At 42.9% G+C, this 104,290-nt stretch overlaps 2 protein-coding genes across 10 annotated transcripts in view; one reads left to right on the forward strand and one right to left on the reverse strand.

The window, feature by feature from the left end:
• LOC306746880 (methylated-DNA--protein-cysteine methyltransferase-like) overlaps nucleotides 1-18,119 on the forward strand; it is a gene marked incomplete at its 5' end in the record, with an annotated part of 19,134 nt that extends 1,015 nt beyond the window's left edge. Inside the window, 4 exons of the mRNA XM_079229862.1 lie at nucleotides 646-788; nucleotides 9,574-9,734; nucleotides 14,282-14,421; nucleotides 17,351-18,119. Coding sequence (XP_079085988.1) covers nucleotides 646-788; nucleotides 9,574-9,734; nucleotides 14,282-14,421; nucleotides 17,351-17,479 — 573 coding nt within the window. The 3' untranslated portion in view covers nucleotides 17,480-18,119. The remainder of the gene's footprint in view (nucleotides 1-645; nucleotides 789-9,573; nucleotides 9,735-14,281; nucleotides 14,422-17,350) is intronic.
• A 9,694-nt stretch (nucleotides 18,120-27,813) lies between these two features.
• LOC306746644 (transcription factor COE3) lies at nucleotides 27,814-93,410 on the reverse strand (the record flags this gene model as incomplete). Of its 9 annotated transcripts, none has more annotated exons than XM_079229588.1 (16): nucleotides 92,597-93,410; nucleotides 92,132-92,288; nucleotides 91,767-91,830; nucleotides 91,438-91,493; nucleotides 89,513-89,586; nucleotides 87,704-87,772; nucleotides 53,741-53,822; nucleotides 51,551-51,668; nucleotides 46,766-46,896; nucleotides 46,479-46,605; nucleotides 35,746-35,834; nucleotides 30,701-30,766; nucleotides 30,312-30,483; nucleotides 29,716-29,901; nucleotides 29,196-29,285; nucleotides 27,814-27,845 (listed from the first exon to the last, which is right to left on the reverse strand). In XM_079229588.1, exons 1-16 carry the CDS (start codon nucleotides 92,722-92,724, stop codon nucleotides 27,814-27,816), a joined length of 1,641 nt encoding a protein of 546 aa, XP_079085714.1. In that variant the 5' UTR covers nucleotides 92,725-93,410. The 9 variants fall into 9 exon arrangements, with proteins under 9 accessions (XP_079085714.1, XP_079085713.1, XP_079085711.1 ...); XM_079229587.1 differs by having other exon boundaries at nucleotides 46,766-46,899; XM_079229585.1 differs by having other exon boundaries at nucleotides 29,118-29,285; nucleotides 46,766-46,899.
• Between the last annotated feature and the right edge of the window lie 10,880 nt (nucleotides 93,411-104,290).

Here is a 104,290-nt window from a genome sequence, read left to right on the forward strand (position 1 = left end):
AAGGAAAGGTTTCCTTGGTTGAAACTCTTACAATCAATGTGACCTTTATTTATTATAACCCCCATCTCTCAAAAACGCACATATAACATAGTCAATCATCTCTCCTTCCCTCAAAGTAAAAATAAAAAAGGAACTGCTGTCTGGTTATTGCCAGTATCCATCTCAGTCGTCAGAAAAGCTGCACGTTTTTGCTGTTGTTAAGGGCTGGAAACCAGAATCCCATCGGAGTTGCACCCTGAGGAACAAATTTAATGCTAGAAAAACATCCCGACCATCAACCAAAAATGACGGATTGAAAATAATGTCGAGCTATCTTGGGAATCCCCCACCAGACAAGGGAACAGACTGCATTGTTTTTCTCATTTATGTGATATATAGAACCGAAAGAGGGGAAAAAATGGGCGATTTATTGGTTAGATAGGCGTATTCTTTTCCATGCACAAAAGAAATATTGGATAGTAATGTTGGGATCAAGTCACATCATGACATTGTTTGGAGGCTAGGTGTTCAAATATGTAAGTCATCATCCGTTGGTGGCCTGCTAGGTTTTCAATAGATCATTCAATGCAAATATGTGTGGGAAATTGTGAAAGTTGCCACATGAATATGTCAATGAACGGAGTGTAATTTGTGCTTCCTTAGCAGGGCAGCGAGATGAAGCAGAGGGAGAGCCAGTGCACTCAGAAGACCATCTCATTGCTGAGCCCCCTGGGGACGATCCAAGTCAGTGGATGTGAGAATGGTGTGCACACCATCCAGATCCTAATGGATGTCGCACCTGCTGAAAGGTACTGTACAACAGCCGGGCTGGTGACGTGATAAACAAAGGTGTGAAATTTACAGGCGGACAGAATCCACTCCTGTGATGGAGTGCCACCATTCCTCATTGGAAGCAGGGCATTTTTGTAGATCCCACAAGAAATATCCTGGAGAAAGTTGGGCAAATATGAGCAGGCACTAGAAATATGAGGGGCACTAGAATACAGTTGGGCTTGAAATTAGATTTCTGATGGCATGTGGTTGTGATTCTTCCTGCAGTATATTTGAAATTTCAGAAAAATAACTTCTTTATTACCCACAAGGGAGTTGATTATAGCTGATGTCTGTAGGGTCAGCAAAGGCCATTGGGAGCATGGACTGTTGGCTCCTGTTTATTTATGTTCCCTCCAAGTTGTATGCAGTAGTTCTGAGTGTCAACCGGCACTCAGAAATGTAATATGTGATTGCATTTCATGCCCTGCCCATCCCTCAAAATTGTTCGAATGTTGCCAGTCTTACTGGAGCGATTGAAACTGATTAAACTCAGCGTTAATAAGTACTTATTCCTGAATGTTACAGGTCCACATCCTACATCTCAGATTAGTTTTGATTAGATTGAAATTAAATATCCATGTATCGCAGATTCGCATTTGATAAACTTGAATGGTTTGGGAAATTAAACCATTTTCAAATGCACCCAGATAGGAAGTTAGGAAGAAAATGTATGTTCAAATTCTAATTTATGGAAACCCATTAATGACCTTGTATATTATACCTCAACATGTGTTTCCTTCCTGACTGTCTGCTATTTCCTAAAATTCATCAAGCAGTAAAAACATTCCACTTGTTGTTAATGAGTTGAAGTGAGAAAATTAATAATATGGAATTTTGATTATGGAAGATGTCCTGTAACCATGCGCAAGCACCTTTCTCCGTCTCCTTGTGAACAGGGTTTAATTTGTGTGTTCAGGTTCAGTAGGAATATGCAAATGAATTTAATGATTCGCATCACTAGATCATTTCTCAGTTTAATATCATTTGCTATGTCGGTCATAAGTGATGCTTCGATCACATCGCTGTCTGTACGTTCTCAAAGGTGTAAGCGAGAAATCATTAAACTAAATGTTTAGATTTTATCTCGACCAGTTGAATACGATTCTTTTGTCATAAGACAGGGGAACTAGAGCCACCTCAGATATATGGTGTAACACAATGTAAACAGGCATTAAGGGAGGCAAGATAAAGTGACAAAATATAGGCTTATCTTTGCAACCGGCTTTACATGTAGATCTCACAAAAGCCTGCCTGTAGCAGTAATAGTTCAAATCAGCCATTTCCATTGATTTATTTATGACATACTAAACAAGGCTCTCTCCAGCTTTGGATGTGGTGTGGTACAGGCTTAGGAAGTCAGTGTGATAAATGATCTCTAAGAGCATATTTTGGATAAGGGAAATAGATAACATCTATGCATAACATAAAGTAAAACCTACAGAAGTATATTTGTGAGCGAGTCACAGCTTTGCCGGCTTATGCAACTCTGTTTGCTTTCTATGTTTGTTTTTTTGTAGAATTCACCATATTGGTTGGCGTTGAACAGCCGGTGCAGCAACAAAAGCATATGTGGCATTGATAGATAGTTATTGATAAATGCCATTATAGCTACATAAACGCCCTTGAAGTATTGCTTACGCACCATGACCGTCAGCTCTTTCTAATAGAAACGTCTCAAGCCCCTTTTGCTTCCTAACTGATCTTAGGAACATTTCCTAAAATCAACCTCCTCTGCCAGTCTAACGACAGCCCTGAAGGCACCATCAGATGAACAAATTCATTACATCTCAACAACCCCTGTTGGGGCCCTACGCACAAGCCTCCCTGTTAACCAGCTTTCCCCCCTTTTTTAGTTTTTAGCATGGCCTCAGCGTTCACAGAAAAATGATACGCATTTTGTTTACAGGAGATTACTATTATCTGAAATATGATGCTTCTTGCCTCTTTCACACAGAGCACAGACACATAATACAGAGGAAATCATAGAGTACTTTTTTATTAGGGTGAAAAATGAAAAAAGGGCTGGACTCCTGCCCCGAGACATTTTGTGAGCATATTATTTTACAATGCTTTGATCAATTTGTCTGTCAAGCTGGCTGAGATGTGGGGGAGCGGGGAAAAAGCAATTTAGCTTGTGAGGTCCTCAATAGAAATGTACTACAGGAGCCTGTGTATGACATGTTGCATTAGAACCTGAGTAGCCTTTATTGCCTGATAATGTCGCGAGGCAATGCTGATATCAATCACACTTTAACAGCCAGTATGATGTGTTTTATGAAAAGAAGAAAAAAAAAATAATGCATGAAGCATTTCTTGGAAAATAATTGATTTAATTCTGAGCGGAGGGAGTTCTACTTTTAACAACATAAAAAAAAAATACAGGCACAAAATGTGCTAGAAGCTAAAAATTGTTAAGAACAAGCTCTTTGCATATGCTCCTATAGAAAATTGTAATTAATTTTACACGGATAAACATTCTCATTCTCAGTCTCATTTGCATATAGATATAAACAATATATTTGTGCATCTGAATTCCCAGCACACATGAGTCACGTGGTCTGCCTAAGATCCTAAGTGGCTAAAACCAAAAATTATCATTATACTTCCCAGACCATAAATCCCCCTTTTTTTCTCTGACACAAAGCCTTATACATCTGTGTCTGATTTTTTACATTGCACATTGTTTTTAGTTAATGATTTTCATCTGTTTGTTGTTGCTGTGATAGTGGGGAAATGCACCATATGCTCCGGCAAAAGACAAATGATTAGCAAATGAAATTCTGGACAGCTGTCTGACTGAAAGCGTTTGGTTGATAGCATTCTGCTACCATAATTAGCTTAAGCTTTGGGTTAATTAACTTTCTACCTGGATATGCATAATAATAGCATTCTGGAGAAAGCCAAGCAGCTTCCAGTATATCAGCAGCAAAGGCAGGCGTTTTATTTTGTATTTCGGCTGCATATTTCAATTTCAAGAGGCGATTTAGCTTGGGAGCATCGTCAAATATTGTAGATTTTACTCCCCAAGCCAGATAATTCTGAAACAATAGAAGTGTATTATGTGGCAGAAATGCCATTTCTGAATGTAATTAAAGCGGATGAAAGCAATCACCAATTTTTAAACGCTTTTGTCTAGCACGAGGCCTACTTGTAAAAAAATACCCATCAAGAGGAGAAAAGAGGCACGAGAACCCCCAAGTCCTTATATAAGAGGCCTTTGAGACTGAAGTGAAGTACAACAGTAATTAGTCTTTTGTATGAATTTTGCCGGCCATGCTCATGATTAGTTAAGCATATGAGAGGACTGCAGGACTGCATTGGTCTTAAGGAGGAGGGTGTTAAAGTCTATTTATCACCAGTTATCCTCACAGCTTTCCATTATCACTGACAACACTGGATGGGGCCTGAGAACAGCCTAATTGTTCTGAGGTGGAGTGTTTTTGTGTCAAACCCGTCACCTCAGTCACATTGGCATTCATAAGCAGCCAGACATTTTCCATCTATCTAGCCCTAATACCCAAGCTGTCACAACAGCTTTTACACACTACCAACGCTAGTGTGAAATATCTGAGGTGATGCATTTATCGTTTTTCTCACACTCATGTAGTGTTGTGAATCAATGTCCTGGTTCACACTGAATAGCTTTATGGTAAATGTGTTCCCTGTTTGGGGCCTGTTTACATGATGTGCTCACACACCGGGAACCGTATCAACAACTTATTATTTTTTTCCTCTATAATTTCTTTCCCCTCCTCTCCGGCTCTCTTTTTCTCTCTCTCGTATTTAGTCTGACACATGATTTTAATTAATTTAAATGATAATTTTGCTACACATATAGACGAGGCTGTGTGCTAAATAAACTGCTTGCATTTGTAACTAAAATGCGTTGTCATACAAACAGTGATCTGCTGCGATATTGAATGAAATCATCAATAAAGCAAGAGGGAGACTTTTTGACGTAGTCTCTTTAGAAATGGTATGAATAATTTATTGCGTAATGATATTCAGATCATTTCTGTTCTATTTTTTTTTTACTGCGGCCTTAGAATATTGTTTTGCATGTTGTGAAGTGTAGTACTCAGCTGCGTATTCATTAAGGTGCTGCTCCCACTGGCCCTTGGACCCATCTGTGCTCTACGTTTATGCCTCGATCTCTTGGGACCGTCCCAATCAGGCTGCATGTGCCATTTCCTGTGTAAACCAACACCTGTGTAACACACTACCTGTAAACCGCCGCACGTAGACGAGGCACTGACATTCACTCAGATGAAAATCTGCAAATGTTGTGGTTTCTAAAGCAGATCCTCCAGGGTGAGGACGGGAGCCGAGCGAGAGTTACCCTTCACTGTAGAGAAGCAGCTAAAAGCAGCGCCTGCTGTTTTTTTATTTTTTTCCCTGCTGTCGACCGGGAAGTTTTTCCCGGCACGAGGGTTGCGCTGGTTTGTTTTAGAACTTGATTGGATTCTATATCTGCAACATGCAGAAGTGTACAGTCTGTGACATACTGAGGCAATATGCAGAGAGATGATTCCGCTCTGACATCTTGGAGAGGAGTACGAGTCAATTATGCCCAAGTGTTGTTCTTGCTTATCTTCCTGCGGCACCAAACAAGGATTTAGTCAAGGATTTAGGGGTGAGGGGGCGGTGGTGGGGATCATGGTAAGCGGTTCACAACAAAACACTCAAAACTCCTGGGAGCGGGCACTGATTTAAAAATAAATTACAGAAGACGAAGCGCTAACACTCAAGGGCCCTCAGCAGTGCTGGCGTACACAGGTGAAGATTAGCCTCCTCGCTAATCAGAGGAACAAGGCAGTAATTTGCTCTGAACACAGACAGTAATTAGGACTTGGTGACACTGGATTCCCATAATGCCTTTGTGCTTGACGTGGTCAAATTTTGACAGAGGCTATCCATGCAGGGTCACTGTCCCTCCAGTCTCTCGGCCCTCTTCAGTTGAGGCTCTAAAAGGTCCCTGCAGTTACAGGGGATCCCTAATGTACTTTATGCCTCCCTCACTGGCTCCTTACCATTCGGGTAATTGGAATCTCTTACTATGGCACTTGAGAATAGAGGCTAAAAACACTATTTGAAACTGCTCAGTAGTCTGTTGTAGATAAACATTGCTGCGTCGGGGTGTGTGGATACACTACATAATGGAGTAAGAGTTAAGGCTCTGGTAATACATGCCTTCACTGACTCCTGTGGCTAGCCAGTTGGGAGAATACCTAATTGTTGTGTGCTTTGTTGCCTACTCTGCAGTATTTTACCACCACCTTTATGTATTGGATTGAGTGTTGCGGCCTCTTCGGTGGACATTCGCTAATAAGAGTGGTTGGATATCTAGAGAGCAGTTTATCCGGCCGAGTTGTTTTTATTTTGAAACGGCAGAGCACAAACCGTGCGCCCCCACAGTAGAATAGGAAGCATTCCTTACAGCTTACCACTCCAAAAGCTCTCCACTTTAGTGCTGCAGTAGTCAGATAGGCATCTGAATGATCTTCAAATGGTTGAACGAGCCGCATTGAGCAAGTGGCTTACAATTGTATCACAGCCTTTGGCTCAGAGACCATCAGGATCTTGACATTCATAGAGACATGCTGTATTTTTTTCCCTTTTTAGACAGTCATTTTAGGCTTTTTTCATGCTCTCTTGAGTCTTTGACGTCTCTGAGTTAAGTATCTGCAGCTATAAGGCCGAGGAAAATATTGGACTGCTCTTGGCCTTTTCTATTTCATCCTCTGACCCGCCATGTTACCCATGATCGGTGAAGGAGAACTCTGGCAGGCTGTGTCAAAAGTGACAGCCGATCGAGTCAGGATGAGCGCCATCACGCTTCACAGGATGGAGGCATGAGTTCTGAGTTTTTCCCCTTTTTGTGCAATATACCATTACACCCTTCGCCAGATTCCTTTCAATTAGATCCTGTGGTTAACCTGTTTCATTCTTACGTCTGCAGCTGATAGAAAAAGTCTTAGTGAAGTCTTGTGCAACTACAGATACAGAATATGCCAAAGGAAATTGACAAATTTAATATCAGCTCTTCTTTTTTTTTGGATTCCTTTGTCTCCTTTGATTGTTTCCTCTAGGATGAATGAAATAACCTCCAACATTATATAAATGCTCAATTCATTCTTTATATTAGAGTTGGAAAATAGGTAGAACTCCAAATGACTCCCACTTTACGCAGCAATGATTTATGGTAATTGGAAATTGATTGTGACAGGAGCACAATATTAGACGTTTTCTCAAATCACAATCTTCTATCAAGGGAAATATTCTTTTTAGTGGAGCCGATCCTGGCTAGTTTGGAATTAGTTTCTTATTTCCTTACCTGTTATGAAATAGTAAACGCCTGAAGGACATTGAAAAAAAATATGATTTGTACTAGTCAAAAGATAATAAATAACAATTTAGCTTTAACCAAATTTGAACTGTTATTTACAGTTAATGAATACTGTTTATGATCACCACTAATTATGATTGTTTTTTTTAGACAGAATGGCAAGTACTTTAAAACAATACAACCATTGCTTTGCTTTTTGAGAGTTTCTTTGTAATAAACCCAACATTTATCACACATCTCTAATCTCTCATTTGAGGGGCCGAGTTTCTAATGTGCCAGTCCGGACACTATAAAGATCATATGATGCTGCTTGATTTGTAATTCAGTGAAGCGACTGGAAATGTTGCCAGCGCAGGAGCTACATCTCCACTGCCCACATGCTCTTTAAAAACAATCCCCCACTGCACCTAGAGGTGACAGACTTCAGCTCGACTGATGTTGTTCCACTTTTATTTATTTATTTTGGTGTTGTTTACCGGCCATAACATGTACTGCATTGCATTAACTTTTACTACTGTCAATGTTGTATCACTCAAAACACCTTTTGAAGCCGGCACATCCATAACGGAGGGCTGAGGGGAGAAGAAAATTAGCCACGGTGACAAGTCTGAAGTGTGAGCTGGAGGTCAAAGGTGCCAAGCCTTAAGCAAAGGTGCTCTAGCCTTTGTCCGGTAGATTGTAAGGGCCTGCGGGTCCAACAGGAACATTTCCACACACAATATCCCCGAGCTGTCAGTGTGCAGCGGCTGGAACATCCTCTCAGAGAGAAAGAAGGGCTGTGGTGGGGTAGAGGAGGAAGTGGTGGTGGTGGGAGGAAGAAGAGGAGGAGGAGGAGGAGGTGCACTGGTGGTGGAAGAAGAGAGGGGGGGGGGGGGGGGGGGGATAGAGAGGGAACAGTGGCCTGAAGAACCTTGCAGAGAGAAAGAGAGGTGGGGGGATGGTGGGTGTGTTTGGGGGTGTAGGTGGTGGGGAGCCAAAAGAGCTGGAGTGGGAGGATAGAGAAATAGAGAGGGGGAAATGAGGAGGGAGAGCATGGGGGGAGGGAGGAGAGGGATAGAAAGGAGAGACAATGACAAGTAGGGGCTGGCTGGGCACTCACCCATGCCGACAGAGATTGCCATGAGCCATGGCCATTGTTTGAGCGGGTCTCAGCACAGGAACCGCTGGTGGGTTTGCAAGTTTTCACCACTCAACTATAAACTGCTGTGTGGTTTATTTAGAAATGAGAGTATTTACACCTTTCACTGTATTTACACCCACTGTTAAACGGCACCCAGGAGATTTTCATCACACAGCCACAAACTAGCAGGCAGAGCGGTTCCCTTAAAACTGACCTGCTCACTCATAACACTCCAGTAAACCTCAGTTTCACATGTCCAATATAAAACGTTGCTCAAACTGTGACCTGCAGAAGTGTAAAAACACTTTAGGGCCGTGTTGTTACGGCGGGCAGGAGAGAGACGGTCTGTGTGTTTAACAAAGTAAATGTCTATTATTAATACCATACAGGATAAGCCAATTTTGAAATGAGGGGCACTTAAATGGTGATATTATTTATTTATAAGTCCTGTACACCAGTTAATGGAATTGGCGGCCTGCTTTAGATCCACAACACAGCTTGAGGTCCACTTTGCAGTAATGCACATGCTAAGAGAGGACCTTCCCAGTAGGGTCTTTAAGTGTCAAATATGGGTCAGTCTGCTTGCATTGACCTGGGGGGTGGTCAGCAGCGGAGAGAAATTCAGCTGTTAAGTGATGCCAACTCAACCATCGGCAAATTCCTCCAAGCATCTACTCATGCTAAGATGCACGTCCAAGTGTAGTGCTTTGCTGGCCAGCACCGCTCTGGCCAGAAAAAATCCATTTATTCTTGTCATGAACTATAAACTAGACCCAAGCAGAGATGAAACTGTTGTTAAAGCTGTGTTCTTAACTTCTTTCCATAAAAGCTGCAAGACTTTTGGAAACTTTTTTTCTTTTTGAATTCAGAAAGTGGTTCTGCTTCCTTAAAGTTGTTTGAAATAAACTGTTAGCGCCGTTCCTTATGACCCGACAACGCTTCCTTTCATACTCTATCATTCTGCACTTCATATAAATATATATCTACCGTACCAAATGCCTGGATTACTGTCTTTTTATATTTTCTGGAGTTTTCTGTCTTTCACAGGTCTGATATTTGTCACAGCCCGCTGACAGGAGCAACGCCGAAATGTGGAACTTTAGATTTTAAACACGTCTTCATTACCGAAATTTAGTTTCACTCTGCAAATTATGCCATCTTGCATCTGTGTCACCCCTGGCATGTTATTACACTCTTGCGACATATTTTATCACTATTCAACCAAGAACTGGGTATTATGATTGCTCCTCTGATCCCTACCTCAACTCCCCATCCTGCTTCATATCCCTCGCAGGAGCAGTGAGGCCCCCCTGAGCTGTGTGGTCAACGATAGCCTGGCAGAAATGAGCCCCGAGTTGCAGCGCTGCGTTGAATGGCTCCAGGCGTACTTCAGTGAGCCGCAGACCACTGGGAGTCTCCCGCTCCCTGCCTTTCACCACCCCGCCCTGCAAGGAGGTCTGTCATGGATAAATATTTGCAGAGCCATGACTGGGATCAGGCTTTCACTCTTAATTGTCAGTTACATCACTTACACTCACTGGCTCACTGTGTTATAATGAAGTATTTTATGGCTGAGAGAGGGAGAGAGAGAGAGCGGAGGAAAAGCGAGCGAGTGGGTGAGCGAGAGGAGAGAGAACAGAACACAGAGCTGTAACTTGGTTCAGTAATCTGTGGCAGCTCTTACCACGCGTGTTAGTCTTGGCAAGCTTTTCTATGATTCTTGGCACATTCTTTGAAACTGATCGAATTCCACTCTTGACATTTTTAGACAGGAAGCTTTTTTTTTTTTTTTTTTTTTTCAATGACAACATGTGAATGGTAGTAAAGTTTGAATGAGCTTATTGTTGGCTTGACCAGTCACCTAGGACGAGTAAAATGGAAGCACCCCGAAAAATTGACAATTAGTGTCCTTGCAACTGGTAGTTGTGACTGCAGAGTGAATGATTGAGGGCGCCGAAGAAAAAAATGCGCTTTTGTTTTCGAGGAAACAAACAATTCTCGCAGCCTGACAACTCACTTTTGAAATCGCAAACTTATCGCACTCGTGCCGTTTTTTTGGAAACAATTACTGGCTATTTCTTTGTCACCCTTTAAACGCTCATTGCATTTTAACCTAAAGATTTTTCAGAAGTGCTCATTTAGACCCAGAAGCACACCTACACAGGAGAGAAAAAATAGCTCTAATATATGCATTTACCAATTGTGCCTCTCTTCCCTTGCAATCAGGCCTTAGTTGCTCTCTAATTTCATGCAGATCTGCAGTGCTTGAGTGATGGCATTTTCAATGAGCAGGTACTCCATCGAGACCCTGTATACAGCTATGAGTCCCACGCTCCCGCAAAGGCAATGCAGAAATACATCAGGACCAATTACGATATCAACTTTCAGTGTGATTCCCTTCGCCACCAAGTGCTTGTGTACCAGCCCCAGGCTCTTTCAAATCGCATCTCATCTGAAGTCTTTGGGGTTTTAATTAAATTTCAGGATAGATGGAATTCTTCATTAGTACCTGATCTGAATAGGTGATTGTGCTGTGTTCCACCTCGCTCCCTCGCCTGTTGTTTTGGGGCTCAGTAAATACAGGGTTTAGGCTTGGATTGCTCTCAGTAGTCGGAACCATAGGCCACGGCAGTATAAAAATGTTAAATGTGAGCATCAAGAGTATTCGTCTTTGGAGGGAGGAAAATAGAAGGTTTCTTTTTTTCCTTTTTTTTTTTTTCCCCCTGCTTGTTAATTCACAAATATTAAGGATTCGTTTTGGCCTTTCTGCTGTACAAATTCCTACTCGATTTCATCATGCAGCCGCTGCCTGCCTGCCTGCCTGCCTGCCTGCCTGGGAAAAAAATACAAGTTTAATCAGGTCATTACAATCTGTGACAACCAACTTTTGTTTGCTCAGTTATCTTGTGGGAGAACCTGAACGCGACAGAGCTCTCACAGCACTTGTCATGTAATATTGAGTTGTGACCTTCACTTGAAGTGTTGCCATGTTTATTTACACATTTCTGACAAAACAAGCCACTTTTCATATTTGCTGTCACGATATACCTGAGCAGCAGAGGTGACTTGAAAGGAGATGCAAGGTGCAGTTTTCTATACTGTGTGACTGATTGTCATGTGCAACATCACACGTAAGTTGGGGTTGTTAGAGGTATAGAGGAATGGTGTGGGTGCGTGCGTGTGTGTGCGTGCGTGTGTGTGCGTGCGTGTGTGTGTGTGCGTGCGTGTGTGTGTGTGTGTGTGTGTGTGTGTGTGTTTGTGTGTGTGTTTGTGTGTGTGTGCGTGCGTGTGTGTGTGTGTGTGTGTGTGTGTGTGTGTTTGTGTGTGTGTTTGTGCGTGCGTGCACTCGCATTTGCCCCCTCCGAAAATTGCAGACACCATCATGGGTTCTCAAAACGATGCATATTCTTATCTCATTAATTATACATCCATATGTAACAGACGAGAGGATCTTAGTCTCGGTAAGCGGCACAGGGAATATGCAGGGAGGGGGCCAGGAAAAAGGGGGGGAAGGGCGCTCTTCAAAGCCCAAATGACTGTGTTCCTGCAGGAGGCTGAACCTCCCCCTGTGCACAGCACAGGGCGAGATGAGACACTCACCAGGACTCGCCCCTGTGATGTGGAGAGGAATTAGGGAAATGAACGTTTTCAGAATATCGAATAATCAGAGAATCATCAGCACCCCGTCAGCCTTCAAAAGTATGGATCCCTCAAGACTCAAGAGACACTTTGACTGGGAGTCAAAGTCTTTCCTCCCATTAGACACAAAGGATAATGAGGGAGCTGCATTTCCACTATTGTCTTCTTATTGTCACAATCGTGTAAGAGGTGGCTGTCAGCTGAAAGTCATCTCCCCCAAATCTATCATTAGCCGGGCTGATGGAATTCACTTCATTTTCATTGTTTATTTCTTCTTTCAAATTGCTCTCATATACAAAATGATGAGGAAATCAATCATATATGCCAATACGTTCATAATCACTAGATATGTTCGATTTTTACCGCGGGTCAGTCTGCCTCTGCCTCTGCAGTGGCCCTATCACCTGGCCTCATGGTATGTAATGACCTGTGACATAATTATGGGATGTCTGTAAACATGTAAGTGCTACCTCTCAACTTTTATTTAAACAATTGACATCACTGCACCCCGATCTAAAGCGGGTCCTGACCCCAGACACACCGTATTAGGCTCTTTATGAAGTATGGGGCTCGGGGACTGCTCTCCTATCAGTGCTGGTCACCTCGAATGACCCGCATGAAGTCTCTGTCACTAACACTGATGAGGGCAAAGTTCTTTAACCTCTGTGGCGGCAGATAAAAGCGCAGACACTCCAGAACTGTTGGAGATGTGAAACCTTCCAGGAAAAAAAAAGAGGCTGCTCTGGATTTATAGAAGTATAAACGGCCCCGTTGCTTGTTGCTCGGAGGCAAAAGTGCTCCGCAGTGTCTGCTGGCTTGACACTGACTTTAGTTGTTTGTCAATAACGTTTGCATCAACGGGGATTTGTCATAGCACATAGTCTGGGCAAGTTGACATCTACCCACCGGTGACAGAGTGATATCAATATGTACCACGCACATCATGTGGCCAAATCTGAGCTTTATGAGGGAGAATAATGCATAAAAGAAATTTCAGGGGTGTATCTTATCCCCTCATAACATTAAGTCTGTCTGCGTAAGAGCCCGTCATCTCGTTGACAGCGTGATTATTACCTGAAAAATTATTAAACAGTACCTACGGGCCTTGTTCAAGACAAAGAACTCACAAGGGTGCGCATCAATCAAAAATATCCCCTTTAGGTTTTACACTTATTCCCCCCAGTTTAGGCAAATTGCCTTGTTCGCGTGGCTTTGTGTAGCGGAGAGTGACTATAAGGTAGCGAGGGAGCCTGGGGAGCAAAGGATGTTCACTCTGTAGAAGAGAGACAGGGGTGTGACATGTTTTCACACAATGCCAATTTAGAGGGATTTCTCATAGATCACTTGTCATGTGCTCTCTTAGACCATATAAATGAGAGAGAATGGGAGATCACTAATTGAATTTTCATGACTGAGTACATGTATGTACTTGAAGAATTTCACCCCCACTTGATAACGAGACCATTGTTCCCCATCTTGTTCTGTGCAAAAAAAAAAAGTGTTGTTCACTTGCGACAGAAGCTCACTGCATCAATGTCTGAAGGTTCCAAGATGCTTCAAATACATTTCCCCTTTTCTTTTCTTTTTTTTCCAGCAATCAAAACTTGACAAACATGCCTCTCAGTCACTGACTGGTAATCCAGAAAAAAAAAGATAATGCTACTGCTAAAGTGCTAATGAAATCAAAGCCGTTAATGTGGTCGGTTAAGCTGCGGATGATTTGAAGAATTCTGCCATTTAAGTGAAGATGATATAATGAATCTACTCTGAATAGAAAGCAATTAAAAGGACAAATTGGTCTGATTAACCTCAAAGTCATCCCACTGCCACAAATGGTGTGCAACATTCAAATTATTATTATTAAAAATCTGGAGCAGATTTGCAGTCTTTTTGGCCTCTCTTAATCCTTTTAAATGAAGGAGCGAACTTTTTTAATTTTAGCTGTGACCTTTCAATGCATAACCTAGATTTTTCTGCCATAGAAATAATTTTCTCACATCGGCTTCTGTAGCATGTTAATACTAGTTCTAAGGTCAAATTGAGGGACTTCTATGTATTTAGTTGTTAATGAGTATTGTAAAGTCCTACAGAGCTCCTTGGAGGAAGACTTGGCCCTCAAACCTGCAGTTTGACATGAGCAAAAACCATTCAGTGGATCAAAAATGTAGTGATGTCACAACGTTTTGATTTAAATTCAAAACACCAGTTTATTTCAAAGGCGTAAATTCAGCGTTGTACTAAAGTGTTGTCTTGTTGTTGTCAGCCTCTTAGGCAGCTGTCTGATTAAATGAGGGACTCCCTCTTCCTCTGTTCTCTCCTTCTGTCTCTCGCTCCTCCTCCCTGTCCTCTGCTTTGTGGCGGAGATGCCTTCACCAGCCACGTGTTGCAGGTACTTCTGAAGGATGTGAAGTTTGGAGAGACGGTCTCGTACAAGCGCCTCGCTGAGATGGCGGGAAACCCCAGAGCGGTGCGGGCAGTGGGCGGGGCCATGAGGAGGAACCCGGTGAGTGCGGCTGGCATTGATTGACAGGCTTCTCTCTGACTTATTTAATCAGATAGGGAAACTCATCATTTCTATTAGATTCTTTTTTTTTTTTTAATGACTTTAGTGAACCTGCATTTTGCAAGCTGCCTATAGTCAAAGGTTAATTAGTCATTTTACACGGGTAGTAAATAAGCAATTTGACAAGTATCACTGGAGACACCATGACATCACTTCCAGTATGAAATATAAAGCTGCAACGATTAGACGATTAGATTTGCAACTACCGGTATTTTTTATAATAGTTGCTGTTGAGTCACTTTTCAAAAATGACTCCACTTTTTGGTAAATTAAAGCAAAATTGTGCTTTTCTCTGTTTAAGGTAATTGTAAAATTGTCACCTTGGAAACTGTTATGGATATTTGTCATCGTTTTCTGATTCTTTTTTTATCGACGTAATGATTAATCTAGAAAATAGGCGGCGGATGAAGCGATAATGAAACTAATCATCAGTTGCGGCTCCAATTAAATATGATTTGGATTATGTGTAACAACAACACATGATTTGCAATATATTTTAACGTTTTACATCAATATGTTATGTTGTTATAATGATGTATACAAATAGAGAAACAAATGAATACAAATATATATATATATACATACAATCGGTACATTTGATATGCTAAAATATTGAGAAATATATATATGAAGTGATGACACAGATCTGTCCGTTTTTTCAATTTATTGATGATCGCTGCCTACAACAAAGTACTTTTGTACTCCACTTGAGTTTTCAAAAATAATAAGTTTAAAAAAAATAATCTTTGTGACACAGGATATGTAATCTAAACTGTAGGCGTGTTCGAATATGAGCAACAGCGGAATAAACGCCTCCTTCTGAGACCGCCGGAGACGTACAAGTCTACCTACAGCACATTTTAAGCCCACACCTTTTGTTCCTGTTCTCTCAAATCTTTACTGTAGATGTTCGCTACAAATCTCCGATTCTTGCAGGAAACCTGGCCCCGCATCATTTTGCCCATGAATCCACTGTGTACAAAATGGAGGGCTAGAGGGCAAGTGGTGTGTCTTCTTTTGATCAAACCCTTTGATCAAAGCCCGTTTAGCTCTGCCCATGTAGTGCTGTGGGCACCACCGGTGTGCTCTGTGAGGCAGAGAACACTTCTTGTACAGAAATGCAGCCGGCGAGATGCTCTCCCTCACATGTGCAGTGGAATAGCTCGTGAACATCCTCATCTTAGTGCCGTGCGTTTCCTCTGACACCGTTTTTGTTATTAAAGTAGGAAGAAAAGTAATTTATGATCATTAAAATTGATTTGAAACACAGAATAAAAGCAACTAAACCACAAAAAAAAAATGCATTTGTGTGTTTTTAATATATGCACTAGTTTGTTTGCATTAATAGGCTTTTTATATTACATTAGCCAGTGGCGTTGTTTTTGGATGGCTGTACAAAACCTCTCAGTCTCGTGTTTTACAGACGTTTCCGTCCTTTTGTCAGGGAGCCTGGGAGCCTGAGCCCTCAGCTCCTGATACAGATCCAGAGTCAGATTGTCAGTGTCAATTACTTGTCAGTAGCGCTGCTCCACTCAGGCTTCAACTGTGAAAAGCTCAGTGTGCTCAATCGATCCTCGCCTCTCTGTGGCACTTCTTCTTCACCAGGATTTGAGTATTGATAAGCCTGGCGTAGTGCTCTTTTCCCCCCAAGTGAAGAGGCAGATCCGCAGGCCTTGAGGGTACCCTGCTCTCCCTCCAAACCCGGGGAACAGTATTGATCCAAATACTCGAGCAGTATTTCTCTGTCTGCAAGGTTAATCTGGGGCTCGGAAAGTTTTATTGCTGTTGATATGGGAGCGGGTTTAATGATGGATCTGAACTGATACACACTGCATGTCCAACTTTTATATAAAAGACTGGAGGTGCAGCCACCGCGTCATGATAACTTGGTTCAACTGGAGAAAGATAGTCGCAAAGCAGTAGTAGCTGGGATGTTTTTGTATTTTGGTGTAACGAGAAGACAATGAGGGCAACATGAAGAATATTTAATAGGAATAGTTGCGTTGACTCATTCCAACCATTGCCACTCTTCTTGTTCTGAATTCACAATGATCGAAGTGTTTTAGGTTTGCTTGTTTAATCTTTCTCCAGCCATTTAGTTTACAAAGAACTCGGGACCCCCCTGGCAGTCTTCTGCAACAAGAGTAAACGCTCCACCGACTTCCTCTTTTTAATGATCACAGGGTTATCAGATCTTAATGTTGACACCCTCTCGATTGAATGTTCATCCTGCTGGTGTTTTTGCCCATTAATTTTTGATTGCTTCTTTGCTTTACACTATTAAAGAGTAAAAAACATTTATACGCAAAGACTGAGCCATCACCCTGAATGTGGGTTTGTGCAGGATCAAACCAGACACTTTTGGTGTGACACTTTGTTTTCATGCAATGCATGAACATAAAAAGCAAAAAAGAAAAGTGCAGATTCATATTTTCTGCACGTTGGTTACTTTTAAGTCGCACCGTTTATGTGGTAAATCAGATATTCTTTCATACATAATACATATCTACTATCAACATCTCCAACTCTTGTGTTGCTGCGGCAATAAATGTCAACCCGAGAATAAGAAAGCAGCAAAACCCTAATCTGTCTTTCTTTTTTTTCTTCTCAAACATTAGTTTTTTAGGAACTCTTTTATGGTAACACTACTGATCCTTCATGGAATTTAAAGTTACAAATATTTCTCTCAACCTTCTTTCTGAATTTATAAATTAGGAAAAAAAACTTTCTTTTATTTTAAAGAAAAAGTAGAAGCAAACATTTTAAAAGTGTCCCTGTTTGCATGTAACATTTTTTGTGTGTAATATTTGCAGAACTTCAACATGTTTATTTCCTCCGAGTTGAATTTTCCTCTGTCTGTCTGGGCCAGGTTCCTCTCCTCATCCCCTGCCACCGGGTCATTTCTAGCAGTGGACAGAGTGGGCCGTACATGAGCGGCAAGGGCAACCATCTCAAACAATGGCTGCTCACCCATGAGAGGCAGAGAGGCGAAGGCTAAAGCATGACAGAGGCCAACTGTCCTTCATTCAGTACACACACACACACACACACACACACACACACACACACGGGGCCATGTTTTTTTATTTTTAAGAACGCAAAACAGGGCCATAAAGTTTAGCGCGCTTGGCACTTGGTGGAACAACTGGAGCTTCTTGTAGATATTCAGTTTATTCTTCTTTTTTTACATCTAAGAATAGAGATGCTGCATAGTTAATGTGATACAGAGTTGTTGCAGAATTAGAATGTACAAAAATAACTTAAACAGAGAACAGTAGGAATTACAAACATATGCTCCCGTGGGTCTCCGTTGCGTTTGCCAGATAGTGCTGGAATGGTTTTTCTAAAGAATTATTATTCCCTTAAAAATATGTCTCTTGCATTGTTGTTGTTGTTGTTTTTTTTCCGAAGCAGAATTAGTCTTTGTACCTCTCGTTGGTTTTTTAATTTCCTGCCAAGTGAATGCTTTGTTCAACATCCAGTGATAAAGGCTCTGAATTTTACCGCTACAAAGCTTTGTAGTGAAGCATTTGTTTTGTCTTCATTTAGATCTCATTGTTTGCTCTCGCCTTACAATCCACCTAGAGTGGAGATGTCTTATGCATTATATACTGTACTTTTATGAGATATGCTTAAATAAATACATCTCAAAATGACAAATCGTGGCTTTTCATCATTTTAATTGCATTTAATTTAAAAATTGATTTCATGTAGCGTTCACTCAGTTCAGCTCATAATTAATTATGCTGTATGTCTTCTCCTCACTGCAGCTTTGGATGTCAGAGCTCCTTTTTTATTTCTGAGTAGTGTTTTCCATTAGAGGGCAGTACAGAACGGGAAACAGAAATCAACATTTCAACCTTGAATTCATCCTGCACATTTAATCTGTAACTTAAATGTTTAAGTTATTTTATTTTCATCACAACCCAGTTTAATCCCTTTGGGATAAATTATTTTCTCTTGAAACGGCCATATGGAGAGGGCAGCAGCAGCAGCGGGTGTGTGTGTGTGTGTGTGTGTGTGTGTGTGTGTGTTTAGAAATAGAAGCGTCTTTTTAATTGAATATGTCCTTTACTTTCATTTTCTACATTTTCTCACGATGATCTGTTGTAACATTGACAGTTTAGTATTTTTACCTAAATTCTTGAACAGTCGAGTGCAGCCCCAGAGTGACCCTTCCTTGCCCATAGTTATTCCTTTCCTGTTCAGCCCAGGTAGCCTAATAATCCACTCTTCAAAATAACCTCGACTCTAACCTTTGCTGAACCAATTCAAGTGGCCCGCTCGCTGAATACATTTGAACTTTGCTGCATTTTTGAATTTCTTATCCGATCGGGCTCCTTGTGGTCGTCTTGCCGTGCTGCTGCTGGACTCACTTACTCTGCCGGTGGAGCACCATCGCAGCGTAGATGTTGAGGCAGCAGACAGGCAGATGAAGAATGAGACTCAGTCTGTGGTTTCACAGAGGGCTAATGATGCCTGTGGTGACTACAGGCTACAGTCAGCCCCCTAACGAAGGGAGCTGTGACACAGCCACAAGGGGTCCCATTTAAGCCAGGCGCACTCTGAAGTGCACTGTAAGCACCCTCCTTTTTTTTTTTCTTCTCGTGGATAAGTAAATTCTATGGAATGCTGTGAATTTCGCAGCCGGAGAAACTGATGTCTGTAGAGGTCTGAGGCTGATGTTAAAAAACAAGTCCAGCATCAGAGCTTCAACCATGCTGCCAGTAATTGGCCTTGTAATTGCTTAGCTACCCAAGGAATCTCTTTAAGATAATTCAAACCTTTTTTATTTTCTCAATTTTTACATTTCCATGGCAATTCAATATTTATCAGCATTAGTAGCAGTGTTATTATTATTATTATTATTATTATTATTATTATGTCTGTATTTTGTGGGAGTATTTTCAGCATGTCTACCACTTCCGTCTCATGCTGGCTCGGAGATAAAAAGGAATTAGATTAAAAGAGGTCGAGACGATCTCATCATCCGCACTGTTAATCTCTGTGAAACCTTTAATTTTGGCCTAATATCTGCCTCCATTTCAGAGAGAGCGAGACTATACCAGTGCATGTGCTCGTACGCGCGTGTGTGTGTTTGAGCATGTGGCCATGCGTGTTGGTGTGTGTGCGCACATGTGTATGTCCATATGTGTGTGGGTGAAGTGGATGATATTGAGTCTGACTTCATAAATCACCCAGACACTGATAAACTCCCCATGCACCCACACACCGCTAATGGGCAACCCTTAAGGAGTGTGAGTGTCTCGTGCGGCGTTTGATTCAACATTTATTAACCCCCTCACACACACACACACACACACGCACACACACACACACACACTCCCTCACATACAACACACACTCATTTGAGCCCCAGAAAGAGCGAGGATATGGTCGGTGGCATCCGTAGCGTTAGTGCGGGGTTTTGACCTGGCCGGGCTGTATTAATCATGGCCGATAGAAACAAGATACATTTTAGCTTATACAGTCGCAACAACAACAACCCCTGCATTTCCTAACATTAGTTTCCTTCTCATAACTTATATCCTGTCTCCAACTCCCCACTTCCCAGCTCGTATCCCGGCATCCCTCCTCATTATAGAGCAATTTTCTGCCCCCACATCAAATACAAACACTCTGCGCTTCCCGTCTCTTGCTCCTCATACATGTCGGCTCATAATTCTAATGTTATCACAACCTGCACCCCTTGGTACGCGTCGCAAGCTTAGTGGGGACCCTGCAGAAGTGAATCCCGCAGCTACATCAGTGATTCATAAATAGCTGCTTTTTTTTTCTTCCCTGAGAAGTTTGTAGGCATAAAAAAAAAGATAACTTTTTGGAACGTATTAACTCAGCTGCAAGCGGTGCACTGCTGCTGTGGAGCCAGAGGGGTGTCCGGCATGCAGATAGGCAGTGTCCAACAGTCAGTCAGACAGATAGACACAGGAATAGATAGCTGGATAGGCAGACATTAGACTGGGGCTTGGCTGCACTATCAGGTTTCCTCCCCCTCTGTCTGTCTACCGGGACAGCCCGGCCTCAGAGGCCCTGACACTGAGGCACCACGCAGCCAGCCACGACAGCTGCCACAGCAGCATCTAATACCAACACACTCCACGCTACGCCACAACTACAAAGAGAAATATCATTTCAAACATGGCATACTTTGATGCTCTTGTAATGATCTTTGTGTTTTGAGAGAAAGCGGGAGGATGGAGGGGATTCGTATGGTGTCTTTTTTTCTTCTTGTTTTGTTTCTTTAGAACAAAGAGACCCCCCTCCACATGAGCAAGTTTAGGACAGTGGTGATGAGACAGCGCAGGATTAAATGAGAAAGTAGAAGAAACCCTGAGAGGTATCAGCATGCGAGTGTGTGTTTGTAACCTTGCATCAGTGTGTCGGTGTAACCTTGTGAACTCAACTGTTGGTCTGGGGGTCTCTAATTAGGAACGGCTGATGAACGACCATACATTACGTGAGAGCGGGTGCCTGTGAGTGCGTATCGCTGCATGTATCAATCTGTGACTATGCAGCGTGGTTGTCAGTGTGGTAAGGAGAGTGTCTCAGCCTGGAGAAAGTGCAGGTCTAGCCTTGGTCATGTTGACGGAGGGGCGGCACTTCAGAGGCTCCAGGACCCCATGGCACCAGTCTCCCCAGTCCCCCAGACAGACTGGGAGCATCTGGGCTCTGTCAGCGCCTCTGGCCCCCGCAGATCCGATCTATATGACGGGAGAGAGGAGTGGATTGGATCAGGGAGAGGGAAAATATGAGCCAGATTCCTCAGCCTTGTGCGAAATGCATGCGTTTGCCAGTTTGCATGTTATGTGAGTGTATGGCTGTATTAAGGCCTGATAACAGGTCAGAGTGATTAATTTTGTATGATGTGAGATAGGGGTTATTGATTAGTGGAAAAGTTCTCTCTATAAATCGTCCAATTAAGCATTAATTAAAAGTGTGCAGCTAAAAATATGCAAAGCTCGTTCTGAGCAAAAACATCAAGATTAGACTGACAGATATCATTCCAGAGTTTCCTTATGAAAGCGAGCAGTGATTTGATGAAGTGGATATAGCTCCTAAGCTCCGCCACATGGAAACTGATACACACACACACACACACACACACACACACACACACACACAAGACTAATTAATCCATACACTAAATTAGGAATATAAATTGTGGTCCCAATTTAACAAGGTCAGTTTTAACTTCTCCCTTTACACTTTATTTAACTGTGTTGGAAAGAAGAAGAAGAAGAAAAAAAAAGGAGCCCTATCAATGTGCTTCGCTTATTATGATTGACGATTGATGATTAAGTCCTCCAGCTGACACACACCACCAAAGCCGGTGAGTTGGAATTGGATGTGACACATACACAGTTCTGCGTGTTAGGTAATTCGTTGACGAGGGGCCAAATTCATTTATGGAACAGCGGTATTGGCAGGCATGGACACTCTCTGCAAAAACAACGATAATCACAGAGGTTTGGCGCGGCGTGACAAGGACTCTTCAGGGAAAGGCCCTTACACGCTGCTTTGTTGGCCGTTCCTCCCTAAGATGGAGGGAAACATCCGCCACTGTTCTTAAGATGAGAGACGCTTCCGAGCCGGAGGAGAGAGCTTTATGTAAGGTGTGCATGATGGTTGAAGGGCTTGATTAGCACTTACTGGGGCTGTTTTGATGGAATTGCTTATTCATATCTAGAATGTTTAGATTTTTTTTTTTAAATAAATAGAATGTAGTTTTACTTTTTGGGTGAAAGCAATAAATGATTTTTTTTGTGGAATTGATGAAATAAAAGGCTCTGATAAATCCTCTGTAATGAAACATGAAGGGGACCCTGTCTCAAACCATTTAATCTCTTTTCGCATTCTCCATTTTTTCTGCTAATGAGCCTTATTGACAATCAAACAGAAGCTGTCATCCCCCAGGATGCAACACTCCCAGCCCCTGCGTGTTTGTCATAGTGTCCTGGCAATCAGAGCTGCCTGCAAGACCAGGCTGGCAGTTAGTGGTTCTCACAGCAGCACTGCCTGAAAATGGCACACTTCCTGTAGAGTTGCAGCTGCCACCTCTGCTACTTCCATTACTTTCTATAGCATGCAGATGTTGTATCAACATTCCCTGCCAAGGGGACTGCAATAACTGTGAGATTCATGCCATGTTTCAGAGGCACGTCAATTTCTCAAGTGGCACAATTAAAGAGGGAAATACAGTACCAGGTTTTTCACAGGCGCTGAAATCGGAAAAGGGCTTTTTCACTTTTTTTTTCCAAAGGGGGGCTGTTTCATAAAGGTTCAGAAATCCACCCGATTTTTACTGCCCTTTTCCTGAGTTGAGCTGGTCTGTGAGCCTTTGTGCGGCAGACCTGTCGTGACCCACAGCGGATATGGAAATGGGGCTAAGGTTTTATGGGCCAAACGGATTGGACACAGTCAAGCTCAGGGGGCATGAATATTGGATGTTATTTCTGCTCCCTTTTTATGTAATCCATTGCCAATACATTATTAATAGATGATATCATATCCAGAACTACTGGACAAAGCACTACAGAGGGGTACTATGAAAGGAGCTCTGTGGTGGAGACTGTAGCAGAAAATACAGTTCAAGTGATATTATTTTATCACCATACCCTAACACTCCCTGACCAGGCAATCTTAACAGTGTGATTTTTGGACTAAGTGTTCTAAGTTTATCGAAAGGAAATTATAATGAATGCTGTGTTTCTACCAGGGGTAAATCCTGCGTTTGCGGGTTTGAAATGCACTGAAACATTGATGACGTATCAAATGACACCCAAATACAAGTTTAATGGATTTTGAAGCACTGGGATACTTTGCTCATCCTCCTTGACTGCAGTGAGTGAAGTGGAAATCTTTGCGAGGATCTAGAGTTTTCCTTGCGAAACTGACTCCCAGTGTACAGTAGCAGGGGATCAGTGACTTATCTGATGCTCCGATTCGCAGACTTGGGATGCCGCGCTAATGTGGGACTGTTTAAAAATAAAACAATACAAAAAAACCTGTTCCCTGTTTTGATTCAAATGTGGAATTGTAAAAAAAAAAAAAAAAAAAAAGGTCAGACTTCTTATTTTGATTCATTGCCATCTCAAAGTTATGATCTCAGCAGTCACGGTAGCAGCATCCTGCTCGTGTATAAACTTCACGAGAGTCGCAGTCGCTTTTCTTCCCCTTCACAAAACGCATCACTCAGCGGTTACACAAATCCTGTCTGTCCGAGAACAAATCCTGCCCATGGAGCAGATAAACTATCATCCACTTTTTAGTTTTACGGCCTGCTTGTATACTGTACACATATTGACGCAAACTTATTATCCCATCAATGTCCATTAAAAGTGAATGTATAACCCCCCCTCAATAAGTTACATAGGGAGTGGATGCGTAAGGTAATATTCTCTTTAAGGTCAGTTTGAATTGTTTTTTCTCATGGGAAACGACAGATTGATAAAGAGCAAACAAAACCTCTTTTCTGAATGCTTGTCCTCCATGGCCTCAATGAAGGTTTCATTCCTTTATATCATCCAGCCCAATTCCCAGCATGCACGGCCATTGTGGCTCTTTCAACTGGAGCTCTCCATTGACTGGTTCATTGTCCAGCCGCTCCTTTGTGTGTGCTATCACCGGAGCACAATCTTTCACCTGAACAGCACAGGAGCGCAGCCTGGTTGTGGTCACGTAAAGCCACTGAGTCACCCATGTAGATGCCAGGCTGCACAATTAACCCGGCACTAATTAAGAAACGCTCGGTCCGTCTATCAACTTTTAAAAGATCTCCGGCGATGCCTGTTAATAACGTGGTTATTAGTCATGCTCAGGCAGCCGGCGTGAACAGAGATGTTCAATATTACCGCTCAGGCTTATATTATTGAGAGGAGGTGTTTTTGAAATATAACAATGCACGAGCAGATGTTTGAAGCGGGGCCCTCGGCAACACAAGGCTAGTTAAGATCGATATTGCTTTCAATATTTCTTTCCTTTGACAGATAACCAGTACTGAGGAAAGTCTTGATAAGAGTGGCAACATATGGATGCGGCGAGCCTCGCTCTCTTTTGATTGCATGACCCCTTGACCTTTGCCTGTGTTTGAGAGGGAGGCAGCCACATGGTACGATGGGGGTCTGTCAGGCTCTGGTTATGGGGCATTATTGACCCAGGATTTATAAATATTTAATGCACACATTAAGATCATGGTGGAGGGTGGCCATTAGAGTTCTCCAATAAAGAGGCTCTCACAATGATTGAGTGGTGTGGCAGAGCGAGTGGCTGGTCGTTGGGTACAGAGAAACCTGCTGAGACGATATACTGTACCTCCAGCCTGCCTGCCAGGCTTCAGGGCTCGTAACACTGGCAACAACTGAGCAAGCTTGTCGTTTTTTGATTGCACTTTTACCCTCCGAATTTTTCTTTTTATGCCTTTCTTTTTTCCTCCCTTTTTTTTTTTTCTTCTGTTGGTTATTGTTTCTGCGATGAGAGACAGTTTCCTTGGTTTCATGTGTGGGTTAGTAAAGACTGAATGAATGTGGAGTTTGTGCAACATTGAATAACAGAGACAGCAGTGAGCGAGGCGATAGATCCAAACCCGTGTACGTGTATCTGAAACAGATAACGCAATGTCAGGAAGCAGATGTGTGGCAATTGTTATCAGACACATTGGATCATCGAGGGAATGATTTGAAGCACAAGGCGATCGCAGCTGAAAATTAAATGGCTCTTTTGAGTGCATCTGTCCTTTGCGCTATCAGCAGCTCGTGGACTATCTGCCCGACAGTTGCCGTGCGATCTGTGCATGCTGCCCGACATAATCAGCTGTGATATGCTGATTGCCACTCAGGTTTGCCGTCGTTTAATTGTGCATTAAAGGCAGAGGTGGCCTCGGACAATGTTGCCTTGATGAGAAATTGACATTTTGTGACCTGCTCTCCCCGACCACTCAGGATGCAAGATAAGATGCTCAGTTGTTTTTAAGGAGAACCACCATTCTTCCCTCATACACTTCTATCCTTCTGTTTGACCCACTTGATGAGTATAGATTTCACAGTGGCCCCCCTTTCAGCGCTCAAACTATAAGAGGTTCAAAACGATACCAGCCCTTATAGACAAAGGATAACCTTGCTCTTTCAATGTATTGATTCTTTATTAACTAGGTGGCTTAATGCAATGAAATGAGGGATTTGAATGAGCCCCATTTGGGCTGCTTTGAATAAAAAGCTTGCACTGTTTATGAATGACTACAATGAACCTTTGAAGCACCACAGATGCAGGATATGCTGATACAAAGACCAGTAGGAATATGTCACAATGTCAGAGTGCTTTGCTGAAAGAATATGAGTAAAGAGCAGTTTTCATCTTTTATGGATGTTACACTTTTCCACAGGTTTCAAACAGTTATCTCTATGGCAAAGTCTAAACACTACAACTTACAGACGAATCACAGAGTTGTCTTCAGAAGTTTCTACTGTCTCTTTTCTTTGTTCTGATTGTCAGTTTGTCTGCCAGCCAAACTGTACTTAAAACTGAAGAAGTCCACAGTTGAGGAGCTATTGTGTTTTTACTGAAAATTTTAATAAAACATCACTTATTCATTTCTGTTTCCATTCCAAATGTTGACATTTTTAATTTTCTTCCCTGTAAACACATGTAAGCTATGTGGCAGAGTCATAAGTGGTGAGTAAAAATGACTTCTATACATTCTACAAAACAGAAAAAAATACAACCACAAATGGAGTGTTTTTTTTATCTCCAAGGTTGTCCCTCATGCACATTAGTCTCTATTGGATCTTAACAACTATCATATGGGTCACAAACAATTTATTTGACAATACAACCAACAAAGTTTTCTCCAAAATGGTCTGTATAGATAATTTAAAATCAATATAAAAATAAACAATGAAGTTTGACTTCCCCTTTAAAAAAATGGACAGAGAGTCTTGACGGAGTAACACAAATTTTTGAGGATACACGTGAAATATATGCACATTGCATTTCATCAAATACAAAAAGAAAACAAATGAAGGCAACAGTTCTTGGCTGAATTATCTGTGCTGCATCACTATATTAAGGGCATGACGATTAATACATACATAATGAAAAGCAATATACAAAATTTCAGAGATAAATACATTATTTATAGTTGATATGTTACAAAATTTCCCTCAGTGAGCGCAAGTGTGTATTTGAACAGAAATATGACGATGAACTACTATACTCCTACATTCTCAATGGATTTTAATTTTGTTTTTTAAATGTTTTTTTGTTGATCTAAAAGAACATGAAAAAGACAGATGTATAAATATTTAGCACAAGTTTGGCAATATCACAATAGTCTACAATTTTTAACCACATATAAAACACATAAGGGAGTTGGAGCTAGAAGGGGGAGACTGCTCCTCATCAACAAGAAACAGACTTCACAGTAGCCTAGGAATGCATTAATATACAGTGCTAGCAAAAAAGTTGAAAAACATGGCAAAACACACTTGCTTAAAAGGAAGCTCTAGACATGGAAGTACATCATATTCATCAACAGAGCAGTGTTTTGTACACGTCAGTGTGCTTGTTGAATCAAAGAGGATTTTTTTTTTTTACTTTTGAAGATGATTTCTAGCTACAATAAATTACAAAATTTAAGTTAAAATGCAGGAATGAAACATGATACGACCTTACCCACCCAGCCCCACCCTTTTTATTCGTATTTGTTGTACTTTTAAGATCAATTCTACATTATATATCTCATATATTTTCCAGTTGAAATTCAAACTGTCTTGGCCCCTGTGTATTTTTCTCACACATAAAAATACAAAAAGTCACATTATAAAGACGCACAACTGTTGTGAATCTATTAAAAGAGAGTTGGAACAGAAAAAACAATTTCTGAAGTTCATTGGCAAATGTACTGTACATCAGTGTTTTTACTTTACAACCAGGTGGTGAGTCCACAGAGTCCCTTCCAGTATTGAATGTGTGGTTGATTGGAGAGATCCAAGGCCGAAGCACAACCCGACAGGTATACAAAATAAACCCTTCATCATCCCGTGTCCTCTTCAAGGGTGATAAAATGGGAAGGAAAAAATAAAGAAATAAAAAAAGAAAACTCCCACAGAAAAAAAAAATAGTGTTCCTCATGAAATCCTTTCTTTCTGCAGGTTGCGAAAGTCATTGAAAAGAAAAAAAAAATCATTTCTTTTTTTTTTGTCTTCATCTTTAAAAACAGAACAGGCGTTTTTGACTATACATCACACCAGCGTTTTTGCCGTGTGCTCCTGTGAAGTGGTAATGTGTAGACTGGTGCTTGAGATGATGAAAGTGCATTTACATTGGAGGGACAACCAGGCCGGACATGGCTGAAAAAAATGAAGGAAAAAGAAGATTAGTCTATTTGCCTAAAACAGTTCTGTATATAAATATAAAACATTTATTAACATTTTGTAGTTAAGTGTGTGTATGTATGCATGTGTGTGTGTGTGTGTGTGTGTGTTTTGAGTGAGTGAATGTATGCTTTAATGTGCCTGTTTGCGTATGAGCCTGTGAGTGTTTGCCGTGTCCGCCAGCCTGCTGCTGCACGTCCTCCTAACGGGGAGAGTTTGAAAACCTCCCTCCTGCTCTGACATTTCAGCCCCCAGCATGCCAGTCTTGCTATGTGTGATATTTCTCCTGGCGTTGGGGTAATGGCAAACAGTGGCCCAGACTCCCAGGAGACGCGGCCGCGGTGACGGCAGAGCAACAACACGGTCACTTCCCACAATGCCACAATGCTACAGTACTAGACACTCCTCAGACTCCCCTCAGATTGCTTCTATCGCTTCCTCTCCTCCCCTCGTCTCTTTATCCTCCACTCTCTTACACTGTACAGCGCATTAGTCCTACATTTCCACATTCCCCGAGTCGTTCCTCCGCGTCATTATCTAAGAGAGATTAGGCTAGATCAAAGGTAGCTTCAGTTATTTTACGCAGACCATCTGCTTAGGATATCATTAGCAACTGTACCTCACCGTGCGAGTTTATATATTCAGTACTTTCACACGTTTTAACAATTAGGCGACTAGTGGAGTGCCGGGATGATATATTATTATATTGCTCAGAGTATATTTGTAGAGTCATGGTTGAAATGCTTTTAAGTTTGCCAGCGCAGATGATGGCAAGGCATTGCTCATTAATTTCTGCACAACATGTATTAATAAGTATGAACGTGTAGCAAGATGAACTTTAATTTCCCACTTCATTAAGCCCAATGTTATTAATCTTGGGGCACACACTACGGCTAAGCTTGTTTTCAAAGTAATCATGTTGGTCATGACACATGCACAAAACCTAATAAACATAATTACTAAAACTATTCTGAGAAGGTCTTTTCCTGTGACATCAGAGGGGATCATTTGTATGAAAGGGCAACAAGGATGCATGTTTGCGTTGCGCGGACGTGAGGCGACGCTTGCAGTCCTGTACGTACGTGCGTGTGTATGCGTGTGTGTGTGTGTGTGTGTGTGTGTGTGTGTGTGTGTGTGTGTGTGTGTGTGTGTGTAGGCATGCTCTGTGTGTGTGTGTGTGTAAGTGTGAACTGAAAGGTGTAAATTGGCCTGTCAAAATGCATATATTTGTAATGATTAATCCCTCACCAAACCGGACAGAGGCCTGAGCAGCGGTATCTGACCAGTAGTCCGTGGGGAAGGGATGAGGGGGTGAGGGGGGCTCACCTTGCAGTCCGTTGCCGTTGGCGCTGGTGCAGGAGGGGGGTGGGGAGGCCTGGGGTCGGACCACAGGGGCGAAGGCGCTCTTTTGTTTAACTGCAGAGACGATAGGGAGAGAAAAAGGAAGGAGGGGAGGGGAGAGAGTGAGAACGTGCTGTGAGTAGTGCTGGAGAGGGAGAGGGCAGTTAAGGTAAGGCGAGGATAGTATTACTGCCAGGGGGGATACACGATCAGTACTCACAGGCCCCTACCATCAACATCTTGTCCGGTTGAACAAATACAGGTGGCATATGGTGAAAAACACATAAAAATGAATATCCCTGCTACTCTGAGCTACATGTGTGTTCTCTCCGAAGTGCTAAAACCAAACAAGCCCCTGTGAATGAATAGTAATATATTATCACCATCAATAATGTTATAACCCTGTCAGAAGTGATTCATAGAAGTGAAAACGAATGTGGGAGCTGGAATTAAATCAGCAGCAGCTTAGTGCTACTACAGCGTGCGATAGTGGCAAGCTACTCACTTCCATATGGGGAGTTGGCAGAGGATCCGTTGAGGAACCCAGGGGAGCTTGGCACTCCCAGGTTCATACCAGCGTTGCCGTAGCCATTCATGCTGTTGCTGACGGAGTTGTAGCCCGACTGCTGCGGGGTGCTGCTGGAGATGTAGCCCCGGGGGGACACGCTGCTGGTGTTCCGGCTGTAGCCCACTGAAAAACATGGGTGGCAGAGAGAAATTTAAGTTCATTCATTTCCTTCCTTCGGTATGCAGAGTTTACCAGGGAAACGTTAACTGATGACACTCGATGATAACGTGGATTTACTGCTGCAGTCAAACAATTTTATATCTGCACATTCTGCAGATACAACTTTAATAAGAAAAGAATATGGCACTTAATTGGACTCTTTAACTGCCTATATTATGGGTGAGCATGGGGTAATGAACCCGGTGTTAAAAAAAAAACATAATGTCTATCCCTTCTTTCATTTTAATGAGTGAAATGTAACTATTTCTCGTTTTGGCTGCAAACCCCCTAGAATCCCCTCAAGGACCCCGGCAGGTCCCTGGACCCCACTTTTGAGAACCACTGACTTATGGAGCTGTACCCTAAACACATACCTTGGTCATTCCCTTGTGACTCAGACACATTGACTGCTAGCTGGCTGCTGAAGGAGTTGACTCCCATCATGCCGTGGGAGGCTGTGTTAGCGAGAGAGGGGATCTGGTTGTGGTTGCGGGGAACGCTGTACAGGGCCTCGGCGATGTCAGCTGCCCTCTTCAGAATGATCTCCTGTAAAGCGAAGAGAAGGCAGAGGTTTTGTTATTTATGTGTTTTTTTTTATTTTGTATAGCTGTGCTGTTGCTTTGATGCATGGTTCGTGGCTATATGGTTAACTCACAAGGCTACATTGTTCCAGATATAGTGATGAAAATACCCTTTGGTTATACTATATATACTAGTAGGTTTTCAATGGTTCTTTATTTAGCAGAGCTGTGTGGATACCGACCTGGTTATTGTGGGGCATTCCATACAGGGCTTCAACAAGATCAGCCGCCCTCTTCAGTAGCACCTCCTGATAAAGGAAACAGGAAGAGTACATGTTAAGACCCACACAAATTATGTTGGAGACCCCAGTGGTCCGTACAGTAACAAACAATATCAAAAACAACTTCACACAGCAGGGTCGTGGAGAGCCTTCGAAAGGTTTACATATTCAACGGCCTAAATAAAAGCCACCCTGATTTAAGAGGCACCGGTGCTGCGTTTATACGGCGCTACCACTTTGCTCTTTCCAACCATGCAGAGCAGTGAATAATGTTCCCTATCTTAATTAAACTGGCATAGTCCTTTAAAAACAACACCTCAACCCTGATTCTGGGCTCCGCGTTTGCTCTGGAGTTCAGCGCCGAGTCCCCTCTCTTCAGAACAATAAAGTGAATTAGCTCTGGGTTAATCTAGTTCTGTTGTAATGACATTAAGGAATTTTTCAATTAACCTCTTTGACTGGCTGTTGCAAAGGACTTCACAAATGACTTCCCATCCAGCAAGAGCTGGGTGCTTGTGCCTTGGGGACACGGATGCTCAGGATGTGGTCTTATCCATGTCTGCATGCTTGCCCCCGCTTGACAATGCGGATTAGCTGTGTTGCTTTGGCTCTTAACACTGAAAATGAGTTGGCCCCGGATCCCGTTCCCCCCACTGTTTCGGGCTTCCAGCTAGGTGGGGTTTGGCCCGTTCGCGTGTCTTTATCTGCTCTCTGAATTCAGCACTTACAATTAAATCCCTCTCAAGCAACCAGACTGCTCTCTTTGTTTTCTATAATACAGAGGGCAATATGCTCTATGAAAACCCTCTTCTCCTTTTTAGAGTGCATTTAATCTGACAAAGGCAAATTGCAGACACGACTGTTGCGTGTGTTTTAAAAATGCTCGCTTGTTGTCACCTGCTGTAGAGCAGAGATTTGTCGACTGCGCTGTTAGAACCCTGGTTAAAAGCAATGCAAATCTGTCACCAGAAACATCTCAGATGGCGCTTGTTTTCTTCCCACATTCGCTGTGTTTTCTTTTGTGGGCCTCGGTAATTTGTCTGAAGTGTTCCATCACTTGGCAATAGCAGTGTGGGATTAAGACGGCAGCTGCCGTAAATGAATGTAAACACAGCCTTCGCGCCTTCAAACAGCGGCCTCCAAGACTTGGCCTGCATTTCCAAGGCACAGCGTATGTAGTGTTTACGGAGTGTGTGTATGGGCCCTTTCATCCTGAGGAGCATATCTACCACAGTCCTTGATTTATCAAGATGAATCACTGTAGAAGCCACTTCCAGCGTATGCCATGCTCTCTTATAGAAACATATCGCTTAATCCACCCCAAGTTACCGGATGGGTGGCTCTTAGAATGGGCATTTACCTCTGAAATTGGTGTGTATGCTCAACGTTGCATGCATCTAGTTTGCATACAAATAAAGAATTATGGTTGTCGTCAGGCAGGTAGACTAAATGAGAGGACCAGCTGTCTTGATGTGTTCTCATCAGGCAGAACAGATTTCTCTCTCTCTCTTGCTGAGTGAGATAAAGTGGTTTTCTTTCTTTTTGTCTGCAGTTAATAATTACCAATAATCTATTCTATCATATTTCAAGATCTCCTACATGGCTTTCAATTTTAAACAACAATTAAAGCAATTAAGACTGTCGCGTTTGCAAGCCATGTTTCATTCTCTGTAAAACGTCCTCTCCCTCCTTGTCCATATGGTACTTTGCAGCAGTGACATAAGGACTGCTTGGAAAAAGGAGGAGAGAAAACGATATTGCCTCTCATCCTTAATCTGTCGTTTACCGCGTGGTGTCTTAACTAACCAAGCTGACTCGCAAGGCTATGCTTAAGTGCAACCTAGTCATATCCGAGGATGATGAGAAGTGCTGCACCCAATCAAGGAAGAAGTTTGTTTTCTTCTGACGAGACGCTTTCATGCATATCAGCTCACGCTGTGAATACGATTAACACGGAATAGTGTTCTGAGGGCATTTCCATGTAAATCTCAATACTACTCCAGCATAAGTGTAATTGGCTTTCTTGTCATGGAGACATATCAGAACACACCATGTTAAATTGAAACAATTAAAGGCCTCAAATGATTTCTGTTGTTCTGTGACAAATGCGTGACAGATTTCTGCTATTGTTTGCCTTGCTTTGCATAAAGGTCCCGTGTTCAACAACTGTTTAAATGGGGCTGCTCGAATGACAAATCACCTCAGATTTAGAGGCTGCTTTTTTGTGTGTGCCAATGCCGAGAAAAAGTGAAAGGAGGCCATAACAAATGGTGTGTTATAAAGAATATCTAACAATACGGGGAAGTGTTCTAAAAGGGATTCTTCAAGCACTAGATTAACATGGATGTTGTATTTATATTATCACAGTTAATAAAAGAAGGCCTAGGTTATGTAGCTTGGAGTGCTAATGCCATTATAAAACTGTAAGGCAATTACTCTGTTAGCTCTAGCCTGAGGTAATGAATGCATTTAGAAGCATAGGGCCATTAGATGAAGGTACTTCAAAGAGCACAGGAAGAGAGATTCATTTAAATACATGGGTAATTGCTTGACATGAACACATTTGTAATATTTTCTCCTTGTGGATTACGCAAAGAATTGGAAAAGAATGGGCTTATGCTCATTTTGGGAGGAAAGAAAGGAATCCAAAGCAATCAGCTTAATAATAAAACAATATTGAGTTTCCACTTTTAATTTCATAATGAATCTAATTTGTTACAGAAGAGAGAAATTGAGTGTGATATAATGTGATATCCAGTCTATTTGTCCATTACTGCCAGAGGGCACAAAATGGTATTATAAATTGTCTTTTTTATATTATGAATAGAAAATTGTTTTATAACAAGATCTTAAAAAGGAGGGTGAATTCCAAAGTCTCTCTTCACTTAACGCGATGCCCGCAAACCAATCTCCTTTCTCATCACTTGACTGCTCACACTTATTACTTTCATATTCACCCTGGACTTTGCATTGAATTTTTATATCTCCACTCCTCCCACAGGGTCAGACTGTCATCTACGATGTTGTCTTAGAATTACGAGGTAAACTTCAATCAGAGGCAGCTTCCCCCCTTTTTTTCTCTGTGTAGCAACAATATTAGCGTGCATCCCCTGCTATCCATGAGCACTCCCATATTGGCTTTCTGTCTCCTTACAATTACCACGTGTCTTACTGGTCCCAGGGAGAAGGCTGGTGGAAATCAATATAGCGCAGTAATATTATCAACTGGAGGGTGAAGTCATGGGAGGGGGGGTTAGAGGCGGTGAGTGGACTTGGTGTCGATTTGCCTTTCTGCTAATGCACACCGCGCGTCCTCCAGCTTTATCTTCTTTTTATAGAGTCTCCCTACCTCACCTGCACCCTGTAATGGCTGTTCTCTATATGCTGTTTCTGTTCTCATTCCAAATGTACATGCAAGCGTCAGCTCGCCGCGGGCTGTTTTATTGGGAATGTGCTTTTGACCCCATGAGCTGACCCTCAGATGGCAAGCTTAACAATGACGAATCACTTGGTGGGATCATTTACATGCCCCCTGAACCCCATATTTGGGCCCATTAGAGAGCAAATCAAATATTTATGTTGTTTATTGGAAGTGCAGGGTTTCATCTCACTCTGTGATTGTTTCATGCAAAGGCCGGGAGACCGTGCTATATTAAGTATATGCACACCCAGGAAACTAATCTTGGGTTCAGTGTCAAAATCTGTCTCGCACCGCTTTGTATTCAAGGAAAGAAGTCAGGTTTCGCTGTAATAAAAAAAAAAGCTGTGTTTAACATTGTTGCTCTCTTTGTTCGAGAGATGTGGATTTCACAAAGACATTGTGACTTTATAAAATTGGAACAGTGTAGCTAGATTGACCAGTGATGCCTGCGGAGATAGTGAAAGCCATGTGGATATTAAAGGCAAGTGTACTTTACCTTTTGGTCTACGTTTACAGTTGAAATTAGAGTAACATTTCATGTCTAGGTGTTGTTTCCTGTCTCCACGGGGACTGACTCTAATTGAAACACTTCATATACTGAACCAGAGACTAGCTGTGATGTTCCATTTCTCCACATTGCCTTGGTCAAACGTCTATGGCTACCACACAGTCTGTTCTTTATTAAATTGTCCGTTGGACACTAATGATATTGCTGTGTTGCATGCTGGGATTTAATAGATAAGGTCTTAAAAGGTTTTACAGTATTATTAAAACTCTGAGGTGGCCACCACTTTACCACATGCCAAGGGGTTTTGAATGTAGTAATCAGTTATATTATTACACTTGACACATCTGGAACGTCAGTCACCGAAATGGTTACTGGCAGGGTGGCAATTAGTGAAAACACACAGTTAGATTTTATCAATAGGAAATGGAGAGAGTAAGAGAATCAAAGAGATGAAAAAAGTAAAAGAATCAAAGAGTTTCTGCAGGGGAGAAGAAGAAAAAAACATCTAAACCTTAGTGTTCATGCACAGGTCTTTCTGGCAGCCTATTTACGTGCCATACTGGTGTGTCTAAAACTGATGTGGCTTTCAACTCCTTCACCCAGGTTCAAAAGAAAACAATAAGAAAGCCAAAGCATAATAACATGCAGTCTTTGTCTATTAGCTGCAGTAAGACGAGGGGGTTTACGGCACAGGGTTCTGTAAACAAAAGATTAAACCAAATCGAGCTGCAGAAAATGAAAGGAAAACATGAGTGGGGTAATGAGGGTGCAGACGTCGTTTCTGACCAGATTACCATCTCCACAGACTACTGGAGAGGAAAACGCCTGATTGAGCTATTTTACCACACAGAGAGTTTACGCCTCTCTCCACACACAAAACCAATACCATTACCACGCTGGTTAGTGGGTAAGCCACATATGTGAAGCAAAGCTGTTACGGTTTGGGGTCACAGTGCTCTGCCTTGATGGTGATGTTGTTTTGTTTATTTGTCACATTCAGGGTATTAAGGCATTATCACCCAGACGGCTCTGTCGCGCCACTGTTCTGTACTTGTGCTGCGGAGAGAATGTACTGACCTTTGGTAACCTCTCAGGATCGCCGGGGTGTCTGGGGATGACCTTCTGCAGCCTTTGGAAACCATAGTCGATGGTTGGCTCATTTAGGGCTGGAAGAAAGAAAAGTGGGGGCGGGGGAGGAGGAGGTGAAAAATTAGAATCATTTCAGGGCTAATTTTGCCAGAGACAGGAAGAAACTAATTGAGAAATCTGTTGGAGTTTACAGAACAAAAGTCATTTCAGAATGCCTAATTTTAAAGAGACCTCTGGGGTGAAAGGATGTTTTATGAAACATCCGAGGGGGAGCAAGTGATGGAGACTGACACGGGTTCCTCTGACACTTGTGTCACCAAGTGTCATTCCATTAACAGGCGTGATGACCTACATCACTCTGAGAATCCTTCAGAGGGACCCTCCCTCTTTTTATCTGCTTAAAAATATTGACTACAGCAAACTACATAGCGGGGGTCTTTTAATCTAACCAAGCTTTAATAATCTGCGAAAGGCTGTCCACACATTGATCTAGTGGAAGTTGCTGTCATTTCACCCTTCTGCACCAACTGTACTGCAACACTGGGCCCGTGAAATATGGCAGCAGATCCCATGGAGCCATTAATCTCTTCCACCCCTCAAATAGTAATCTGGGGCATGAGGCATATTGGGCGATGAATCAGAGGCACAAAGTAAATGAATCATAACCCAGACTTTGGTGAGAGCAGGGCGTTTTATGTCTGACAGTCCTAATGGGTAATTGAAGGCTTCCTTACAGCTCCGCCTGATTCTAAACAATCATGTGCACACTCATAGGCAGGCAGGCCGAGGCGAGGGAGGGAGGGAGGGCAGAGGAGAGAAGGAGGGGAGGAAAGGAGGAGAGCAGCGTAAAGGGGGAAGGAACGACTTAATAGAGAACATCACTTCTCAATGTAGATATCATTTTCAGGAGAGTAACTCCGCCGAGCAAGGCGCTTCATAAATCAATGGCTTTCTATGGAGACTAATAAGAGCTGCCTGCCTCTATTCATTGTTCAGCCTGTAATTTGGCCCATCACTCATTACTCAGCATGTAATTTCAGCATTAACACCGCACAGCTCGCTGAACCTGCTGAACACCAGAGAATGTGAAAGCAAGCGAACCCCCCCCCCTCACACACACACACACACACACACATACACGCACGCACGCACGCACGTAGGCACGCAGGGCCACTGAAGCACGAGCCGGGGAGACATGGCAGGAAAACGAACATTCATGTGTCTCACTCTTTCTTTTGTTCCCTCACATCTAAACACACGTGCAAACATGCTCACACACACACAGACGCATACTGTACCTACTCACGCATACATACTGTGCAGCAGTCATGTACTAACACACACACATACAATCGAAACACATGCACCACTTCTGCCAAAACCTGAATACAGTAATTGCCAGCTCGACCGTGATCAAATGGAGCAATTATGTGTTCAAGCATGGACAATGCGAGGTGCTAATCGATAGCAAGGATCTACCTTGCAAATACAGTGGTATTCAGCCTCGCTGGCGAGGCACACCTGAATAAACCCCACGCCACAACAACATAGACTGCTGGAAATCTGATTTGACATGTCATCATGCGTCCCGAAACGACAAAGGTCCGCTTCGCAATGTGGGGGAACGCCATCTTCTCCTTAATAAAGGATTGATCTGCCGTATTGATCGTACATGACAAGGCTGTAGCAAGGAATTTGCCCCCTTTCTTTTGTTATTTCCACCCCCTTTCTTATCTATGCACTCTGGCAGTCCCGTACATGTGTACACACACAAGCATGTATGAGTGTGTGTGTGTGAGAGTGCACATGCCCGGCTGAGAGAGTGTATGTGCACGGCAGCCCTGCCAGACCCCGCTGCTCAGTGTGATGTAAATTGTGTATGTGTAAAAAGCACTCCATAATCAGGCCATCCATCATCAGAGGCTGTCAGTGGGCTCTCTCAGGGTGATACATCACGCTCTCCTGTCCTCTGCCTCAGCTGGGGCCTACACAACCCGCCAGGCATGCTGGGAACACAGCCGGAGAGACGTACAGTACAGGACGAGACCTAGGTTGGGAGAGGTGTACTGTTTGATGTCCCTTTCCAATGATAATGATGCCCCACTTTAAATGTGGACCTGAGAATTATGATGAATGTGATTTGGAGGGTAGGGTATCCTGTACCCTTATGGAAGAGTTTAAACTGCATTTCTTTCCTGCAGTTTTTACGGTTTATATGCAGTGATTAACTGCCTGCATGTGGGGGAATTTAGATGTGTCAAAGATTGCATTTAAGCCTGTCTCCGTGTAGGTTTAGCACATGGCTCAATGTTCTGCAGCCGCAGTCCAAGCATCAGGCATGATCTCCACATGTCGACATGTCGCCATCTCATCTATCATGGAGATGATCTTTGTAACAACCCCGGCGTAATGAAATTGGTGACACACACCGCCATCTGCTATTGATTTCATGCAAATGTTTTTGACAGCTGATGGAGACTTGCATTAGCGCTAAACGGTGCTGTCAGTTGATGAGTTGACAGTTTTGTAGTCATAGCATGTACACTGGTGCAGACAGACACAGACAATGTCAATAATCCTGTAAGAGCTGCTGATGATATATACTGAGCACTTATATTCAATCCGGACAATAAATGTGTTATGTGTGTATTCAGCGGATCGCTCTACACATTATTTCTTCCAGGCAAAGATTTTCTTTCATCTGCTGAGCTTCTACAAGAGTCATTGGGACTTCTCCGCTCACTTTTTCTTATACCACACACATTGACAGCAGCCTTTTCCCCACGTTTTGCTCCCACCTCTTCACCCTACGTCTCTTTTAATCCTTGGTTCATCATTATGCTCCGACTTCACACTCTGTCATAAACTTTACTCCCTTCTAAAGCTTATAACAGGCAAAACTAGCTGCTCTGCCCTTGCATGACTCCATGCATGACAAAATGAGTTGGCCCTCCTCGTCCTTCCAACACAATATGGTGAAAGGGAGGGGTGGGTGTGAGGGGGTGGAAGGAGCGTGTCCCCCTCCCTTAGCCCTCCTGTAAGGGGTCTCAGTCGCTGCAAGGAAACATGAAACCCTCCACACACATCCCATAAATCCTGCACTGGGTGGGGAGTCTAGCCGAGGGGAGGAGGGACTGAGGAAGGTGGGGGGAACCGGGGGAAGGTATGATAGGGGTTGTTGGGGCTGAGGGTGGAGGGGGGGGATGCACGTTCCAGTCACGCCCGCTTCCCGGCTCGCGGCCAATCAATACCACTTTCCTGTTTTAGAGGCGGGTAATTATGAGGTGGAGAGATTGTGTGACCTCTCACCCCTGCTGCATTACTCGCCTGATATTAAGATAAATTGCCTGATTTTGGGTAAACATATGCTGCAATTCAAACTGTCAGCACTGGTTTGCTCAGGGATAATTTGTATTGATCTCCTGGCTTCTTCCCCATTTTGCTTACTGACCTCATGGATAATTAGAGAAAAAGAGACACAGGGAGGTAAGGCAGGGCTTGCATTTGAATACTTTGCAGGAGAGCACATGGGGAGGGGGGCCAAGGGAACATTATGGACTAATAGAATTTTCATTTTCTATCATTTTCCGTTTTGATTTAGACAGGTTGCATACTTTGTTCAATTACAACACTTACATCCAATAACCAGCTTGCGGTACATATACACAGATATAATTGTTCCTATATTTTTCTCCATGGTTTTAGTCCAGATATAATTAGCATTTAACGGAAGTAATGAGACAACAAAGTGACAGAAAATATGTTTTAAATTTAACGGCTGGCAACTGAAAGAATTATTGGAAGGAACATGCAAACTGATTTCTCGACAAAGAAAGAGACTCGCTCCCTCTTTTTATGAATATTTCAGTAATTTTCTCACTCCAGAGAGTAAATGATCATGTTTCAGAATATGAAGAAATGGAATGCATGACGCGGTGTGCAGCTGCGACCATATCATTTCCAATTTTCAATATCACGCATGCGTACATGCATCCATGGCAGGGCTTCAGTAGAATTCCTCTGCCTGGAATGTGTACTTCCCCAATGTTATTTTGATCTGACGCCATAATCTTTCCGTTCTTTCACGCTCCTAAAACACATTTTCTCTGAGTGCTCCTTTAGCCGCCCCAGCTAGCCACTTCACTTAAAATGTAGAGTGGATGGCGTGTACATGGCATCTGAGTGTGGTCTGCTGCTCCTTCTCCATGTTCTCTAGAAATAGGACATGAGTAACCGCTCTACAGGAACAGTGTAACATGGCCGACGTTGGCAGCCAGAAGTGCTTACGTGGCAATACACTACTGTGTGCCCGCGGTCTATATGGAAGTGGATTGAACACATGTATTGACTTACAGTATCTGGGTATAAACATGGGGAAATGTTTGAGCAAAGCAGTAAATTTAAGGGAAATTGTTCCTTGTTAAGTCTATGAGCCTGAATGGAAGCTTGCACCGACTACTAGCATTCCTGCCAGCCATTACAGCTTATTACGATAACTCTATCTTTCCAGGAGATAAAAACCTAGCCTTGTTGCCATTTGCCAGCTATTACTTTCGCTAATTATACTTAACTGCTTCGAGCTTATCTCCACTCCTCCTACACCATTGAGCAGTTATTTTTTTCTTTCCCCTTAACACAAATTAGAGGTGGAGTGGGAGTTGGAAAAGGGGAGACAGATAAACAGCACAGGCAGAAGTTCATTCAAGTGTTATTGCATTTGTGACTTGTCAAACAGTCTAACTGAAGCCTTCTAGGCACCTGTGGCCTCTTAAATGGATGCAGTTCAGAACGGCATTAGCACATGACCTCTTCCCGCCGAAGTTCTCTGCACTCTATTCTACCGGACACATTTAAAGAGTGATTATCTTCTCACTACTGTAAGGAGTTAAATGTAATACTGTGCATACAGAGAAGGTAAGATATCCAGAGGTCATGCTGCTGCTCCACAGTCGATATGTTTCAGTGTTGAGAGAATAGAAAACACGCATGCAGATGTAGAAACCATCTTAAAAAAAACAAACCAAGCCAAATTGGAATTTTCACAGCAAACCCACGCAAAGCAAACCTCATCTGTTTCACCACTGACCATATCATCTCCATCCACTGCAGCCAGTTACCACTGAGTGATTCCATCTCCAGCAGTCTCAAGATGAACAGGAAATTAAAATTTCAAAGATCTGCAGTTAGGATAAATCAATGCAGACAGATCAATGTTCATTGAAATTTCATGAACTTTGAGCCAATACAGATGAAAAAAAAAACCTCGACAGTAACAGTCTCCAGCAGATATTGCTCCTGCAACAGATAAAATGTAATTAACACGGTTAAAAGGGAGCAATGTTACAGATTGCACATCCATAATTTCAGACTCCCTTCATATCGGCTGTGTTATTAGAAAAGGCCAAAGACACCTGTTCAATCCTCTTAGATGACATCTAAAGTATGTGTGCCACTTCTCTAAGGACGTCGGCAGACTTTAACACATTACCGGCCAACAGAAATCAAATGGGTTCCCTTCACAGCTGATTGCAAGCGCAAATTAATATTGTAAAATGAAGATCAATACATGGACGGGGCACAGATCGATGGTGGCTAAATTACGGCCGCGTTTTCCCCCTCATTCAAGATGAGTTGTGTTTTCCTCTCAAAGTCAATACCGTGCTGCCTCCCTCATTCATTTCTCAATAAACTTGCCGATGAATTTCAATCAAAAGGCGGCAGCGGAGGAGGAGGGGTTTGTGGAGTACTTTTAATGCCCGTTGGGTGTGGATCGTACTGAAAATGGGGCAAGAAGAGGAGGTAGAGAAATGAGGAGGAGGGGAAAGATCCTCGTCTATCAAGAGCCCCCCTCCCCGCCTCCTCTGTCTGTCTTTCCTGTGGCAAAGGACTAATGCTGTGACTTACTGAGGACAATCCATTTTAAGAGCCATTACAAAACAGACCTCTAACGATACTGTGGGACAAAAAGTGGGTCCAATTAAAATTAAATCAATGAATACCATCCTTACTGAGAGAGAAAAAAACACACGGCCATACTTTCATTTTTCTCTTGAAAGATACCCACAATACATTTCACGGAGAGGTGTAATGGAGGAAAATACATGCTCAACTGCAAGTGCTTATTTCAATCAATTTCCCGGAGCTGGATTTCACAGGTCACTTGCTGATAACACGCTGTGGAATAATGCCACAGTGTGCTTCTCAAAGCCTACCTGACAAGCTGCCTGACAGTGGGGGAGTGCGAGCACGTGTCACGTCAGCCCTCTAATTGGACACAAGGACCTTCCTCCGTGGAACCTTGTCGCGCTCCACACAAGCTCACAAGGCCTTCAAACCAAGCCCATCTAACTTGGCAACGAGTGTCTGCTCCACTCCTGTGGAGCTGGTGCTAAATACCAGAGTTGTAATGAGACAGGCAGGTATGGGGATATGGCGAGTGGATAACATGCTCTGACACATGCTAAAACTGTTGTGCCAACTGGTTACAACCCACTCAACTGTGGCGATGACATTTATAAATGCCTATTTCATCCTTACTTGCAGCAGTTCGCACTGCAGCGTGACTTTACCAAAAAAAATGAATCTGCAGATGAATTTCAAAGAGTCTCAAATCCGAAGTTCTGTGTAGGAGATTTAGATACTTTAAGCACACAATGTTTGTATGAAGCATTTGGTGCGTGTTTGCGGGTCCTCCTCTAAAGCCGATCTGTTTACATACCTCTGTGAATTACTTAGATTATAGCATATCTTTGCTGTAGGCCACACCCCGTCACTGACCAGCAACCAATCGAGTACCAAACCCAACCCTGCTGGACAGGAAATGAAAAGGAAGCGCTCCATCTGATCAGCCTCTGAGTCTAGAACTTCAAAGTGACAGAAGGGCGTAGAGGAGACGTAAGGATCGGCCCGATTCACTGGCCGAACAGCACAAGGCCCTATCTGATGTGCTCCGATAAAGACGTCTGTGTTTGTTTATTTCATTTTTGAAGGGAGAGGAGACGAAGGCTACACAACAGTTGTGTCCCTCTTTCTGAGAGTGGAGCAGGACGTGAGTTTAATTTGGAAAAAGCTGGATATCACTACTTGGATATACTACCAATTTGCTGCCAGTTTCATTTGGGCAGACATGCATGTAAAGACGTAGAAATTAAGATATTTTTTTGACATTCATGAAGTGAGAAATTGCAGTTGAAGCTTAACTAAAAAGAGACCTTACTCCTGCACAATGAGCATCTTCCTTTTCCATCCCTTACAGGGCTGACATTTCTTGATCTCCACCAGTATTGAGTGAAGCACACATGACCCCTTTGTCCTTATGTTGATGAATGACTGCCTCATACCCATTTTGTCAGATTTTGGTGCAGTGGAGTCGATAGCGTCACCTTGACGAGGAAAGTTTGTGATCCATCAGCCCTCAAGGCTGTCTGGCCTCAACTAAGGCCTGGCAAGAGTAGCTCACTGTATGGGGCATCTACTCCATCCAAAATCCTTCACCCAGTATGCTGCTATCGTGTGAGGTCGAACGAGTGGCTCCTATTACGGCTGCTTTACAGTGAGGGAAAAAAAGAAAAGAAAAAAAAAACACTTGACTTGTACTAATAGCTTGGAAGCCATGCTGGTCACCAAAGGTCTGAAGACGAAGCACCCTGTCAGTGCCTAGCTTGGGAAATTAGCAAATAATGTTCCCTTCCCCCTGACAAATGTGTGACAGCTCGCCTTCGCCAATCATTCTCTCCTAACGTTATGATGCATGTCCTGGATCCCCACTGGAGGATACAGGCGAAGTTTACTGACCCTCAATTTAGCCATGACAAATGGGGTCCCGGTAAATGTGCGTTTTCTGGGGCGCGGAAGGGGTTCATTTTAAGCAATCCTGGTTATGTGGATGTCACTGATTAGGATAAATAGTGTCTGAGTGTGTTAGGACTGCTTGCAGAACCATATTACCAAGGGCCTGCATCGTTGCCCCTGGAGGGGAGCTCTCATGGAAACTTGGCCAAGATAGAAAACCAAAAGCTCTGATGCAATTAGGAGCTTAAATTGGATGAATTGTGCGGTCAAAGTTTTTATTTATGATTTACTCTTTCATATAGCACTGTAACAATGCAGTAAAAAGGTTAAAGATGCTGCAAATGAGGCTGAAAATTGATACTTAAAAAACAGAAAAAAAGTCATCTAATCAAACCAGCATGCACTGTTGTAGTGCAGTGCTTAATATAGTGTAAAGTATAATAAAGTATTGACCTTAGGTACAGCCAGCAGTTTCTCCTCTTGATTTTCTACAACCTTGCAGACAGTTGAACCAACGAATAACCAATACATGGATTAAACAGAGGACACGCTGGCAATCTCCAAGGGACAACATGTTGTTAGAAGGTAAAAGGTGTAGACTGAGATATCGCAAAAAATAGCTGGCATGTCTTTCCTTTTAAAAGTGTGCCAATACCAGTACAGAAGCAGTCAGTAAACTGCAGCCTACTAAAGTTGTATATAGTATGTCTGTTTGTCTCATTAGTGTTTTAAACATTCAATAGTCAATGCCAACAGGATTATTTGACATACATTACAGGGTGCTCTCTTTCTGAGAATGGATTGTGAGTTTTGGAGCCGTTCCAGGGTGCTAACCCGAGTGAGGACGCGTCCCTCTGCTGTTCGAATTGGCTGCAGTCTCCTCTGTGTTGACTCTTGGTAATTTGTGATAATTTCTTAAATTGAGCGAGTTAAATCTCCACAATTAGGCTGGTGGTGCAAGAAGAGTCAACATGAAAAAAAAAAAAGGTCGAAAAAAAAGGAACTCCTCTCAAGCCGTGCTCTCAAGTCAGGCTTGAAGCCTTATGTTTTGTGCACCTTTGATATTCACATGTTGCTCTTCAATATGACACCGGAACATTATGCGCCTTTTTAGATGGCACTGTGTGTCACTACATGCCCATTTCAGTTCCAAGTAATTTGCTATTGTAACTGCAGGTCATTTCAAACCTATTTGCTCGTGTAGTGCAGTAACACAGAAAGAAAAGCTATGGTTTGAAATAAGCTTTTTCGCTCTTAAATACATGATCCACTCTCTTGCGCTCAATGCATCAGCCCATTCTCATTTTACTGTCGGAAAGAAGTAGCTAACATCCTTTCACCTCGCAATTACTGTACATATGGAATCAGTGGGACCTAATTGTGGCGTTATGCGTTCTGCTCTCTTTCACGGTTTCATTCTCTCAAGCGTCAACCCTTGTACAATCAGGGTGAGCCACACAGGGAATAGCAGAGCGGAGGAGCCGGACCTGTCTATTCGTGACTTTCTCTTTTAATTCAGCACACTAATCAATTGTACCACCGTTGCCTCCAGGGGTAATTGTATCTTCATACTAACTGGAAGTGAGTAGGAACCCAGCGAAGACAGGGAAGAAGAATGGGTTAGGGGGGGGTTTAAAAATCAACAAAGATAGAGAGAAGGGGACACGTTTCCCCAGTAAAACCTGATGGTAATCATCCCAATCCGCTTAGCCTCTGTGACTAATGGGGTCTGTTCTTAAGGGACCTGGTACTTTCACCAGGGTGCTATAGAAGCCATTAATGTCTTAACTTATACACCTTCTCTGTGCTGTGCGGTAACACATGTACTCACAGACACACGCTCGCGCACACACACACACACACACACACACACTTTTTTCCCTCTCGCTCGCTCTCACAGTCTCACACAAACAGACGCACATACACTTACGCAGCCACACTACACTCCTGTTTCATTATCCTGGTGCCTTGTTGGCCTCTGCTCCGCTCCTGCCAGGGAGGTTAAATGCAGGAGAGCTGGGCCAGACTGCACGGTTGGAGGAGAAGGGGACGGATGGCTGGGGGTGGTGGTAGCGGTGGTTTGGGGAGCAAGAGGGGCGGGGGCGGGGGGGTGGGGGGGCTTGATGAGAAACAGCTGCCCCGGGATGGAGGGGTCTGGATGGGGGTTTCCGATGGGGAGGGTGCGGGGAGGGTTCCAGGCCCACACTTTGCAATTCTGCTGCGCTCAAGGCCAGGGCTGTGCTGGAGGCCTGGGATTGCTGGGGGAAGTGAGACTGCCTTGTACGCGCCCCCGTTTCATTCTGCCCATCAGAGTTAGAACAGACCGAGGCTTCCAGGTCAGACAGGCTCTGACCCCCGCAACCTCTGTCTCCTCACCAATGATGACAGATAAGACCACCACTTCCCTCTGTTAGCCAAGATAATCAGATCCCTTCCTTATAGTGTGACACACACACCCCTTCTCGCACGTCTCTTGTCTCTTTGCACACTTCCCCTGCCATGAATTCATATTGAACGCACATGAGAATAACTTCTGACTCGCTCATGCACTTAACCTGGATCCTGCTTCTCTAATCTGATTCATAAAAAATGAGACCACATTTTGCTTTACAAAATCAGCAAATTAGCAGAAAGCATTATCTGTCTCGCAACAGGACAGATAAAGAGAATTGGCAGAATGAGATATCCTGACAGCTTGAGTTTAACAGAGCTTGGCAGCGCCGTTGTATGACGACAGGTCAGAGGGGGATCGAGTTGCACTTGTAGGAGCCCCTCCACGAAACACCTTTTCCCTAGCAGTGCAGATCTCACACTTTTAACATTCAGCAAGCAGGGCTCTGGTTAGTTCATTATTAGTGCCTGGACCTGGGGCTCCATCTAGACAGAGGGAGGAGAGGGAGGGGTGGGAGGAAGAGGCAGTTTTGACTCACCAGTATAGACAAATCTCCCAGGGGCACCTTTGCAGAACTGCTTGGACTTGTAGGACAGCGTGACTTCTACAACTCCAGGGATGTGCCGAGGTGGAGTCTGGACACGGATGGCGTGTGGAGTTATCAGCTGCATTACAGAGGAAAAGAAAAAGAAATAATGAGACAACAATGATAGTCTGTATTGTTAATGCTATTGGCTAGAAGGTTAAATACAAATAGCAGAATTTCTAACACTATGACTGAATCTTATTCAAATCTACAATTCCACAAAAAACGTGACATCATACCTCACTCCATACGAGCATGGTGCCGAACACGACTTGTAGGCCGTCGAAGAAGTTGTCCCCTATGATGATGACGGTGGCTCCTCCAGTGGTCCATCCCTCACTCGGGCTGATAGCTTTGATGCACGGGGTGGCTGCTTATCCAAGACAAAGAGAAAAAAGCAAATTCAGCACCTGAGCTTGGACACCATGTCTCTTTCCATGCAGACACATTACTGCGTCACCTCCATGTCTCTCTCACAAAGACATATCATGGAAATTGCCCCTGGAAAGAAAAAAATGATGGATTTGTCCTTTAAGGCATGAGAATCAAAATCATTTATCAGCGCGCTGGAGTGGTGTAGTTAAGCAGACCCTTCAAATGGTCCACTTCACAAAGGCTAAACGCCGGGCTCGCACGGAAAATGATTTGATGGAGCAAATTATGTGTCAGGGCAAATGCAGCTATCAGAATTGATTAAGCATGCACCCGCATGTACAGTAAAATTTCAAAGTTGAACACATCTTAAATGAGTCAAGGATACGGGCTGTTAAAGTGGAAATGACAACCTAAAGCTTTGCTGGTTCATATTATTTCATTACCTTTGTCCTGCATATGCAGCACAATGCACGCACACTGAGTGTAGTTTCAGGTTTCATAACGTGAAATGCACTCGTGAATTATTCAGATTGTGTTTTTTTTTTTTTCTCTCTTCGTGATCGATTCAATCCATTTCATATTGTTTATTACAATGCTTTTCATCTGGCATGACTTCTGCGACGTAGCTCTGCCATTCATCAACAGTCTGGGTTGCTATTATAATCTAATTTGAGTGATCTGGTGCCTCACATCCACTGTCATTTGATGCATTACCTTAATATGGTGCTGAGCACAACACCGTGTTTACAACAGAAATAGCATGACAGCTAACCATAAAATAGCAATATCAAATTTAATCTATTTCCATCAATATCTTTTAATACACTATGAATTGTGCATGTTTTTCCTAGTCTTCAAAATGTGAGCAACTATTTCACCAAGTTCCTTTTTTTCTTTACAAGCTCGGTTCTAAACCTCTATTATCCTTTCCATCCAGTAAGTAAATCACAGTCGGCCATTGTTGTATGGATCACCTCCGACAAGACATCTCCCTTTGTTTGCCTTGCTGTTGGGTCTGTTCAGGTCATGTTTGCTCTCTCTCCCTGCCCATAAAGTGCACACACACACATTGGTACTACAGGGAATCTGACTTTAACAGGCGCTGTTGACTTCATGCTAATCACCTCGTACAGATTTTCATTTGTGAGGCCTGGAGGAGTGACATTTGCTTTCCTTAATTGCGAAGCGGAGCGTCTGAAAGAGGACCAACCCTCTATGGGCATGCTGGCCCCCCTCTAAGGGCCTGACCTTCATCAGTGCGGACGATTACAGCAAATAATTCACCCTTCAAAATTACTGTAAACAAATTGACTTTGGGGATGAGAGAGGGAGGGGGGGCGGGTCAGGGAGGAGGAGGCAGCAGCAAAAAACCGGCCTGATGGTGACGGTGACGGTTGGGGGGCAGCTGCAGCCTGAAACCTACGACATGCACGCACTCACACAGACGCGCAACCTCAGAAATCCCAGTGCCCCCTCCCACACACAGAAGGACCCATGGAGAGGCAGCGACTGAGGCCCTAAGCCGTCCACCCTTCTGCCTAAAAATTTGCATATGTCTCAATGCACAGACAGAGAGGGGAGCATGTGCTGAATGGGGACCGTGGCGAAGTGGATTACACAGTCAGCGCAGGCGATCTGATGACAGACACGCACAATGCCCCCTCAGCAGATGATAGGCATCAAGAGGAGTGGACGGATGAGGATGCAAAGAGCCAGCTTGCCGGTCTGAATGTTGCATCACTAAGTCTTTACAAATTGTCCACTACAGTAGAGGAAAATTCACTCAATTTCAATTAATATGTCATAGCTTGTTTGGGGTTTTTCTGATGCTGAATTGTTCCCCTATCCATTTTGTATGTGTGCGTGAATTTATATTAAGATCCACTTTGCTGTGAAACGACCTCAGGCTGCCGATCTGTGATCCGTCCTAATCTTTTCCCTCAGTGGTTAGGGTTAGCCGTAGAGAACGTCAAAACTGATCCGAGATCTGAGCAGAGGAGGTCTCAGCTCTAGTATTGTGACACTCAAACAGGTCTGATGTGGCCCTGCGAAGCCGTCCTTTGTTCTGCCTGCTGAAATGTGTTGTAATTGTGCTGTGGGATGTCCAGATGGTCGGTTGATAGTGCAGCTGATGGGATTATACCTTTTACCTCTCCCTGGGCCATCTGTTCCCTTTGACTCTCTCTCTCTCTCTCTCTCTCTCTCTCTCTCTCTCTCTCTCTCTCTCTCTCTCTCTCTCTCCCTCCCTCACACACACTCTCATACTCTCTCTTTCACTTTCTCCTTTCCTTCTCTCCTTTCCCCCTCCCTGCCTTCTTTTCTCCCTCTCTTTCTTCCTCTTAGGCCCAGCAGTCTGGATTCACTTGTCTTTATTGCATAAACCCTAACAGCATTACAGCCACTTGGCATGCAAATGAGGCAGGCGCTGCAGGCTCTATGCTGAGTCTCCTATATTGTCTGGGGCTCTATAATGGTGGAACTGAGCTAAGGAACGTGTGTGTGTGTCAGTGAGAGAAAGAGTCTGTGTGTGTCGGTGCTGTGCCGTTCGCGTGTGTTTTCATACGTGGGGGGTGATGCCGTGTGTGTGAACGACTCGGCTATTTGTGAGCGTGTTTATGCACCTTTGAGGCTGAATCTATACATGTTTGAGTGACAGGCAGCCACAAAGCACATCCGTGTCTGAATGCATAATATGCTTGTTGTGCGACAGTACACACAAGTGAACAAAAATGTCACATGGTGATATTCAGTCTGTCAGATCACGGGCTATCCCGTCTCTGCGCCAATAGGGGGCAGCACCTCTTGATCCATGTGAGCAAGTCGGTGCAAGTGCAGTGTGGGCTGAGAGGAAAGGATGCCTCTGTTTCAGCCACACAGGCAGTCAGCCAGGCAGGCAGACGGGCAGACGGGCAGACGGGCAGGCACATATCTAAAGCTTCTCGCCCAGTGAACTCCAGAGGAAGAATGTGTTGCTAATTTAAAGCACGCTGTCTGCCTGCTAGTTGTCAGAGCACTGTGAGGACATGGCTGGAATTATATTTTATGACTGCTCCTCCTTTTCTCACGTCTCTGTTTGTTAAAGGTGACTCAAACAAAGCCAGCAATTCTTGTTGATGCATGTTAAATTAGTTTGTTATGGAGCTGAGTCTTGGAGGGATAAAGAAAGAAGAAAAGAAAAAAAGATCTCAACTTGTGAGAGCACACGCGTATATGCAGAGGGAAGGTGTATTAAAGTTATTAGACAAAGACGTGTTCAACTGGGCGGTTGACAATAGCTTCTTTACAGGGCGTCACTCTGCTGCTTTGAAGAGTGTGGTGAAGAGAGGAAGAAAGGGATGGGTTGGGGTAACCTGTAAAGAACACAGGCGCACACACACACACACACACACACATACACACATAGACACACGAAACACACGAGATCCCATGGGAGAGGGGGAACATGGAGGCGAGGGCTCAACCTCTTTAATTGCTCCCCTCATTAAGAAACTGGTTGCTAGGAGATCCACACCTATCGTGTCATAAACGTGAAACACACAAACAGAACGTCAGCGAACATAATGACTTTGGTGCTCCGGGCAGGACTTTAATTATTTGATTTTGTTCTCCAGTAGAGGAGTCATTAATAAAGACAAAAACAAATAGATTAGCTTTTTCCCCCACTAGGACTAGAGAGCACTGAGATATATTAATTGTCTACTTTTTTTTTATTAGTCGTTGTTGTATTAAACATTACATTTGCTTTTGGTGATAGAACCATTAATGCCCATTAATGTGTAGAGAAGCTTGTTTTAGTCAGTGGTGTATATAAACTGTTTGCCCAGCCATAATTGGCTCTTGAAATCTGAAGATAAGCAATTTGCACAATTGGCCCAAGTCAGTTCTCTCCTTTTTTCTCTCTCACAATCTTTCAGCTGCATGTGCTACCATCTGTGAGTGGAGGCCATGAGGGTCATAAGGTTATGTTTAGTGCATTTCACTTTTTGGATTTCCCATGGTTTGGTGCTCCTTCTTTTCTCTCTTTTGGCTGAGCAGGCAATCAGTCTATCATATGGAATCAGTTGGAAGAAAAACAGTAAGTTCTGTTTTTCTCATAGCCCCCCACACCCCCCTCCCTAACACACACACACACACACACACACACACACACACACCGTCAACCCCACCCCCCCTCTTCCCTCCCCCCTCCTTTCTCTCTTTCTCTTTCCTCCCCCTGTTTCAGCTCACTCTCAGCTAAATCTGCAGAACCCAATGACAGGAAATTGACCTCACAGCCAAATTCTTAAGCAATTTGATCATGTTTCACAAAGGGCTTTTAGGACAAATGTAGGCGCATTAGGAGACTGGAAGTAGTATAACATGTAAAAACCGTGAATTAGCCTGAGTATTGTCCTTATTATCAGTGATATCGACGTGATAAATACACAGAGTAATGCACACTATTTCCAGTCAAGGCATAGCAATAGGTATGATGGAGACACAAAGCAACTTCAAAAGTTAAAATTCAAGTTATGGAGGAATACAAACATTCTAAGGGACTCAAAAGAAACTATGTCTGTGATTAGTGAAATGAGTGGATGTCTAAAAGAAAATAGAAAATTATAGGATGTAAAATGCATGCCTACCATTCTCCAAATAAGGAGGCGTACCTTCTGAAGGGTCAAGTCTGCGAGCCCTTCGCCCGTGCTTGGAGTTGTTGTGTACGAACATGTTGTCAGAAACAGCCAGGACATGGCCGTCCACATTGACGGTCGTCGATACGACAACCTGCAGCAGAAGTGAAGGGGAAACATGCAATTTAATACATTGTGAGATAAAGATGAAGACAGAGAAATATAGTTGTGCAGACTCGTTAATGGTGTGGGGTACAGGGGATACATGAATGCTTTAGAAACTCAGCTGAGTCCAGGTACATGCCTGTGTGCTATTGATTGCTATTGTCAAACCTCTAGGAGCGGTTGTTCGCTTTGGACGTATCACATTACAGTTCCCCGGCTTCTCAGCCATTTTGTTTTAGCTTTTTACTGTCTTGCATTTGTGTACAGCTAATTGACTTTTCAATCACTAAAATACCATTTCCGTTTACTGTCATCATAGCACAAGCTCAGAATTATTGATCAGCTTGTCCATCTATTTGAGGATGGAAGGCCTCCCTTTTAAATTTTTACTGGAGTCATTAGCAACTGAACCATGCTCCATCCCATCACTCAAAAAACATTTTACTAGGATCGGATTCCAAGCCGCACTCCCTATTTCATAATGCTTATTTTTGTTGTTGTTTTTTGGCTACCACATCTCCAAACATTGAGCCGCATGTGAATGGCCAAAGTGTTTCTGAGCCGGAAACAGAGAGCCCCTCTCAGGTTTGCTTCGCCGGTAAGTGACCTCGGTGTAGCAGTGGAATTTAGGGGGGCGCTTTTTTTTGGGTTGGTTTGGGAGGGTTGGGGGCTGCAAGGGGGAGAAGGGGAAGTGAAAGAGCTCCATTCTTGTGTGCAGGTTCAGAGCTGGGCCAAGCTGAGGATGATGGATTGGGCCCTCTCTGGCCTCCAGCTGGTTTTTGGGGGTAATAAGTGGAGTGGAAGGCATGCAGAATACACAACTTTGGCCAGAGAAACACCTACGGTGGAGCATCTGGGAAATCTATTAGGGGGAAATGGCATACTGAAGACGAGGGATGATCATCAGCAAAAAAAAAATCTTGTTATTTTAAACTTAATGTTCATGTTTTAGTTTCACCACAAAAAAAAGAAAAAAAACTTCTGGCATTCCTTTTGACACACGAGAGTGAGAGGTGAAAGCCCTTGGTGGCTGTCATGCATCAGTCCACATTCACCCTGAGGGAAGATTTGAGAAGGCAGGGGAGGTCTGATGGTGGTGACATCAGGAGGGGACACCCTGTCTTGTCTGTTTCATGTCTAGGTTTCCTCCTGGAGGATGCTGACTTGTGTGTCTATCACAGAACAGGGCTGTCAGTGATGAATGCCCACCTGTAGTTTGTCACTATCCTAAGAGGACAAATCACATTAAACCCTCACTCTCTCACCTTGACCTAGTGGGCTACTTGTGGTGAAAGTGTCTGGGTAGGATGGACGGTCGGACACATGGATCATGGGGGGGGCATTCATTTCGAGAAAAGACGACTTGATACATTAGAAGCGAGAGGGTTAAAGAAGCAGTAAAAGTGTTCAACGGTCATGTCCTTTTCGTGTAAATCGCAGCATTTTGTCAGCCCCCAATAATGATGGTTTACAGATGGCTTAAGATGGTTTTTATTGGCTATACAGTGAACTGCATATGTGTGAGTTTAAGTATATGCATATGTGGGTTAGAATGAGAGAGGGGTGTAGAGAAAGCAAATGTATGCACTTCTGGCTCACACAGGCATCCATCCATATGTGTGTGTGTGTGTGTGTGTGTGTGTGTCTGTGTGTGTGTGTGTGTGTGTGTGTTTCTGCACGCTTTCCCATATGTGTGTATAAGAAGGTATGCGTTTCCGCTGCCAGACAGATCCTGAGTTAACACTGTTGTTACATGTGGTTGGATCGTCCTCCCCTCTGCGCTAAGGCTCAGAAAACTGTCAGGAAGACGATTGATGGCACTCTAAAATCCTATATCCTTATTTGTGTCAGATGCTATTCCCTAATAAATAATCTGTCTAAAGCACACATGACACAACATCTCTCTCGTTCTGGGTTTTGTCTCGTGCAAATATTACAATTGTTTTCATATGTGTGTCGATGCGACTTAATGTAGTGCGGTTGCGAGTTTGTACACCTGTGTGTCTGCAAAGAGAGAGACAGACAGGGTGGTGTGGGGAATCTGTGTGAGACTTCAGTCACCTGGAATCTGCGCATGTCTCTGGGATTCCCTGCATTCTTCAGACAGTTCTGATTGCACTTGAGGAAGAACTTGAGGAAGAATCTGAAAGAGAGCACAAAACAGAAGAAAAAACAATTAATTCCACCTTTTTAAATAACAAAGCTGTCGAAGGATTATTTAGACGCTCCCGTTCATCAGAAACAAACATGACATTGCACCACTTTGGACGGGGAAGTCGCAGCATTTCATTCTCTCAAAATCAAGAGCATCCGTCTCTTTCTCATCTCATCCGCTCACCTGAGTTCATGGGTCTTTCCCAACGCCCATCTGCCACTAACATACAGGAAGTCACTTGATATTCCACCCACCTCTTTAATCCCAGGACACCCCCTGTGCAATTAAAGTACTCCTGTTCAATAGGGAAGCAAATGAGGCCCACCTGTGACCAGGTCTTGTTTGAAGAGCATCAGGGATAAAGGACCTAACAAGGTGGGAGCGCGCCACAAAACTTATAGTCCTGTCAGGCAATTAGGCGGACACTCTTGGGACCACCGTATGCCACGCACACACACACACACAGAGACACAACGCATACACACACCCATGCACTTGTGGGTGGGTGAGGCAATTATGCCACAAATTACAACCTGGCTAATCGTCTCTGAACAAATGTCACGTCTGAGTGAGATCTGGGCTTGGTTAGTTTGTACGCTGCCTTCCTCTCCTCCTCTCAGGTGTCGCAAAATATATTGATGAAGCTTCGTGTTGAGAGCTGTATATCAGATGTGGCCTCTCAGACGCAGAATAGTTAAAAAAAAAAAGAGAAAGGGCCAATAATAAAGAATGTCTCAGACGTAGCCTATTGTGTAGATTTTTACACAACCACACAGAATAAACAATGAAATTGACTTGTTTTTGTAAATTCTCCCCAAAGAATCATGACTGATTGTGCCTTTGCTTTCTCCAATTCATTATGAATACCACACGGAGATATTTATTTTTCATCACATCGTACTTGCATTGCTATATGCAATATTGTGGTTCCCATTGTAATACTACCGTGGCTCACAGAATCACAGCGGCTCATTGGATTACCATAGATTGCACCATAGATTGCATGGCCATTTCATTCCACTAAATACAGTGGCTTGTGTGGCCTGTGAGGACGCTTTCACAACACTTAAGACTTCTCGTTCACCCACTGGGATCCTGGCCAGGCCATAAATCAGAGTCTGAAATGACCCTTCTAACCCTGGCCACATTAACACATGCACTGGTCATTTAGAAGTGTTCTTCGATAGACTCCTATACCTTGTGCTCCGCCGAGGGCCCAGGAGGGAGAGGAGAGGTGAGAAAATATTTTCACTCCACATCCTAGGAGCTTTGGCTTGGACATCAATAAAAGACGTTTTAACCCATGCCAGAATGCTGATTGCCTGTCGGTGTGTGGTGAGGCCATAAAAAACCTGACTTGTCATTAGTGCATTTCGCTTGATTGTGTTCACTGTGTTTTCGGGTTGCATCTGTTGGCTGATCATCAAAATGACCATTATGTACTCTAATTCCCTGACCCTGTTTTTATTTCCCCAAAGAGTCATAATGTAGAGCAGCAGACATCTGCGGAAAGCAGACCTGAAATACGACTTTTATTTGTCTGTCGCCTCTCATACAGATTGGGTAAGGCCAGTGTGTGTGTGTGTGTGTGTGTGTGTGTGTGTGTGTGTGTGTGTGTGTGTGTGTGTGTGTGTGTGTGTGTGTGCATGCGTTCGTGCACATCTACACGGGTATGTGTGCGTGTGAGCATGTGCAAGCACATGCATCATCCGTTGGTAGACAATTTATGTCAGAACAAGAGATAGAATACATTTCCTCGGCAATGCATTGACTTCATAAAAGAAACACATTACTTTCAGAGTTAGTCTTGTCTCTTGTCTTGGATACTTTCATGTTTTTACATACTGTTTCTACTACAGCGAAACCAAAAGTTCGGAAACAATAAACGCAAGAAATTGAGTGCCCACGCTATCATAAAGTGGCTCCTTTATGTTTACTGTTATGAAGGCAATTAAGCACAATTTCTCTACTAAAAAGATAAGCTTAATTTTCATAGTCCACAGCCGTGGCAGTGCTATAGCATCCATTACATTTGAGTTGGTTAAGATTCTCCATGAGCACGGTGCAAATTGGTCCTTGGTGAGAAGGAGAGCAATTAAGACAAGGCCCCACTCTCTCTCTTTTACTTCTTAAATATCTACAGAAGTTTGTGCTGGTGTTTTGGCATGCACGGAGACAAAAGGAGGTTGTTTAATTGTTTTTTAATGGGATATCAAGTCGTCGCTGCCATTAGATGTTGGCAATGGAGGGCAAAGGGGGATAGAGAGAAAGAATGAACTGCAATTAGGTTTGATTAAAGCTATCCTTCTCAATAATCAGCTGTTCTGACAGGACAGGGGGACCCTGGTGGCCGCTGAGATGGAGGAAGGTGTTGAGTGATATTAAGGCCAATGAAGGGGATATTAACATGGCTAATTAAAGCTCTTCCAAAGCCGGGAGAGGAGGCTCTCAGCGGACCTCACTGGATGAAATAATCGGCCAAGGCAGCTATCAGTTGGAGGAGGGAGAGAAAGGGAGTGCGGGAAGGGGTGGGGTGGAGTCCATCGGAGGGAAGGGGGGAGTAGAGGGAGGGATAGTGGGAGGCGTAAAGGAAAACTATGAAGTGTGAAGAAAGACAAAGAGGAAGACATCGACAGGCATCTAGAGAAAGACTTCCAGGGCTTCCACGGAAGCTCATTTTGACATCCGCGCTGTCTCTGCCTGCATGCCCGAAGTCTGCCAGTATAACTAAGACCTGACATCAGCTTTTATCTCCGACAGCCAGTCATACAGGTCCACAAATCAACGTTAAAACAATCCTGCTCATGCCTTGGTCTAAGGCAATTAATACGATTCTCCTGTAGTACCTCCATGCGCGCCCACTGCCGAAGCTACTAATCATGCCATAATGATTTCTCTCCCTCTGGTCAAAGGGGAAATAGATTGTCTCTTTAGTAATGCAGCAGGCTCGGTGCCTTCCACTCCCTGGCTTCACAGACCCGGTAATTGAGGAGAAAAAGGCCGACTTTGGCACTTTGACTGATTTGAGGGCTGCTAGACCCTCTTATCTTTACTCTGATCATTTTAGGCTGACACTCAAAGGAAGACCCATCGCCCTAATTCTAGCTCACCCTCTCCTATCATCAAACAGAGGGGAAATAGAAAAAAAGAAGAGAAAAAAACAAACAGGCAGGGTGAGGAAGGCCTTCTCTCATTTAAATGGCCAACTTAATTGCAGGGTTGATGTCACTCATGCATTAATGTCCATCCCTTTGACTTGAGCGAAGGGGGCAAATAAGGATAATGTTGTATTATTAAGGAGGCTATAGCTCTCCTGTCAATTTTATTCATCTTTTTTTAACTATTAATTTTCAGATTTGTATTATTTTTAATGACTTGTAAGAAATTCAAAGTTCAGCCTGAGCTATTTGAAATGATTTTCACTCGCGAGTTTCTTAAATTACACACATGGGGGATATATTTTTCTCTTCAATAGTACACCTTATTGTACAAAAGCGCTTCCCCTTATTTGTTTAGGCCGTTACACAATACACCGACAGATGGCCACAGTATCTGTAAGAGTCAGACAATCTGCTGACACAAGATCTCTACGCTGAGATAGTAGTACACGGGTCAATAGCATATCGGATTTCCAAAACGCCGGGGTCTTAATGTCAAGCCTCCTGCCTTTCCTACCTACTGCTCCAGTTATTAGGCACTCCACTGAACTGCATTCAGATTCCTGTTGTGACAAGGCGGAGCAGGTAAAACGAGAAATAGAGACACTTATAGATCTTAATCTTCCTGAGCACTTATTTATGCAACTGAGTGGTCTTGTATATATATATGTATTTTTTTTTTTTATATATATATATATATATATATATATATATCCAAATCAGTCAGTTAAGTCCCTGAGAGGCCGAGCTGAGCTGCGTGGCCATTCCTGTCGTATTCTGGTTCGCCGCTGTCTTCTCTCGTCAAGCAGAGCTGTTTTTCTCGCCTTAGCTGAAGTAAACCACAGCACATTAACAATATTTGCTCTACCCCTGTACAAGCGCCGAGGGACCAGACCCACAGATCCTATCACTTCTTTATCAGGGAACAAGTGCCTCACTATCCAACCTTATTGGGTTTGGGAGATTAACCCCTTCCACTCACGGGCTCTGCCCATCTCCTCCGAGAGCAGCAAGGCAGATGTCACCGTGATTATTATTGTTCGACATCAAATATCCCAACTACATGTCTCTGAGAATTTATTGGGTATTTCCAAGGCCTTTTTTTGATTTTTATTTCTTTATTTTTTTTTTTCAGCTGCTATTGTCAGTTCATTTTGTTGTTTCATATTTCATATTTTTGTTGGTGGTGTGTGTGTGTGTGTTGCGGGGGTGTCACAAATAATTTATGTGCTTCCTCTGCACCCTAACATGTAGCTGTGTCCCTCCATTCATCCCTATTTACCCTCTCCTCCACCATCCCCCTTTTCTTTCTAATGGGCAGAGTGGCATTGACATTATTTCACTTGAGGATCCCTCACTCTGTCAATCCCTCTTCATTTACTCCATGGCTACAGGACTCATTATGGTACCTCTTCCTCCTCCTCCTCTCTCTTTCTCTTGTCCTCTCACTCATTTTCCTCACCTCCTGTCTCTCTCTCCATCTCTCTCTCTCCGGACACTGTTACTTTCTTACTTAAGAGAATCGCTCGTCTTCACAAATGGTCTCACGTCAAACCCACTCCTAGCAAGCCCCCACTGATTCCCTTCAGGCTTTGGCGCAGGTTTACTGTAACAGATTAGACGAACACTCGGAGCTCCTGCTAACTATCCATCACTTGCTAACAGTGGACTAAGGCTGTGTGCTTTATGCAGCTTTTAGCTCCAGCCCGCCACATACTGCATGTTTAGCCCCGAGCTTTCTCTCTGCCTCTCCCATCCCCTCACATCAAGATACTGCTGAGGCTGTGTACTGTTGCACGCTGTTCTTTGTTTTACTCTGAATACGCCTTTTCTCTACCAGGACTTTGAACACAATATAATAAGACACGAGACATAAATAATTCTGCGTTGTTTTGTTTTGCACGGCCCTGTTGTTAAAAACGAATCAAACACTGGTTGCCGCTATAGAGCCGGCATCATCTACATCCAAACTGGAATTCATAAATATTGTTGGGATCATCACCAGCGCCATAAAACCTGCGTGATGATGATTACTGATAATGACTCTGACAGTCTCGATGATGTTGGTCGTGAGGTTGCTGACATTACAAAAATAATCACGTACATCAACAATAGAGTTCTCGGGAACATTTACTCAGTTCAACAGCTGGACGGCAGAGAGGTGTCTCCGGGTTATTTTTGCGCAGGAGGAGAAATGCGGTGCTTTGATTACTGGTCAGCATTGGAGCTCGGGGCCTTGAGGAAATACCAGTCAGCACCTCCGTGCGCTAGTGAGATGGAAGATAAGCATATATTGGAGGAACCGGCTGGGGTGAATAGTAGTATTTAGGGTGTTGGACGTGGGGTTCTGGAAGGCCCCAGAGCCGGCCAACAATGAACGCCATACAGCGTCGTCTCTCTCCTGTGCCACCTCTGAGTGATCAGACCCAGGCAAGATGCAGAGGAACGCAGCTGTACAGGCAAGGCCAGCAGGGGGGCTTTGACCGTTTACCGACAGCCATGCTGGATCCAGCAAGCCAGTGGGGTTCTATTTGTGTGTGTGTGTGTGTGGGTGTGGGTGTGGGTGTGGGTGTGTGTATTACATATAGGTCGGTGAGTCAGTGGTTTTGCTGTCTGTCCATGCATGCTCAAATGTATGCGAGTGTATTTCTACACCATATTATTACTAATGTATAATACATACATCTAAAGTGGCTGTCAGGACTGGTCAGTCGTCATAAAACATGAGGCAGCCACTCTGACATCGCAGCCACATTAACGCGTTCTCAGAAGGAAAAAAAAACACCCACTGTGGACCGTCATGTAGGCAGGGGGGGATAGAGACAGAAAGACAGAGAGCGGGTCGGTGCTTAAAGCTAACAGGTAACCTTTCTGTGCACCTAGGACAAAGGCAGGAGGAAAAAGAAAATGTCAAATTAAGAGAGGCCAGGCAGAGAGACGTGGCTGCCATATTTGTGTGAAAGCCCAGTGCTGTTGGCAGCAGAGATGGCTGCTTTCTGATTCATCTGGGGCCGTATGGCAAAGCTTTGTCAGTCTGTGCGAGGTATAAATAATTCAGGGTGAGAGATGGCAATTACAGGGCCCTGCACAACCAAAATGAATATTTTATAAGGACTAAAACTGCCCTGGAATGAATCACACACATGGAGTCACACACACATACACACACACACGCACGCACACACAAGCATAAGTGGATGTGTGCACACGCACACGTAAGCACACATGCACCCAAACACACACACAAAGGTAGCCCAAATGAACCTTTAGCTGTTTTGTATTGTTGACAATATAACTATTTTATTATATAAACCTCTGCATTGTGGGTTAATAATTTTTAATCTGCTTGCATGTGTGATTTCTCACAATATTTGCTAAAGGGTGAAGGAGCGTGTTAGATTTGTTGTTCTGTTTATTTACCACCACAAGCAAATACCTGTTTGTGATTTTAACTATTCAGTGGCCCATTTGAAATATATTAGCATGAAATGAAAATAAAAGCAAGTGTTCGATGTATAGAAAAGATCTATACAAAAAGTAGTCTCCAGAGACTCAGAGCCTTTACTTTTGACCCTGTAAATATGGTCTTTGTGTGTGAGCAAGAGGGGGGGCTGGGTGAGGGGGGCAAAATGCTAATGGGAAAAGATTAAACCCAAAAGCCGCCTGGAGCATTTACCTCTAAAGGGTTTTGTCTGTCAGGTTTCCTGCAAAACTCTCTCTTTATAATTCTGAGACAAAAAATAACATTGTTCCCTAGTCCTGAGGAGCGCAGTGGCTTGGTTGAATGGCCATTGTGTGGACCTAGCTAATGATACCTTAGCTTTTGTGAGAGGGAGGCCAGGTAGGTCTGTGACATCAGTGCCGCACAAGTGCTTCTCTGTCCGGATGTTTAGGGAAGGATTTCGTCCATGGTGGGAAAAGGGTATTGAGAATAAACAGGTCCTGTTTTTGTACCTGCATTTTAAACCCCTCGGTCTAAGACCGGGGGTATCCTGAGGGAAAAAAAACTGCATTTAAAATAACTTTTTTTATTTCAAATCATCATTTATCTAATAATGGGAATATTATATTTGTACATCAAGCTCCGGAAGGAGCCGCTTCAGCAGACAATGATGTAATTCCAGAGGTGTATTTTTTTTTCTTTCTTTTTTTTCCTCTCTTTTTATTTCAGCGGGAGTGTGGGCGTTTTATTTGTCAGTCCAAAGGGAAGATGGCAACCCTCTAAGGGAGGAGAGACCCCAAGCATGAAGACACAGATCGCATGTGTTGGAAAAAGTGACAGCGAGGCAAATGCTAAGAGAAAGCTGCTTCCTTACCGAACCGCACACTGTTAGCGATACATAGCTAGTTGTTGTGAAGGCAGCTGACAAACCCGTACCGAGGCATGTCTCGCCCCGTTTGTGAGTTTTCAAAGAATGTGATTTGCAAATAACATGAGTCTCTGGGCATAGACTGGGCATGTAAGTACGGTGAATAAAAGCCCCCCTGCTCGGCTGAGGGAAACCCTTACTTGTCAGCTCAGTTCTTTGTCAGAAACCTGACAGATAAATAGACAGTGTTTTGCCGCTCAGTCCTCCTGCCTTATGTACACAGAGGCATGTGTCTGCTTCCACATACAGGTTGACTTGCTTTAGGGGAGGAATTTGTTGAAAGATACCCCACCGCTTTTCAGGGCAATGACTGAAAATATTGTGGGCCACTTCAGACAGCATCAAACAACAAACAATGGGGGTTGATGTGTAACCAGATAAAACACAGATCGAATAGCTGGGCCTAAGCACCACTACAGGGCTTATTTTTCATGCAAATTACTACTAATGAGCTTCCTGAAATCTGACTAATTATATCAAAGTGATTTCTTTAATTAGTTCGTAATAATTCCTCGCATAAACATCATAGTAAACAGATTAAGCTATATAAAAATATCAATTTGTCACACTTTATACGAGATGCTGTGCAGCTGACGCTAATCTTGCTTCTCCAAAATGCCAGAGCAAACATTTATTAAAGAATTAAATGTGTACTTAGAGAATGTTTGGTAACATTAAGGAAGCATATCTTATGCATATTTCTCACGGTTCCCTTAAATGGTCTCTCTAACAGAAGTCAGACAAGTAAGTGAGACTTCAACATATGTAACTGGTGTGAGAGAGTCATGTTAGTAATTAAATATTATTAAATACAATATAAAACTCTATAATTAAAAGTCCAAGTAAAACAGAGCAAATGTTATTGCAATCTGACATCAGAGATTACTCCACTGAGTGACTGGAAATACTGCATGTCAAATCCAAATACCTATTTGAAAAATAACAGACGACTTCAGAAAAGATAAGAAATTGCATTTATCTACCACTTTGCACCTCTCGTTAATCCAACAACATTCCTCAAACCCCTGAAGAGTAAAAATACCTAATATACTACCAGTCACAAGAGAACTCATACGACTACCGATCTTTCTGATACCCTCAATCTGCACTGAGATGGATTAAACATTCAATTTGTTACTCGCCAGACCACCACCCAGGTTCACCACTTACCATACAAATGGAAAACACGCTAGTAATCTATTAGCCTGCCTGGTCTGACACTGTATTATGTTGTATTTGTATTATATTTACTTCAGGGAAATTACGATTCAAGTCATATTTATCTTCATGTGGAAATGTGTGTCTAAATGGAAATCACCTATAGTGTGAGGGTAGATGCAGAGCAATACTAATGTGATCCATGAACCGTGCGATTTAGTCACCCTCTATGGATGCACTATGGGCTGATTCTACATATCAAACATGCTCTCCCCCTGTTAAAGCCCATACCCAGAGCCCCCGATGCTGTTTGATAATTATTACGCTTACATTACAACAAGACCTTGCCTGTGGAGCTGGAAGAGCCGCCCCCTTCCCCACAAACACACACACACACACACACACACATACACGCACGCACACACACACGCCCTTTGTCATATACTGTAGTAAACAGCTTCCCAGTAAGCTGTTTGCACTTCACTGCCCGCTCTAGGAAATAAAAACAAAGAGCAAATTGGGGGTTTTGCGTCTCAGTGAATAAATAAGGTTGTTTTACTCACAGAATCCATTACCTTTTAAAACATGTGCCTAATGCGTTCAGCCTTTTCATTTTACAAACAAAGCCTAAATTAGGAATTAAATACATTCGTATTTAGATAACGGCATTAGCTTTATGACATCAATGTGAAAAAGTTGGACAGCATCCATATCATTCCCATGCTTCCATTGTTACGTTAAATTGCAATATTAATCCTGGCTCAGACCAAGGTACTGTAGCTTTTATGCGGTGCACTTGAATTATGCTATTGAAGTAATTGATAGTGATTCAGTCATTGAAGGTACTAATCCCATGATTCAGTTCATCTCTCTCAGTGCCATTTACCTCCAGATGTTTAGAGTTTGGGGTAATCAATAAAGAGGGAATAAAGATTGGCATTCACAATACTCCCCTTGACAAGCTCCAGCCGAATGTTTGTCAAGCAAATTAAACACACTTAGACTTTTCACCTGCTCCTACAACGACACCACATATGGCCGTGAAGTTAAAAATAAGAAACTCTGCATACATTACCATGCATAATGCACAACTCCCTCCATTTAATATGCAAATTTTGTAAAATATTACTGAATACCTTCTGTTCGGAATGAATAAATTTGAATTGCAATTAGAATAATCTTGTATAATTAATGAAAACTGTCAATTTTGGTTCCGAAGTAATTTGATTAGCATGTTGATAGGACACTTATCAAGTTCAGTAAACTGTTAGATTAAGAAGATGAAAAAAAAAGATTCTAAGGATATTTTTCTCAACGGCTCTGACATTTTCCCTTGGCATTGTAAACAAAGACAGTAGCTGGCAAACTTCCTGAATCGAGGGGCGAGAGAGGGAGGGTGGAGAAACAGAAAAAGAGAAATAGAGACGAGGACAGAGATAGAGAGCCTCTTGAGATAATCTGTGAATCTCAGTCCACAGATGAAAAGGAGTCTATCGTCAAGGCTCCTGAGTGAGCTACTCATCTCTGCCCTCTGCTCTCCAGCTAAGCCCAAGTTTATGGGATTTATCTCGTGCACCATTTGTAGTTTTCACATCACATGATGAGTTAAAAACAGCACACAGCTTTTCTAAATGTTTGGAGGCTATAAATGTAGAGTTCTCAGCTAAAACCCACAGACAACTGATCCCAGTCTGCAATTCTTCTGAGAGTAGCTATCTATTAGTGATCAACAAATTGATGTACGCCATTGTTGTATTGTATAAAACAGAACCATCTGTACTGTCTACAGATGAACAGAGCTAGTGACCTCCTTTTCCCCTCTCTTTCTCTGCTCATTAGCTACCCTGAACCTCTTTCTCTGCTGCTTTCAGTTTTCAAACCCCCAAATGAGACCTAAATCGCTTGCAATACAGGTTAGCTTGAGGAAGGGGGGGAGGCAAACATCTGTCGCACTAGGTACCCACACGCAGCTCGGGGTATCTCCTGCGAGGAACTTTGGGGATGTTTAATTCATAAACGCTGTCATCCATGTAAACCTCCTGATTTCATAATGACTAACTCTTGGTGGTTTAATTAATTTAATAATGCCTTTCAGAAGCCATAAATGAAAGGGTCTCTGAAGTGGTGCATTAATTAGCCAGAGCCGATGCTAGCCCTGTCAGACTGGTGGCTGTCAAAAGCGGGGCAAAGCGGAGGATGGGCACAGCTGACGTCCTGAGGTTAGAGGTCGTGCCAATCACGCTCCTCACCGCACTTAATGAGTCATAATTTGTGTCTAGTATACACATGTATTAGGGTCAACCTGTGGTCATGTCCATAATTCTCCCCCCTTGCTAGACTACATGAAAATAACTGGCGGGGGCGACAAGGTAGTTTCATTCTCAGTAATAAGCTGTGGCATGACCACATTATGGTGCTACTTGTATTTACATGGCAACCACCTCTGAAAGTACAATCCGTCAGATCTCTGCCTTTACCTTTTTATAAGGTTGATGTCGTTACCGTCTGCGTCTTTTGCTTTAATTACTATGTAATGGCTGATGCTCACAAGGTTATAACATAGAATAAATCAAACTTCATTAAAAGTCTCGGCAACTCAACGCATGAGTACACAAAATCATCACAGAGCCAACCAGATTATACTCCAAACTAACTCCATGCATCTCATAAGGAGGTTGTTTTCCTTTTTCATATTTCATAAATATGAACCAGGGAGGTTTGTGTCTGTGCCTGTCCATTTATTACCATAAAAATCAGCTGACTGAAGTATCTCACTATCTGTGGAGGCAATTAACTGTTTTGAGAGAATGCGTAATACGGGACTTTGTAATGGTATCATTTGGAGTCAAGGCACAGATGCGCCGTGCGGAGCCATACTGTAATTAGAGAGAAACGCTGTACAGGTTTTCCACTAATTAGCAAATTATGCTGAAAATAGCATCAAGCTAATTAACAGTTATTATGGCATTTTTGAAAGTATGACTTTAATTAGCAAAGTCCTGACGCAGGCAATTTCAAACTCGTCTCCAAGAAGATGAGGAAGAAAAGAAGAAAAAAAAGAACATGGGGCATGATCAAGAAGATACCCAGATTATTATGATGCCGTCAAAAACTAAAGGAAGGGGGAAAAAAAAACAGGAGGGGAAAAAGAGACTGAGGGAGGGAAGAGAGGAGGAGGAGGAGGAGGAGGAGGAGGAGGAGGAGGAGGAGCACCGGGGGGGTAAAGCTTTTGTGTGTTGTGTCTGAATCTCCATCCAAATGAGGGGACATGTGTGCTGTGCCACGTTGCCAAGAGGAGCCCTGAGCCGTGTGCCCAGTGTCAGGTGGCAGCGGCTCACCCCTCAGCTACCAGGCGAAGACGAGAGTGAGCTCAGCTGGTGCCCACAGCCACTCACTTATTCTACTCCGCTGCACATTAAAGGAGCCCTCGAGTGGAGCCAAGCAACGCCAGCCAGCCAACCTGACAACAACACTCCACCTCCTCCTCATTTCCAACAGTTCCTCTTAGCACTTCCAGGGGAACCCACCTTGGGCCTAATGACGGTCGGTGACGGCAGATAAACCTGAAGAATTCTACGTCACGTTTGTTTCGGAAATAAAAAATATCTTCTCCGTCATTCAGGAAATTCCAAGTGGAATTATTTCTGTTTGGGGAAATGCCATTTATTAACGTCGCAATTGTTGATGAAATGAACGAGCGTGAATACCTGGGAGGTATTTTGTAAAAAATCATTTTTTTAAGGCACCTGTGCAAAACCTTTTGAAGGAAGGAAGTGTCACCAGTGGAAGTGGGGAAAAGAGTGAAAGAGGAGTGGAAGAGATGGAGGAAGAGCGGGGTGGACTGAAGGGTCTTTGAAGGCCCAGTGTGTGAGAGAGAACAGAAGTGTGCCTAGCCCCAGGCAGCCTACGGCTCAGGCCCATTAGCTAGACTGACCTTGCCCGCGCCTTTGTCTTTGTGCTCTCCTCCCGCTGCTTCCCCTTCTCAAGCATTCCCTTTTTGTTGTCTCCGAGCGAGATTGGGAAAGGGGCCATATCTTTCAGCTTTCTAAACCTCCCAACCCCCCATCTACAACTCCACCCCTCCACCCCCCACACACACTCACATACACACACGCACACACTCCCCACTCCTCGCCTGGAGCTCGTGCCCCAGAGGGCTCAGTACAGTGACACCCCTAGCCGGTGGCCACCTCTGCCCCGATCAGAACTTGGCTGGAGTGGTCAGTGCCCCGAAGACCCCCAGAGAAAAAGCTACATATCAGGGGGCCCGAATCATGGCACTGCAGGCCTCGCATACGTGCACCCACTCTGGGCAGCCTGCCTCTTTATTGCCTGCCTCTCATTTGAAAGGATGGAGCCTGGCTGCCAAGTTTTGACACCGCCACATATGGCCTCCTCCATCAATCGGACTAATCAAGCATCAAGGGGAGGCAGGACCAGCTTAATTGCCAGCCAGATATAGCTGCTCTCACTTGACGTGCAACCTGAAATAGAAACAGGTCTGAGGAGACATGACAGAAGACAAATGAATATGGCCATTGTTCTAATAATTATATCAAAATACCCATATTCTTAAATATACAAAAATAACAGCTAATGCAACAGATCCTGTTATTTCAACATGGCAAATCAACACGATTGCAAATATTGCCTTAATATAGCATCATCTACTCATTAAAAAAGTGGATTATGTTCACATTTGTAATGTTTGGTACCTACGGTTAGAGAAGTGTACAGTAAGTTGTAAAGGAGTTTTTTTTTCCCATGCAGGCTGCAGTGCTCTGCTCCTCCAGAGTCCTTGAGGCGTTCTGCCTGCCTCTCTCAACTTCCTGTTTCCCTCCACCCCCCACTGGGGTAGCAGCCACGGAATAACTTAGCACATGGAATGAGAAGGAGAGATCAACAGCAGTGATCCATTCATCTTGAGTTTCTCCTGTCACTCTCCCTTTCCGTTTGTAAACACTGAGGGTCTGTGGTCAGAATGGCCTTTTGTCCACTGTGTTTTTCTGCGTCCCTCTCTCATTCACTTCAAAGGTAACAAGTGACAGATGTCTGTCTTCTCTGCGGTCTTAAACACTGAGGCTCCGCGATAGCATCTGGGCTGAATGTCAAACTGTGAATCTTCCCTAAGAATGTACTGTGGTTATGCCAAGCTCATTGTTATTAATGTCAGGGACACTGCCTACAGAAGTATTTAAGATACTCCCTGTAGTTCTCAGCAGGGAGCACATGTGTGGTGGGGAGGAGGGGGCACGTATGTAAAAATGATGGACAACAATTATTAGAACAAAATACTACAATAGAGAAATTATAACAAAAGACAGTGAATGGATGAATAGCTCAATTAGATCTGTATCAAGATTTCCTGATGGGTGTACAACTTCCAAAAGAATCTGACTCTGCATGAATCAATTTAGCCACAGGAGATGATGAAGGAAAAAAAAGTTATATATAATATGTTAAAGCAGAAGTTTTGATGGATTAAAGATTTCTTTGTAGTTGCAGGAAGTAGAAAAAATGGCAAAGGTGGTGGTGTTTTGAGCTTGTAATCACAGCACGGTGCTTTGTTTATTTAACTTTCTCATCTCCATCGCTGCCTGCTTTTGGTATTTACATGTTTAATTGAGAAGTGTGCTGCCGGTTTCTTCTGCCCATCTGCCGAGTCCCTTCCTCTTATCAGGCTCATTCCTCAAACTGACAGCTCTCCCTTTCTGCATATCTCTCTTTCACTCCCGTGCCACTACACTACTAACTCCTCTCTCTCCCCCTTTCCCTGGCCCTCTTCAATCTGTCACGGCCAGATATGAGTAATGACAATGCATTTCCCTGCGAATCAAACCAATAAGTAGAAACATGCACAAGCAGCCTCTTAAGAAAATTCCGTATCCAGAGTATCGCATTATAAAACTCTCTGTTGTGCCGTCCAGGTTTTTTTTTTTTTCCACCCCACGTCTAAATCACCGCCTGTCAGACGCAACATGTGTGTCATTGTATCCCCATCAGCGTGTTTCATTGTACACACTACCACCTCTGAAGAGCTGCCTCTTATCAGTCGAGTGTCAGAAAGCCCCCAGCACCACCACCTCCTCCCTGCTGCCTTTCTAAATGCTTTTCTATTAAGAGCAGTGTTGTGTCCCTCTGATAGCGGCAGCTTCTCCACTTCATCATTCATAATCCCAATGGGCATCAATGGACTCCATAGCCTCCCTATCCACACCAAAGGCTTTGTCAGTCAGCGCAAATGAAAACAACCTAAATGAGGGTGAGAATCTGAGGAATTCACCATTAGAGAAAAGGGAAATGGTGCAATAGGCCGAGGCACTCCAGTCATTAATAGTCCACTCAACAACAGGACATTGGTGATACCTCACATGTTTGGAGTGGGCTCTCAGTCTGCTTTTAGTCCATCTGGATGGTTTGAAGCATATGGAGGGCATTTTACAGGTGTAAAATGACACCACTTATGTGCTTTGTCTTTCAAATGCTGTTCTATTTTAGCGAACTGCATGGTATGACAGAGAAAAAACAATAAATTCCCAGCGGTAGACAAGTGTTCGGAAAATCAAGGAATGAGAGCCATGTGAAAAAACAAGGATGAAAAAATTATTCACCACTCTACATGATAGCGACGACGACGGCTAACTTTCACCAGCCTAAAAGTCTAAAATGATGTTCCCGCCCTTCCCAGCATGCAGAAGTCCCGCTGGGGGCCTCAATGTGATCAGCAGCATCCCCACCACGTCTCCTCATTATTGAGTAAATAGGTTTGGGCATGTCCTCAGTAAACAAAGCCAAGACTGACAGTTAAGGGAGTGAGGGGAGTGGGAGGCAGCCTCGTTCCCAATTAGAGTCGCCTCAGGCAAAACTTTAAAGAGGAGATCAATCCTACAGATCGCTAAACTGATCCTGTCACAGGCTGGGGATATTTAAACCGTGGTGCAGAGCAGAGCGGTGCAGGGCAGTTCTCAGTACAGTTTGACTGTGTGTGCTAATGACTTGGGGGTAGGCTCTCTCACCAGGACACACACCCCACAGCGAAGCGGCCGTGATTGACGGGTGAAATCGGACCTCAGCTGCAGTTCTCGGCACAGTAGGGGCCAGATGGGGAAATAGTGATTTGCGTTTTTTAGTATGCAGCTCCTGCACTTACGGATATTCCCTAATTGTCTCCCTTACTCACCTGTGAGGCTGTTTCCCATCACAGATGCAGAGTACATTTCAAATTAACCCAGGATGTTTTGATTTTTTCTCCCCCCCTCACACTACACCTTTGAAGCAGACTTATTAAAATGTGGCAGTGGGTCTCATCCCTGTCTATCTACTCGAGGTGAAAAGTTGGTTCTCACTAATGTTGGAACCAAATAAAGGGACTAACAAGAGGTGAATGAAGCTGGAGTGGTGGAGATGACACCTGAGTTTAATCGCACTGTCAAACTGTGACATCCTGCTAAAGCAGCAGATACTGTATCTTTGACTACAAGTGAGTGGCTGGCACACTCCAACTCCCAGACACACATGGGTAATGTGTAATGAGCTACCAAGCTCCCTGCAAATGCAGAGGGACTGAACATTTAAATGAGCGAATGATACATTATGTATATCACTGAGGTTCCTGTGCAGAAATTAATCATGATCATAAAAGCCAAAGACAAAACAACAAACTCAGGCCATTGCTAAATTGTTGTGATCTAATTCATTTTTCATGCCATTAAAGATAAAGAAAATCTTAAAAGGTTTGGTTTTGCTTGTCTGCGTCTCTTATTGAGAGTCATTCACTTTCAACTTTATTTGCGGATTATTGCAAATCCCCGGTACAAATCATATCATGAAATCATGTAGCTGGGACATTGGATGTGTTCTGCTAATGCTCAAGGAAGATCCCCTGAGGGAGCCATTGAGTGGGGGAGAAGGGGAAGAAAGGGAGAGGAAGGAGGGAGGCAGATAGAGGGAGAAAGAAAAGCAAGAGAGAGGTGGAGAGCGAGTTACAGGATGAGGAAGGGAGGGAAGGGCGGGAAAGAAAGACAGAGAGGAGGGGAGGGCAGCAGCAGTCAAGCTGCACTTTATCCTGACAGATCTCCTTTACACACTAATTTCCTTGTTAAAGAAGAGAAAATGGCACTCAATCCGGAGAAATCCTTTTCTCCTGGAGCAAGCCTGTCAGCTGAGGGATGAGTGGATACAAGCAGAGCTTTCCTCCTCAGGCTAGCTCCCCCTGGCACACAGCAGCTAGGCTACCGCTCACAGCCGAGCTCTCTATCTATAGCCATAATTAATACACCATCGGAATATAATGAAGCATACCATGATACATGAATTTCGGTCGGTGCTGTCGACATTTAACCGCTTGCTGGAAATCAAATGTGAAGTGAATTGATTTTCTGATCATGTCATCTCCATCACAAATGGCAAAACAAATTGTGTACAAACATTTCATGCTCAGTTGCTGTTTCTAAACATTCCCCATGACAAAATGCTGAGCCCCCCTCAGCCCCACCACTCATTCATTCGCAGCTACCAGCAAAGACAGCGAAATCCAACGAGCGCACATCTTTCACCGCAACATATTTATCACTGAATTTGTAATTCGCCAAAGTGTATTAGCTTGGATTTAAAAAAAGAGAGAAAAGAAAAGCCTCTTTTATTTTAAGTCAGGGGTGTTAGCTGTTCAGTCTGGATGTTCTCATCTCCCAAGATTACTATTCGCGGGGTGTGTGTCAAGACTACTTTTCAGAAATCTCGGTAACAATTCAGATGCGATCGATAAGGAGTGACAGTTTATTCTAAGGCTTAGCACAGGCCAAGAAAAGAACGACTGAAGCATCAAGTTTAGAGGAATGAATTTGTTTTGTATTTGATTTTTCCATTAAATTTATCACCACTTTAACTCTGCCTTTTTTCCCTCTCCTCACTCGTTCCCTCTCACTTTCTCTCTCGCTCTGTCACTCACATCAACAACAAGGCTGTAAACGGCTGTCAATTTCTCATCTGTGATTTCCATGTCTTCACTTTCATCCATTTTTGATTGCTTCACACCCTCTACCTCTGATGCTTTTAGTGCTCATCGGTGACCTTGTGAGATGATGGGGGGAATTATAAAATAAATGTTCAGTGTCAGAGTGCTGCTGCCCTTTGTAACACTTCATCATATCGGCTGTGGGCGGAAAATAGTTGAGAAACATTTTCTTACAAAACTGCCTAATGCTGGTTTGGCACAAAATCATATGGTAAATCTATTACCACTTTGTCAAGAGGAACCACTTGAGGTTTCCCACAGTGTAGCAGCAGGAGAAGTGGGAAACTGTGACCCTGAAACTCCAGTCCGATTTCTCTTATTAAAGTGTTTTCCAAATCTTCTCCCTTTTCGGATTTAAGGGTCATTGAGGATGCCAATCAGAAGGACAGGCCAGTCAGAAAGCCAGCGGCGTGAACAGGACAGGAACCAGCTGATGAAATTCATCCATACTTCTCACTTATGATGACATGATTGATTTTCCCTCAGAGTGCTCAAATGTAGGATTGTCTTCCTACCCCCATCTCCTCCTCCATCCCGCCTCAATCTGCCCACCCACCCGCCAAGCCAACAGCTAATGGATAAAGCCTCTGTCTGTCTCAGGCATGGCGGAGAGTTGACGAGTGGAAGAACAACTGCAACGAATGAAGGGTGAAATCTGAGAGTGCAATTTTCCGTCTGTCAATCTCCCTTCAAGAGAACAAGTTGACCACCAATCAGCGGAGTCGATTCGGGGCTGGTGGTTGATGGGAGCATTCTGAGTGACAGCGTCATGTCACTACATTAACACAGCAATGAAAGACATAAAAAGGAATTTTGTGAAGGGCCTGGCCAGTTATTCGATTGCTGGCTGTGATTTGGGGTGTTGGGACTGTAGTTTTCTGCCTTAACAAATGAACAAACTGACAGGTTAATGCATAACATATCGCTCTATAATTTATGGTTCTGAATTTGGGAGACTCCTATCATCCACTAGATGCTTCAAAATACAACCAATTAAACTTTACTTAATTATTAAAGGTAGAAAGTGAGGGAGAAACATGCCTTAAAAACTCTTGCTTGCAGTCAATTACGATAAAACTTTAATGAGCCTGGATAGAGAGCCATAAAAACTGATAGCCCCTCCGTCATGAATTATATATCCATATCGATTTTGTTTCTTTGCTATAAGAATTGCAGGTAATCGTATGTTACCACATGTAAAGTGCACTTCCCTAGCGAGGATAAATATTAACCATCAAATATATATGAGGTGTGTGTGCATTTATGACCAAGCTCATGGAGAAAATGAAGAGCAGAGATGTCGAGGCGAGGGCCGTTGGGAATGGATGAAGGGTGCCATATCTGACAGTAAGAGAGACCCTTAGCGGTGCTGGCTTGATATGTTACCTAGTTAGCGTCACAGAGAGAGGAATAAATAGTTCTTTATTATTTGTGGTTGCCATCATGTCTCTCCTAATAGACAGGCTATACTGAGTTTAAACCACATTATCCTCTGCGAGACCATCGCAATTACTCTTGAGAGCTAGGTCTGATGTGTGGATAAGGCAGGTCGCCCATGTCTTAATGAACACAAACAATGTGAAATGGAGGAAGGAGCAGTGGGGGGAAAGATAATGGCAGGGGAGGGCTTGTTTTAATAGAGACAGCACTAAGTTGCTTGCTATGATCTATGCGGAGTCTAAAAATGCCGAAAACCCCCAATGTTAGTTTGTGGAGCTCTTTTTTCATGATCCTATTACCCAATCAATTCACTCCCTTTTCCCTGCATTTCGCCGGCGAACAGCAGGCACAAATCCTGTTTAGCGGATCTCCAGTTGTGGACTTGTGTGTCTTGCTGTCATTGTCACGCAGTCCTTCCTTGTTGGACACTCGCGGAGGTTAAAGGGCAGCAAACTGGATCACCGTGACGCCCGGCGCGAGTGTTATCCCCAGCACAAATGGCTCAGTGCTGGGTTAATTGATAAACTGCCGCTCCACTTCATTAGTCAGACAGACCGGGCTTAACGAACGAACACAGAGAGAGTGTCACTCTGAATATGTTAATCATGACTGGCCATTATGGGGCTCTTCCCTCTACCTTCTTGTGTCACTCTCTGGTGAACTACAAAGACGAGGCATGTGGACTCACTTCAAGCCCTGGGTGTGCTTGTATCGAGCAAGGCTATTTATCTGTGACAATAGAAAAGAAAACAGGAGACAGACAGACGCAAGAGTGGTCCTTGGTGTTATTGAATATAAATATATAATAACCATTTAAAAAATGCATCATTTGGCCTTTTCACTAAGGCAGTTGTAATATAGCGCTAGGTGAGCACTGTACTTGACGTACACACTGGAGGTGAGGGTGTCAGGGGAGAGCTCGCTGGAGCGAGAGGAGGTTTTATTGTTGCCCAGCCCTTCCGCTTAAGTGCACATGGCTGGGAGGAAGCCGGGACCTCCAGCTCTGACCTCTGCGCATGTATATTTAATAGGCCATCAGTTGGCCGGGGCAGCGCTCTGATCAGGATTCAGAGAGGGGCTTTGAACACCCCTGTGTATTCCTGAGCGTGCAGCCTCAAGCTGCTCTCCCCAGCTGTGTCAATCCGACAGCACTGTTACAGGCACCCAGACAAGGCGCTGGGCACTCCACTGCTACCGCCTAATGACTACAGGAAGAAAAAAAAGAAAAACAAACACAAAAACAATAACATTTGGCGTATGGAGCTCTGCTACCATCTAATGAGTGGTTTTAAAAACTGAAATATTACGCCAGCTGATAAACTGTAGGGTCGTGTGGGATGTGTTTGGCTTATATCGGCTATACCATGCACGCTATGTTCCCCTTAATAATAACAAAATGGCAATCACACGGTGACTACACTACACACGCCGGTAACGATTGCGGAAACAAGGCAGCAAACAGAGAAGTGCCACTCGTGTGTCTTTTCTTCTAACAAGGTATCACTACTCTTTGAATCAAATCGGCCCGGTGTGTGTGGGTGTGTGTGCGAGCGTATGGATGTCACAGTGCACGCACGAGTGTGTGAGTGTGTGAGGGCAGCTTAACGAGGGTGGTTCATTTGACAGGCAATTAGTTTGCGGAGCTGCTATTGACAGCCCCTGTGCTTGTGTTTGTTCAACAGCTCTGGGTGAGTTCCACGCTCCCTGGGCTACGTGACAAAGCACCTCCGACAGGGAGCTCCTGATCTCCACCGAGGCTCGTAGGCTCGCACTGTGAGGGGGGTGGATATGTGACAGGGTAGCAGAGAGCAGGGAGAAGAGAGGAGAGAGAGGGGGAGCCGTACAAAACCCACAAGGGTCTATTAGGGGGTTGTTGCAAGTTAATGTAGCAACAACATACTTTTTTGTGTCGTATTTTGAAAGGCCTGAGCAATGATGTTGTCATTTGTTGTTTGATTGCGGGGATAGCGGAGGGTAATCTTAGGAGACACACAGGCTCTCACACTACATGCACACACATAAAAATGCAGAAAGAGAGGAGACAAGGAGGTGGGGGAAAGCTAGGGGGAGATGGAGGAGAGGAAAAATATAACAAGATCCAAACACTCTTTTATCCTCGAAAATCCCATATTCTAATGCAAGGGGCCCATCCCTATTTTAGTTGCAACCATTTCGTTTGTAGAGCCAAGCTCCAATCAATATCATTATTTTCACAGAGGATCGAAACGCCTTCACCGAGTTAATGGGGGATTGAGGTGGTAAACGTTTACCCTCTCACTGTCAGCAGAGCAGTGGTCCATAGTGGGCCCAGATGACAGCACTGGCCCCACTGTGGACACACTATGTGGAGATGTCCTGTGGGTAGACAGGCTGCATGGACTGTCAACCGCCTGCCATGCCCTAGATGGCCTAACATATCAGCCACTTGAGTTAGAGCAGCAGCAAGGGCTTTGACTTCTGCTAGAGCTAACAGAAACAAACCAGCCAGTGCTGGCAGCAGCATTACCGCACTGCTTGACATTGTTATTGTTGATACAAGAAAAACTGGAAATAGACTTTGGTTTTTGCCCGAGTTATTTTCGCGGAATAATTCAACGTAACGCAGAGGTAATTAAGTAAAATATGAAATAACACGCCGCATTAACATGAAACATTATTCGGTCAATGCTAGCCGTCTATGACTATGGATCAGCTGTTCTGTCGGATTTTGGAGAAATGAAGACTAATCTGCAGCTGGCAACAGCAAAGCAAATTCTCTCATATAGCAGCATATGCTAAATAGCTCTTCAAGCGCGCAGATGCATTGCTGTAAAATACTTCTCCTGTCTGCGTATCTGCATCTCCCAGATGGGTCCCAAGCTGTGCCAAACTGCATCTCATCAACTGCTATGAACTATGGCATCACATGACCGCATGAGATATGTGGCGTCCCATTCTGCCTTGCCTTGGCACAACATGGTCAAGCGATGCATCATCAGGAAGCCCACACTTTGTCAAAATGGAGGTAACTAACGCGGGGAGGACGCAGGGGGAGAGAGGGCTTTTTTCTGCTCAAAGTGTTGAAAGTTCTGTTCAATCACAGGAGCAAAGAACACGACTTTTGTCCAATTTCTTTTTTCTTTCCACTTTGGGAAAAAAGACTAATCAGGAGAGTTCGAGTTGATTTGGGTTTGCATGAGGGTGTGACAGAGCAGTGAGAGATTTCATGGGACGTTGCCCCATGATTCATTGAGTTATTGGTTTCCGCCCTGTTTTAATCGCCGGCGGGCCTGGGCCAAAAAATCTCGGAGGATTCCGGAGAGCTCTTTTCTCCACCATTCAGCAGAATGGAATTTGGTCTGCAAGTGCCTCACGTCATTCGAGGCGTCCTTCACAGTTTCGGGGGCCCTAATTCAAACCACATGGAGGCCAGCGTCCGGTTACGGACCTCTGCAAAAAAAAAAGGACACATTCCCATTGGCTGCTTCGAGATGGGAAATGGGGTGTCTTGATGGAAAAAGATAACAAACACATCTAAGTAGGAGTCACAACATAGCCAAAGCACACACACATTCACATGCATAAATATACATACACATGTACACACACGGGGACATATACAAATATACACGCATAGACACAAATACACACACAGACTGAAACATACACTTATGGGCCGGCAAAAGCTGTTTGCTTGACATGATGGAAGAATGAGCAGCAGGCTCTGTAATATTGCTCCTATTCTTCATTGACAAGCATATATATATTTTGCTGTTCCCAACTGACTTTGCAGCGCTGAACTCCATTTATGAATTATCTGACATATTTCCTGCTATTTTTTTGACAGGAGTACTCAGAGGAAATTTCAAGGCACCTTTCTCCTGACAAGTAGAAATATCAATATTTGAATAAATTGCAGATTTGGATCTCTTCACATGGATGCTCTCCAGCAAGAGAGTGTGTGTGTGTGTGTGTGTGTGTGTGTGTGTGTGTGGGTGTGTGTGTGTGTGTGTGTAAATGTGTGTTTGCCTGTGTATGTTTTTGCATGTGCGTGTGCTTGTGTGTGTGAGTGAAGGGAATGGGAAGGGGTTTGTTTCATTCTGTTACCACGGTCTTATCCCCCTGAGCCCGCAGGCAGAAATCTGTATGCAGCATTTCATTAGGAGGGAGCTCGACTGAGTGACATGTGAAGCACACCTCGCCGTCGACCTGATGAAGTTTACTTCTCTCAAACAGCAAAAAGCCACTTTGTAGACTAGCCCTTTTTTCCACAGAGGAAGAGAGGGGGTGATGGCTGAGCACCAATAAAAGAATCATGAATGTTGTTTCGCAGAATGACAGGCCTATCTGTACACAAATATTTCTCTTCGAGAGAAATGTAAGCTTCAGAGCTTTTTTTTCTTCCTCTTCTCTTTTTAAAGTAGATTTGAATTGATAGAACTGACAGTCTTCAAAATATGATCACCTAAATTCTAAGTCTTGTAGGAAACATCTAACAAGAGGCAGAATAGAAACAGATTGTTCTTATCTGACAAAAGTGGGAAGTGTGATGTGAGGAAAGTGGCATCTCACCCAATGAACTAAATAATTTACAAACAAATACACTATTGTCCTACAACCTTGATAAATACTCCATGTCTGTATGAGAGGTCAATGTCAAGCATCCATAACACTCAGCGCTGTCGTCTTAAAGCTCCTGGTGTTACGTATGAGAGACTTCTGCCTATCTGTCTCACTCTGTTTAGCTGCAGTAGCTGCCATTCTGTCTGCATGTCTGCTGCTGCCGCTGATAGATCACTCTCCTGCCCACCGCTTCAACCTACCCCCTCCCCTCCACACCCTACCATCATTTGAGGGGGCCTGAGAAATGACTTAGCCATGTGAGGTCACTCAGGTACCAAAAAGGCTGTGACCCTGTGACCCCGCCAGGCGACCTCCCTGACCTGAACGTCATACTTTCTCCCTCTCCAACAGAAAACAAAAACAAATCTTATCATGTGACTCCGCGGCTCAAAGCAGAAAAAAAAGCCCTTATATCAATGTGGCGCTTTGACAATCATCTATCCACATGACCTGTGATTTCTCCGACAGGGTCTGTTTGACACTTATAACAGAGAGGTGACGGCGTGCAGGTTGTCCATCTCTCGCCTCGCCTGCCCTTATCTCCTCTCCTCTCCATCTCTCTCCTCACTCCTCCTTGTGTGCACAACTTAATAAGCAAGCAAGGGGTAGATTCCCATTATGGAAACCCTGGAAAATGGCCCGGACATTTTCCTCCATATCTGGGATCTCCATCTGGAGAAGGCACTCTCGCTCTCACTGCCCCCCTCTTCCAATCTATGTGTGTGTTCTGGTGAGGTTATGCTGCAGAGATGGCTTTCACTCTCCACTGGCTACAATGAGATTGGCCCACCAGGTTGACTCTATTCGAATCGACAACCCATTTCAATAACGTAACAAAACAGAACAGAGTGGTGATGTTGAATAAAACATTTTTGAGGAGGTGCCCAGGGGGCTTGATGGGGGTTTTAAATTATCTAAATCTGTAAGATTTTGGAACACTTTAGCGGAAACAAAGATGCATCTACACATAACATAATCTGTTACACACTGGTTTCATAATAGCATGACATTTGGTTAGTTTCCCCTTTTTGTTGTCTGTGTCACTGCTCTCACATCAGTCAGGGCTGCTCCATAACTAGAGTATATAGTTAACAGACTAATAAAGATTACACTGAGGTCAGCGAGCCACTAATCCCCGGCGTTATTAGTAAAAACAAAGCCTACAGCTCTACGCCATACACTTCATCACATCTGAGTGCCTATGCACGTGCATAAGGTCCGAACATAATATGGTGTGACTTAAACCATACAATGGGAAGAGAAAATAAATATGCTAAGAGCAGCAGGGGTGGACCGGGCCAGGCCTCTGCGGACCTATGTCATCACTCCCTCTGGTCTCGGCTGTGCTCCCCACCCGAGCGAAAGGCTCAATGATTACGGAGGCTCAGCTTCCCTCTAAGAAAGCAAACCGGAGCTGCAGTCCAAACAAGGCCCAGCCAGCAGCGAGGGAGTACTGCTACACCAGGCAGCTCGGGTTTACCGTTGCCTCCGACCTGGCTGGCCCCCGGGCTTGCATTAGTCCCCCAGCCCAGCCTCTCTAGGACAAACAAACAACCACCACTTACACAGTCAGGGACGAGCAGTGAGGCAGGGAGAGCTGGTGCCACCAGCACTGTGTGGAGGGGAACCTGACCCAATTGGATTTGCTTTATCACCCCATATAATGATTCCCAGACTGGCCTGTTCCAGTGGTAGAAAATAAAAATTACCCAAAAAAAAAATCTGCCTGCCATTCTGAGTTTGGTCCAAAATGGGCAGCTCCCCCAAAACAGATGGGGAGGCATCTCAAAAATGTTCTCTGCCTCTGGGGACATGTGGTTTTCCCCATCATTATATAACTGTAAACTCCTGGATGTCAGAGATTGGGGATAATAACTTTCAGATGTTGGCAGCCCGGCCCAATGCTGGGACCTGCTGGATGGGAACGGTTATTTGGCAGAGGAGAGGAAGTCCGAGAGATTAGGACTAAGATGTGACAGGGAGAAAAGTGGATCTGGATCTGAGCTGAGTGGGTCGCCTTAGTCTGTTCCAGTTATTCCTGGGCCCTAATGACGGCCGTGTGGGAGGCAGAGACCCGGCATTGTGTGTGTGCGCTTGCAGGCCGGATAGAGAATGAGACAAATTAATATCAGAACCACAGGAAATCATGTCATCCTGTTAACACGCCAAAATCAAGCTAAAGTGCTCCGGCTTGATCCACCACTTTTAGCATTCCGTTTCAATTTTCAGATAGATTTGATATGACAGTTTTAGCACTCCCCATTGCAGTGCAGATGTGCCACTAATTCAGAAACAGACACACCTCCTTCAATAAATGAGTCCTAAGAAGTGTCATCCCGTTAAACCATTTTTATTGGTTAGTCTCACATGACAGGGAGGATCATTGTTCACTGTGGACGTGTATGCTGATTGCCAGTGTAGTCAAGGTTTGGTCACTAAAACTCAAACTTCTATCATGAAAATTAAACATCTCCTCGCATTTTTATTATTTATTCCAGCTGGTCACCGAATGGTAAAAAGCACAATTCTGTTTTTCTTCTTCTTAAATATTTTTTTCCCCCTTTGCCTTAAAGTATCGAACGCAGTGCTGAACAAGCAGAGGAGTGTTTTTTATTGTAAATCAATACTGATCGATCGGCTGCCTGGGTGTTGAATATGGATCAATATCACACCAGGCTGTGGAGGAGATCTGATTTCAATTGGCAAGAGAAGCCCGCAGCAGGTTTCCATCAAGCGGTAATTCAAGACATGGGAACATAAGTCAGATGGATTGATATAGACTAGCCAGGACCTTTCTTGCCACTGAACCAGCTCAAGGAAATTTCTGTCATATATCATTAACGCAGTTGGGGCAGGCAGTAAAAAAAAAGGGGGAGCAGAGTACCTCAGTGACCCTAAATGAAGAGCACCGGTTAAACATTGAATGCATACTTCATTATTAGCATGGATGTTGTTTTTCTTTTAATAAAGAAACTCCATAATAAAAAGCCAACCACTAAAATCGACGCTGAAGCCCTACTCGCTTTGCACACACACACACACACACACACACAAACACACACACACACACACCACAGCGTGGTCATGTTCTGTGGAACTTCTGCTTCTGATTATGCGCAGTTCAGCCCGAGATGCATACTGTAAGCTGTTATTAATTTACTGAACAAATGTCCCAGAGAAAACTGGTGAATTGTGAAACATTTTCATTACACTTATCATACGGTCGATCTTTATTAAACCCGCACAATTGTTTAATTCAAGCACCTCAATAAAATACATAATATAATTTAACAGCACACACGTGTGGCCAAAGTGCATCGAGCATGTGTGTGTGTGTGTTTAAAAAGCAGGTTGCCTCGTTCATTTATCACTTGTTTGTGATTCCTGAAGAGAGGGGCACTGTTCCAAATGACAGCATTGTAAAACAATAAAAACAGAGCTATAGTTAGAAATAACTTGTCACTTTTAATAAATGACGCTGGTTCAGGGCTCTTTCTCTGGGGCTTCTCCTCCGATACATCCCAGGCACCCCTGGGGCCAACGGAGCAGCTAGCAGACCAGCTCGTTTCCCCGAGGTAACTGATGACCCTATCCCATCTTTGTCCTGTGACCTCACACCAGCGGGAGCAGGACCATGTCCGATGAAATCTTCAGACTGCTTCCCATCCTAATCTTGCTTGTGTCACACGACAAATTGCTACATTCAGAAAATGGAAATAGATTGAGGTGGAGATGGAGGGAGGGACTGACAGAGGTATGGAAAAGGGGAAGACTGGGAGGGGAGGGGGAAGTGGAGGAGTGTGCATCGACAACCAGTCCCCTAAGAAAAATACTTGAGGAAAGAACGACTCGGGAGATCCCGACAAGGAATCACATCTCAGCGAACATATTGATCTGATTTACAAAACCTCCACTCTAATGCAAAACAAATGGCGTGGGCGTGAACTGGTACTTAACCATAAAACCCCAGCATTACTCCGTCTCCGATGAAATACCACATATATCCCTCACCAGGGCCTAATGTGCTGTTTTACGGCCAGATACGACTGAGGTTGACCCAACAGTTTGTTTGACAATTAGGGGAAACCTAATAAGGATTGAATGGGAGTGAGAACATGCCAAGAGAAAGAAAAGAGACCCTTTTTCAAAAGAAAAAAATAGCCACAAAAAAAACACTGGTCTGAGTGACCTAAATGTGATTCAGAGAATCGGGAGCTGTTTGACAAAGCTCTTGCGTCATTAATGCTTTAAGAAACCAAACAACATCTTCAAAACCGCTACAAAGTTTAATTATAAAGGAGCGCTGCTAAATATTTGAGAAAGAGTGGCATGTTTTATTCACTTCAGATTTAATTTCAATAATGTAGGATTTTCACCATGGCAGCAGTGTGTCAGGGAGAAGTAAATAAATCTTAATAGATTGTTTTCTTTCAGAATATAAAAATGAATCACTTCCATTGCTCCACAGTGGAATCACATTAACGCAGCGTTAAACCAAGTCAGTGAATGCAACTGACGACAGTAAACTTTAACAACATCTACACCAAAAGAATCCTTGATAACCTTTTCTTATTTCTCTTCAGTGCGTGTGCGTGTGCGTGTGCGTGTGCGTGTGCGTGTGTGTGAGTGTGTGTGTGTGTGTGTGTGTGTGTACAACATCCAGTGTTGCTCTTGGCCCTGCATTCATCCCATCACCCCAGCTCTGGCCTTGTTTCTGTCAGCAGTGAACCAGGGGAGTAAAGAGTGGGGGGAGAGGAGAGAAGGAGAAGAGGAGAAGGAAAAGAGGGAAAGAGAAGGGGGTGGTGAAGGGGGAGGGGTTGTCTCCATGGACAGATGGACTGCTCTTTCTCAACACATGTGGAACCATGTTTCGTCTTTCACTGCCGTCAAGCTGGAGCCGAATCCGTCGCTCTGTTGGCCCGCGCCACTCTTTCGTACTGCACACCTCTCTCTTTAGCACAGCACGCACACACACACACACGCACACACACACACACACAGTGCACGCAGGGGTGTGCACGCACAGGGACACGCACATGAAACACACCACACAAACATCTCAGTCTTTCTCTGCACACATGTTAAAGTCATCACCCCTGCTCAGCGCTAGTAAAACACAACACCCCCGGCTTCTCTGCTGTTGTCAAGTCTTGCCATTAGCTGATGCCACTGGGGAATCCTACCCTAGTGAGGTGGGTCTCCCTCGGGAACACCAGGCACCACGTTACGTTCAGCCGCCACTCATGTGAACCCAAACATGTGAGCATAATTTGGAAAATATCATTTATACTGTGCGTCTTTGTACGTGTCTTGACATTTACAAACTGCGATAAAACCGACATGAGGGAGGAGGGAATAGAAAACAGAGCGAGAATAATTTGAGGTAATGTTTTGCTTAGTGAACAGTATTACCCAATCCTGGATGTTGGAGCACTGGGAAGGAGGTTCTGGCTCCGGGGCTGCAGTGAGGGTCTGGGTTTCATTTTTCGGCAAGTGCAAGCCAACGGCGAGCTGCCAAGTACAGCTTTCGCTCTCAACACTTCCTGCTCTTCCTGCCCTGGCTCGGGAGCAGACAGGCTTCACTCAAACATCACGTCGATTTAGGCAAAGGGGGGCCAGTTTATTCTCCAATTTCTCAATGGGCGTCAAAAACTCACATCTGTCACTTGAATTACACAAAACACAGCCGCGAATAAAACGTTGAGTTTGATATATTGTTTAGCCGTGAATAAAAAAAAGGTGTGTGCAGGTGTTTGCATGCGTGTGTAAACATATAGGAAGAAAGCATTTCCTTCACACGTTAACAGCTTTAAATGACTCACCGGGAAGCCTAAAAAAACATTGCAGTGCATGTCCCACAGCTCAATGGTATAATGTAAAAAAATCCAGAAGGAACACCTGCAGCAATCAACTCTATCACAACAACAGTGACCCTGTCCACTGCATCATTTTCATTATGGATGGTGGGAGCAGAATTCTAGATTAACACTACAGAGTGCCATCTTAATTGCCGATCTACAGATGCAGTGAAAACATGGCATTTAGGTACTCCATAAACAGACTTCCCTTTGCAGGTTATCAAGACAGCCGCTCAGTGAAAACACACCCTCTTTTCCAATGCCGATGTGCAATTAAAATGGTTTTAGAAATCCTCTTTGACAGTCCAGGGCTTAGCCAAAAATGTAAATGACATTAAAGGAGACAATGAATTTAATTTTGTTTAATGTCCCCTTTCGCTGATTCTCATTTACATCACATTTCCACATAAAGGGCTGACCTTATAAATACTGGCATTTGTTCAGCTTTTGGAGGTAATCACGGTTTTGCAAAAACCAGATGGGAGCACACAAATTTTGCGATTTATTTCTGAGAAGGACGGGGGAACCGCATGTGAGACGTTCTAAGGCTGCGGTCTTTTGTTTCTGGTAAACAACTTGACAACAAGTCAAGTGCACTCTGGGAAATGACCTCGTAGGTGTTCCACAAATGAACGATAACGCAAAGTCATTTAGAAAATACAGGCTCACTAATGAGGGACATAACGGAAAGCTAAGCAAAATTTACATTAGGCCAAAATTTAATCGCATTAACACACGAACAGGTGCGGTGAGGCCTTTATAAATGAGCTAAATGAATAAAAGCCTCCCACAGCACAACCATGTGTGCTGACCAAAAAAAGAGACAAGGGGAAAAATAAGGGAAAAAACAAGTCAATGTCATGAATAATTCAGTGGCTGGGCTGCACTCCAAAGGTCAGTGCTCCTTGACCTTTGTGACAGGAAGTGAAAGGGAGTGCCGTGGCTGCTGGAATAAATGGAGCTGACATGTTTAGATTTGGTCCCGAATCCGTTTGTGAATGGCAGCGTAAATTGACACAAGATGTTAAACTGTATGAACATACATTAAATTCAAAATTCACATATGGGTAGAATACAGATTGATAACGCATTCTCTCTCCGTCTGTCTCGATTCTACTGCATAAATTGCTTCGGCTTCTCAGAGTAAAATGTGACCTTTGAACCCTGACACGCAGAATGAGTCATTTTCTCTCCTCTTTCAACAACATGTGCCGTCTTATTACAAAATCCATGTGTAAGCCTGAACAATGTATCTAATCTTTCACACAAGAGAAGACAAAGTCAATATGCAAGAGAGTGAAGACAGATACCAGACCAGGAGAGTCATCGCAAATTGAGTTATGTTTGGCTAAACACATGCACTGTAAATGGGAAAACCATCTAATCAGATATTGGGTACCTCATCACTATAATTCTAAAGACTCAAATTACCGACTGAATAAACCTACACCCCCACCTACTTTAAGGCACCATTAACTTATAAATGTGACATCTGTAGCACTGCTGGATATATAAAGGGGAGAGATGATTATGCCGAACTGCATAGGGATGCGGTCACAGCAAAAGTGCTACAATTAGTAACAAGATACATTTACAGTTTATTTAATTTAATGTAAGCACTAACTGAATTTCAATTTTTTTTATTTTCTTGAAAACCTACACGCACGCTATTGAAAGACAAAACAACATTTTTGTCGAGCAAATTTTGTACTGACGTTCCTAAACGATACATTGATATTTGAGTCACTACGCATATATAAAAAAACACGCAAATGCAACAAAAATAGGACCTTTCTTCATCCAAAAAAGAGTATGAATAATGCAACGGCATCAAATGTAAGTGCTGAAATATTTAAAGACCAAGCAGTGCTGAAACTTTGTGACAGCTGTTGGGCCTATATCTAACCAACTTCTTTTTCTTTTTTTTTAAGAGAATCCTTCCTCTTCAAAAATCTGAGTGAAAATCTGTATCAAAACTCTGAGAGAAAATAGGGTAAACAGATGTCTGGCTTGACCGCAGGAAAATAGGACACATTTGGAATGATAAGTTTCCCAAACTCCGTTGGATATGCCAGATCCATGGGAACGCCAGTTAATGTCTTGCTAGATGCCAGCTAGCTGTGTGCGCTTTCCCCTCTTACCATCTGGGAAAATGTTACAGCGCATGAACGCCATCAATGATTCACTCCAAATCTGTTTCTTAAGGTTCGGCCATGCTACTGTTTCTCTCGAAAATGTGGCAGTGCGAGCTGGTTTTCATACTGTAATTGTAGACAGATGAGACATGCCTGATTCAACAATCAAACCTCTCCTCTAGGTTTATGTCACTCAACTATGTTCTACTCAATTGGAAATAATCAGTTTCTGCCAGCAGCGACCGCAGCACAGGTGCCTGTAATGATGTGCATGAGAAAATGACAGATGTAACAGAAATGGCTGTAAAACATGGACGCTTTAACTAAAAGCTTACCCATATGCACAGCGGGAATAGTCAAGTAATTGCAGTAAATAGTCTTGCGTATAGCGAGCCTCACTACAGTGATCTCTGGCCACGTCCGTTGCTCTCGCTAAACCCTGCAACCTTTCACAAGCACCCCTCTCTGCAAGCCTCCTTCAGTCACTGGGAACCTGTGTGGGTCTGTTAGGGTGAGCTGACGGGCTCATAGTTACGACATGGAGACAATGGGAGGGTCTAATGAGGAACATATGCTTTTGTGTTTCAACAGAGCCGCTCATTGTGCAAGGAAAGGGATACTCTACTCCTATTCAGACTCGTCACAATGAAAATCCGAGCCCTCCCTGAGCCAGTTGAGCTTACAATATCCATCCGCTTCTTTTTTCCCCCTGTTCTTTTTTTTTTCCCACCCCTCTTTCTTGACTTTAATTCTCTATGCATTCATTTTGCTTATTGTACTTATGTTACACGTTTTGTCCCGTAGATTGAAGAACAATGGCGAGCGTAACTCTAAACAGTAAAAGGCAGCAGAGAGACACAAAGCAAACATGAAAGCAGCGGAAATTAAGCAAAGTAGGCGTCTCAAGTTATCTCTTAATGTCCGCACTGTCGTCCCTTTGCTGTACAAACACGCTTGACTAATGAATTAAGCGTTCGGCTTGCTCCAAGATGCAACAATAAAAAAAGACAGCGCTACCCTGACATCGGCCTAAACACCTCAGTACTTTTCTTGCATGCACTGTGACAGTCAAGCATGAAAGCCTAAACAACATGCAAGCAGCATGCGTGCGTCTGAGGATATGTGGGTGTCGAGTTTGTGTCGTCGTCTGCGTGTGTGTATCTGCGTGTGTCTGTGTGAGTTTGAGTTCAGACAGCAGTAGCTCTGGTAATCCATCCAGGCTCCCAGGGCAGCTAGCTCCTACTTCCTGATGCATGAGAAGCCGCTGGAGTGGAGTGGCAGCAACAACTGCTCAGCCCTATTTGATTACTAATAAGAGAGTTGTCCCCTCTGTCAGATACCAGGCATTCTCCACTAAGCAAACAGTGATTCCGGCTAGTCAAACATTAGCATTGCTGTCTCTCCCTACTACGTGGTGACGCACAAACTACACCCCCTACCTCACCCTTATATCCACCACACACACACACACACACACACACACACACACACACACTAAACTATACCTAAACATATTCACGCTGACCAGGACATGCAATATAGTTTCACAGTGTGAGAAAGATGTCAATGCCTGAAAGCAGACCATTTATTCTCCCTCTTTAGAAGGTGATATAAAGGTGGCAGATGTAAGTTTCCTGAAGGTGCAGAACAAAACAGCCGACATAAAATGTTTATCCCTTCTCAGACGAAACTTTAATGGCATCTAGCTCACAGCTAACTTGAGAGGAAACAGTCAATGAAAAACAACTATTGACAGTGTCAGCATCACTGTCGTAAACAAAGAGGGGAAGCCAGCCAAATAAATGTGAAGTTGCCTAAGCTAATTAGGTGTATTCCCAGCATGATCCTCTGGTGATTGAACCACCTGTGATTGAACAAACCCTATCCAGGTGGTGACCGCCCCTCGGTGCACAGGTACCTGGGAAAGACGCCCCTCAGCCGCTCACACAGAAGCACCCACAGTTCCCACACTGTGAGCTGTAAGATGCAAGTCAGCCCAACTGGGCCGTCTGGCACACCGGGAGGGAACTCATTTGTTCCCGAGCTCATCCATGCGCCTGCTCATCCACTCAGTCACTCATCCATTTAGTCACTCAGACACTCACTCATTGAGAAGAAGCCGCTCATGGCCTTACCTGTCAATGATCACCGGGTCTGATGGGGTCTCGTTCCTGTTTCCACAGCTTTTCTTGTCACAGCATCGGCTACGGGAACAGAGACAGTGAATTTCAGATCGAGTAATACTTTGCTAAATAAATAAAAATAAATAAATAATGCACGCAAAACCACATACATTTATTAAGTGCCTCGAAGTGATTTTGATATTGGTTAGAGAGGGAAAAATTGCCATGAGATTTCCTTCACTCAATCTATCCATTCCATTGATGCTGATGGCTGATAAAAATGGTGAAAACAACATGTTGTGTTGTTTGGCTTAGTGTTGGAGGGGAGGGGAGTGGGGATTGGGCCAGGAGGCAGGGGAGTCACTTTTCACAGCTTCAGCTTTTGTTTACCTCTAATTGCCAAGCTGCTATTTCTGAGGGAGATGCAAGGTGCCACCCTCAACCAATATTTCTGCAGGGCATTTATCAATTATGGCCTCAAAAGCACTAATCTATCTTCCACCACATGTTTCAGCCATCTCCCCCCTAAGTCTATAGCTAGCTGCCTCTCACTTCTTTGATTGGGACTTGAATCAAAACTGCAAAAATAAACAAATACATCATCCTAGCCTCAGCTTGAAATGAAAACATATAAACATATGTGAATAAGATTGATTTTTGCCATATGGTGCAGAAGGAAAAACAAAGATTTTGTGCAAAGCTACTGTCAGTCAACCACACATTATTTAAATATGTCTGATTTACATGACTTTCGAGCAGCAGTAATAAAGATGTGTTTTATAGCTACGGTGCCGGAGTGTATTAGAGCATAAATATAATTCAAAAACTACATGTATGACATCCCTAACGATTAAGATATAATAAGGTAAGATATCAAAAGATAATTCCTATTATAACTGTTATGTAGATATTCTTATCAGATAATAGGCAGCAGTTAAAGTAGATCTTTATTCAGCAGCAAAATGCACTTCCTCTTGACAAAAAAATATTACCTCTCGAGTACGAGCATATTCAATGTGTCACAAATAAGTGATGGATGCATGTATAAATTGAGCGTGAGTGATGAGTTTATGCATGGAAAAAGACAAATCATTCTCAGCTCTCATGCTGCACTTGCTCTCAACCAGTAACTTGAACAATGCACCGGTGCAACAAAGGAGAGGTTAACCGACAGTATCCGAATTCAATGTTCACAAAGCTCATGCTGAGCTCAACAATAACAACAAAAGGCGTTTTTCCTTTTAGTATCAATGACACCGCTGAATAGCAGTGCAATATGAGAGGTTGAGATTTATGTGGTTAAATGACGCTAAAAGGCTCGCTGATCATTGTTGACAGGTGGGATCAACCGAGAACTGACTCTGTTCTAAAAAAGGAGAAAAAAAACGATACATTGCATGCAACGCCTATGCATAACTTAACAGAAAACACATTGTGTCTGGCAGGCTTAAATGAAGACATACAATTCTTAGGATAAAAAAATAAATATACTAAAGATTAAAAAAACATAACGTATGCACTGTGAGTACATGTAATATACCTTCAGTAAAAAAAAGTCAGTCAGTAAATTTTCACTGGCATATTCACATCATAGCTGAATAACATCATATCAAAGTTAGAAATGACAGCAGCTCTCTCTCTCTCTCCCTCTCTCTCTCTCTCTCTCTCTCTCTCTCTCTCTCTCTGTGTGGCTGCTGAAGGACCACAGGACAGTCTGGATTGCTGCATCACATCATGAGTGTCAAAACTTACTGAAGGGGAGGGAATTACTTTTTGCCTGGATCTGCAAAATGGACGGAGTAAAAAAAAAATAATGCTTACCTGCACATAATTTCATGGGTAAGAAGAACTCTGCACATTTCTGGATTCTTGTCTTGACCCTCATAAATTATGGCCTTTGAAAGGAAATGAGATGGAAATAAAGTGAAAACACAGTCATCTCTTAAACACGTATAAATTCACAGAAATTCACAAATAATTAGACAAACATATTTGCAATTTTTGCACTTAATAAAATAAATCATGGCATGAATACACATGATTTTAAGACAACAGAATATATTAGAAGAGTGCAAAGGCTAAGTAAAAAACATGGTTAAGACAATCACAGCAATATCCCACTGTTTAAATTACATTAATTCATATAAAAATCAACCTCAATAAACAATTACGAAAATAACTATGACTAATAACAACAACACCAACTACAATATTTCCAGTAGCAATAATAATTTAAAAAATCTAATTATAAAATGAAAAGTAATGATTATGAGGATAATAATAATAAATTGTATTTTTTTTTATTAATCTAGATAATATCCTGTGGCTCAGAAAGACAGACCGAGAAAGAAAGAGAGACACAGAGATTTTCATAAGGAGAGATCCAATAGAAGTGTCATCAATATGCTTATAATCTGGGGATATTTGGGGGAAAGTGTTAATGGGCAATCTGTTGTTTATTTTGAGCCGCTAACAATGATCTTTCTGTGGATAAAAAGCGGTGTCTGGCGGTACGGTTGAGTAATTTTTGAGCATTGGCTGAAACAGATGGCGTGGAGCTATCAGTTCTGCCGCTCTTCTCTCCCTCCCTCGATCCCTCCCTCCTTCTTCTATTTCTAAGGATAGACACTTCTCTCCCTCGTATGCTGAACCGGCACCAAGTGTAAACGCAGGCAAAGCACCGCGTTATTGACAAACACTTTAAGAATATAATAGCAAAAAATATGTAATAAAAAGTGATATTATTTTTTTTTCCCTTTGAAGCCATTCATAATTTTAATGATGTTTGTTTTGTGTGTTTTTTCTGGCACGCGTGAGGCCAATATGAGAGAGTGACTTTGAAAAAGTGACATATCTGAACCAGGTCGCATCACTCTCTGGCTTTTAAAATCTGTCCCACTTGACCTGAGTTTTTTTTTCTTTCCCTTTCCCTTTTTTTTATTTCTTCTAGGAACAGGGCGATTATCTATATTGGTTTGATTTATGTCGCTGTTTGCAGCTGTAGAAACAGAAATCCATAAATTGCTTGTTCTGCGCCATTGACTCGGATCATTCGCACAGGAATGTTGTCTGTGACCAGTGGCTCAGGCTTCACGGCTCTATTCGGATAAGGCTCCACCTAAACCCTCTATTAAATATCAAAACACGAGGCGCAGAGCCGAAATAACGGTGTCTGATTTTATTCCCCAAATTATACATAACTTTACAAATCTTTGCGTGTGCTTTTGATGTGCATTAAGACTTAATAATCATATTTAGCGCGTTGGGCTCTGGGTTGAAAGTCACGTCAATGTTTATGAGAAAGATAAGTGAGATGAACCTCAGCAAAAAAATATTTAGATTTGTATTCATAATTAAAATAATTGATGCAAATATTTTTTATATATATGTTTAGAGCCTCACCTCTGACTCTTTGTAGAAAAAAGTCAAATGATATCACAAGGAGCAGACATTGTGTTTAATGAATAAGGTGGCTACAAAGAAGCCTGCTGGCAGAGTTAAATTGACTTTATGATATATGGTCACACGAAAACAGTCGAAAATGGAAAGTGTGTCTTCTTGTTTCAGCAGTAATTTCAGTTAATTTGGTGCCACAACTTTTTTGGGGTGGTTTGTTTAGAAAGCAGAAGAAAAAACTAAAACGTGTGTGCATCTCAGGGGTGACGATTTGCACGGCGTGTTAAGGTTTTGCACAAGTGAGGCATGATGGGCGCGAGTGTGCAGAAACAAGTGTAACAGCAGCTTACCTGCTTCGTCATGGAATCGATTAACCGAATGTAAAGATCCTGTTCTGTTCTGACGCCTGAGGAGACAATAAGAAGACCACTTGTGAGTTTTGAGGAATTGTGGGCAATAAATACATTTAAACAAAAGTAAGCCCTCCAAAAAAAAGTTTAGTAAAAGATACAAAGACCTCAGACAGTGATTATATTAATACAATTACTACTGCATCTGGCATTATTAGTATTATTATTAGTATTATTATTATTGTTACACGTGGTTTTATGCAGACAGACAAATTCATGTCTGATACATTTGCACGTGTTTGTAAAATAGTAAAGAGGGTTTGACTCACCATTGCTGTACAATAACTGTAGTTTGTAATGTATCCCATTGTTAGTTTTTTCACTGGTTGGTTCCTGCAGAAGACAACAGTTTATGAAAATCAACATCAACAGAACAACTGAATATATCACCACCACATGTCTGTTGGTTTACAATAAAACAAGCTATGTATAGTTTATTTGCAAAATAAGAGAAGCAGCTTTAGTTGTTAAAAAGACTCTCTGTCATCAACGAATTGAGCTTCTTCTTTTTCTTTTTTTAAAATCAATATTACACGTGACTTCCCCTTAGTAACCCATTGCCATTTCAGAGAGCATAATTTCGATATTTATACTGATTATGTACTGCACGCATTTTCTAAAATACACCGCTTACTTTGTCTTTCTCCACAAAGTCCACAAAAGCTGTCCTTTCGATCTCCACGGGCTGACCCTGTCTGTCATACAGCGCCAGGACGAAATGGAAAAAATTGGATTTTCTGAGGTTGGAAGGGGGCTGCTTTTCATAATGTGCCCGTGCCAAGCCGACACCGCTGCGGGGAGAAAACAAGAGACCATCTCGGTTAAGCACCGGACACCGGGGATACTAGATGATATAGAAGCTGATGGAAACATTGGAGATGCAGAAAGCACGCTTGAGTATACGGGGAGGTGGGGGGGGAGGGAGATTTCTTGATTTGTCACAATAATGGGGTAATCTGATGTAATGAAAGAAGGGAAAGCCGAAGGGGGGGCATTTATTGGGAGACCGTAATTGATACAGAGTATTCAGGGGATTGAGGGGTCGATATGATGAGGAGGGAATGCGTGAGAAAAATCAGATGCTTTTTGGCATGCGTACCTTTGGGCGGCTGTGTTCGCATCCACCACCCCAGCTGTGTGCATCCAGGAGCGGACCGAGTTCAGTCCGAGCGGTTCCTCCTTCATCGTCGTCCCGCCCCGCGGTATAGTTTCCTGAATTCCAAACATTTAGGACAATTTGCGTGAAAAAGAGCCTTCCTGTGCGAAATTAAGGGAATAAAAAAACGTCCCAGCGCGTTATCCTTTAGGGTTGTTTGTGTGTTGTTGTTGCTGCACGGGATAAGTAGCGAGAAGCCGATTCAGACTTGCGAGGGAAAACCCGGTCCACAGGTCTTGCCTCCCTCTTCAGTCCGTCCGATGTGAACAATTCTCAAAGTGCTGTACTTAGTTAGAGCGGTTATCCACAGGACTGCGAAAGTGAATTGTTCAAGAGACGAGATTTTTTTTTTTTTGTGCTGTTGCGATTGTTCCTCTTTGTTTCTTCTTCTTCTTCTTCCTCTTCTTCTTCTTCGTCCTCTTCTTCTTCTTCTTCTTCTTCTTGTTCTTCTTCTTCTTCTTCTTCTTCTTCTTCTTCTTCTTCTTTTTTTGTGCTATTCACAGAAAAATCGATGGCAGTTGTTTGTGTTTGTGGGTGATGCTGCTCTCAAAGTGCCCACATCCCTGAAGCACCGCATCCAAAACCTTCAGGACTTCTCGTTGAATAAAAAACCCACTCCTGAAAAGGTGCTGCTGCTTCTCCACAAGACAAACACAGGCAAAGGCTGATCACCAGTGGAGGTGTTCCTCGTACACAGGAGAGGTGGATAAGGGGCCCTTTCGCGTCGTGCACGATGGATGGGAACATGCAAAACTAAGCCCTCTTTCCCCGAGGACTGAAATCTTTCCCGGGAGCCAAAACTCTAAACCCACGGGAGAGGCGCTGTCAGAATATGACGCTGAAGGGGCGTGGTTTTGCCCAAATATGGAGCTCTGACGGTTCCTGTCAAGCAGTGGCGCTCCTCTGTACGGGTACAGCCCTGTAGTGCAGCAGCCTGAGAACACTCACTCGCTCCACTTTTCCTCTTGCTTAGGCCCTATATGTGGTGAGTTTTGATTTTTTTAATGATATGGAAAATTCAACCGTGTGTAACCATCACACATAATGAGAAAATAAAATAAAAATAACAATATATTATAATACCTCGGAATTCAGGATGGCATTGCTTATCATTTTTAGCCCGGCCTAATGATTGCAATTTCCGTGATTAGTTTTATTATATTTGATTAAAATCAATAGTATTTGACGTATTTATTCGATTAGATGTGTTATTATTACAAATTGACTTGATGAGATTGCTTGTTCACTAATGTATCGAAAGCATCTCAATAGCCGTGTGAATACAGGCCATAAATCATATTTCAATAATGACAGATCATGTTTCTTCAGATAACTGATATATTTGTGCATTTTTAACTCCACGCTGCGGGTTATTTTACTGTAATTAAAATGTAATTAATCCAACGATGATTTCAGAGAATCAGACATGATTATAAATCTATTAATTTACATTACATTTTCATTGAGAATTTTGAACAAGAGATGATTGACTTTCAATTGTTTTACTGTGTATCGCAGAGCAGAGGGGTCCTTTATTAATGGCGGTAGGCATACAATATGAACAAAGTTTGAAGCCCCGTTTCTAGCATCCACATTATTCATGTGCAAACAAATCAATCACACGTATGTGCCATTTACAGAAGAGAAAGTAAGATCTTCTGACATCTTTTTATGAGCTAAAAACCTGAGCCAGGGTGTCTCATGACATTAAACAAACTTCAGGAAATCCACTGGTTCTGTGTCTTCTTCATTTCATGCACGTCCCGTTCAAATCAGTAATAATCAGAAACATCTTAATCATTTTTAAAGAGCCTACATGTCCGACTCTGTCCGAGAGGGGCAGGCAAGCAGTTGGGTTCATTAGTGGTGAAAAGGAGGAGAGGATGGAGGGAGAGAGGGGAGGGTGCGAGGAAGAGAGATGTGTGCTATATCCTGAGCAATCTATCTAGCTGGTGCTGAGGGTTAATAGCTGCTGCCAAAGATAAGTGAATTATAAGCTGTTGCTTTCACCTCTACACAATCTATTGCCAAATTGCCCAGTCACAAAATAAGGGTGTGGATTTTTTTTCCTTCTTTTTTTGACTTTTTTTTATTATTATTGAAGAGAAATCTAAGTTTCAATTTGTGGAGAAAAAAAAAATCTGAAAAACCTTAAAGGGGGGCCCTTTAAAAAAAAAATGTTATCTCTTTTTCTCTTAGATGAAACAAACCGAGACGCGTGTTGTAAATGTTTTGTCTGTTCTACCGAGATTGCAAATATCTTCTCTTTTTTTGTGTGCACAGAACTCACTCTGCTGCTTTTTTGTGCACATTTCAAGTCGCTTATTAGAACTTAACCCCTGATTACACGCACCAAGGCGATTTAAATCTGATTATCAAATTAGGGGACTTTGAGACAAATCCTCTTAGATCTGATACTGTTGACTGGAGAAGGAAAATGGATCTCCACACCCGTCACGTAGGTAACGATGCTGTCCTGAAAGGGACTTTTAAACCGTATTTGACAACAAATGCAGCTGCCCCGCTATTTCAGAAGATATTAGAGGAAAATGAATGCAAATCTGTGTGCAGGAGCCATCTGGACGTGGAGAGAGGGAGTCAGCTGCTCCACACACTGAGGCGCGGAGCCTGAATCCGTCTCAGCTCATTCTGTGGGATCATCTGCGCGGTGGGCTTACAGCGTGGAAAATGCGCTCTCCATCATTAGGTGAAATGTTAGCATCAAAATAAAAGAAATGTTGATCCCCGTTGGTTTTAGTGTTTGCGCGCATGAGAACGTTCACGGGCGTGGAATTAGAGGATCTTAGTCACATTGTATCATTTCTCACTATAAAAAAAAAAAAAAGAGCTTGTTTCTTAACTGCACGCTGGAGGTAAGTGGCGCGTGACGAGCAGGGGGAACAAGTGCAAACTGTTTGCCTCCTGCATCTTGGCCGCATTGAGCCAGAGTGCTCGTTTAAATGACCGGTTGATGACACGGGGGCCCGTTATCCCATTCTTCTTATTCAGTGGCCACAATGAAAGAACCCCTAAAGAGTTGGGCCTGGCCATCTATATAAAACTAAACTCCTCGGGACGCGTGGCTCCCCAATAAAAATGTACCCGGTGACTTCGAAGATCTCCCGCGTCTCGACGGGACGAGCCTCCTCTCTCCGTATTGAGGCTGACGTCTTCTTCTTTTTTTTTTTTTGGTGTGAATTTACGGGGCGAGGCCCTCATGATCTCCTTAAATTTGCATGTAAATGGCGACATCAGCCTATACGCGTGCCAGGGGCCAGCGGGCCTCCCAGATGTCAAGGCAAAGTCAATCAGCCGGCCGCTGCCCAGCTGTCCATCGATGCACTTTATTGGGACAACACTTTCATTATGCTCACCTGCATTGTTTCCTCCTGAATTTATTGGCACAAAAAAAAGGGGAAATAAAAGAAATCGTATTAGCACCCCAGCAAGCAAGTTCGCTCACGGCTTTATCACAGAGGTTTTTTTAAAGTGATCTTTTTGTCGATTAAATATTAATGAAATACGCCTACATTTATGCATCACTCCAAACTCCATATGGAACAAACAGGCAGTCAGCCCACTTATTGTTTACAGCAACTCAACCGGTATTCATGTTATTCCGTTGTTCAGACATATATAATAATATAATAGTATATGTATGTATATATATATATATATATATATATATATATATATATATATATATATATATATATATATATATATTTACATAATATGTGTTGTGTATGGTTGAACTTAATAATGATTGATCTATTTACGTATTTAATTTATTTATCTCGGCCTATTGAATGTGAAGTGCCAACGCACAAAACAAGATTACTGTGAGGTCTATACAGCCTTTGTTATCACTTGTAGCTGTGTTTAAAAAAAAAAATCAACTTTTATACTTGTGCCTTGTTTCTCACGAGTGGGGGGAAATCTGATTATATTTAAAATTATACGAGTTTTTAAGTTAAATAATGAAACGCTTAATACACCATTAAAATGACAGCGTCCTTGCAAACTTTGTTTAAAGACGCTATTAACGTTATTGGCCTCATAAATGCACGTGCGAGATTTGATATGACATATTCAAATATCATATTAAAATACATTTTGCACGTTATTTTTTAATTATGGGGGCAACACACAAACGGCCAAGAGTGATAAGATCAATCATGTAGGCTATTCGTGGCAAGTAGTTATAGCTGATAGACGGACAGCGCCCCTCGTTGGTTACACTTGAGATCATTGTGTCGATATGAGGCAGCTGCGTTCCTCAGTGACAAGATAGCTAAATCTCAACATAGGTTTATCTAACACCCCTCCCCCTCCCCAGACCCCCGCAGCGGCCAAAAAGTGATTGTTTATTATGTTCAGGACAAATCATCTACAATAAAATAGAGACAATTATAAAAAAATAAAAAATGTATATATATTGACCATAAGACAAAATAAATAGATTCAATAAAATGCATATTTATAGCGCTAAAAGACTGAGGAGGGGAGAACGTACATGATATTATTTTCCACGCAGTAAAATGTCTTAAAATTAAATTGTCACAAAAGCCACATTATAATAATAATTATTTGTGTTATTTGTATTATTATTACTTGTATTGGTGTTAATAATGTTACTATTACTATAGTAATACTATTATTAGCTACTATTATTATTAATAAAAGTTGTACACAATCCACGTATGTATATTTTTGATGCGTTTAATGTATTGTGTCAAATAAACACACGCACATCATCTGACACCCAGCTGCTGTGACCTCACATTTCGTCACTAACTTCTGTCAGAGTGCTCCTGTTAATTGTGTGCAGTGGTGAGTTCTGTCAAGGGCATTGCCCGTGCGCACAATTTGCATTTCCATTCTGCTGTGGAAATGATGAGAGAGTTTCTGCGCGGTTTAGAGCCTCGCGGCGCAGTCTGTGGGCGAATTACATTTAAAGAAGGCGAGAGAAATTAAATAAGAAACGGAGACCACTTCAGGGCTATTAACATCTAAAATATCCCCTGGAAATTTAGACCAAAATACACATGACCAAATATCCAGCATACCGTCGCTCTTATTCAGCCCCGTCTTGATTGTGTCCATCACTGCTTCGTATAGGCCTGTCTAAAAAAAAAAATCTCCATTTATAAAAAGTTATCAAGCCGCCTCACATTTCTCAGTGGCATTGATGGAAGTGAGGTGAATGTAATTATTCAGCTCTAAATCGGAATATATTAACATAAGATGTAGGGACCCTGATACCCACACACTCAGGAAAACAGGTGCACAAATCTGACTTTAAAGGTCATTTAAAAACCTCATCAGTAAGTATATGATATGGACACATGTTGCATCTGGAAAAGTGGCCTCCAAAACAGGAGGCATCAGCTTTAACCTTGTTTTTCTTTTTCTTTTTTTTAGAGTGCATGTGCGTGTGCGTGACCACACAGGCAGCAGCGTTTCCCTCAATACTCAAGAGAACTTTAATTTGCCTGTTGACCCATATGATGGAGCTATTGCCAACTTATAGAGATATTGCCCCACCCGCAGGAGTCCAATAACTCTCATGTCACTCACATCCAAATGTATGTTTTCTACATGTTGCATCAGTGCCTCTAATTTACTCCTAAAGGGATTAAGTGATGCACATTTGATGGCAATTGGCAAGGTGTTTTATATATGAGAAATGCAGTATAATTCTTTATCACTCTCCAACAGAATTTTGATTTTAGTCAGAGATCCGTATTAATATTGAACTGCGTTACTATTAACAGAAATGTTAATTATGATGTCAAGACGGAGAGAGTCAAGGTGAAAGCCGCACAGCAATAGCTAAAAATAATCCACGCCAGCTAGAGTACAGTATGATCCTGCAGAGGAGTGTTACTGGCAAGGGACCTTTTTGCTGCAACAAAGAGGTGGAAAAGAGGAAGTAAATGAATTAGAGTACAAGCCAGTTTCTGTTTTTGTTTCATCCACACTTGTCCTGTCCCTATTTTCCAACCTCTCCCTTTTCCTTGCCATTGGAAGTGCTGCAAATTGTATAATGCTGGTCTTTGTTCTACAGAGTCAAGCCACATGAATAGCCGTCCTGAGCACACACAAAAACACACTGACAAACTGATCATCTTAAAAAAGCAACGCCCTGGTGCTCACTTGGCCTACTTTCCACGGCAGCACTGGGACGTGGGAAGAGGAATATAATTCAGGGGAGGATGTTCGTGTACTCTGGGAAACATTCAGTATAGCAAGTGTGATGCACATAAACATAGCCTTTGCATTGTCAACCTTAGACCGCATTTGCCCCAGATAACTAGTCCCTGTGTGCTAGACTATTCTCTTTGACTTTGCAATTGAAATCCTGAGGAGATTATGCCAAAGCTAAAAGAGGCAAACTCCAGGGTGGGATTTCAATTGTCAATTCCTGTTGGATTTTATAGCATTATGACATATAGTACACCATCTGTTACGCTTCCTGCGACTAGGTCTACGTCTGCACAGGATCCCGTTGATGTGAACATCATTACAAATAAGACATATAGTCTTGAATGGACAGCAATATTCAATCACCAATATTTTTCTTCTTTTTACACACTCTTTAACACAGATGACTAAGCACGGGGGTCTCCAGGTTGTAGAACACCAGGGTATATTAGGAAGGTGCAGGGAAGTAACCACTCCTAACTTTAGCTAAACAGACTTCCTGAAGCGCTAGATAATCTGGGGCTTCTATGTACACCGCCTAACCAAATGTCGACATCTGCGAGGGTGTGCATAAAGAAAAGCTCCTCAGAGAAACGGGGGATAATAATCTTAGTTCCCCTCACCTTCAGTTTGCCCATAGGGGTTTAAAAGGGAGATGAAGAAATCCTATGTAAACATGCCAAGTCAAATCTTCACTCGAAATGTGACATGGAGGCAAAGGCCAACTCTGGTGCATCACTAACGTGGTTCCACACATGAGTTTTTTGCGCCCCTGGATGTAAACAATTGATGTATTCAGTCTGTGGTTTCAGCACTGACTCACTATGCACACTTAGTTTGTTTGAACATCTTTTCATCCACGACTGTACGTTTAGTGCATAGGTGAAGAGCCCAAAGAAGTCAACACAAAGCTTGTACACGAGCGCAATCTCTGTACTCAATAGCTTCTATGAAAGTGAGTTTTTCTCTCCTGAGAAACATACAAAGTTTGAGCATCTGTTCCATCATGTAGTCTTTGTTGAGAAATTAAATATTGAACTGATCTAGTGTACCATGAATGTTTCACTCACATAGTGATTAGACAGACTGGAGAGGCAAGACATTGCAGCACTTTACACTCTACTTTAATATACTGTATTTGTTGTTCCTGCCTTGAAGTGTTTTATACACCAGATTATATTGTTGTCTTAGAAAATGGTTATAATTGTAGCTTCAATTAGACTCAACATGCATGTGGAATTCGACTGCATACTATCACACATGCAAATTTAAATGCACATTATGACAATGTGTGCACAAACACAATCATCCACTGAACACAATGAGCATTATGCGTGTAGTCCGGCTGATATTGCACATCAATTTAATTGAAAAACCAAAAAAATCAAATTAGAGTTTTGGTTTTATGATTCAATTATCAACTTGGTGGCATCTGTTCTTACACTTTTATGTTATTGTGCACCATATAGAAGAAGTACTGATTTAAATTGGTTTTCTTGTTTGCAGTTAAAATCTGAGGATAAAGGATTTTCTTACTTCCTTTGCTCTAAATCAACAATTTTCTCAAGGGAGAACCCCTAATGATGTTTTTTTTTCTTACATTAACATTTTGGATTAGATGAGCAGACCAAGGTAACATGCGAGTAGGAGAAGGAAACGGTATCATCACAGAGATCATAAAATGGTGTCGTGAGTAGTCTTTTGTCCGAGACCATAGGAGAGTTCTGTTGCTAAAGGGAAGGACAAAAGCAGAAGGCGCCACGGGTATAAGGTTCCCCTGAGCAACAATGCTGAAAGTTTCAACTTGCAGCACATGGGTGTAACTTTAACTGGAATACTGTGGATCAAAGACTCACAAACAAAGTGGGTGGAAATGCTGGAGGAGTGTCTGTGCTCAAGTGAAGGACAGGTTCACTAGAGAGAAAGCGGGAGAGAGCATTTATGAAACACAGACCAGGCAATCAAGGCTAATTACTGAGACTGTGTTTGGTGAACTCAAAGGGCAGCATGATTCAATTAAGAAAATTGATGTATATTATGCCTTTTGCTCATTTTGAAAAAATAAAATTACCCCAGTTACAAAAGATGTGGTCAAACAAGCTTATCAGAAATAAATCTAAATCAAATTTAAATGATGTCGCCGCTTCGTGCACACTTAATTGAGAGGAGGATACACAGTAGATTTTGAATTGCATCTTAAACATTCATTCCACACTCCTGTCTCCGCTTGTAGAGGGGGAGATAACTATTCACTTCTGCTTCTTTAAATAAGAAACGCAGCCTTGAAATTTGTGGGGCTTAAGGCAACTCATCAGGTTAGATCAGTGCAATGTGGATGTGTAACCTTTACACTGCAGTTGAACCTGCACATACACGTGTTATGAAAGGTCCCTGTGGCACTCTGCTCTTCTGACATGGATTTGAAGACTTGCCACTTTATTAGCTGCTAAGCCCCCAATACTTGTTCTATATAGTGGAGGCCTATGTTATGAGCTGGGATCTCATTGTCTTGCGTTATTAGAGGAAGAGTCTGCAGCACTCTCTTGTCCCCCCGAGAGGATAGCCTGACTGTTTGAAGGGAAGCTACAAGTGCAATTTAACCCATCGTATTTACAATATGATCTGTTACAAGGACATCATCGCTGCAAGGATTCACATCTAATATTTCTCCTCAATGTGATTCTTTTCTGTTTTCATTGATTCAGGAGAGTGCTTTGTTTGATGTTCACTTGAGCCACACCAAAAACTCTGAATCTGTCAAGTTATAGTAGTCTTGGAGAGAAAATGAAAACTTGAATGGTCTGCACAACTCACATTCAGTATTTATATATATATTTATATATATATATATATATATATATATATATATATATATATATATATATATATGTATATATATTTTTCACGTGAAACGACGGCAGTCAAAATCAAAACAATTGCTTTGTTCTTAAAGGTCAAAACAGTTAATTGATAAATGCGAGTGGCGACGGAGTTCTTCGTGATATTATCAACATCAGCTCAGGGAAAACAAGCAGTTTGTGATCATCACTTGTGTCAGCAGCATGCACTTATCCTCCAAAATGGAAATTGTCGGTTGGCATTGAATAATAAGTGCCATAGTGCCATCTAGTGCACACATTTGCACACTGAAGAATGACGGACCCCGTATATAAAATATACACTGTAGCTTAGATAGAGCCTTACCAAAGACATACAACTGATGAGGAAATAACACAAACTAGAGGACAATGTGCTATTTACAATGGTCATCTGTGTGCTTCAATGTGAGGTTTAACCACACTGAAAATGTCCACTCATGAGGGAAATAAACAAGGAGACAAAGGTTTGTCTTCCAATTCAGGTCTGAGACAACCCTCAGTTGTGGAAAGCCGCAAGGATGGATCTTTCAGACAATGAGACAATGTTGAAGGCTGTGCATGCAAATTATACTCAGCCATCTAAATTACAAAGACATACACAGACCTCAAGTCATCAGGCCTCGTATCTCACTCATCGGGCCTCCTGGCTGTGAGGTTGCCAGAGGATGCTATAGAAACAACAGAACAGAAATAATAAGAAAAAAAACACGAGCCAAAACAAGAGTCTTGAATAATTGATTGTGTTTGTCTTTGCTGTGTGTGTGTGTGTGTGTGTGTGTGTGTGTGTGTGTGTGTGTGTGTGTGTGTGTGTGTGCGTGCGTGCGTGTGTGTGTGTGTGTGAGAGAGACAGAGAGAGAGAGAGAGAGAGTTAAGACTGAGGGTCTGGACAGAGCGTATGCCCCTGAGCAGAACAGACACATCCACTGGCCAATGGTTAAAAAACTGTCTGATGGACCAAATGTGGGGGGAAGGGTTTGTTTGTTTGTGTGTGTGTGTGTATGTGTGTGTGTGTGTGTGTGTGTGTGTGTGTGTGTGTGTGTGTGTGTGTGTGTGTGTGTGTGTGCGGGGTGCAAACACATGTGTATGGGTATTTCCGTGCATGCCTTAGAGTGTAAATTCAAACTGAAATAGATGAGGATAGAATCCGTGTTTGATTTGACCAAAGAAACATGATGAGCTCTTGTTAAAATCAGGACCGATTTGCGCATTCAGTTACATGAGAACAAAATGAAGTTCAGCTTTCCAGGAGACAAATGCTTGTTGTTAAGTGGTTCAGGAATAGGTGTGTTGTGAGATGTTAAAAAGTCAATATACCTTCATTTTGTCTGTGCTGGTAATGAGCCATATTTTCTGGGGAAAATGGCTGCTTCTCCGGAGGCACCATGTCTACTGAATGTGGCCCTGATCCTGGATAAAACAGAAGGCTCACCAATCAATCTCTCCAGGTTGCCCACAGCCAGAGAAAGCAGCTGCACCACATGTTTGCCTTGCGCGATAGCGACAAGTTAACATACGGGCAGCACAGTAACCATCCACAAGCAGCCTCTAGCTGTCTTATAATGAATTCCCACAGGGATGGGGAACTATCAGAGTCAGTGGTGTTACTGGAGGCTCGGAATAAAGTCAACACCTCTCCTTATACCTGATGAAGCTACGGCACGGCAGTACACAAGCTCACACACACACACACACACACACACACACACACACACACACACACACACACACACACACACACACACACACAGTCAGAGCCACAACACTGAACTACTGAAAAATGTGAATCGAGTGTGATCGAGTGTACGCAGCAATTAAGCTGTACTGTTTATTAAATCCCAAATTAGGCTTAAGTCAATTGCTTCTCCTTCACACTGGGTTGATGAAGATAAACAGTTCATTGTGTTTTTAATAGTGTGCTATGACTCAAGGCTTCTATTAAAAAAAACAATAAAGTGTATTATATAGTATAGGCACATTTTAGAATATAAGTAAAATTCAGAAACAATTGTTTTAATCATTTCTGAGAATGTAAAAAGCTCTGCTTAGTATATAACTCTGACCTGGCCATCAGTATAGTGTCTATACAAACACCACTTTATGTTTTAAAATCAAATGTTGGTACTTAATGTGTTCAACAAATATTGTTTGTACAGCCCCATTAGACAGCTCCACTGTGTTTATTCAGTCAGAGATAGAAGCTATGAAAGTAAAAATCACTGCAACCCCAGTTGGTGCTGTGTGGAACTACACAGGGCTCGTTGTGAGGAAGTCAAGGATGTTTTAGAGGTTCAAGTGGTTCTTAAAATAATGATGATTTTACAAAACACTGGTGAACCATCTATTGTTAATTTAAAGCAAAACATCTACGAACTACAAATGGGATCAATATGCAAGGAGGCGTTAAATGCTTATTGTTTGAAGACACTATTCAGCTGTTTTTTTGCAGCATTTTAGAGAACACCTGTGAAATGTATAATTTACACTGATTACACAAATCGAAATGTGTGCTTTGTGAGTGTGCATGTCACATTCGTTTTGTCATATTTCTTGC

Source organism: Taurulus bubalis (genome assembly GCF_910589615.1).
Source record: "Taurulus bubalis genome assembly, chromosome: 14".
NCBI lineage: Eukaryota > Metazoa > Chordata > Actinopteri > Perciformes > Cottidae > Taurulus > Taurulus bubalis.